At 35.9% G+C, this 117253-nt stretch overlaps 8 protein-coding genes across 9 annotated transcripts; 3 read left to right on the top strand and 5 right to left on the bottom strand.

Annotated features, from left to right (window-relative positions):
• Positions 1–3313: 3313 nt before the first annotated feature.
• On the bottom strand, positions 3314–12353 carry LOC144448847 (low-density lipoprotein receptor-related protein 11-like). The gene is made up of 5 exons (XM_078139160.1): positions 12331–12353; positions 11576–12239; positions 10357–10473; positions 8342–8581; positions 3314–6407 (listed from the first exon to the last, which is right to left on the bottom strand). The coding sequence occupies exons 2-5, from the start codon at positions 12210–12212 to the stop codon at positions 5998–6000; spliced, it is 1404 nt and encodes a 467-aa protein (XP_077995286.1). The 5' UTR covers positions 12213–12239; positions 12331–12353; the 3' UTR covers positions 3314–5997.
• A 512-nt stretch (positions 12354–12865) lies between these two features.
• On the top strand, positions 12866–25568 carry LOC144450105 (protein phosphatase 1 regulatory subunit 14C-like). The gene is made up of 3 exons (XM_078140676.1): positions 12866–13075; positions 19266–19379; positions 22048–25568. The coding sequence occupies exons 1-3, from the start codon at positions 12893–12895 to the stop codon at positions 22087–22089; spliced, it is 339 nt and encodes a 112-aa protein (XP_077996802.1). The 5' UTR covers positions 12866–12892; the 3' UTR covers positions 22090–25568.
• Positions 25569–34139: 8571 nt separating this feature from the next.
• LOC144453460 (iodotyrosine deiodinase-like) lies at positions 34140–39036 on the bottom strand. Its single transcript, XM_078144765.1, has 3 exons — positions 38619–39036; positions 35454–35770; positions 34140–34383 (listed from the first exon to the last, which is right to left on the bottom strand). The coding sequence occupies exons 1-3, from the start codon at positions 39034–39036 to the stop codon at positions 34201–34203; spliced, it is 918 nt and encodes a 305-aa protein (XP_078000891.1). The 3' UTR covers positions 34140–34200.
• A 2625-nt stretch (positions 39037–41661) lies between these two features.
• Positions 41662–55851, bottom strand: LOC144452928 (uncharacterized). 2 transcript variants are annotated; one of them, XM_078144144.1, is made up of 13 exons: positions 55684–55851; positions 54232–54469; positions 53730–53837; positions 52848–52946; positions 51817–52031; positions 50308–50437; positions 46997–47173; positions 46433–46629; positions 46123–46252; positions 45378–45656; positions 44356–44481; positions 43325–43482; positions 41662–42512 (listed from the first exon to the last, which is right to left on the bottom strand). In XM_078144144.1, the coding sequence occupies exons 1-13, from the start codon at positions 55746–55748 to the stop codon at positions 42374–42376; spliced, it is 2061 nt and encodes a 686-aa protein (XP_078000270.1). In that variant the 5' UTR covers positions 55749–55851; the 3' UTR covers positions 41662–42373. The 2 variants fall into 2 exon arrangements, with proteins under 2 accessions (XP_078000270.1, XP_078000278.1); XM_078144152.1 differs by lacking the exons at positions 53730–53837; positions 54232–54469; positions 55684–55851 and adding an exon at positions 53566–53588.
• Positions 55852–57691: 1840 nt separating this feature from the next.
• LOC144444956 (adenylate cyclase type 10-like) lies at positions 57692–82557 on the bottom strand. Its single transcript, XM_078134511.1, has 32 exons — positions 82527–82557; positions 82070–82261; positions 81062–81205; positions 80659–80805; positions 80013–80224; positions 78907–79039; positions 78105–78227; positions 77442–77524; positions 76521–76677; positions 75447–75597; positions 75027–75103; positions 74463–74646; positions 74038–74087; positions 73704–73869; positions 72785–72977; positions 72416–72502; positions 71585–71865; positions 70729–70975; positions 67182–67350; positions 65715–66392; positions 64147–64294; positions 63272–63485; positions 62675–62812; positions 61837–62012; positions 61330–61480; positions 60951–61042; positions 60420–60535; positions 59962–60058; positions 59585–59700; positions 59133–59250; positions 58590–58782; positions 57692–58036 (listed from the first exon to the last, which is right to left on the bottom strand). Exons 1-32 carry the CDS (start codon positions 82555–82557, stop codon positions 57692–57694), a joined length of 5409 nt encoding a protein of 1802 aa, XP_077990637.1.
• Positions 82558–84670: 2113 nt separating this feature from the next.
• LOC144444945 (uncharacterized) lies at positions 84671–93182 on the bottom strand. The gene is made up of 13 exons (XM_078134500.1): positions 93022–93182; positions 92543–92662; positions 91930–92053; positions 91205–91342; positions 90582–90794; positions 90042–90229; positions 89547–89643; positions 88778–88976; positions 87909–88131; positions 86504–87422; positions 85920–85974; positions 85309–85444; positions 84671–84773 (listed from the first exon to the last, which is right to left on the bottom strand). Exons 1-13 carry the CDS (start codon positions 93180–93182, stop codon positions 84671–84673), a joined length of 2676 nt encoding a protein of 891 aa, XP_077990626.1.
• Positions 93183–93886: 704 nt separating this feature from the next.
• LOC144451490 (protein YIPF4-like) lies at positions 93887–101389 on the top strand. The gene is made up of 6 exons (XM_078142357.1): positions 93887–94089; positions 96507–96696; positions 98020–98191; positions 98579–98656; positions 99384–99497; positions 101116–101389. Exons 1-6 carry the CDS (start codon positions 93903–93905, stop codon positions 101251–101253), a joined length of 879 nt encoding a protein of 292 aa, XP_077998483.1. The 5' UTR covers positions 93887–93902; the 3' UTR covers positions 101254–101389.
• Positions 101390–103866: 2477 nt separating this feature from the next.
• Positions 103867–115875, top strand: LOC144451738 (uncharacterized). The gene is made up of 12 exons (XM_078142645.1): positions 103867–103929; positions 104880–104973; positions 105557–105669; positions 106049–106088; positions 107288–107450; positions 107853–107980; positions 108958–109025; positions 109969–110130; positions 110668–110704; positions 111302–111383; positions 112279–112434; positions 113442–115875. Exons 1-12 carry the CDS (start codon positions 103867–103869, stop codon positions 113500–113502), a joined length of 1167 nt encoding a protein of 388 aa, XP_077998771.1. The 3' UTR covers positions 113503–115875.
• The last annotated feature ends 1378 nt before the right edge of the window (positions 115876–117253 follow it).

Here is a 117253-nt window from a genome sequence, read left to right as displayed (position 1 = left end):
ATTTTCCCGAAGTTTCGAAGTAAGCTTATAAGAAAAGAACTTTTAGCTATACACTTACTTAGACCTTGAGAACATTTTTTGCCTTTGATACTGATTACAATTTTTTAAATCATTAAAACGTAATATTGTTTCGTTAACAATTGCGTTATCGTTCAAATTCTTAGATGCATGATGTTCATACGATCACAGACATCGACAAGACTGTCTTGTCCGTTTACGACTTACTCTGGCTTTCGAGTACGCCCTCTACGGCAACGAAACAGCAATGGCACATGCAAAGGGAATCCAAAAAGGATGGAAAATAACAAAATGACTTAAGTGCATACTCTATTTCAAAGTTATTTTAATGGGCATTTCTCGATATTTTCTCAACAATAAGTGTGAACTTACTCATTGGAGTCCATTCCAAATTTTATTATCTATATAGTGTTTTACATGGCTTTTAGATCTGATGATGCATACAATTTAGTGGACTGAGAGACATTTACAGTAAGCTATTGTATATCCAACATGCACCAAGGGAATGAACAAACTTTACGACAAGGCATGGAGGGGGGGGGGGGGCTGAAAAGAAAACCAGTATAATGAAGTCAGTGAAAGGTGGTTGTTATACTTAATACAAGGATATTGGCATTATCTTGACGTTCCACTTGTGAGACATGACATTTCTTACACATTATCAGATAACTTCGGCTACAAAATAAACAATTAGAAAGGTGCTGGGATGTAAACACGGATAAGCAATCTTGTTAAATGTCAGTAGGAAAGTGTAAAATAATCAAGTCAGTGTGTAATCATTTCTGAAATAGCCTGTTCCTACTACAGTGTAAAAAACAAACAAATGCTTTAGTATTGCTTAGCAATGTGAATATGCAAAGGGTCCTGCCGCGCGCTCGTGTGTGTGTGTGTGTGTGTGTGTGGTGGGGGTCACTCTTATTGGTAGTCTGAAACAAGTATCTTCATGCAAAAAAACATCGTCCCACATGTAAAACACCAAAGTAATCCAGACTGCACTGTAATATATAGACTGTTGACAGTCGTTCGTGCCTTTTTGCTACGGTTTATCTAAAACTAAAGTTGTTGCCTCGCTCCGATCCGGAGCAATACTATAACCGTGTACCGATCAGTGAGTGCCGGAGGCAATCGCAGTTCCTATCAGTATGCATTAGTATTCAGTGCTATGGAGCGAGGCGACGACTTTGATTTAGACGAAATGTAGCAAAAAAGGCACGAACGACTGTCGACAGTCTATGTAATATATAGAGAGAGTGGACAAGTATTTTCACAATAACAATAGTTTATTTATACAAACATGGTTTTAATGGGTGTAAAATGTACATCTTATTCTGCTTCTAACACAGTGTCATCTTTTTTCTTCTTCAAAATATTCAATTGTAAAGAAAAGTTTCAAAACAAATATGGACAAAATATCCAATTCTATACAGTCTGTATCATCACACATCATTGTCTTTTAACAGTTACTATTCAGTCTGAAGACTACTAAGGATATTGGGAAGGAAACCAAAAAGAAGGTCAAGTTGAGGGCCTATATGAAATAGCTCACTTGTGTGAATTAGTTCTGGAGTTTGAAATGACTTTCAGTATATTTGTGCAGTTAGTATTTCTTACAGTTGCCTGGATCAGATTTCTGGAATTTGAATTGCACTGAGAGAGTTAGGGTCAAGTAGTAGTAGTCTACAGGCTATCTGTGACTTTGAATCTGAAGACTACAAAGATGTCGGTCTGGAGAAGGAGATCTTCAGATTCTTCTTCTTTTTCAGTATACTACTCAATGTTCCAGATAGGACTACTACGAGTAGGATTCCAAGCCACAGATAGGCAAAATAAAAAGGTACAATTTTGTTAAAAATGTTGGGGATATACCGGTATTTTCATTTTCCTGTTGGTGATCCCATAGCAATATGAAAATATATCCTTGGTAATCCCATTATGTTGTTGAGATGAAAATAAAAGAAAAAGAAACACCACAGCACTTTTATAGTACAAAGCTGTCTGGCCTTTACAAATGAGAAGCAAATGTAGGGTAATATGAATAACTGGGGGAAACTCTATCTGTTGGAATCTGTCTTTGACTGCAGAGTAACTGGAGTGAGTCTGAATCAACAAACAATCTTTACACTACACAACCTCTACACTTAATATATTTGCATAGAAATATTAAGTATCACTGGTCACATATAAACATGACTTGAACAGTACTACAGTAGAACAGTGGTACACATACAGAACTGATACTATTGTTGTGTAGTTTCTAATCTAACAAACAACTGAACTGGTGCTAGAAACTGTTGAGTTCCTACGACTCCATGTAATTCATAATCTAATGATGGTGGTGTCACTGGTGTGATAATTCATTAAACGTACATTTTCTGACTGTGTAGTATTTCAACTAAAATTCTGCGGTTCAAACTTATATATTAAACATTCATTTATCTACGTTCACACAGATAAACTTGGCACATGAACACTCACGACAACTTGAATATACCTGATGGAAAAATAGCAAAACTGACAAGTTTGCACCTCTCCTTCTAGTTTCTGTTATTACTATGGTTTTGACAGATTGCATCACTGTATTACATCTGAACTTTTCAACTTAGTAAAACAACAACAACAACAACAACACATACACACACAAGGTGTATTTTCTTGAATATCCTATCCACGCACACTTTCGTAAATATCTTAATTTTCACAGGACAATCAACGTGATAAGTACATATTACACGACGATACTTTTCATTGAGGATACTAGACCTCGTCCACGTCTGAAAACAGGTGGATAGGCGAGGTTGGCTAGCACAACGAACGAAATACAACATCAACCAATAGACACACATCATTGAAATGTACATAACCTAGACATCATTTGTGGGGAAAAGTGTTACTTTTCTTTTTCTATTGGTTCAAACAACTATACATGTACTCAATTGATACAGCACAATAGCACAATATATTTACACTAATGTATTTATGGAAATGTCCAACACTTTCCTGGTAAGGACTATTCTAAATATAAATGAACAAATTCTTTATTGAGTTTGTCATAGTATTACTATTCGCTATGGAATGTGCAAGGATTTTTTTTGCTAATTTATGCTAATATATGCTATGAATTTGACCTTTTGCTGAGCCTAAACAAATAATTTTTTTTTTATTTTAACATTTCATTGATATGTGATCAAAGCATCGTTGCAATTTAATTATAATTGTTTTTCATCACACAAATCACGCATAATTCTAGTACCTGATATATAAATAATATTTCAACATTTAGTAAACAGTGGTATAACATATCTATATCAGTAAAGTATGATATATCTACTGGTATTTAAAAAAAAAAAAAGAGAAAATGTTGATGTCTTTTTTCTGGCTAAAAAAATTCATTCAATGAAAATACAACTTTGATTACAGCAATCAGTCAACTGTTGTTTTAAAAAACAACAACATATCCCCTGAAAAAAAAAAGATTGCGTATTTTCTTTTCAACAGAAATAAAGACAAAATTAAAAAAACAAAAACATTTCCCCAGAAATATTTAACAATATTTTCCTGGCAAAAGAATCACCTTCTCTTTAGGTTCCAATAGCGATGAGGTTTTCAAATTTTATGAACTGGGATCTCCCCTGGCATTGCCAAATTTGTAATTTCAACCCTGTAATTCTAGAAATCATACTTTTCAAAGCAGCACTAACTGCAATGAAAATTTTTTTTTTTGAAACTGTGTTATTAATATTGTACACCCTGAACAGTATTGAATCACCTCTGGGCTAACATATTTGCGTATATGTACACATAATATGATACCAATTAAAATCCAGTCAAATTGATTTTGGGTCCGCACCCTAAAATCAGTGCTCTCAATGCTATCACGATTCCAACCTGTTGCTGTACTACTACTGGATAAAACTGACACCGAATTATTATCTACAATGTCAAATTATTGGTTTTAACAATTTCAGTTAATATACTGTTGGGTTGTCTGGTCAGGGAAAAAAATACTCTAGTTACAGCGAGTGGAGCTCGTATGGGGGAAAACAAAGTTTTGAAAAGGTAAAATAACAACACTATTTCATGACTGCTCATCTACAAATCTACTGATACAGTCATATCATTAGATTTACAAAATCACTTCTTTGAAACAAAAAAGAGACACAGGTCAGTGTTACATAACTGACACCCCTACAGTAAATTGAAAGATTCCACATGTAAACATAGGAACATAGTAAATAAACAGACAGTGCACATACTCAAAAAAACTTGAGTGATGTGATTCCATTTTGTTAAATATAACTGCATCAATAAATATCTGCATATTCCCTTTGAAATAGCAGTCAAAATTGCTAAGAGTCACAGATGTGCTTGTTTTTTTTCCTAGTTGGCCTTTGTTTGGCATCTAGAAATATGTAAACATCAGCAAACTGAAAACTGGTTCACTAGCCCAACAAACACAAGACATTTTAGGAGAACAAAACCCTGTTGTGCGCGTTTTAGCCAAATGCATCAAAGTTGAGCTTCCTGTATACGAACATTGGCAGTGCTTAAATATGACAGTAGTTTCACAGTATGTACAAATTACATCAATTTTTTTCATCTATTTCTGAGATATGTACAGCCATCATATTTGTATTTCATTCATATCAATTACTCTATGCCTTGACATCCTAGTATGGCACTGCTCTAATAAATCACGGACCAAAGGCCTGTGATAATGCTGATAAAATGCACATACCGACATAAAAGCATGAATTCTACACAAGGCTCATCCACACTAATCGTCTTTGCTATTTATACATCAAACACTGATTATAATAGTAATACTAATAGTTGAGAGTTCTTTCAAACTTGGTCACTGTTGGAGTACAAAATTGGAAAATTTCTAATATAAACAGCCTATGAACATACACTAATCACATGTAATCTTTGAATCGTCCAACTGATGTCAGCTTAAACTGTCCATTTCAATTAAGGCAGAGTGTGCCTTGGGACAAGTGTGCTTGAAAAACAGGAAAAATTCAAAACAGTACATTTCTGAGTCGCATTTTATGTTTACAAAAGTACTAATATAATGGTATTTCTGATTAGCCTGGAGTTACTATACACCCCATTTGTGTCTTTATACTATATTTGATTATTAAGTATGGCCATGACAAGAGAACAAGTAAGTGACTTAAAGTAAACCTGCATGCCATATTTACGACAGGGAAATTACTCAATTGGACAGACAGCAAAAGGAGCATCACAAGGAAATCATTCTGGCATCACTTCATTTTCTTTTTTGATGCATATATATCTATATAATATTATAATATTTATAGTTTTCTGTACAACATTTCATATCATCTACCTAATGCTAGGTATTGTGTATTGCAATTAAACTGTCAAATTTCATTAGTATATGACATAGAGACACTGATAAATTAGGCCACATTCCAGTTACTGAAGTTCTGGCCCTTTCACACAAAATGACTGCAAGAGGGCAAATTTGCCAAAGTGTAGGGGCTAAAATTTGGTCATAGCCACTGATTGTACAACAATGCATGAAGCCATGAACAAAACATGTTTAAAAGAAACCCCTGTGTATTCTTAAAAGAGCATTGCAGTAGCAGTTTGGCATGTTTCAATTAATGATAGTCACTAATAAAACCACAGAAAATGAGCGATAACTTCATGTCTGCTGTCTTTAGGCTACAATACTCAACTATTCAGGCCCTCAATTTTAGCTGAAAAAAAAGACTTACAAACAGCACTCCCAGTGGCCAAACCATGAAATTTTGTATCTCTCTGATTATCGGAAGATGGCATAATCTACAACACTGAAGAATTAAAGTCATGTACATGTAGATATTATCAATGTATCACATTCTCTACTTTTTGTATGACAGTGTTTTTTGGTAACCCTAAATGGAGCATACAGTCAGATTGAACAAAAAACAGAAAATTTACACATAAAGAAGTTGGGGGAACTAGACACAGCTACAGATACATGCCATTGATTAGATAGTCTGCTTCTTGTGAATTTGGCAAAGGACGCCCATACCGCAATTTCCTCTTCACCATTCGAAGTCTGCAAGCTACCATTACTAGTAATACCAAGGTGATTGCAAGGCCGATAGCAAGGGGCAGTATTGCGCTAGTCTCAGGAAGAGTTCTTCCTGACCCAGATTCCATGACTTCAACATCTACCTCTAACTCTACACCTGATGTCTTGTTTACTTGTACATCATTGCCTTCTTTGATATTTCCAGCAGCTGTAGTAGATTCTTCTCCGTTCAATTCATCTTCTGGCTCATGTTGTGTGGGTTGCTCACCTGATGCAGTGTGGATGACCTCAGCTGTCTTCACTGCTACACTTGGTGGTTGGTATGCTGTTGTTTTAGGCTCGTCTACAAAATAAAAATGACATTACAACAATCAGCATCTTCACTACTGACACTGGTTTGCCTCTTGCTGCTTCACATAACTAAACCTACAAATCTTACAATACAACTGTTTGCCCTAGGTGACAAACCATGCACTATGTATCAGCACCCATTCTGTCCCTTTAATTGAATACCTGCATGGAAATTCACTTCAAATGATCTAGTGCTAGCAGTCTGATTTTTTTATATTGGCATTAGCACACATTAGAAGACTCTCTTGCAGTTCTCACTGGCTTTATTAAATTGTCTGTTTTTACATCTACAGGGTACTCTGACCTGAGCAGCTAGTCCAATCCCCTTTGTACAGTACACCCTGATCAGTTACATAAAGGCTGAACATTCAATGCACCATACAAGGGAGATTGCATTACAGTATAGCTCCACCCTGCCTTAATATCAGAGAAAGTTAATTTAGCAAAGCTATTGAGGACTACGAATGAGTTTATCACATTAGGACCAGCATTTCATAGCATAAGCCCAATGTATATGCAGAACTAAATTCCATCAGTAAAACACTCAATAGAACAATAGTTGGTTGCATTTTGGATTTCATAATTCATATGATCATACCTGTATCTGTGCACACAAAATGTTTAAGAATAATTTGAGTAAAGTCATCATTTTTGTGGGTCTAAGATATTTCAAATGATACCTATGCTGCAATCCATACATATATTTACTAGTTTGTTTTAGCACCCAAACACTTATTGCAGAAAATCAAATGAAGAAATGTACTTTTCTATTCTGTTCTACTCATAGTGGACTACATGTACTGGTATACATGCAAGCTTATCAAAGCCTGGAAAGATTCTGCAACTTTTGCTAGAAATCACAGCAACTACTATAGTGGGTGGTTTCAAGTCTGGCACAAACTGACTTTTTGATAACTTTTTGGATGAAAATTTTGCATTTGCTCATATACTAGTAATACTAATATCAGGCATTTAGGTTACCTTTTTTTGTAATTTGTCAACTTTTGTCTCTCATATAGTATTAGCGACTGTAATCACATGATTAATATTTATATGCCAAATTATTGGGTAGATAATTATTTCATGTGTAAATACAGAAAGCAGAATTTCACAGGTGTTAGGAATTTTTAACATGTTGAGGTAACTTTAAACATACCAGTGATCAATTTACTACTCTGGCAATTGAGGTCTCTGTTTACTAAGATACACACAAACTAAAACTATTGCTGTTCAATGTGGTAGATTACACAAGTGGGCAATTTTGGTGCCTCTGTTGTGCGAATCTAGTCTCGGAAATACACACTATAGAACATGGAAGTTAAACCAACAGCCAATCAATAGCTTTATCAACAATGTCGTAACAATAGTTTTAGTTTGTGTCCATCTCTGTAAAACGAAACCTCAATTGTCAGGGTAGTAAATGATATTGAAATCTGATGAAAACAATACAGATAAACTTCCTAATGCTATCTGTATTGGGAGAGGAAATGTTTGCTTTATAAACCACAATACATGGTGATACAAGAAGAGTGAAGAGAGCAGGAAATGAATAAAATGTGAATGGTGAATGAGTAACACTTGTCAGGAAAGAATTTATCAGTTGCAAGTATCTTATGAAAATGGAGAAAGGTGTCTATTTAGTGAGACTTTGACAAAAAAAATATTTATCAAAGTTATGACAAATGTAGAAAAAATAAATACCAACATCAACAGAGAGATTATACTTTTGGAAACAGCAAAAAACCCAAACAATTCTGTTTTTTTTTTAAACATCTTCCTATCTCATCACATCTGCACACAATGGTAACAATTATCTGAACAGCTAAAAGTCACTTCTCAGAAAAAATTTATCTTCATGTATATATTTTTCACTAAAAATCCTTGCATGCCTCCATTGTTTCCTACTTCAAAAGGCCTATTGATTACCTTTGTCTTGAGGTAATACAGGTGACTTTGTCGTAACTAATAATCCCTCTTCAGAATTATCCTCACTATTTATCATGTCATCATTTTCATTTTCATCATCATCATTATCATCATCATCGTCATCTGTTTGCCCATCTTCAATGTTAGTAAGTACAGAATAGTCATAATCCTCGTCATATGTGTTTGGCTTATCGCCATTCACATTGCCCATGGTATAGTAAAACCAAGGATTGCTATAATCTAGCAGAAACAGAAACACAAGTCATGAGTTTAATGGAAAGAGAAAGATATGAATGCCAAAGATAAACAAATGGTTACTGCTACTAACAACATAGGATTAGTCATGAAGTCTGAGAAGAGAATGTGTGAAATGTATTACACATATGTTTTTATAGACACAAAGTAAACATCAAAGATTTCCATGCACTAAATTTTTAAAAATCTACATGTATTGTGAAAACAAAAAGGATGTCACATATTTTGTGGTCACACAACACTTTAAAACTAGGGTTAGATGTTATGTACACTTACGTATTAGTTACTATTACACCTGCCTACTCTTGCATTTTATTTTACACTCATTAAAAAGAAACGCCTTGAAATGTGATTTCTTTGCACTTTGGACAACGAACACCAACCTCCATGCAATATGAAGATACAGTATTACTGTACCAATAATGACATACAGTGAGCAGTAGATTGATGATGTATACTGATAGATACACTCACTGAGAGCTATGGTATATCACACAAATCAATGTTGGCACATGCAGTTCTGTGTGAAGGATGCTACAACTACACCATGCATGCAATGACTATTGTAGTCTCAATAATATATGCAAGGGGAGCACATTCTACAGCATGAGAAATGCTTGCACAGAGCAGAAGTCAACACTGCCACCACCACCACCACAGGCACACAGACACAGACAGAAAGAGAATAAGAGATGTTACCATTATCAACATCTTGCTCAGAGTCAGAGAGATAGTGGTAAGTTCGAGCATTAGGCAAAGGTGCAGGATATCTTGAAGTAACAACATGCTTGTTAGCAAGTGATGGTGCTGTGATAGATTCATAATAGTATTTGGCATCACCACCTTCATCATCTGTGTTTGCTGTTTTCTTACGACCACCATTTTTCTTCCACTGTGTATTAGGATACCCTTTGATATTATCATGAATGTAGTTTGGCTGGTCTGCCCCATCATCATCATCATCATCATGATTATTATTTTCGTTGCTATCATAGTTGGCTGAATGGTGCTCATTCATAGCATACCCATTATTGTGGTTATAATTATTGAAGTTTTGATGTGTTTTTGGTTTGCTATTTTGGTTATCATACGATCCACTATTATCAGCATCACCCTGTGCATGTCCTATGTGTTCATAACCCTGACTGTCAGGTTTATCGACGTTGCCATAATTTTGTTCATAGTATTTTCTAAGATCTTCGTAATCATTAGATTGTGCGGTGTCTTGGTTAGTAGCAGGTCTATGGTTAGAATTATGATTGTACTGGTAGAAGTCTTGAGCAGGAGGAAGATGAGCATCTTCTTGCTCGGGTGTAGCATAAACAATATCATCATGCTTCACTAGTGAGGAAAAGTCGACAGATAAAATACCAAATTAGTGAAAGAAAAAAGTGCCCAGATACCTTTAAGCCTGCCCACCAGTTTGAGAAGAACACTCAAAGAGTTGAGAAGAATTGTCTTTTTACACATGATATGAACAACATTTTGTATCACGTGGTATATTTCCTGTGCTCTAGAATACTTTTAAACTTCAAAGCTACATCCATTTCTTGAGCAATTCTTGAAAATAAATAAGCTGAAACAAAAATACTGTTCTAATAAATAAGGAAGAAAAGGAAAAGTGACATAAAAATCAACAGCAAAAGAAAAAACAGAAGGTGCAAGACAGAACAGTCACAAGGATAAATTATGTGGTAAATCACCAAAGTAGAGCCAGAAGTGAAGTTCAAGTGTGACACCAAACCACATGTATTCCTTACCATAGTCACAGTTTTCATCTGACTTATCCATGCAATGAGGGATACCATCACATGCATGATATATCCCAATACATTCCCCATTATCACATTGAAATTCAAAGCGTGCACAGGGAATTTCTAGCATGGAAAAAAAAAGAGGATATAAAATCAACAGAGCTCATAGAATGTAAAGGTATTTATAGAACTGGCTACATGTTTATGTATCCATTATAGCATTTGTCATTTTATACGTACATCATGATGTATGCTTTTTCAGTTATTCAATTCAAGTTTGATTCACACCACTCAAATTAAACAACCCGGATTACTTCTTTATATTATCATTATATTTTTCAGCAACTGCAGCTAAAAAAACAGATCTTTTGCGATAAAGTACCAACCATATTGATAACTGAAAACCGAGTTGGTGTTTTATGCTTTGTGTAATAGGGGAATTATTCATTATTTATATTATCCACTTATTTCTGTTTTGTCAAACAGGTAAATATCACAAAAGGAGTTGCCCGTTCTGTGTTTTATAAGAGGTATATTAACCAGTCTTTGAAATTTACATACAAAAATGGTTTTAAATGCTAACATTGACAGGGAACTAACTCTAACTTAATTGGGGTTATTTCTTCGTATGCATTGCAAGGACTAAGTTAATTAATAATAATACATTGATATACTCATGTGACATTATATGGTCTTGTAACAAAAATATCAACAATATATCTTTAACTATTTTATGTGACAAACATTTTTAATTGCTATATTGTTTGTGATCATTTTGACTATTGTGGTGAGGAGGCAATGAAGTTCTTGAATGCAGAACAGTGCAATGGACTGACTATATGTTTATTAAGGCTATACAGTTGGGGGTTAGCAATGGCTATAATAGTGTTACACATCAGACTACTCTGATTTGTATCTCCAGTAATGAGTAAAGACTGTTCTGCATATTTGTTCATGTGTTCTATATCATTTAGTACAAGGAGGTACCTGAGTGCAGAGTGGTATATTCAACTAATACCACGGCTTCTTTTGTGGTGATGATTTGATGATATTCATTATACAACTGCATCACTGTCTCTTATTTTCACCATGGAAGTATAATATACATATATACACTCGTATTCACACTCAAACCTGGTCACATTGATCAGTTGTCAGAGGCAACACGGTATTATGCAGGACTGGTTATTAAAATTATAAGGATAAGGCAATACAATAAACCTACTTGATTTCTCTGTTGTTGTAGTTATGGCAGTGGTTGCGACGGTTGTGGTAGTTCTTATGGTTGTTGTAGTCTGTAAGTTCTGATTCTCAGTGGAGTGTTCTTGTGGTTGTGGTAGTTCTTGTTCTGTTGCTGTTGCCTTGTCCTTTTTGAAGGTACTAGCATCCAGCAACATACTCATGTATCCGTCATGATGAGCAAACAGACATTTGTTTCTTCCATCAATTATGCAGTGGAATAAATAACAGTTCTTTTTCGAATCTTCAAAAACCACCATATCGCATCTCTCTTCGTCGTCTTCTTTTCCATCACATTGACAAGAATTCATACAGTCTTGCAAGCTGGTAACTCCTGTTGGGGCACTAAGAAATATTGCGCCTGCTTTCAAAGAATCTTTAGTACGGACAATAGAATCTGTATGTTCTTCAAAGTAGTCTTTACATGTTATCTCGTCTGCTGTCGGTTGCTTAGCGGATTCCTCTTCCCGTTCATCATACGACGCATAAGGCCAACCGTGATTATTTGTACCAGTTCGTGAATGTGGATACCCTCCCTTTTTGGGTACGCTACGTCCACTCAATGGCTCAACTCTCACTGTCGCATATGTTATCAATAAAACGAGCACTAAGTGACACTTCATGGTGTTTATCGGCGAATGATCCACCACCTGTAACAAAAACAGATACAACTGCATATGTTTTCCATGAAAATGAAATATATATACCAGCAACGAAATTATTTTTCACAAGTTGCCATACCTCAGTACCTGTGTTGATTTCAACAGCGATCCAAGATGGCGTACGGAAATGATAGACGCATGCGCACCATGAAACCACAAATTCACATTCAGTATATTCGTTTCTCTTACGACGACACCTCCAAGAATGATCGTCCAAAAAATTACCTTTAACTATTGGATAGGAAACATTCAATAAGACCTTCACATCACATAAGCGTTTAATAACACGATGACAATTTGATATGCATGCGCAAACCTAAATAGTTTTCAGTCGTGCATATACACAACAGTTCTACTCCACTGCAGCTGCGGAGGATTATCTGTAGGACTATATGTTTGTAAACAAGAAGTTCGTCACATTAAATGTCTCGATAATTTCACGTTTCGAACAAATTTACTATTTTGGAAATGTTCAGTAGAGATTAATGAAAAGTGCGGTGTCTTGATAAATCTGGAGCATTGGTCGAAGAACAAATGTGAACTTATTGTATTCTTTCACTGGCGGACTGATAGGTCACCATGGTTGTAAATCGGCAAGTTCAGTAGATTTGTTAGCGTATGACTGCCAAAACTGAACAGGCATGGCGATGCAGGTTGGCTTTAACGAACCAGTTCCAAATTCAGAAAATGATTCAACTTTGAAGGTGAAGTCAAACCGACAAAAGAATCATTTAACACAAAAATATGACCCTAAAAGTACACGGAGGCGGTTACAGGTAGAGGAGTGGATGGACGAGGAACTAAAAGAACTCTATGAGTGTGACGTGAGTATATTTTTTTGGAATACACACTGTCGCTGTGTAATGCAACACTAAACGATACAATTGTGGTTGCTGTTAACTTTACCACAACTTCTTCACCGTCTGTGTATCACTGTTAAATTTTATTCGTCCAGTACTATGTATGAATTATGGTTATGTGCTAGTCAACATGTTATTGGAGTGGTCTGGTGTCAAATATGCGTGTACGTGTAGTGGTCCCGTTCATTCACGAGCCTCTTTCCGCTTGCAACGCAGCACACAGAAAACATTTCAGTCGATGTCGCGAAAGATAAACGTTTACGGTGTATGCAACAGTTTCCCAAACCCATACTTTTCCTACATCACTGTATAATTAGTGGTTGTACTGCACATCGATCGAATATTACCCCCGTTATTACACTGCAAGGTGATGTGGGTTTTACTGTATTACAAACCGTCACACTATCCGCCGTGCTGAGGTATTTACACTATTAAAGTGTACGCGTGCCGTGTGTAATTTTAAACGTGGTTGCACTACCGACTACGCATACTACGAGACCAACTAGGGGATAGGGTTTTTCGCCTCAGGTGTAATGTGTATATTACAAGAAAATTATAACAATAGAACACTTCTGAAAAATTATCGACTTTGTCTAATTGATTCGCACACAGACATATCGTATCCAGAATTGACATTGTAATTGTAATTGTAAACTGAACTTCAGAGCTGTGTAATCGCACTTGTTGTATGGCTTCTGTTCTGGTTGATGGAGCATGTTTTATTTTTGTGACCCCTACAAACAAACTATTAAAAACAAACATTCAGTCAACACTAGTTTGTGCAAATTCTACTTTTGAGGATGCTGTGCTGTTGCCAAGACACAAATTATCTATGGTTATACAATTTAACATTGTATTGTACTCTTTTTGTTCACTGATTAGCCAGCCACATGAAACCTTGAAGTGCTTTCAAAAGGCTATTGTTACTTTATGAAACAAAACACATTAATGAATGGGTGTGGTATCACCTCTTTTTAACACTTTAAGACTTAGTTGTTACCAGTGTTAAAGAAATAACTTGTAAATCTATATGGTACTATGGAATCCTACCTTCATCAACATAATTGTTTTACTAATCAGTAACTTGCACCTTGAAAATTTTGCTTTATGCATCCAAGTTGTACTGTTTTCTGTAGTGTAGAGACTATCTGTTGGATTTGAATCTGAAGATCTCTTTACTCCAATTTTGAATTTACCCTAGTGTTTAAATTTCTTCAGAAATCCACATTTGACTAACAGGACCTGGGACCTCATATCTACCAATACAGGGAGCTACTAATAAGCTGATATATTCTAACGTATGTGTATCCTGTTGTTGTGCCTTGTTGAATCAATACTGTCCTGTTTCACCATCATGTGACTTCAGGAAGGATGGTTAGCATGGATTCCAGGCTACTATTTTTCTGGCCAGGTAGTTGTATCATGTAACTTCTACCAGAGACTCATCATGACAACAGAATTTATGCTACGAATCCCCATGTGACACTATTGTAATTGTAAACTAAAGGATGTTATTTTCAGACTGTTTCAAGCTGTAACTAATAGGACTAGTATTTCATGTGTTTTTCACGACAGATTGTGTTTTCCATAGATACTGTTACATCTACATTTGTAAGTTTGTGTTTTCCACAGCTATAGTGGTTTCACTTCATCATTCTCTCAAAATACACCTGTATTCTGCTTTCCTTTTTTGAAATGGTTGTGAAACCCAATATTCACATAAATATCAGGTTTTCCATGAAATGCCAGTTTTAATCTTTAGTTTTGTTAAATTATTTATTATTTGTGACAGTGAATAATTAAACCGAAGTAAAAGACAAACTATTAAGTCTGATAAAGTTGTTGCACATTATCATTAAATAATAGTCTATTCACCAGAATTGATGATCAAATTTGACATCACTTCGACCTTAACAACCATTGTACGTGCAGCATGCCATATACATCATGAACACCTAGTGTACATTAACAGGAAGGAGTTATGTTACCCATGTCAAACGGAATGTTCGATGTAAATCGCCAATTGCAGTTGACAAAAATACATTACGTATTATTATCTTTGTTGCCTTTGGCATGTATGTATTGGAGACATTGTACATATTACAGTAGAGTGGCGTCAGTGATGAATTAAAGTCCATCATAAAAGGGGTAGAAAAGAACAGCCAGTAGGTCTTTAATTACTTGTCTCATGCAGCGATGCTGTCATGTATCTTGTGAGCAGTGAGTATTGTAATATATATAGACGCTTCCGATTAATTTGATATTTAAAAGGACATTCAATTGAAGTAATTCTTTTCTCATAATTTCTCTTTCGATGTGGTATTGTGGCATAGAATTGAGTGGCATACCTCAGGTTGTCGCTTGTAGAATAATATAGTAACTGTTTTTGTGGAGAGTAGATACTGGTAAGAATGTGTTTTCTGTTTAAGCATTGAAAAGGTGTCATCAATTCTCATCACAGTAACTTTAACCTGAACAAAGTTCATACCAGTACATGAAGGAATTCAAAGTAAATACTTCAGCTGTTGTAATATTCAAAGAATTTGTGTATCCTCGTATAGTAATGTATAGCATTACTCATTGTCAGCACTTGAAGGCAAAGGGTCATATTGTGACTTCACACATTTCAAGTTGAGCATATTTCTTACCAGACTGTTACTAGACTGCTGAGTGACCATAGTAAGCTCTCAATGATTGGACCCCCCCCCCCCACACACACACACACACCACCACCACCACTCACAGCATGGTTTTAACAAACTTAAAACACCTTGTCCTAATCACCAGGTTACATTTGATTTGCAAATAAAAATGTCATCTTTCTTGAGTATGGTGTTTTGTGATTGATTAGAATTATGTTGTGGAGTGATGCCACTATAAATTAAAGTTAATTTATTGACGCTGCATTGATTAAATTTATGTTGTGGAGTGATGCTAAATTATAGTTATGTTATTGATACTGCATTGAATTATGTGGAGGGATGCTACTGTAAATTATAGTTGGGTTGTTGATACTGCATTCACTGGAATTATGTCGTGGAGTGATGCCACTATAAATTAAAGTTATGTTATTGATACTGTATTCACTAGAATTATGTCGTGGAGTGATGCCACTATAAATGATAGTTATGTTATTGATACTGCATTGATTAGAATTATGTTGTGGAGATATGCTTCTGTAAATTATAGTTGTGTTATTGATACCTCATTCACTAGAATTATGTTGTGGAGGGATACCACTGTAAATTATTGTTATGTTATTGATACTGCATTGATTAGAATTATGTTGTGGAGATATACTACTGTCAATTATAGTTATGTTATTGATATTGCATTCACTAGAATTATGTTGTGGAGGGATGTCACCGTAAATTATCGTTATGTTGATACTGCATTGATTAGAATTATGTTGTGGAGATATACTACTGTCGATTATAGTTATGTTATTGATACTGCATTTCTGTGATAGAAATACATGTATACTAGTATTGTTTTTGAGTTCATGTTACAGCATGCCTCGTTTTCTATAGTTCATGCATGGGATAATGTTATTTGTGGTCTTCGTTGCAGATGATGAATTCTCACATTACATGTAGTTCATGAGAATATTTACATATGACAAAAGTATTCATGTCCATACAATTTGCTGCATAACTCAAACTCTTTTGTACATGATGTACATGTTATAGAGACTCCATTCAAAAGCCTACCCCATATTACATTGTGTACAAGGACAGTACAAGCTTTCTCTTAAAAAGACTTGACCGTGACCTCGATTTTCTGGTCAAATATCTAAATGAAGCTGTTTCATGTATATTGCAGACACTTTAAGCTATCTGTGGTATTAACCATGGCCAATGTGTTTAATATTCTGTTTACAGGTAATATTTAAATACAGAATTGAAGGGAATAAACTCATGTATTACGTTTGATAATGATATGTTCATATCAGATTTTACTGAATTGTTGCTACTTATAATTTATGAAGGCTTGTCAATGATAAATGATTAATTTTCATACAACATTGTAGTATGTGCTTAGCTACTCTGCAATCAACTTGATTGTCATGTTCATGTGACTATTGAAGCATTTCAAGTTCTGCAAACTTCTATAGTGTATTGATGATGAATTTACATTTGTAAAGTAAATTGCTTTAAATGTGTACCAGAAAATCAAGCCTCCATTTTTAGAAAGTAATTTTCTTGCCATGTTGTAACCTTTTACCATTAGACACAATTGATTCATTATTTATCAGAGTTTGTTAGAAAAGGGTCAGAGGTGGGAACATCATTTCTGAACACATGGTTGAAGGTGTATCTGAAACATCATCTCAAATAGTTATCTTGCAAAGACAAACACATGGTTTCTGTCAACTTTAAATAACCTTTCATTTTACAACTATTTTGAATCCATCCAGCAGTGTCATGTTGATACAGGTACAAAATGTATATTACTAGATTTAAAAATGATTGTAAGGAAGTATTATGTCACTCTATGAATATAGATTTTAGAGTAAACAGACAATCAAACTGTGTATTTGTGATACTGAGCTCATAGTTAATAATTAGTCATTAGCGTGGCATGCAGCTTGTTAGGAAATTCATAGTTTCCCCTGAACAGTAAACACAATCCATAGACACAGTAAAGTAAGTTTGACCTTTCCTAACAAAGGTAATGGCATGTTGTTTACTATATAATTTGGATAATATTTTTAGTAAATTTTAGCTATTTAATGGTATTGAATTAAAGCTTGTATTTTGATTTCCATTATTTATCAATTCAGTCATTAAAAGGTTGTTTTGTCTTTATGAGATGAATTCATATATTACTTCCAAGTGAATGCCTACTTCAAAGGTAACAGGTGCTTTTCTTTATCTATCCCGCACAGTACTGTGGATGTAGTGTGTATTGTTCATGCAAACAATATGAAATGGAAAATGCAAATTGATAGCCCTAGATATGCAGACCACTATAATAACTCATGACAACTAGCATTGCCAACATGTGTTTTTTGTAAATTTGTTTCGTGTCAGTATTGTATGCAACTTGTTTGTAGGAGTACCCATGAAAATAATATATCATTTAAAGTATTGACCTGTTTTAACTTGTTGGGGAAATTGATAGTTTGATATACTATTCATCCTGTCACATTACAACTCATGGATATATTTGAAATAAATGTTTATTTATGACACAATTGTTGCGTCATGAATGGGGGTTGCTACGAAGTATTAACATAATGCCATGTTTTGCTTCAACTTGAATTTTTCAAGGAAAAGGGCCTGTATGCTGACCTGAGGTGTTCTTGAATAAATACATGTATATTCTCTGCAATTTACAAAAATCCAGTGAGAAAAAGAGCTGAGCTGGTTACATGTGTAATATGAATAGGATTTGATATACTAATAGTAGGACACAATATATGTGGCAAGACTTTGGCTGTCTCCATCGCAATCTGTGTTTTTGCTTTGCTTTGAATTTCTCACTGACCGCTTGTAATGTTATCAGCCTAACACCCCATTGATTAATTTAGCCAAACCGTACATGCGTGCCAAAGCTAGGGAACCAGGACTAGAACGAGGTGCTGGTTAGGGGTAGGAATAGGGTTAGACCACGTATATGTAGTATAAACCAAACTTGTACTGTTAGCAAGTACTGAGCAGTTCTACCCTTTTCTTACATTGTTTGTTATGTACCATCTATCATAACATCATCCTATGCAGCCACATTTAGATAGCTTTTTGAGTGCAATAAATAATGTGTGTATGTATGTATGTATGTATGTATGTATGTATGTATGTTTGTATGTATGTATGTATGTATGTATGTATGTATGTATGTATGTATGTATGTATGTATGTATGTATGTATGTATGTATGTATGTATGTATGTACATACGTACATACTTTGTGTGTGTGTGTGTGTGTGTGTGTGTGTGTGTGTGTGTGTGTGTGTGTGTGTGTGTGTGTGTGTGTGTGTGTGTGTGCAAGTTGATCATGTTTGACTTGTCTTTTCTAGTAAACTCTGGAATAATTCTGGTCACATTCATACTGCTATATGATGCACATTGAATAGACCAAACACGTCTTATAATGTTGACATGGTAATGACAACACTTTGTTTACAAATACTTTTTGTATATTTCTATTCTAGGAAGATGAAGACTATGATATTGAAATAGATATTGATGAACTTTTGTCAAAACCAGAGGCATCAAGATATACAGCTGTTCAAAATCTTTTGGAAGAAGCAAAAAAGCCTATCGATGTAAGTGTTAAATTATTTCATTATGTTTTGTGATGTTTATTGGTAAAACATACACTAATTAGTGTAACTTTGGTACTTTCCTTAGAGTATCACAGCAACACGTAGTGTCAGAGGTAAATGAGTACAAATGTGGTTTTAATCTTAAACTAGTTTAACACCTCAGCACGCTTTTTCAAGAAGTTAGTTTCAAATGTATGGATATCAACATAATCCTGTAACTATGACAACAATCCTGCTAGATAAAAAAACATAACCCAAACTTTAACTAAACATTAAGGGACAGAAACTGAGTTTTTACATTTTTGGGGTAAAAATTTGCAGCATATTCAAATTGTTGTTAGACAGATTTGAATGTCCTCTGTTGTTCAGTGTTCTCCCCAGGATAGATTTTACAAAGAGTGTGGCTAATTTAATAACATTTACATATTAATAACATGACAATTTGCATAATAATCAGCATGTAATAATATGGTCAAGTCTTTAACAGTGAAACATATATGATTATATTTAAGACATACACATCCGTTTCTCTCCATGTGAAAGTATCGTGATTATATTAATGCTATTCAAAGATTACTAAAGGTCAAGGATAGTAGAACACATGCATGGCAGAAACCTGCTAAGCATGGCAGCCTCAGTGGCAAGGACAGTGCTAACACCATGCTTACTCTACTGTGGGGAGAACACTGCTTGTTCAGCTACCCTACTTGAACCTTCTCCCGCAATAACATGTGGGATTGGAAAATATTTACTTGTGAAGTAAATATTCAGCTAGTGTTTGTACTATTCAGTTAGTTATACTATTCTTTTGTGATGTGTGTAGGTGTTTAGCCAACTTGTGCGATTTTATGTACCATGTTGATTTATGTAGTCAGTTTTCTTGAAACTAGCATCATGAAAACAAAAAAGCTAATAAATCATAAATCAATTAAAATAGATGAAAATATAATGCCCCACCTGTGCAGTAGTAAAAATTACCTTGTTATTGGCAGCTTATCAAAATATATTTATAAAGTTGTTTACATTGTGGCTGTCTAAAATACACTCATCCATTGAGTGGTGTGCTAGCATAGAAAAGATATCAATCGAAGCTTGTACATATCAGTGGCGACTGGTTCACATTATGAATGAATAACTTCACTGTCTGAAAACTACATGATTATGCTATCTGACTAAAGTATGGGTGTGCCTGTTGTAAAAAAAGTATAACCATGTGACAGGATGATTATATCGTGTACATTTGTATGTATGGTCTGCAGGGTTGTATTTATTCACATTTCCCCTATCCTAAAGGGCTATGTTTCAATCCTGGGTTTATCACATTAGTGTTATCTGAATACAGATATCAAGTACGTACTCGCAGTGTTTTGCAAAGGTTTGAGTACCTTGTTTTATAGAGGGGGTCGGGGTGGGGAATGGTGGTGGTGGTGGTATGTGGGGGTGGGGGGAAACTGGAAATTTGGTGGGAACATTCTTAGATGTGTATAAATTAAGATTTGTTCATGACATGATGATTCCCTTAGTAATATGCAAATTACGGCTAAAAATGTGTCTTTTTGGTCAAAAACCTATAGTCCCAAAACTACTCAGCAGATTGGGCTGTGTGTGTATAGATGAAGAAATAAAAGCATGTAATGATCTCATCAGTAATATGCAAATTAAGTGTACAAATGTGGATTTTGGTCAAAAACATATCTCAAAAAGTACTTGGTCAATGAGACTGAAACTTGTTGAGATGTTTCTAGAAGTGTTATTCTGCATATTTTCTTCAAAATATTTTGACACAATTGCCCCTAGCAACTGTGACCAGGCCCTTAGCAACACCCAAATGGCAGTATATTTTGGTCAAATAACATCTTGTAGGCAAGTAAGTAAACATTCAAAAAATGTATGCAAATATCCCTAGCAACCATGACCACGCCCATAGCAACAGCCAAATAGCCATGTATATTGATAAAGATAACAAGAATTGAAAGACAAATGAATAAACATTCAAAAAATGTATGCAAATGTGCCTAGCAACAAGACCACACCCATAGCAACAGCCAGATGATAACGTATATTGCAAAGATAGCAACATGGTTGGATAGGCAACTGGATAGGCAACTGGATAGTCACTCAGCAAATGAACACCTATTGTTAGCATGGACTAGCATATGGATAAACATTTTTAAAAACTGTACAGTTGTGCTACAACGCCATTGGCAGTATTTTTTTTATTAGGCCTTAGGGAACTAGTCAAGCTTGTTGCCCAAAGGAAGAACTCGCATGTGATATGCATTTTTTTGTATCAGACTGACAGACTGGATATTGATGAGTATTCATTGTCAGATCAGTAGCATAATGAATTAATTTAATGATAAAGTGAGATCTATGTCATAGGGTTGTGCATAAAACTGGCCACTGACAGCACTGCGACAAGTCTGTACATGTGTGCAATATTACACGGTAACCTAGGCTCAAAATGGAACATTTTACTTCATTGTACTTCCTTGGTGTACAATAGGATCATATGGCATGCATTCTAGTCTATGTTAGTTGTGTTGTTTCTCTGATTTGAATAAGATAAACTGAAGTGCCAAAGCTCAAACCTTGTTATGTGATATCAATTCCTGAAATCAATTTTGATTCAATTTTGATGTATATATTTTTTTTTTGTTTCTTTTAGGACTTTATCAAAGAATTGTTGGAAAAGATCAAGAAGCTGTAGTTCTTCTAACCAGTCTTATCATAAGATCTGTAAGGAATGGTGTTTGTGTGATTGGTAGAAACAACGTGCTTCTTCTCAGAGGTTGCTTCGTCTAATAGTACGCGTACATTATGATTATTTATTATCAATGTTTGTAGCTGACTAAACCGCTCTTTTTAATCGATGGGGAAACTGCTTTCTTGGTGAAAATCACAGGTTTGGATCTTGATGGTGTCTCTCTGATTCTTCTACCTTTGGGATATGCAATTCTAGTCTCTTTCCATAGCTTTTTAAAAAAAAGAAACAAATGAGAGAAAAACTTTCGAATTATGCAGAAATAGAGCTTCCTCTGTATATCCAATAATGATACAAATTAGTTAGAATGGTTGGACATTTGCAATAATTATCAAATTTTTTTTCTTCAAAAAACTAAAAATTGTTCAAAACACGAAGTGTTGTGTACATATATATGTATATACATTCCTTGAGTCTATCACTCATCTCCAAACTTGGTTATATTGCTAAAAGCACCGTTTAAAAACTACTTCTCTGGACTCTCACACCGAGCATGGTGTAGAGAAATTCAAAACATACGAAACACAGATATTGGCTATTAGAGTTAATTAAATAGTGTTTGTACTTACTGTATTTATATATAATACACAGAAACAGAATGATGTACATTTCTTGGCTTGGTGTTGACTACAACCAAGCTACTGCACAATCCTATCATTAAGTGGGATGTTTTATTGTGCACAGTATAACCAAGATTGGGATGTCAGCGTGTCCTAAGGTCAAAATTATTAATGAATTTCAGACATGTGAGTAAAGTACATGCTATACATGATCATGGCAAGGTATTGGGCATCTCCTTCAATTCCTTCAATACATGTAGAGACTTCTAGTGCTGCACTATATTTCCTTCAAAAGTTTTTTCCTCTTCTAAAGATCAACACACATTTGAGTATGAGGCAAATAAAAAGTATAGGTGTATTTGATATGTATTTTCAATAATAAATTTGTATTTTCTGAATCCAGTACTATTTGGAGCTGTACAATGGCCAGTGACTTGACCATTTGCAAGTATCAGCTATGTCTCGCTTCAACTTGCACACAGAATCCAGAAAATATTGTTCTGTGAGTACTACAAAATACAATCATGTCAAATATGCTGAAACGTTGGAAAATTTTAACCCACCTTACGTTAGGTGTAAAAACCTGAGATTTTATCAGAGAAATTTAGTTTCCAAGACTGTACTATTAGATTTTATAGAAATGTTAGGATGCTTATTGTAGGATGTCATATCTTTCTGCCACGGTTTAAAAGAAAATACCCTGCCATGAACTTGTGAGAAGTCGTGTCCGCATGTCTTATAGTAAAGAATAATGAATTTTTTTCTGTGGTTTCTTGTGTGATATGCATGTTAGAATTTCTGTAGTTGTGTAAAATGACCGTAAGGAACCAAAAAACAAAGAAAATGCAAAAAGGGGGAATGTTATTACCGAGGACATGGTTGTCACATCCTGTCAACGTGTGTGATGAGTTATTGCTGCTTTCTTATACATACGTACATTTGTAGATATAGCCTAACAAGTGAAATGTCATGACATGTGACAAAATCAATTTTATACCAGAGGTAGGAGCTTGACAAATGTTTTCCTTACTTCCAAAAACCATTAAAGGGGACACATCACTCCAGAAAATAAAGTTATTTTCATAAATTTGGGGTTGTGGAGTCATTTCATGATATATCACATTACATAAATTTCACCTGATTACCAAGAAGCACTAACTTGAATCTTGATTCACATTCACTGTTCTGTGACTGTCTTAGCAGTGATCCAATGTGGGTATTTATACCTTCAGTATATTGTCATGAATATTTATTGTTCATCTACTACATATGTATGGCTGCTAACTGCCATGAGGCCAGTGGACCAGTGTTTGGGCAATGAATGTGAAATAATATTTAATTTTTGGCGTTTCTTGGCAATTGCATGAAAGCTATGTGACATTACATCATGAAATGACTCCCCAAGTCCAAAACTTCTTGAAAATGTCTTTATTTCCTGGAAGTGCGTTCCCCATTAAGTATCTATGTGGTGCTGTGTCAACATTCAGTTTTGTAATGAAAAAATGTCCTCACATCTCAAATGTTGCTGACAGGACTCTCCTATATTACAGTGAGTGTATTTAAAGTGATAAGTGTAAAAAGGGCAAATGACATTGTCTCTTGTCAAGAGAATGACATTGTTGTCATTTTTACTTTAGCAAAAAGCACATGACGTGTTCTATTTAAGAGAATGATATTGTCATTTTAAATTAGTACACTTCTATTAGATCTGTCCATTTTCAAATTTGATCAATTTAATTAACACAAACACACATCATTAGTGAGAAGGCGTTGAATAAAAACTGCCAAGCTCACCGAGTTTTGTAATTTAATACACATCTCTGTTGAATTGAAAACCTGGATTAAAGCCTTTGTGTGTGTGTTGCAGTAGTCCTACATGAAATGACTGGTTATGTCATTGCCACCAATCAATCTATTTAGTGCCTTTTCGCTGGCATCATTACTGTTACAAATACCCTATCAATAGTGATAATGAAAAAATTGTCTAAATGTCAGTTGACAAGGTAAGCAATTGTTGTAATAACTCCCTCTGCTATTTATACCATGATAACTCTGTCAGAAGGCAGAGTCATACAAAACAAGTAATAATCACCCAAATCTTCCAGCTTACAGTACACAAATGTGTATAAAGAATAACCATTTTCTTTTTATTATTATTGTTATTCAGGGATCACTACATTCAATGTTTTCTCTGCATTCTTTGCATACATACTGTACTTGGAGTGAGCCAAAGTGGCATAGACTTGGAGAATATTAGCTTTATCGTTTCAGTTTTGTGATTGAGTTTTGACTACCAAGTGTACTAGGACAACATGGCTGCTGCAATCACAGTTAACATTTCAATACTGTGTAAGCTAAGGAGCTACAGCATATTTAAACTGTGTACCCTTTTACCAAAGGAATCTCTCGTTTGTTTTGTTTTATTTTGGGGTTTTGGGTACTCTTGTAGTAGCATATTTCATGCACAAATAGAGATGTCTTTTTTTTTAAAAAGGGTACAATTAAAATCTCTCTGCAGATATGGAAACCACGTTTTTGGTGTTTTCCACGTCAATCTTGTTTGATAGTAGTTTTGTTGCAAGATAATACAAAAATACACTAGTATGAAACTAAAAACCATTTGTCATGCCCTTGGACTTGTATGTTGTTTTTAAAAAATATGTAATTTTGAAGAATTTGCATGGCAAAGATATTAAGATAACCTTGATTTGTGTTTTTTTTTCTGAGATTTTTTTCAGACATAAAACTGAACAACTTGTAGTGCCTTTGATGTAAGATAATGTAGTATGTACCATTTTAAAACATTTAGTACACTAGAGCAGTTTTTTTTTCCCTTTTTTTTTTGAAGTTCAAAATTACCTCATATCCCTGTATGTATATATATATAACACAAAAGAAATTGTGTCAAATAAATTGAAAAAAAAATGTGAATATGTTGTGCGTTTGTTTGACATGATCTGTAAATAGTGACAGAGGAGTCATAGCATTGTATTGTATTTTATGTAGGCCATACTGGTTGCTGATGATTGGCTTTGACATGGTTCAACAATCCTTTGTTAAGAGCAGCCAAATATTTACTCAGAACTGTCTGGTACACATGGGCTATTGTTCCATCGCTGTATTACCAAGGTCCCTTGTTATTTAAAAGTCCTAGATATGTGTATCAATATGAAGAAGATTGCTGGTACATGACCAAGGAGTCCCATATGTTTGCCACAAACCATCCATGGATGAAGTTAGAGTTATATTGCTTACAGTTCACCGATGTGTAGCAAGATAGATTGATCTATTTTGGTGCTGAAATGAAGTGATGCATGGTGTCCAAAGAGTTCACAGTGTTACTGTGACAAACGGTTGCCATAACAAGACCGTCAAACAGTTAAACCATTTAGTAACAGTCACTTGATTTATAGCCTATCTACTGATATTTATAGATGGTGTCTCCCAAGGACTTGTGTGTTTTGAATGGAAAATGAAAGACAGTTGTGGTTTGTAACTGTCAAAGATTATAATACAAGATCATATATAAAGAGTAAATAGGTCAGAAAGAATGATATAACCTGCTTGTAAACAAAAGACAGGTGGTGAACAGGAGGTCATGTTTTATTTGTTGGTTTTCTCAAATTTTGAATTAAAGTATAGATATTTTTTTCAAGTTTTAGTCTAGCCATGGAGATTGGGATATCTGGTATAAAGACCAACAACTATATATTATTTAACTGTATGTCAGTTATCGCTTTGAGGTGATTTGATATTACGTCACACTTGTTATAGGGATGTGGTGCCCAATAAACTAGCCAGATGATGCAATGATGTGGTGGCCCAGATAATATGGTTGTGTGATGTACAACATCAAACATGTACAAAATATGCAAATCTGAATTGAACATAATTCAATGGAGTTAAAATTTGAGTTACACCCCCCCCCCCCCCCCCCCATTAATCTCACTCTATAGCTGTAGTATTTTGTATTTAAGTACACATATAGTAAAATAACTAATGTTCATTTGTTCTACTAGTATACACATCCGTTGTAACGTTCAAAGCACAATGACGAGGTTGGGTTGTATTTATTTTCAGGACTACTTGAAATAATTCTCAAAATAAATATATTTTGGAATTTTATTTCTTAAATTCGCTCTCCAAAACATACAAGCACACAAAAATCACGATGTCACTCAGTTTCCTAGTTTTAGCACAGTTTATACAGCATGTAACATAGGATTAGGTCCCCCATTTTAAGAAGGAACCGTTTCAATCATAATCAAGTCAGATGTGCAACTAAAGTAGATTTGTCACCTGACATGACTCCTTATCACTCAACCTGTCACACATTCCTATGTTGCCTACCATTCTAGAGTTGTATCACTGTTGTGCATGACATGATGTGTCACAACACACCACTTGATAAAAAGGTAATACTTACTAGAGGCATGAACTCTGACAACGTCATGACTGGAACTAACCAGTTTGACTGAAAATACACTTCAAGCCACTCTAGAATGTTCTGTAACAAATTGCATATAAAAAAAAAACTTTCATAGTTCGGCACTATTTCTTGTCAGTTTGATTGTATGTAAAGGTCATTAAGGTCTCTGCCTAGTGGGAGTAAATTTATACAAGTCGCATGAAGCAGGGATCCAAGGGAAAAAATACTAGACACATGAAATATGGTAAATGAAACAAGTAGAACCCTTTCTGAAGAAATATTTTTAATATAAAATCAGATTGACATACAGGCATGATAGCCTTGTCCCTATGTAGAAATTTTGAATTGGTTCGAAATCATACTTTGATGTCAGTTCATCCTGTCCTCGCATACACAAAGCTTGGAGTTGGAGTGGTTTTGAAACAATTCAAAATTGGATGAAAAAGCACAAGTGAATTGATTCAAATACAATTGTTGGGGACAGAAACCAATTTAAATGAATTGATGCAGTGTGAATTGGTTTTGAATAGATTCACTTGGGGATAGAGATTTTGACTTCTTATGAGACAATGATAATTAAAAAGAGACACAGTGTGACTTTCATAACATAAGCATACATTTATACTGGTTCTTTGAAAATCCAGCAATGGCCATTTAGAACATTTAACATATATATCATACAATAATAACATTTCAAGACATTTCACAAGTTTTTATGTTAATAAGGGAAGCATGTATTTTAGATTAAAGGTACTTCAAGCAATAATTTTGAGCAAATAAAATTAAACATCAAAATATAATTATATCTAAATGAATAACAGTAATTGAATTCTGCTGCATATACTTAGACATTTGTTGTCATGGCTACATGAAGTGGACAAATCTCCTAGCTACCATGATGTCTACTACAAATCATCACATACTAAATGTACACTACAGTGTATTTTTAATCTCTCTGGTGTTGATAAATTAACACCTTCTTTCTATGCCACTCCAGGCTTGCACTGATTCAAACGTTGGAATTTCAAATTTCAACTAATCATGTGTTATGTGTATCAATATCTACATTTCCTGTTTACTAAAAACAATGTCATAGTTATGACAGTTCTGAAGCAAAGATTACCATTTCAATCTTTTTTTTCTATGCACAGTTCAAATGATGTGGTTTTCTTGGACATGAAATGAACGCATCGTAAGCATGTGTTGTTTATTTATGCATCAACTTCTACAACAAAGAGAAGAAACTTAAGTTACATAATCATTCACTTCACATAATATGTAACTTTTGAGTGAAACTTTGGCTCAAAGTCAAACCTATACCTTACGTACAGCTAGAGATGGCCTCCTACACCGAAGATAGAGCACACCTTGGAACAGGTGTACTATAATGGTGAATCATTGTGTTGTTAGATTGCCCTAGCTAGCTGTACCCTCTAGCCTGTCCAAGTAGGTCTAAATACATGGGAATCTGTACAAAGAATCCTATTGCAAAGAGAAGATTATTGAAACAGATAGACAGACAGACAAACAAACACCATGACAACTTCTCCTTGAAATATTAACATTTGTCTATCGCCACTACATAGACCAAATTTACGCATTTATAATAGTTATAAATCATGTGATAAACATTCTTTTGGGGTACAATCATGTTATATAAATGGTATCACCACATCGGATTTAATTCATTTATTGATTAAGGCTTTTAATACTTGGAATAAAACATGTTTGTATGTCGGCAAATTGTCACATCCAACCTTGCACAATATGACTATTTGCTAGGAGATGGTGTTTTTATGTTGCCTGAGTATCAGTTTGTGGGGTTTACTATTGTATGGGGATATAACACAGGTATGATTTATGGAGAGATTATAGAAATTCAGGTCCACTTATGATACAATTTACAGGTTGGTGATAGCATGCATGGTTCTGTTGTTTTATGTTCTTCATAAAATTAAACCCTGATGTAACTGTTTGCCTTTCATATTCCATATAACTTACAGATTTTCAATAATTATAGAAATAAAAGAAAAAAGCAGAATGTTATATCAAATATGATGACTCATATTAAAAGAGAAATGATACTTTCACTCTTGATTTCACAGAATTCAACAAGCTGTGAATCTCCCCATCATGATTGATAACATATCTAGTATTGCAAACCCACATACGGGTGATGTGTATGCCAGCCAACAATGGCAGCTATAAACAGTCACTGGACATGTGCCATCCCCATATTTCATTTTATGACATATTGTATTTATAAACAGTCTACAACTATACTAGTAAATCAGTAAAAGCCATTTAAAAAACCTACTTGTTTCACAGATTTTTGAAATGGGAGTAAATCTGTGTTATATAATGACGTTGATTACCTACTTGGTATCATAGAATAGAATTCGTCTATTCTCATTTTATTATCGTGTTTATCAACCATCTTAATCCCTAGACAGCAATACTCTGTGCACAAAGTCGACGATTTGCCAGCGGTTTTTTTATTGTGTGGTCAGTGTATCCATTTAAATTACAGCAGACTGCACACATTGGGGACAGAGTTATGTGTCTGAATCGATGAATGCACAGACAAAAGGTGATTAGGATTTCTTTTGTCCGACCCTGGACAGATTTATTTCCTGTCATTTGTGTACTTCACTAGAGGCTTAATATCGTTGTTACTATGCTGTACATGTGATGGCGTGTGTATGAGGATCAAGATACTGTCCTTGTTGTAACAGTGCTGTACATGTGATGGCGTGTGTATGAGGATCAAGATACTGTCCTTGTTGTAACAGTGCTGTACATGTGATGGCGTGTGTATGGGAATCAAGATACTGTCCTTGTTGTAACAGTGCTGTACATGTGATGGGGTGTGTATGGGAATCAAGATACTGTCTTTGTTGTAAGATAAAGATAAAGTAATAGTGCTGTACATACGATGGATGTGTGTGTGGGAATCAAGATACTATCCTGTTGTCACAGTGCTGTACATATGATAGCGTGTGTGTGTATGGGGATCAAGATACTATCCTGTTGTCACAGTGCTGTACATATGATAGCGTGTGTGTGTATGGGGATCAAGATACTATCCTGTTGTCACAGTGCTGTACATGTGATAGCGTGTGTATGGGGATCAAGATACTGTCCTTGTTGTACATGTGATGGCGTGTGTATGGGGATCAAGATACTGTCCTTATCACAGTGCTGTACATGTGATGGTGTGTGTATGGGCCAACAAGTTACTGTCAGATATTCCCCAATATTTTTCTTCTTTTAACAAAGAAAAATACAACTGACTTAAGGAGCCTTGTCTCAATGAGTCTCTAGACTCGAGACAAACCCTTAGATTATGAGTATTTTTCAGCTGAATGTAGAAAAATATTGTGGAATAATATGCCTCCTCAAGCATAAATATGAAAAATAATGGTTCTTTAAATTTGACTCATAGTATTTTGAGTGTCATAGCCCCAGTTAAGTAGACACAGGTTGTTGTGGCATAGAACACCCAAGGTATATAATCCATACTATCTGTACAAAGATAATAACTTGGCTTGTGTGTGGTATAATCCTTGCCACTGTACTACCGGATGGCAGCAGATATGTGACAGTGTGTGTGGGGGGGTCAACAAGATAGTGATTCATCAAAATATTACAATTTTATAATTTGACTATTTTATGCTAAAATTGATTTAACATCAATCCCCGCTATCAGGTTATGTACTGCATATAAATTATATACTGTTTACATATGGTTTTCCATATTCTATTTCTGTAATAATTTTGTAAGTAGTCATAAATTATTTTTTTTTCTTTTGCCTTATGTTTTATGGTGCAGGAAACCTTGAAGAGTAACTCATTAAATTTGTTTAATAGTGACAGTAATGGAATGGAACAAATCTGGGTTGGGCTTATCTATGATCAAATATATTCCTTTTTGAAGTTTGTTAAAAAGAAATGACTGTAATTTGTCTATGTCTGCATGTTTTGCCATGTTTCCATGTTAGCAAGTTTGAACTGTTAGTATCGCATGAAAACTAAATAGAAGAGAAGTTAAGATAAGACAGGTAGCTAGTTGGGGGAGGATCAACTTTTACAAATAACATCCATGCTTAAATTAAGTACCCATCTTCCAATATAGCCTGCATGTGATATATTGTCAGTGGTCCAGCGGTTAACTTGTTTGCCTCTTTACCACTGCCATCTGGGTTTGAACCTACCCACAGTTGGCTGGGGTTTATTAAATATTTCTCTGGCCTGTATGTAAGAAGGGTGATGTTCAGTTTGACCCAACTGAACAATGCAGGTTTTCCCAGGGTAGGCTTCGGTTCCTCATGCTTAACTCTAGCGCTGCACAAGTTGCAACCATATTTGAATTTCTAGTGAATGCAGTATCAATAAAATAACTATAATTTACTGTGGCATCCCTCCACAATATCATTCTAGTGAATGCAATATCAATAACATAAGTATAATTTACAGTACATATTTATATTATAATTGTTAGGCGTTTCCTCTAAAATGTATAAAATACAACAAAAGCATGAAATAATAAAATGAACTTTTTAACTGCAATAATCAAACGTTAGCAGTGTACATGAATGATAAACAAATACACTTTTATTCTCTGATGCTTCTTTGAATGATTTTTAAAGTTTCTCATGTTAATAGTCCTCACATAAAAACTCCACATTAGTCTATCATTACTATTATCTTCCTGACATGGCTGTCTAATATCCAATTAATATTTTTTTCTAATAAAGTTCACAGTCATAATTTACACTCGTTCTTCTTCTCTAGTATTCATGTAGATGTATTGGATATTTTCTAGGTGCATACAATCAAGTAGTTACAACATTTTTATCCACAGAAAAAACAATTGGGGAGTAAATAACATACCAAGCCACCAAAACATGATAAACGTTTCTTGTCAAAAGTCAACCCATATAAAATGTCTGAAATGAATCACTGCATGTACCTGACTTGTCAATAATAACAGGTACATGAATGTGAATTTGGTGTGTGTTTTGGAAACAACCCCCCCCCCCCCCCCCCCATGACTCAATTGGTATGTATTTCAGTTGACCCTGTGACCTCTGCAGCATGTGCTTACACCATGTGTACCCAATAACAAATAAGATCTGAAATGGCTATAATACTGCCTGGTATGTTTTTAACTTGTGTTTATCTAATAATAAGGAATACTGTCACTTCAAGTAAGAAAAAAAACAGAGGCAACAGGGAAATAATTATCATTCTCTATAAAAAAAAATTGCAAACAACATGCAAATCTATATATATTACTGATGAAAATTCAATATCACTTATTAAAATATAAAAAAGTCCATATGAGTAACAGTCATGAACTATGTAAGTTTGATCAATGTATTAAAACACACCGATCATTTCATCTCAATTTCCATCTTCTCGACTTAAACAAACTCTCCAAACTGATACTATTAATTATGGAAAATGCTCCCCAAAAGCATGATGATACTAAAGTTACATAAAAATTGATGCATCATTTGTCAATATAAATCTTTCAAGAAAACATTCACTAAAATATGGAATATGGAAGTATACAGAAATCAATCTTCCTTGTACATTCTCCTTTTGGATCTGCATAGTTCTGTCACAGACAAGAATACATTCTTGTCTGTGGTTCTGTGTAGACTGCAAGATTCAGTAATTGGGTCATTTCAGAGATTTAGCCTGTCATCAGTCTTCACTTTACTGGCTGTTCTTACATTAGTGTTATCTTATCAGTGGAGCCATAAGGATTACATAGGATTATTCTTTTGTTCTGGGCCAAAGTTTTTCTATAGCTTTGTCAGACAACTGTTTTCACACCAAATGTTTAATCCTTTTTCAAAGTGGGCTTTTAGGAATGGAATATATATGTGATGTACTATCCAACACAACTGGGGAAATATTAATATATCAAAGCTTCACTAGCAGCAACTGAGACATTTTTTGAAACTCTCACACATATACTCATAATATGTACCCTGAACTGTAGTGAATCATCTGTGGGTAAACAATTTTGTGGAGCTCATAATACACATAACATTATCAATTAATCCAAGCAAATTGATTTTTTGGGTCTCCACCCAAAAATAAGCACTCCTGGACCAATGTGCTCACAATTTCAACCAGTTGCTGTACTACTTATTTATATATAATCCCATGAAATCAATGTTAGTTTTACGTCATAATGCTCCGAGTACGATTCCGCGAACTAATACAAAATTGATCCAGTAGGTGAGAATTTGTAGTCCGTGGAATAATACGAGGAGCATTATGACGTAAAACTAACATTGATTTCATGGGATTATATATTTATCACATAACTAAGTATTCCTCCATATTTTTCTAAAATTAATTTTAAATCAAATTTTACGAATACTGCATCGTTTCATTGTACTATGTTCTTCATCGCATATTAAAAATTGGTGCCCAGCAGCTATGCAAATCATGTAATCGTGTGACCTGTCGCAAGGTCAAGCTTACCTCCACGGTACCGGTCATACTGTGCTGTGGTTTCTGAACCAAAATTATCGGTTATAAACCTTTGCGATGGACATGTAATATTCTACGTATCAAACTCATGCCACCCAAGGATATATGTAACGTAATGTGTGCATTTACATTTTGAAAGCACATACTGTAATTATTACGATAACTTCATCGAAGCGTAGGATCGGCAGGAACACTCGAACAGTAGAGAGAAAAATACTTCGGTAGAACAGGGGTGATATGTGGGTTTCTGATCTGCCCTGTTTGACATCACACAGGTGAAGATTTGCATGTATTTATGTGATAAGCATACTAATCAACATGTATAGTGTCAAATAATTGGTATTTAACAATTTTCAGTGAATAAATTGTTGGTTGTCTGATCGGAAAAAAAGTTACAGTTAGTGAAGGTTAAAAGTGAATTAAGGCACACTTTAGTAGAATATAGACCCTCCACCAATGGAAGGTCTGTGAGTAGACCCAGATAAACCTTGGCATTGTTACAAATCAATACTGCTAAAATAAATCACTGATATCTCATCTCATCGCGTCTTTGTTTTACATCATTACCATGATGTCTTTGAGGGGTTTTCTGGTTAAATCTGGTACAGTAGCATCTTCTGTAGGATAGCCAACAGGCAGTAACAGTAGAAGCTTCTCATTCATTGGTCTTTGAAGGAGTTGACGAACGGTTGGTCCTGCATTCAGTGGGGTAGAAGTAACAGTACATAATCCTGCATTCTGAAATAGATGTAGACGAAGAAGAATATCAAGAGTAATAATGAATTCAGAAGGGGTTGACGATTGATGTATTCATGGTACACAATCCTGCTAATGGATCATCATCATGGATCACCTATTAGTTTGCATATCAAGGATCATCTGCTCGATGTAATTTGCATATCACAGATCACCTATTAGTTTGCATATCAAGGATCATCTGCTCGATGTAATTTGCATATCACAGATCACCTATTAGTTTGCATATCAAGGATCATCTGCTCGATGTAATTTGCATATCATGGATCACCTATTAGTTTGCATATCAAGGATCATCTGCTCGATGTAATTTGCATATCACGGATCACCTGTTAAATATAATTTGCATATCGAGGATCACCTGTTAAATACAATTTGCATATTATGGATCACCTGTTAAATACAATTTGCATATCATGGATCACCTGTTAAATATAATTTGCATTTCATGGATCACCTGTTAAATATAATTTGCATATCATGGATCACCTGGTAAATATAATTTGCATATCATGGATCACCTGTTAAATACAATTTGCATATCATGGATCACCTGCTAGATGTAATTTGTATATCATGGATCACCTGTTAAATACAATTTGCATATCATGGATCACCTGTTAAATACAATTTGCATATCATGGATCACCTGCTAGATGTAATTTGCATATCATGGATCACCTGCTTGATACAATTTGCATATCATGGATCACCTGCTAGATGAAATTTGCATATCGTGGATCACCTGTTAAATACAATTTGCATATCATGGATCACCTGCAACACTAGCATATTTTTAGAGCTTACTATTTCTTTGTTGTGATATAGCTACATGCATACACATAACAAGATGTTGGGCAGCCCTTCATAGAAGAGACTACTGTCATGTGTTTACACAGGGTAGTGAAATGATAGACTTCCTGGTTATTGTATAAACTAACTTTCACTTTGAATGAGACAATTGCTGAGACCTGGATAGCAGATGTGCATTATAGATGTGAGCTGATTATATAATAACAATTTGCAATGAAATGTGAACTAATATATCATACCTGTATTGCTGTCAACAGTATACCACATGCTATTGACGCACTGATACGACTGTAGTAGTGCACTTGTTTTCCACCATCTTTTGTGAAGCCATGAACTTGTTCAAATACAAGGATCAGATAAGGAGCTTTCTCAAGGTATTCCTTTTGCCAGTTGACTTTCAACGGTTTCAGATCATTTACCCATTTATCACCCATTCTCTGAAAGTAATTGATTTCCTCTTCAGCTTCTACAATCAATCTGATTTGAGACTTGATCTCCGGATCTTGAATTACAACAAAGGTCCATGGCTGCATGTGTGCTCCACTTGGTGAAGTACCTGAAATGAATAAACCAGGAGCTTGACTTTTTTTTCCAGTGTATTAAACTCTTAATGTTTATCACACATTTCAATCTAAAGCTGTTTGGTGATTTGCCAAGAGTAAAGTCACATGGACTAGATTAGAATAGAATAGAATAGAAATAACTTTATTGTCCACAGTGTATATATGGAAAATCGCTTTCAGTTACTCAGGTCAAAGATTGACATACAATAATCAATAATTAAATTGCAGTCCAAGCTGCTCAGTAATTTTGGAAATAAAGATTTGTGACCAAAAAGACACATTTCTAGCCTAATTTGCATGTTATTGATGGAATCATCATATCACGAACAAATATTAATCTATGCACCCCTCAGCACGTTCCCTCCAAATTTCAGACCATCTGCTCAGTAGTTTTTGAGTTTAAGTTTTTTGACTGACGATGACTTTATTTGACTTAAATCACATGCAATCATTTTGCTTTGAACGCTTTCTCTTCTCGACACCAAAAGTAATAAATGTCCCCACCAAACACCAAAGCAATCCATCTGGTGGTTTCTGAGTTTAAGTCGTACACACACACACACACACACACACACACACACACACACACACACACACACACACACACACACACACACACACACACACACACACTAAGGGACAGGTTCAGTTTCTTCAACCTGTGGGGGGGGGGATTTGTAGGGGGGGTCACCCTGTTTTTGTAATTGGCAGGAGGGGATCATGCTGTTTTGAAAATTGTGGAGGGGGGGGGGTCATTGTGTTTTGGATCATGTATATGTATATGTATAGTTATGTTTGAACTAAAGGACTCGTTAGTTTCTTTGGCCTGTGGGGGGGGGGGGGGGGGTATTTGGAGAGGGGGGGGGGGTCACCCTGTTTTTAAAATTGTGGTAGCTAGGTAATACATGTATATGTATATGTATAGTTATGTTTGAACTAATAAGTAATATTAAAGAATTCATGTAAGAAACAGGGACAAAAACAAATATTTACATGTACCACATTTCAGACAAGGCTATATGCCAAGTTGTAGAAAAGGATTTTTTTCTTCCATCACAATCCAAAACACAATAACCCCCCCCCCTCCACAATTTTCAAAACAGCATCCCCCCCCCATCTGCCAATTTCAAAAACGGGGTGACCCCATCCCCTACAAATCCCCCCCACAGGTTGAAGAAACTGAACCTGTCCCTTAGTTCAAACATAACTATACATATACATATGCATTCCATATATTACCTAGCTACCACACTAGTTACAGAACATGTCATGTGAATGATTGGCTGTTTCACAATCAATGCTTCACTTATATTGCACTTTGGGGCAAAAGTGAACTTGAAGGTTTTGTAATTGTAATCTTCATAGATAGTTTATAAAAGAAGTTAATCTAAATTGTTCTACTCGTCAGTATGAACTTGTCAGAAGGGATTAATTTAACGAAATATATGCACGAGCGATAGCGAGTGCATATATTGAGTTCACTGGTCAAAACCGAGTGGTATACCTTCCCCAGGGGGTGGTTTATCGCTATTATATTATACCAGTATATTGAAAATATCGGAAACAAGATAAGAACTAACGTTTTCTCGTTTCATATGCGCCTCTGTGTCTAATTTGCATAACAATAACGCTGCTTTTCAAGACAGCTGATCTTGGCCTCAATGTTAACGACAATAACGTCGTGCAGCGACTGGATTTATTTTATCTGCTCGTCGTTTCTAGGGATAATCTGTACATTGATCGGCTCATTAAAAGTGCACAGTGATGAATAAACAACCTGTTTGACTCAAGGTATAAACTTGAAGTGGTTTATTAAATACAGCGTGCTTCGATCGTTCCCGGCCGAATTCGCGACTCGGTGAAGTGAGACGATAGGCATGGCGGCAGGTTGATATTTACAATGTATTTATATTACTGGAAGTTACGTCAGTAGATTTTCGGGTTTGAGGATTTCCCTCTCGGATTGATGACTGATACTCTAGGACAGGATCCCATGTCCTGTCCTGTCATGGGAATATTATGGGGGGGGGGGGGAAGGGGGTGTCATCATGTTTTAGAATTAAGTGACAGGGGTTCAGCCTGTTTTTGTTTTTACCGTACAGGGGGGGGGGGTGTCAGTGACTTTTTGTCGGCCCGATTTAAGAATCCCCCCCCCCCCCGGCTGGAGAAACTGACCGGTCCCTAACCATAGACAGTGGAGCGCGGCTAGGGCCCCACTGTATATGATCACATGTAACCATTCACTCAGGGCTGCATTCACTCAAACAATTTTCAAACAAGACGACTCGACTTGCACCATGGATTTAGGGGAGATTCTATAAATACAGACATGGGTACGGGTGCACAGACAAATATTAATGGTACTGCACAGTGACCCTAAAAAGGAGGTCACACCCACAGGCATTTGTTTCCCGAGTTATGTCTCAGAATATTTCTATCAGAATACAACAAAATGTCAATAATATCGTTAATATTGACGTACATCACGTGTCTTAATCTTTCGCAGTGAGTACGAGTGAACCTGCGCGATCACAGAAACAAGTGTAATTTTACCCCTTTCGTATATAGTTGGTTATGTACGTCAATATTAACGATATTATTGACATTTTGTTGTATTCTGATAGAAATATTCTGAGACATAACTCGGGAAACAAATGCATCTGGATATCTGATTAAAATCCGATAGAGGAGGCGATCAAGATAAAAACGTAAACATATGTACCACGAAGGGCAAATTCAGGCAAAATAACGAAGGTAAAATAGCAATGAACGATTAGCCTACATCTGCACCGGATTTTAATCAGATTGGCGTACATGTAAAACATGCCAAATTTTACTGACCCGCAGTTCTGATGACGTGTTCAATTATTTCTGGATGTACATATTTGTCACTAATGTACCTCACGGTGCGCCGCTTGTTCATCCCTTCATAGAATTCTTTACTCCTTTGAATGGCTTCTTCCTGGCTGTATTTCGGTACTTGATAGGGTATGTGATTGAAATCGTCTTCATTCAGGATGTAGTCTGATGTATTCGAATCTAGGTTACTCTTTAGATCTGTTTCACTGATGCCCTCTTGCACAAGGCTTAGGTCGTTGCTGTCCAACTTTCCATTCCTGCTCAGGTGTCCACATTCCGCCTTTTGACCTCTATTCTGGAAGATATTCTTAAATACTTGGAAGAGTGCAAAACCGACAAAACCGGCTAAAATATGTGGCCAATATGAAATAAGGAACGGTAACTGCTTCGGTAGATCCATCGTCGTGATTCATTGATTGTACTGAGTGCAGTGTATACCGTAACGCACATGTGAGGCACTAGCTGGAATCAATCTGTATACATGTAGTAGAAGAGAAGGTGTGAAGATACGGCGAGCCGTATTCTCGATTTGAACTGCTAACCCCGATTACCCTTATTACTATACAGATTGATTCGAGTGCCTGTGGTGTGTAACGTATCGAGACATCACGTGTTCTCAACAGCCGACAACTTTGCTTGGGAAATATGCCCTCATATGCAGGTTGGGTCAACTGACTAAGGCGTGCAGTATTTCTTTGAGAGCCTTCAGTAACTACGGGGGGGGGGGGGGTATGTTTGAGCTGTAAAATGTGACCCTCCCCCACTGCTTTTTCTAAAATCTAACCCTACCCCCAATCCCAAATTCTAAAATCTGACAACACCCCCCCCCCCATCTCAAAATGACAAATTCACTGATAGATGGATGGAAATGATGTGGACAGATTAAAGGGACAGTAGCTGTAACTTTTGATGATTTTTTTCAGTATGTTTGTTCTGTGTATCAACTACAGTTTTTAGTTTCTCGTTCGACTCCATAACGCACACTGAAACACTCCAGGACCTGTATTTGGCAAACGCTTGTAAACACAGCCTGTAGATGTACAAACTGCATTGTTAATTTTTGACAAGTGAATTTTAGTCTGGACTAAAATTATCAACATTAACAGTGCACTTTACACATATACAGACTGTGTTGGCAAGCCAAATATAGGGTATTTCAACAAGTAGAACAAGAAACTGCACTTGACACACAGAACAAAAGTATTGAAAAAAGATCATCAAGTTACAGATACTGTCCCTTTAATTGTATTTGTCTTTTCTTGTCGGAATTGACTGTAGTGTAGAACATTTACATCAAATACTAGTATGCTATGATTGGAAAACACTATTTATCTGAAACTTTATTTCAAGTGAAAACTATTTTTTCCTCACTTTTCATGCAACTAAGTAAGACAGAGTACAACATAAATTACCTGTGAAATTCTAAAATATGTTTATTACCATTTGTTTTCAATGGTAATTCCAGTGAAAATAAAATATTCTACACTATTTTCTGCTCGATGGACATTCTCATGAGACAAAATATTGAAGCCAGAGACTGGTTTTCAGCATGTATGTAATACAGGTCAATCTTTGCATGGAAATCGCATATATGGCTGATATGCACATTTGCACTTGTATGGCAATGTAAATGCATTTTAAAACAATGAGCAATGTGCTGCTTGTCCTCTGTCACATGACATATTTCCAAACAGCCAAGCAACACAAGATGTCATTAGGACTTGTGGAAAACAGTAAATTGTAAATATACACACAGTTTAGCTAAATATGAGCCTTAGTTTGAAGGGATGTGTGTTGTTTATCACAGAATTGTAGACTTTGTTTGAAATAGTGCAGAGTGCATTTTAAAAGAATTTTATCTTCTCACTGTATGGTAACAAGTACAATCCAGGTAGGTCATAAAATGAGTCAACGTAAAATGTGACCCTCCCCCTGGATGGGTTTCTAAAATATGACCCTCCCGTTGGACAGGTTTCTAAAACATGACCCTTCCCCCCCCCCCTCATAGTTACTGAAGGCTCCTTTAGATTGTTGTTTTCCTTGTCTAGAGTCTAGATTTAACCAGAGGATATGACAACGTTTTGACTTGAATACATTTCCCCTACCTCAGAGCTCTACGGAAAAAAACACTTATTGAGCATAAATTGATACATTTGTAGTAGCATGATGCATGTGGTTTTCTTAGGAAAACTGCAATCTAAGCAATAATTGAATAATGCATGGCCCTTTCACTCAGTCCTGCTGAGGAGAAAATATTTTGGTCAAAAGTTTTTTCGCTGGGGGGGGGGGGGGGGGGGGCTGAGGAGAAAATGGGAGGCCGTGGAAAAAATTGAGGGTGCAAAGGAAGAGGGCCTTGAAAATTCTGATGGTCAGAATGGGTCACAAAATATATTTTGCTCATGATTTGTTTGAAGCTATCGTAATAACACATTGCTTCAAATTTCAAATAACTGGGTACATATATTGATGATAACAATACCGTAGGAAAAGACATTCAGTTTACATCTGGTAAGTCACAACACTCCCTGTATGGGTGTATTGCCAATACAAAGACATCCTTCCAAGTAGGTGGATTTTTTTTTATATTGTTGGTTGTCTGATTGAAAATATAATGCTCCAGTTACAGGTTGACAACATATGATACTGGAGTACCCATTAGTAGAACCAGTGTCGGGTTATAAGGTGATGACTTGAGTTGTATAACAGTCATGACTACTGACAAGACTCTATATAATAGTCATGACTACTAGTCTCATTATAACACAGACAGTTTTAACTACACATTTCTCTATATGTATATAGTATGATAAAGCCAATTTGTGAGACTCATTACAAAAAGATTGAGTTCTATTCCCTTCACTATCTTTCCCCTTTACACTATATACCAGTACTGCATCATAAAACTGCCGAGTGTGTTGTTTTGCATATGAGATGACTGAATGAGCTTGTCGTGAGAAGTGCAGTCATTCCAACTACAATAATGTTTGAGAAAGAGGTCCACAAGTCCTTCAGTTTACGTTTAAAACTTTATTTACCATCAAAACTTCAGAAACAGGTGATTTTTTTACTTGTTTCAAATTTATTAGAGGACTACATGCTTATATATTTGACAGTCAGGTGTACTAACAAATAAATATAAACCATGCAAGATGATGATGTCAGTGTGTCGTGCCACGCTACAAGCCGGATAAGGCTGAATGACAAGACATATCCTACACTCTAGATGATGTGTAGTTATGTCTTTAAAAATCAAAGTGCTTTCAAATTTGCAAAATCATAATTGTGAATAATGCATAGCTTTGCGTCATCTTTAGTGCATAGAATTTTCCATTTTGGTGACACTGCATTGCTTAACATGGAATATAACCCCAAGCTGGTTCTGAGAATAACATTTCACATAGTCTCGGTTACCCAGACTTTCACTGCTGGGGGCATTAATACGAGATCACCTAGACAAGAGTCTGGTGAAACCTACTCCAAAGTCGTCCGCACCAGACGTCATACAGTACATTTCTTCCAAGTCATGAAAAATGGGCTTACGAGACCTGTTTGTTGTAACTAAGATGTATCAGTCACTTGACACATGATAACCTGTTGTGAATTTAGGTACCTGGATGGTTCACCCTGCAATGTTGGACATGAAGTATTCACATACACAGTTTAGTTTGCAATAGTTTTCATTCATACAGTCCTGAAAAGTCATCAAGATGTACCAGATTCCAGCTATTAAGGCCTGGTTATTTTTGTTTTGATTGGTGTGTCGTCGGAAGGAGGTTGATGGATGGATATCCGTGTAGTAAGAGTAGGAGACACGTCATTGCCAAGAATGGAAACAGTAGTAGCCACTTCAGATCATGTTGTACACTCATATTGAAGCTGAAATTTCAAAGATAACACCAGTCATAAATATGTTTAATATTCCAAGACATAATTTTGATAATTTGCTGATATTTTATGAACATTAACAAACTTTAGTGCTGTGAATGACACAGTATGTCCCACACACAGAGTTTAGCTGCCGTGTGTCATGATTCATGATGTGTATTTATTATCGATCTCATTTTTTTCGATGACTGTCATTTGTAAGTTGTTGTATAGAAAGAAGCATGTGTATGTTAGTCTAATAAGTTCAACAATGGTTTCATATTATGTATTCTGACAAGTAATAGTATAAACCAGTTAGTAGGACTCTACAATTTATAAACCTGAGTAGCAGCTGGTAACACCTGAACCATATATACTGCATTTGAATGAACACTGCATAATTATCTACTTGCTTTGTGTATAGTTCTACCTCCTATACTCATACACATATCCAGTCTGGTGATATAAACTTTTTTTTTCCAACAGACTTGTCAGTCAAACTCTTGATGCTTGCGTTGTTATCTAATTGTACATATTTCAAAATAAACCCAGCATGTCTGTTTGGATAAAACTAGTCTGCAAGAGAATAGTTATTGGTCTTTGTAACTTTTGTTCATGTTGTATATGAACACATTTTTGGTCCATCATTGAAGTGTAATGAAATGACGACAATACTTTGTGAGTAATTGAAAACAACTATAAAGTTCACTTGCACTGTGAAACCAATGCCCTGGTCAAGCAGAATTAATCTAGAACATGTGATTTCTTGTTTCTCAAATCACATGATTTTTTTTTTACAAAAAAATTATATTAAAGCTAAGTACCTGATAGGAAAGAAGTCCAGAAAGACCTGTCCATGTTGATTGGTCATGTGAACCTGTACAACTGTTTTGATTGGTTGTTGGGGACATTGTATTGATTTTTGATAATGACCTGGAGATGTGAATGTCTCATTGTATAATAACACTGTACCAGTATACACCTAACAAAGGAAAACACAGTATCAAAATAAAAAATTTTGTCAGTACATTTAAGGCAGACAACAACATTTAGATTGATTAATGCACAGATGGTTAGAAGTGACACAACAGTTTTGACTGCAAATGCAGTGCATATCATATTTAGCCATTTTTAAAAAAAGCCAACATAGACATTTAAAACTTTTGAGACACTACTAACAATTGATATTTAGTGAAAGCTGAAAACTGAAACTTATATCCACTCCCGTGGACTTGTTCCCCATTCTTGTCACATGATTACAGTGATGAGTCCATGTGACCAACCCCAGAACATCAGACTAGTGAACAAGTCCACAGGTGTGGACGAGAGATTCAGATTTTGCTATCACTAAACATAAATTGTGTACAGTGTCTTGAAAGTTTCAATGTCTTTGTTGATGCAGTAACCTACACAGGTGAGCTTGAATCAATATGTCTATCTTTTTAATGAAAATAGTTGAAGCCCATAGTATTCGACTGAAGAGTCAGAGAGAATGATGGGATGTATGGTCAGTATCAAAATTGTGATAAGATTTATTGCGCATTGTTTGGTGTTATTGGTTTAATGGTCTTCATGTACATACTATAAACTAAGTATTTCATGCCGGCATATGTGCAAGAATACTGTTACTACCTTAAAAGTATTGATGTTGGGGAATATGACAGACAACTTGTTCACTGAATTTAAAGGAAACAATTGCTGGGTAATACTATTATTTACCATTTTAGAGGGGGGTTGGGTACTGTATGATAATAAAAAGACATGTCAACATCAGAGATTTTTGTTACCTGGTAAGCTATCACACAAAATGCATGGTAAAGGTATTAAATCTGTAAACTACTGAAGATAAAGTTACCTTGATATGATATTTGTTCCACACTTTTTTGGCTCTATGTTCATCCAAAATATCAAAGTCAATTGGAAATGATGTTCCTGTTACATGCTTAAGAGATTTTGTGTTTTCTGACACTTTTACACCAACCTGAAAAAGGACAGAATCATTAAAATAAATCAAGACATTTGACATTGTTGTTTGTAAAAAGCATCCTATAGTGCTTTCAACACTCTTCCAGCACACTGTGGCCACCATTACATGTAAAGTTTGATCAAGGCAACACAATAACGTATGTAGAATGTTACAGACAATTTCTAAGATTTTATAGCAGCTCATCCTCCAAATGGGAAGTCCTTCACACTGAAATTACAAACTTTTGTTTTCTTATATTAAAGTAAAATCATTGTGAGATATTGTGCCTGACTGACAGATATACATATGGACACTTTGGCATTCCTATAGCATCACTTATTTGTATACATATTAGTCAGTTACACTAACAAACTTGTGTCATTTCTGATAAACTTCCAATAGCTCTAATCAATAAATGTGAAAAACACTGCAGTTTGAAATTACAATTAAAATCATGAAAGCAGAAACAGAGGCTTGACAAAAATAGTAACACTGAGGTGTTACACATCAGCTGAGACTGGTTTTTTGCTGAGAAGTAGACTGACTTTTTTGTCATCTATGATGGAGTAGTCTTTGAAAACTCAAACTCAGACTGCTCTCAGATAGATGAATTTGTCATCTGAGACTAGTCTAAGCTAGATGCTTTTTCTGCCATCTGAGATTGGCAAACTGAGATTGGTCTCAGATAACTATTTGTGCAAACTGAGACTCTCAGTTCATGGTCTCAGTTTAATGTTTTAGGTACCCTTACATACCACTAACACTGCTATATTTCATCATCTGGCTCAACAAAAATCTTACCAACAGAGATATTTGTCTAGCAAGATGTTAAAATGTAGCAATGTTAGTGAGATTTTTGTCAAGCCAGATGACATTTTGTTTCAGGTTTCATGATTTTCATTTGTACAAACCTTTGATTCCCAGTAAGTAAACCCATTATGAGACCTAGTCTCCGCAGGCCATTCACCAACACTGGTGGTGGTTGAAGGAGGTACCAAGTTATCATTTGTTGTATGTAAACACATTAGTGTACCATCTGATGTTGATATTAGCAATTCTAGCCCTGGAGACTCGGCTACGAGATCAGCTGACAGGACTTGAACTAGCGTTTGCTCTCCAAGCTGAATCACATCTGAACATCTACCATCACCTGAGATGATGTGGAGGTTGCCATCATAAGATGGTATTACCTGTACAATAATCATACACATAACTATAATTAATGTATGTGTTATCAAATGGATGGGAATAAACAAAGTTAAAACTGCACTAGAGTATTTTTTTTTTTTCAATTAGATAGCCACCAATGTATTTACTGAAAAGTATTAAAATGACAAGTTATTGGAGGTGAATTTATCTATAAATAGTACAGTAACAGGTTGAAATCGTGATCACTTTGGGGCCACTGATTTCAGGGTGTGGACCAAAAATCAATGATTGGATGTCTTGTATAATAATATGTGTACAGCTTCACAACTATGTTTACCACAGGTGATTCAATACTGTTCACGGTGTACAATATTATGAGTAAGTCATTATAACTAACAAAACAGTTTCAAAAAATATTCCACTTGCAGCCAGTGCAACTTTAAAATCAATAACATCGTCTACTACCGTGGGGCTAGTAACTGCTTTACATAACCCATATATACTTACAATATCTAGAGAATCCTTATCATTTTTCAGTCTTGTTATCAAGACATTCTTTGGAAGTAACTTGGTGGGAAGTTTTTTGGGCCAACCAGTCAAAATATCACCATTGTCTCCATTCAAAGCCCACACATACCTAGCAGTGATTTGAGAAAACGAAATAATTTTCAAAAAAAGTGTTGGCAAAATTTTATAAATCAATCAAATTTGCACCATACATCACATTTTTTTGACAGTTTATATACATTTCATGAAATTTTTATCAGCAAAGTTTCAATTTCTGTAATGATTTCAAAGTCAAATGTACAGTACTTACCCATTGTTAGTTGCTATGACAACATCCAAGACACCATCAGAATTGATATCAGCAATTCTTGAGCCAGCTGATGATGAGCCAGATAAAGACCTATCCCATAATACTTTGCCATGACTACTGAGACATACAACATTGACGCCGGTGTCAGTGACAAGAATTTCTAGTCCATCATCTTTATCTATGTCTTCAACTGCTATCTGTCAAGAGAACAAACAAGGAAATATACTTTATCTGTCTTCTACTAACTCTATGGGAAAATAAAAGATTGTTGATTTCCTTGAAAACAAGACGATGAAACCCCAAAATTGCTTTCATTATTTCAAAAGGAGTAGGAACACGCTTCCATGGCAAAGTTTGGAGAGAATTTTAAGAACTATGAATTTCTGGGATATTGGTCTCTGAAACACATTTTACAATGTACCTTAAAGCCAGTTAGTACTGAATGACATTGATAGGTAAAAGAAATTTATACTTGATTTTGTAAACTTGACTGTGAAGGTTGTCAACATTTCAACATGTTTGAAATCACAATGATCACAGACAGAGTTAGTAGGTGAGATTTACCTGACCATGTATTGGTGCCAGTAGAACAGGAAACCCTGGTCTGATAGTGCCATCAGAGTTGAAGACGTAGAGATGACCAGATGATGTTCCAAGTAGAATCTCTAGCATACCACCAGTACTATCTAAGTCAACCACAGTAGGGCTGAATAATGCATAGGCTGGGAATTCGGAACTTGCCTTTATTTATTTATTTTTTTAGAAACATAAGATAAACAAGAAAATCACAAGTGTGAGCATATAATTATAAACATCAATTTTTGTCTTGCTTTTATAGAATGCATTTACAATGATTTGGAATATGTTGTTGAAGCTATTGAAGTACTTGTAAAGAAATACAATGATGGCATGTTAGTTCATTCATTCATTTAGACTAAATGTAGCAAGAAACTGTATTCATACAATCTTGCTATCTTAAAGTGTAGCATGTGCACTTTCTTATTGGTTTCTATGTGGTTGCATCAGAGTGGGTGAACAGTGACCTGTTATGTGCTGTATATACACCTCCTGTATATACATAATTTATGTAAATATTGTCAATGGGTATTTTACTTGAAATGTTTGTTTTTTAAAAGTATTCCTACTGCGACTATTGTAAGTGTGTAATATATTACCACTGCCAATATAATCCCTACATACTTCACATAATACCACTTTAATACAAAGAAAGCATTGTGCAAGAGACACTGCAACAAGTCTCACTTACTACAAAGTCATTAGATAAAGTATTGGCCATGGGTGCATGGTTAAAAGGTAAACTTAGAAGCAAACAACAGAGTGTGCATCAATCTAAAGAACTTGGTTCCTGATAGAAGGACTGCAGTGACAATGTGACAGTGAAAGCAGACTTACTGGAACCAAGTATGAGTACAACACTGGTTTGCAAATGAACAAATAAGATTCATACACAAGTTCTATTCTTCCACTTTAGGTCTAAAGAACTTGTGTATGAATCTTAGTGTTTCCATGATGAACATACAGAGTGTCAAAACAGACAAGGTGATTTCCTTTCTATACTGTAGTTACTGATTTGCTATTCTGGCTGTCACTGGTCAAGAACTGCTTCGAAAACAATTCTCCTCATAGCCCAACTACATAGTCTTTTATCTTTGTGTTCAATGGAATAAAGTGTATTACATTTGGTTTTGTGTAGTATGTGAAGATCTTTATACGCTGGTTAGACTGCATAGTATATGCAGTACATGTCATGGAATGCCTGATAACAAGTACTACTGATAAGCAATTCATTTTACTCTCAAACTGGAATTTGGTGTAAAACTTACAAGATATTATATATATGCATTTTCAATAAATTCTGATAAATACATTACCGATATAATGTTCCAATCACACACATTTACCATACTATGAATATGTAAAAGTGACAATGGATAATCTGGTTTTGATTATTTTACATCAGGTTGTACATATTGAGGTTTTGTGAACTTCTCGACAGAAGGCTTGTAAATAGTGAACCCCAGTTGTTATGTTGTTATGTTTATTTATTAAAGTGTCATGTGTGGACTTACCCATAGCCACACCCAGCCCCTAGGGCTTACAAGACACTAAGGTAATACAAATCTTTAACTTATGAATAAGTAAGCGTACATATTTAAACATTGTACATAAATTCCTTTCTCTTACAAAAAGCATCGCTAACAAAATTTGCTAGGTCAAATGGCATGTTTGTCATTAAAAATTCTAGGTTTTCGACAACGTCTCTTGTGTCAAAGTGAGGAGATATTTCCCTAGCTTTTGAAAACAGAAACTCTCGAAATTCATGATAAAGTCCACAGTGAAAAAGGAAATGTATCTCATCTTCAACTGCGTTTTTGCAGAAATCACAAAGTCTTTCCTCCCTGTCTAGATTAGAAAATCTACCAGTTTCAATTTTTAAAGGAAGAATACCTAGTCTGAGCTGAGCTCCAGTAATGGAGGAATCCATTGTACAGTTATTTTCAGAAAATGCGAACAATTTGCCCAGAGATATTTGTCGAGTTTTGTTAAGACAGGAACGGACTTGACTAGTTGCTAGACAACTGTTTTCCTCGTTTTCCCATCTTATTGTAATTGCTGACTTTTTTTTGTATTTGATTATTATGCCTTTCATTATTATTATTATAGGTGAATGCTAAATATCCATGGCACACGCCATCAACACATACATGTTATAGTAAATGCTAAATGTCCATGGCACACGCCATCAACACATACATGTTACAGTAAATGCATGCTGAAGGTCCATGGCACATTCCATCATGACTTATAAAACATAATAAATGGAACCTGCAGTACACTCAGTAACCTTTTTTTGAACTTTTGACCCACAATTTCTTATGTCTATGACATTACAGTGCCTCAGCACTCACTAGGGCAGGTTTCTATGCCTCTCAGCAAATAATATGTCAATGCTTGACGTCAGAGATCAGAGTTTAAACTACCATAAACTACCAGTAGCCACAATAACTTAGGACTAGTCACATTCCTTTGATGTCTGAAAGTTTGCTATGTCTTTATTTACACAATATATACCATTGTTTTCAATAGCATCCAACTATGACCCTATGAAATGTTTTATGTCTGGCTACAAGGTCATTTTTAGCCCACTACCCATTGTTCTAGGCAAATTTTATCTCGATCTTACATGATTAAGCTATTCTAAATTGACTTCATAATTATGACAACCTTTTAGCCCCCCCCCCCCCCCCCCCCAATCATCTATGCCAATTTTCACTATATTACATGGTTAGATTCAACAACTTATTTTCATATGACAACTACATCTTTAGCCCCCCCCCCCCCCCCACCAGTCTTCCAAATATGTCAGGTTTGTGAATATTTTTTATGTGACGTTCATTAATATTGAGAGATGGGGACAATACTTTCTACCTAAGATCTATGGGTGCATTCTCAGTAATCATGTCACTTTGTGACAAGATCATAATAAACAGCAGCATCTATCATAGAGTGAATAAAACTTGACAGTTTGTGGTTGAAAGCTCTCACCTTAATATCAAATTATGTTGAAGGTATTGCTTAAATTTCTAGTATTCATCAAAATTGGTTTTCATTTTACAACTACATCTTTAAACCCCCCCCCCCCCCCCACCTTTATGTTCATAAAAATGGACACAATGTCAAATATTTGTCAACCAGACATAGGAAGTCAAGTGACACATTACAGGTATTGTATGAATTTCATGGATGGCTCCTTACAAGACCCTAACCCTAACCCTAACCCTAATCCTACCCCTAACCCATATATGGGCCAACCCTAACACCATCCTGTAATGCATAACTTTTGGACTACTTACCTTTGATAAATCTAATGGAATTTGTCTCAATATGAGTTTAGAGGTCAAGTTGAAAATGACAAGTCCACTTGCAACATAATTGTCCAAGTCTTCCTGTGCTAAATTCAACTTCTGTAGATTTTCAGGTATGCTGTAATTAAGAAGGAGCGGAATATTTATACATATGTACATACATACGTACATACATACATACATACATACATACATACATACATACATACATACATACATACATACACACACACACACACACACACACACACACATTTATACATACAGACAGACTGACACAGACAGACAGACAGACAGACAGACAGACAGACAGACAGACAGACTGACAGACAATGCAATTACTATTTCAACAACTTAGTGGTATGTCTGCTAGGCAACATATATTAAAGGATTTCTCCCCCCAGATTTTCTCACAAAAGGGCTGAGAGCAGTTATATTTTCTGTAGTTGTTGGTTGGAGACCAGGGCCAGAGCATCTAGGTAACAAAGGGGGGTTAAAAAATGAATAGTTACGGGTCAAAGTGCAAGACCTAGCACTTTGCCAATACTTGATTTATACTTTGCCAAAAAAACAACAAAGTAGATGTTGTGTCTGGTGGTTTTATTGATATCATTTTGGCACATACTGAAGTGGTTTGGAGAACAACTAAAAACTCATTTTATCAAGAGGGTGTACAAAAATTAAAAAAGGGGTAATTTACACCCTTGGTTTTTTATTCAAGGAGAGCACTGCACCTGATTTGCATAATAAACTTACTCCAGGACACTGCAAAGAACACTGTGTATTTCCATAGATTGATGAAGTATCGTTTAAAGGGGAAAGCTATGCAGGAAATAAAGGCATTTTCATGAACTTAGGGTAGGGTTCTGGAGAGTCATTTTATGGTTGTCACATCGTCTACTTGAAGTTATACCTCATTTGGAGATCTTTGCTGTGGGCAACATTGCCTCATGGGAGTCAGTACAACTGTTTATGCAATGGTTGAACAATGAATATTCATGACATTTCACTGAAGGTAATAGTCACTTAGGAGTAACATCATGAAATGACTCCTGAAAAGAAAAGTTAATGAAAATGCGTGTGTCCTGGAATGCCATTCCCATTAAGGGCTAACAAGTCTTTATAGAACACACATCCCCTAAAACACTTTATTTCTGTTTGATCAGTGGATGAAATTGAAATTTAAAAAAAAAAGTTTTGACTCAAAAAGGTAAAGGTCAACGAAAATTGTTGTCTCTAGAGACATTATATTGAACCTCCAGTGATGCCCGCAAATACGAAATCCCCACAGCAGTTAGTCACAACACTGAAAAGTTGGTTGCATATGTAACCAACTTGGTTGCAGCCTTGAACCTTATTGATCTATGTCAAAGGTCAAAGTTATGAAGTCATGGATTAATTTTTTCACATCTAACTTCTAAGATACTGTGTTCAGACTCTCTTGACGCCCCCAGTTCAGTATAAATCCACATACTACAAAAACATTCTTATAAATACCTATAAAATTCTGTATCAAAGTAATAGCTGACAGCTACGACGAGTTCTTCTATCTTTCCATCATTATTGAGATCAGCAATAACAGGAGTGGATAGAATGTGAGAATCTACACTAACGTGTTGACCATTATTGATCAATCCAGCCTGACAGTCGCCATAGTAACGGGACCAGAGAGGATCTTCTTGTGGGTTAGTGAGAGAGTCTGCACATGGTTGCTGAAATCAAAGCAATGTAGTCTGAACTTTAGTGTTTGTATCACTTGGAAAGTATGAACATGGAGGGTAAGTAACAAAGGGAGAACATTATTATTTTTTTGTTCATTCATTTGTTTCAGTGTTTCTGTTATGGGAAATGGATACCTTGTGATTTTAATAAGAACTTGGATGGTAAATGAGATGAAATGTGTTGATTTCATTCATTTTCACTGGTCAGTATGAAATAGGCAGAAATGACATATGGTCCAAGCTAGGGAACTCTGTTAAACTGCAGACTAGGAAGAAATTTCTTCCTAGTCTGTGGTTAAACACATTGCCTACTGCTTGTATTATTAATATTATGAACAGTAGAAACAGTTGATAACACATTTAATGAAAGTTTCCAAGTAAGGCCTGCATGTCATTTCTGACTAAGTTCAGACTGATGCCAGTTCCATCCTAATATGGTATAATTATATGATATATATATATATATATATATATATATATATATTCACAAACTTTTAAAACTGAGTTTTATTTTTGTTTTCACATATATCATTTATCTCAATAACAATTTCAGGACCCACAAATTCAGTACCACATGCATCAAAAGACTGCATGCATACGTGCATGCATGCGTGCGTGCGTGTGTGCATGCGTACATGTGTGTGTGTGTGTGTGTGTGTGTGTGTGTGTGTGTGTGTGTGTGTGTGTGTGTGTGTGTGTGTGTGTGTGTGTGTGTGTGTGTGTGTGTGTGTGTGTGCACAAGTTACATGATTTTACAGCACCAACATTATCAACAAGTACAATCAGACTACGGAAACTACCACTTACATCTGGTATAAAGCTTTTCAATATAACATCTGGAATTTGATCGAAGTGGTACGAAGATTTTTTCTGATACCAGTGTCTGTCAACAGCCAGGTTTGGAATCTGAAAGTCAATACATCAAATCAACATCACTTTATCTATTGTACACGATAACATTCAATATAAATGCGGGCATTGTATAAAGAGGCTAATAAAGGCAAAAACAATTTATAATACTTTCAGAGTTTACATACTGAAACATCCTTCATCATTCAATTTCTATTCCCTAAAATAATGGCATACGTGAGAACACTTACTTTTAGAGTGTTGCCATACATGAGAACACCTACTTTTAGAGTGTTGCCATACATGAGAACACTCACTTTTAGCGTTGCCATACATGAGAACATTTACTTTTAGAGTCTCCCCGTATATGAGAACACTTACTTTTAGAGTGTTGCCATACATGAGAACACTTACTTTTAGAGTGTTGACATACATGAGAACACTTACTTTTAGCGTTGCCATACATGAGAACACTTACTTTTAGAGTCTCCCCGTATATGAGAACGCTTACTTTTAGAGTGTTGCCATACATGAGAACACTTACTTTTAGAGTGTTGCCATACATGAGAACGCTTACTTTTAGAGTGTTGACATACATGAGAACACTTAATTTTAGAGTGTTGCCATACATGAGAACACTTACTTTTAGAGTGTTGCCATACATAAGAACACTTACCTTTAGAGTCTCACCATACATGAGAACACTTACTTTTAGAGTGTTGCCATACATGAGAACACTTACTTTAGAGTGTTGCCATACATGAGAATACTTACTTTTAGAGTGAGGTCATACATGAGAACACTTACTTTTAGAGCGTTGCCATACATAAGAACACTTACCTTTAGAGTCTCACCATACATGAGAACACCATTATTATCAAAGAATACGATCTCTGCATTGGATGTAGACAGACAGATATCTAGTACGCCATCTCTGTTGTAGTCATACTGTTCAAATAAAGACAACATAACAAGTCACCGTCATCCTGATGGGGTTTGTTGATGAGGACAGATCACAAGCTGACATGCTAGTTGGCTAAGTAGATCTATTTGTGCATTGATTATAACCCATCTTTGTAATCCACTTAATCACCAATAAGACTTGGGTTACTATCAATATTAATGTACAGTATGCACCTGGATATAAACTTTTACATCTAAAGAAACTTTCTGTTACTTTGTTCAAGAAAACTCAATTCCATTCTCAGTTCAAATCAAGGAAAAAATTGAAGGATCACAATGCAAATTGTTTTAAAATAGAGGTCAAAGTGATATTAAAATTAAGTCATTTTAGAATCCAATATGGTTGTACTATTCATTCATAGGGAGATCACTGACATACCTGTAAGGGACTTGCATGGAAAGAGCTGTCCTGAATACTAAATGGCCAATTGCTGCCACTGATGGGCTGTCCTGTGTTCCCTTCCACAACAGTTATGTCTTCGGTAAAAATGGCTGCTACGATATCTTGCCAGCCATCACCATTGATGTCGGCTATGAGAGGGGTAGTGGCAAATGCACTTGTACCGACCTCCTTAGTCCATATGGTATCAATATCATAATGACATTCTAAGTTTTGCCTACAACAAATAAGATCACAAAACTCTGTTAGCATCAAAATTTGGTTGATCTTGTAGTGTTTTGTTAAAGGGCAGTAAGTAAGTATAAAAACCAACCAGTAAGTTCCCTAGTCATTTTATCCTTAATACATTCATCAAGTTTTTATAGCAATAATTAGTTCTTGTTACATGACCCAAGGTTCCAATTACTTACAAGTAACATTTCACCTCTTCAACCTGGCCTTGTCCAAGTCTCCGTTTGCTGGCTTTACCATTGAGTGGTGGAGTTGCCACTACACCGCCTTGCAGGAAAGCCAGCAAACAGACAATTTGACAATTCCTTTCAGCCTGAAGAGGCGAAATGTCACTCAATATAACTGGAATTATTTTACATACCCTGTTAGTGTTACAGGGTCTGCATAGGACCTACCTGTTACAGGCATGTCCTGTAATCTGCGTGTGTATTTCTAGCTGTGTATATCATACTATCCCCTGCTTCTATGTATTTATTTACCACTGACATGACTAGGTATCCATTAACTATATCTCCACATACCAATGTCACACTGGTTATCATTCTGAACACAAGTTAATGTGCAAAAAATGAAAAAATTCAATACTGCAACTGAATCCACATTCAGGTCCCTTGCATTTTTTTCAAAAAGTTTGTTAGAAATCCAAAACACAACATAGTTTATTTAAGTTTTAGTTTTTGTGTTGTTGTTGTTGTTGTTGTTGTTGTTTCTGAACAATACAGTGATAAAAATGTTGTGTTTTGTTTTTCATAACAACTTGACAACAACCTACCCTAGTCCTGCTTGCAGACGGAGTACGGGACTCGATTGTGACAATGTTCATAACCATAACAGAGATAGGAGAGAGACATTATCAGAATGTTCAATCAAGTCCTGGCTTATTCTGACTGTAAGAAGGACTAACCCTACCCCCATCCCCACCCCACCCCTAGCTATCATAACCAGAAGCTATTAAAAAATAGATTAAAATTAATTAATGCATCTTATTCATTATAAAACAGAGAAAGAATGTTTTACAAGCTATTTACAAATTTACAATATCATATATGACTATGGGATATAAATTAAGATTGGTTGGTAAAGTTGGTAAATAAATTGCTAATTACGTAATAGGTCCAGGACCACCTGGCAATATATTGAAAATAACCAATCATTATTTACAGTGTTCTTCTGTTACATTGTAAATAAAGGCGACCTTACCTTTCTGGCTTCTGATATGAAGGCGAAATGAATAGTATGGTGACTACATACAATATACGTGACATCGGCACCTCATATAAGTAAATACATAACACTATATATGTCAACAAACACAAACAACGGAATACGTCATTCACGTGTGTTCAGAAATACCAGCTGTACCAGTGACCTCCGGCCTCCTATTTGAGATAGTCAGCTGTTGCATTGCCTCTTTCTGGAAATCGAAAGTATAAGAACTATTAAACGTAGAGGGCGCTATACGATTTGCAGCATCAACTCACGACACTCGCACCCGATGATAAAATCGTCGTCGTAAAGCACAGCCTCTTTTACGACACCCTCAAAGACGCACCGTCGTGGCCAAGAGGTAGAAATAACAGTTCTGGTTTGCGAGAATGTGATAAAATAGGCTTGAGGCTGAGTTTAGGCCATGCTAATTATTTACTTCGTTTGACGTCAAGTCGGGGGTGTTTTACAAAACTAATTATATATTCCAAGATATGCAAAATAAGTGTAAATTGTAATATATTACTCGTGTTCCTTCTATGTTCATGTTTAACAAAATTTGACATATAAAAAAACAACAATTCTATGACTAGATCCACTTGACTCATTTCACAATCATGTAGTCAAGGAATCAATCATTGCAAACTTTAGTGCTCATTCGTTTACACTCAACTGCTACAGTGATGAATGAGTGTTGTCACACTTGGGAGAATGAAGATTCCCCTATAATCATAGTTTTTTGTTCCTTTCAAAAAGTATGAGTTTGAGTTTCAGTGTTAAATTTCAAAAATTGATCTACAGGCACACACAAGCGCGCGCGGACGTACGCACGCACGTACACACACACACACACACACACACACACACGTGCGTGCGTGCATGCATGTATGCATACATATATACATACATACATACATACATGTATACATACATACATACATACATACATACATACATACATACATACATACATACATACATACATACATACACACACACACATACATACATACATACATACATACATACATACATACATACATACATACATACATACATAAATACACACACACATACATACATACATACATACATACATACATACATACATACATAAATACACACACACATACATACATACATACATACACACACATACATACATACATACATACATACATACATACATACACACATACATACATACATACATACATACACACACATACATACATACATACATACACACACACATACATACATACATACATACATACATACACACACATACATACATACATACATACATACACACACATACATACATACATACATACATACACACATACATACATACATACATACATACATACACACACATACATACATACATACATACATACATACATACACACACATACATACATACACACATACATACATACACACATACATACATACATACATACATACATACATACATACACACATACATACATACATACATACACACATACATACATACATACATACATACACACATACATACATACACACATACATACATACATACATACATACATACACACATACATACATACATACATACATACATACACACACATACATACATACATACATACACACATACATACATACATACATACACACACATACATACATACACACATACATACATACATACATACATACATACACACACACATACATACACACACATACATACATACACACATACATACATACATACATACATACATACATACATACATACATACACACACACACACACATACATACATACATACATACATACATACATACATACATACATACATACATACATACATACATACATACATACATACATACATACATACATTCATACATACATTTATCAAGTATACACATGTTTACGGTATGATGTCTTGCTTTTTATTAATGAATTGATTGTGTAAAAAAAAAGTCATAATAAAATGTTCTATATAATTCGTGGACGGTTGCGCGGTATAGGAAGGGAATATTTGTTAATTTCTCCATCAATGGCTGTAGCAATATGCCAATCTAAGTCGTCTTCGGTAGACAATTGCCACAATTCATCTTGTATAACCGAGTGGTTAGGATCAAACCATACAATCTGACTGTGATCTGCCCACTGATGCTCCAATACATTGTCCATCTCCTCACTGCAACCTATACTCTTTGTCAATGATTTACGACACGACTTCAAATCTTCTGACAGGATATAGAAGTAAGCGTGCATGTGATGATAGCGGGGTTTCAGTGATGGGAATTTCTTACATAGAAATTGAAGGTAACGCAATGCCTGTGGAAGAAGCAAAATAGAGACTAACGTATAAGGATTGTTCGTTGGCACATAAACATTTTACAAAGAAGCGCTTTCGCTAGGACAAAATATTAATATTAATTTCGAAGAATATACGTCCACAGTTTGTCCCATTGCGAATGGAAGAAGCATTTTTTCTTAAATCTAACAGATATAAAGTGATTGAACCAATATTGCATATTTATATTCTTTTAGACTTTATCTACGACTGTTTCTCAGTGCGATTGTTTACATTCATTCATGTGAAAATGCTGTTGAGATTTCATGCAAGGAAACTTTTGATCAATGATATAGTGGACAGCTCACAAGAACTAAATAAATGACATTTAATACAAATTTGCAAAGTACCATCACTTGTACATCTGAGATGTTCTTTATAAATTATATATTTTGATTTCAATTTACGTTCTGCTGTGATGGGTTGAGCGATGTTCACAAAATCACAAATTTTTCAAAGCCCGACAAATCATTTTCAAAGTGTATGTCTTTATTATTCCGTGCCACGTTGGTTGGCCTAATTTACGTATCTCACCTGTGATGCCTGGCTCTTCATTTTACGTACATCTACGCCAACGTTGATAGCATGACAAAGGGCCAATAGCTGAGCCTGTACTATCTTTGTGTACGCATTTGCGGCCATATAAGTTTCAAACGTATCGGGAGTAATGTCTTTCGCTGATATGAACCACTTTTCAGCTTCGTCCCAGTGGTTTTTACGAGAATGCCTTCCAGAACAAAAAGGAAAAGAAATATTCTGGGTTGTTCTGGTTCGTTGAAATTGTTTTACATGTAATTTGATTAACAAAAACAAAAACAAAAAACAAAAACAAAAACAAAAACAACGACGACGACGACATATCTAACGAATATAAACCACACACATACACACACACACACACACACACACACACACACACACACACATGTATATAAAAATGGTTTAGTAGAATGAGTGGAATATATGATAATTTTCGTCCGTTTTTGTATTTTACATTCAGTGAAATGATGTTTTATATGCCTACATTGTAATAAAGCTTGCCAATAAACCTGGGAGAAAAAAAGGAGCATAACTTACCAGAGAGCTAACGATCCATTCATGTAGTATCTAGGTATAGGATTCAAAATATGACATGGATCGACGGCGGCTTTGGTTACAAACTCTACACATTTATCGTGTGTTTCCAACGCAAATCCTGCAATCGAATACAAATACGACAGACATCGAGGTCAGGGGGTTGACCGGTAAAAGTGATTTATTGAAAACAAGTACTAAAATTATACAGCAAACTCACTTTTTGCTGTATGTATCGAAACGAATTCACAAACATCTATGTAGGCTAAACTACAATGTACTAAAGCCAGTACTATAAACCCGTCTAAATCCGTCAACGTGGACGGCGCGGCTGGTTGTCTCCGGATAAACTCACTGGTGACATGATTCCCCCATGTTGTACTTTATATATCATTAATTTGTTAACTCTTCAATAGGAAGGAAGGAAAAGGGGAAGAAGAATAAATGAAAAAGACCTAGTTCCAATAGAAGATCCAGACAACAACAGAAGTACCAGCCTCTACCCTCCGGCTCTTCTTCTTCCTCGCTGATGTAGCCCAGCAATTCAAGTACTTCTACTACAGGAACGGACCTTCAACAAGAGAAAAGATTTTTTCATTTTGATTTTATTTTTTTAATCTCGTTCTGTCTACCAGTATAATTTTATGAACAATCATGCAGCATTACCCATTTTACAGACTACGTAGCCGTCTACAGAGAGAAACTGCAACTGTACGTTTACCCTGATATACATTATGAATCTCGGTGATCAACGCAGCGGAGTTACAGATTCAGCAAGTAGACAGGAGATGATTTGGGACAACACAGAGACACGACTTTCAACTGGACTTACCTGTTACCCATTATCAATGCTTGAGCTAACGGTGGAAGAATGTGTAGTTTCAAGTTGTTATCGTGAAGTTTTTCCGAAACTTTCAATCCTTGAAAACCTACAAAAAATAAGTAGAGTGCGTTAAAATATTGGTTGTCTACCAGCAATCAGCAGAAAGTTACTAAATAGACAGGTACAGACACTTGGTGATCCAACATCGACCGGTGTGGAACTGGCTACTCCTTCTTTCTATCCCTCCCCTCCCTCCCACTCTCTCTCTCTGTTCTGTCTGTCTGTCTGTCTGTCTGTCTGTATGTCTGTCTGTCTGTCTGCCTGCCTGTCTGTCTGTCTGTCTGTCTGTCTGTCTCCCTCCCTCCCCCCTCTCTCTCTCTCTCTCTCTCTCTCTCTCTCTCTCTCTCTCTCTCTCTCTCTCTCTCTCTCTCTCTCTCTCTCTCTCTCTCTCCCCCCCCACAGCTTACCAGAATCTATTGCTTTCTGTATGCGACCATCAGCAAGTCGAACTGCCATGGCAACACAGTGTAGTTGACCCACAGTGATGAGGTCATCGGCGTTAAAACCTGATGCATCCAAACATCTACCAATTAAGAATTGAAAATTACAAGTTTTGACATTTAACGACACCACGAAATATTGAATTTTAGATGGCTACCAGCACATAAATAAGCATGTAGGATAAACATCTAGCAATTGATGGAATTCACAGTCAACGTAAAAAAAACATATCACCAAGAACCACCTTCAATTGAAAATGTTATCTTGACAGACACCAGTTTGCCAATATACCGCAACTATCCGACTGTCAATACGAATTATATTATTAATTATTCTATCGAATCTGGTAAAGTTTATTAACTTGTTTATAACAGTACGGTGGGATGGGGAGTCTTGGTGTCAAATAATAGAACTACGGTAAAATTAATAAATCTCGTAATTTTGGTAGATTTGAAACTATGTTTTTCATATTCAGCTGAGAGCTGGATTCTACCTACCTGGATAAAGCCATTTCTTCATAAAGCTCAACTTTGCCATGCCAAGAGTGGGTTTGACAGGACTCGATCATCGTCATGTATGCTAGCATGAGCTGGAAAAGGGAAGACGTAGAAACTCTGATAAGGGACTGGACAGAAATTATACAGGGGGGCACTATTTTTTATGCAAGTGTTATGGGGGTCGCTATTTTTGTGCAATGATATTTTTGATATCAGATATTCCTTTGTGCAAGCTTTTGATATGTTTCAGGCAGCGGACTTCTGAAAAACACAGCCCCCCCCCTCCCCCATTTAGTAATTCATGTCCAGTCCTTACAATCGACGGAGACATGTCCCTCTACGTTAGGTTAGGGTGGAGTGTACAGAAGCGTTTACTTACGTCACGAAAATCATCGTCAGCTTTCTCGGCTCTATTTACTTGCTGTAGAGCGGCCAGTAAAGCCTTGAAATCTTCATGCTTTTCATGATAGGCATGCCAGACGTGGCACAAACATCGAGTTTGCTCAACGAAGAGATTACATTTCAAACTCCTGTATGCAAAAAAAATAAAATAAAATACAAAATACAAAACTTTAAATGTATTTAGTTTGTGTCGAGATGAGACTTTAACTCTATTTACAATATTTACTTATAAGAGCGTTGTGTACGGCCATGTTGCTGTAATGAAACGATATAAAAAGTCAAAGACTCTTCGCGACAACCGATAAATAAGAGCGGTAGTATATCAATTTGGTTTGCGAGAATTAATAAAAATAGGTTAATTGATAAAAATAAAGTTTATCAATGTGCTATTTAGTAAATTTTAAACGAGAAAATGGGGAAGGGTTTCAATTTATGAATCCATGTTGAAGTATCCAAAAAATATATATATCAACAATATACTCACGACGCGTGTCCTACATATTTATGGGGATATTTGAGATGTAGATACTGTGTAAAGTTTTCTGTCATATAGCGGTAATAGGAACCAATTTTTGTTGATGGTTGTTTGTCGCCTAGACATTTAAGTGCATCATACAGGTGAGGCAGGGCTTCTTCTGAACGTCCCATGTGAAGTAATGCCTGGAATTAAAGAAATGGATAGTGAGAGAGACAGTGAGAGAGTGAGTGAGTGAGTGAGTGAGTGAGTGAGTGAGTGAGTGAGTGAGTGAGTGAGTGAGTGAGTGAGTGAGTGAGTGAGTGAGTGAGTGAGTGAGTGAGTGAGTGAGAGAGACAAATGGCAAGAGACATGACATTTTAACTCTGCCAAGAAAACTAGATTGGAATATCCAGTTTATGCAAAAAAAATCCCCGTTGTCACTCTCTCGCAAGCCAGAGTACACATTTCTGCTGAAGCAACGAAGTACCTCTTGTGGGTACGATTTGGACGGTGCCGTAAAGAGGCTTGGTGTTTACGACGTTGCGTTGTCGCAAAGTCAAATTATGTAGTAAACGTCCTGCAGGTGGATATTCTTTAGGGATCTTTAGGTACGATCACAGAACAAGTATTAAGAGTTATACAGAACTGTAAAAATATTCAAACTTTTCTTGTGCAGCGCCTCTTAAGGTAGCCCCGAACAGCTTTTGTCATTTTACAATAGTTTTTTATTTGAATAATTGATTAGTTGATTGATTGATTGATTGATTGATTGATTGATTGATTGATTGATTGATTGATTGATTGATTGATTGATTGATTGATTGATTGATCGATTGATTGATCGATCGATCGATCGATCGATTACCTGGCCGATAAGACTTTCCACCCTGGCCCTATCTTCATCTTCGATGTCTATGTGATCACACGGGTCTTCGAGAAGGGGTTTCCTTCCACTGTCTAAGTCCTTTAACATTGTGTGTGCTTCTAGTAAGTAAGATAGCCCCTACACGTGAGAAATATAAATGAAACATGAGCCTATTACTAGTTGACAAAAACGATAAAGAATACATATAAGACGGCCTTTCCGTTTTATATATAACTGAGGAGAGGCCTCAAACACGTGTAATAGAAAGAAATGACACGGTGGGTAGCAGATAGTCGAGCCGTTATCCAATGCTACACTGGCTGCAACTGGAACGTATTGAATCAGCCATGAGTAAACGTATGTCTGTAGCTGTACCATGATGGTACAATATATCCAACAAATTGATTTTTGGGTCCGCACCCTAAATCACGATTTCAACCTGTTACTGTACTACTTCTGAATAAAGTTGACCTCTAATGAACATGTACAGTCATTGTGTTCGAAAAAAAACCTTAATACTTTAGTTACAGTTAGAGCAGTTTCAAAACAAAAGGTTTTGCGCATATTTCCTGACGAATTTACGTGGAGAGAACTTACCGCCATAGTATTATGAGTTGCAACCGCTGCTCCACCAGCTTCCGTCAGAAAATGAACAGTTCGGTCTGTATTATTTGCAGCCCTCCAGTGTCTTACTAACTGTGGATAGACTGAAGCTAATACTTGTGGACATTCACAGTCCCGTAAATCGATGTCAAAATAGGTGATCTCTTCATCCAATACATCAGCATTCACTTCTTCTCTCAGCTTTCCACTGTTCAAATATTAAAACGTTATATTTGGCATAAAAGATATTCACAGGACTTTGCATGAACAACAGCACTTCAACCACGTAAGAAGGATAATTCATAGTTTAGAACATTTGAGCTTTCAATCTGTCATAGTTGATAATGATCAGTTGAAAAGGATAGTACAATGTCATGTATAATCATTTTGAATAGTGTAAGAGTCGACTGTGATAGATAAAAAAATCATCAATGTTACCTTTATCAAGTTTTCCTTGTTTTTGAGGATAATATTATATTTATTTTAGTTCATTTTATTTGACCTTGTTTAACAAGGGTAGCCTGGTAAACTCTTAAAGGAGTTTATCTCCCCCAGGGCCCTCAAAATTTGATAACACCGTAATAAGATCTGAGAACACCGTAACTCAATATCAGGTAATTCATAGACAATGAAGTTTCTGTGGGTAATAACGTGCTGTCATTCGGGATTCATTTTTCATCCTCTGCCACGACACCGTCCAAGTCAACCGACGCGACGCAACAGGACATACATATGGACCATGGATGGTATTATTTACTACTCACTATGCAATTAATGAATCTGATCGCGGCGATCACCCAGAACAAAACGAACGACACAAAGCGATTGAAATAGATTTTAATAATCAGATTGGCAAGCACTGTACTCACCTCATATTACTCATAAGCGAGTCACGTCTTCGTCTCTGTGTCTTTGCTTGTAATGCAGCCAATTCTTCGTCTTCCACTTGGCTTGTTCGCTTTGAAAATAACCCTTTCACACCCTCAATAAAAGTACTGCGCCGCCTTGGTTCCTCTGCTAAAATACAATAAAAGAGTACATTTTACAAACCTGTTCTTGGGGGAGGGTCATAGTTTGCATTACAAAGTTTGGGGGAGGGTCACATTTTACAATCCGCAATTTTGTGACGAACTTGAAGATTCAATTATTGTCAATTTGTTTTGTGTGTTTTGAGATGAAAAAGTGAGATGAGCACTCAACATTTATTTTTTGAAAATACAAATATAAAACTACTTATATTGTAAGAAAATTGTTTAAGAAAACGATGCACTTTGTTGAGTGTACCATCTCACCTTATCATTCACACTGTCCGTGAATGTTGTTATTACAATGTACAATATGATGGTGGTGGTAGCAGTGATGATGATGATGATGATGATGATGATGATGATGATGATGATGATGATGATGATGATGATTTAGTTTTGAATGTCATAGAGAACACTGACAGTGATACATGTACTGACTCAAGTAGTAACAGTGAGTCAGATTAAAGTGACACTGATAATGGCAATACTGAAGGTGAAGGTGATGATGATGACAATGATATCAGGGAACTTTTACAAGTGACCAGATCAGACAGAGTATGCACAACATGGAAAGCACGTTTTAGATACTAACTAGATTGTGTATGATTATAAGAGAAAGGTAACTAGCCAGTCTTTTACTGTTTGTCACTTTATATGTACAAATATTGCTTTCTAATATAGAGTCAAAATCATTTAATTTGTATGTATACATAACAATGGGAATATTGATTACCTTTCAGTATATGCAATTGTCATGGGGAGGGTCATGTTTTAGAAAATGGGACAAAGGGGAGGGTCACTTTTTACAAATGGAGAATGGGGGAGGGTCATGTTTTACTTAACAGACCATGTGTAATTTCTTCTGCCCCCCCCACCGTACATACTGAAGGCTCCCTTATTTTAATACAATGGTGGTCTCCATCCACAATTTGTTCCTGTTACTTAAGAAGTGTCGATTTAATCAAAAGTACGCTTTAATTAACTACCGCGTGTCCCATTCAAAATTAGACCCAAGTTTCATTCACATCCTTCAATGGTTTGATTTAGATATCTTGGACAGAAACGAACAAACAAGTATATACACACGCGCGCACACACATGCGCGCACACACACACACACACACACACACACAGGAGGGAAAAATAACAAGGCTCCCATCCAACTCCCGTTGACAAAGGTCATTATTCGTAGGGGTATTCTTGACTCATATATCTGTCTTGTTATGGATTTATATATATATATATATATATATATATATATATATATATATATATATATATATATATATATATATATATATATATATATATATATATATGAGAGAGTGGGAAAATCTTATATATTTGAAATAGTAAAGTTTATGCTGTATCTCACAACAATAGCTAAGCCGCTAAACCAAATATCTTACCAACTTCTCCTATATCGGAAATAGTCGACGATCTTCGTTCTTTACGAAACGAACGATCCGCTTTCCGTCCCCCCATTGCTGTAGATCTTCGCATGCCACGGCTTGGACCACCAGCTCCCGCATCAGCACTACCCTTTCCATGTTCTTGACCAGTAGGCAATGTGTGTGAAACGGACTGATAATGTGGCACAAACTCTCCCCCACCACAATGTTTACACTTGTGAGCTTGAGATTCAAGAAACAAAGCAGCCTGTTCGTGTAATTTCCGTCTCTGGTCACTTAAAAACAAAGTGTATGCCACCTCTTGCATCATGGAAGTCTTAAATCGTAAGAGTTTGCAGTTGGATATATTGGTACGCGCTTCCAGAGAGGTATCTGTCGTACGTGGACAGTGGCATTCGACACGTGTGGATAGTCTTTGATGTCCATGGTGACTAACACTGCCGTGGTGTAATCCAGACCCCATATTTATGCTGTGTGGGTCTGTTGGTTTGGCTGCACATTCAAATATTCGGGAATTCATTAAGGAATGCACGCTCAGTCGTATCTTCCTGCTACTGGCATTCGGTACTATTGCTTCAAGGAGAGAACGGGTACAGGTCAAACCAAGTACGGCTGCACATTTCACTACCATTTGGTCACCAGCCTTCATTCGGTCGATCTTTGCCAACAACATACCTGAAATTAAGACAAGGAAAGAAAGAAAGAAATACACGTGAAACACTAATGTGCTACAATCTTAGCTTTGTATCTCGAGCTCCTGACCTTACTCCATCTTTATTTTGTAGTTCAATAGAGTTATATTTCCCCACTGACTATCAAATGGAATTGTCTAATTCCCATAAACGCAGGCCTAGGCCCACTATCAAATGGGATTGTCTAATTCCCATAAACGCAGGCCTAGGCCCACTATCAAATGGGATTGTCTAATTCCCATAAACGCAGGCCTAGGCCCACAAACAGATTGCTCTTGTATGTACATGGTGTTTTTTTGTCATATATTTGACAACGATCGGGGGGGGGGGGGGGTACTCCCATCGGGACGTAAACGGGGATGTGCCTCTAATCACTTTTTCATGAAAAATCTCTAATTTTTACATGGGGCCTCATTTCCGTTTAAAATATCCCTAAACATGGGGATCGATAAATAGGTGTACTTTTCCATGCTTGAAACCGTTTTCAATTTCTTGAGTAAAAGTAACGATAAAATCAACATCAAAAAGTCAAAGAAATCGTTTCCGCTGAGCGACTAGATCCCAGTACTCAACAACCCCTACACAGGAATACAATACCCTCACCCTCACCCTCCCTCCCCCCCCCCCTCTCTCTCTCTCTCTCTCTCTCTCTCTCTCTCTCTCTCTCTCTCTCTCTCTCTCTCTCTCTCTCTCTCTCTCTCTCTCTCTCTCTCTCTCTCTCTCTCTCTCTCTCTCCAAAGAGACTAAAGAACCATGGACATACAAAATGTACCTTTCATGGAGTCTGGCACGGGTATGTCTTGCAATCTAACTCCAGGAGCAACGATACAAACATTGTTGTCAGACATTTCACCATCTGGAGACCCGCCTTCTTCTTCTATCACACTACTTGTCTCTACCGTTTCAAGTATATCTCTACTAGCCACCGATACAGGGGGCATCTGCAGACAAATACAATAAAAACTGAATAACACTCGGTATACATTTAGTAACAGTGCTATCTTACAATGTATACGGAAGCGTATTAGTGCCAAGTTGTAAGGAAAAAAATAAAATTTAAAATCTCGTAATTACGAGATTTCAATTCTCGTAATTACGACTTTTTTCTCGTAATTACGACTTTTTTCTCGTAATTACGAGTTTTCAATTCTCGTAATTACAACTTTTCGATTCTCGTAATTACGACTTTTTTCTCGTAATTACGACTTTTTTCTCGTAATTACGAGTTTTATTATGTTTGTTTCTTGAGAAATACACTTCCTGTTTCACGTGCACGTGTAGCCTGCCTGCTAGATCTGCGATAATGGTGAATCGAACTGAACTTATTTCATTTTACTTTCATCTCGGACTAAGTTACAACGAGATTTTTGAAGGAAAATAAAGAAATCTTCGTCAACTTCTTCTGCCATGACTGATCACTGGTATGATACATGTGGTAAGCCAACAGCAGTTAGTAGCAAGTCAGTTATCACTCTGAGCGCGGGATTTAGGAGTGAACCATTTGACTTTTGGGATTCCCAAGGTCCATATTTAGAAGGAGGCACATCACCCTCTCATTATCAAATATGTAGTATTGTTTTGTTTTTGGTTTGCTGCGGAGGAATGGAGTTAGAGGTAACATGGAAAATATAAGCAATCACATCAAAATAGTCACAGCCTTAAAATTCGGAAAGTACCTTGTTTTTATGCCATTTTCTTCGCCCCCTCCATCAAGTAACTTTACCCTTAAATAGTACTACATTCTAAGCGCTTTCAACGAAGTGCATAAAATGTATTTGGAGCTTGCGCCTTGCTGATCAAAAATAGGTCACATGCTGCCATGCATGGTGATAAAAACATCGTAAGACGCCACATGTTTTATACGAACATGAACTTTACTAATATATACATGTTTTAGATTTTCATAATAATCACAGGTTTAATTTAAATCGTTCTAAAAGATTCTCGTAATTACGACTTTTTGATTCTCGTAATTACGACTTTTCGATTCTCGTAATTACGACTTTTCGATTCTCGTAATTACGACTTTTCGATTCTCGTAATTACGACTTTTTGATTCTCGTAATTACGACTTTTTGATTGCCGTAATTATGACTTTTCGATTCTCGTAATTACGACTTTTCGATTCTCGTAATTACGACTTTTTGATTCTCGTAATTACGACTTTTCTATTCTCGTATTTACGACTTTTCGATTCTCGTAATTACGACTTTTTGATTCTCGTAATTACGACTTTTTGATTGCCGTAATTATGAAATTATGATTTTTTATTGTTTGTTATTTTTCAATTTTTGAATTGTTCAGACACGAATCTTATGATTTTGATGTACTAAGCAGATGTACTATAGAGTGTTTGACACGGTAACCGGTTTGTATGATTTGATTGCGTTTTTCGTTTCTTTAAAAAAAACTCGAGTGCATTAAAACAGCGAAGAATATTCTTTCATTACATGTCGGCAAAATGAATCAATAATGGATTTGAAATTGAAGAAAATAGTATTTACCATCTGATATTTGGTAAAATTCACAACTTTAGTTTAGAATTTTCTTCATTAAGGTAAATCAGATTTATACGGTTTTGAAATTTAAAATTCAATAACGTGGCACCGTAGGTCGTTCGATCAAGTTTGAAAATGTGTGGAGACCTTTTCCACGGTTGATAAATACTTGAATATATGTATTTGGTATGGTATAATAATATTGGTTTGAGGGTCAGTTAGCCAAGTGACCGGTTTGTCGAGGTTATTGACCCTGGTATATCAGGGTGTTAGTAGGAAGGCATTGGCGAGACGTCCCCAGATAGAAACTTTATTGATCCTTCTTTTAAGACGTTTCGGACCGGCCGTTAGGTCCTTCATCAGTCGTAATCCTGTCTTGTATTGGACAGTTTCCCTACATCTTCATCATTGGATATAAGTTGGAGTTGTGTCCGAATTTCAGAAGAATATCTATATGTTTAATATTGGACTCCATTATTTGAACAAATTCTTTGCTCATGATGAAGAATTCTTGTTGTTCTGGAATTCTTGTTTTGTGTTTATTATTTGGCTAAGTTCATTGACAGATTGCCTGTTTAAACATTGCAGTGTACCTACTAACTTCTTGTTGCATCCAGTATATGGTGTTGTTGAGAACTCAGCTGTTGCTTAGAACATGAACTTAAAATGGCAGTGTGATTTTTCCAGTTAGATATCAACTTACCGGAGAATTGTGACGTAATTACGAGAATAGAAATGTCTTTACGATTCTCGTAATTACGAGATTCAAAAAGTCGTAATTACGAGAATCGAAAAGTCGTAATTACGAGAATTGAAAAGTCGTAATTACGAGAAAAAAGTCGTAATTACGAGAATCGAAAAGTCGTAATTACGAGAATTGAAAACTCGTAATTACGAGAAAAAAGTCGTAATTACGAGAATCGAAAAGTCGTAATTACGAGAATTGAAAAGTCGTAATTACGAGAAAAAAGTCGTAATTACGAGAATCGAAAAGTCGTAATTACGAGAAAAAAGTCGTAATTACGAGAATCGAAAAGTCGTAATTACGAGAATTGAAAACTCGTAATTACGAGAAAAAAGTCGTAATTACGAGAAAAAAGTCGTAATTACGAGAATTGAAATCTCGTAATTACGAGATTTTAAATTTTATTTTTTTCCTTACAACTTGGCACTAATACGCTTCCGTAAATGTAAACCCTTATCATAAAACCTAAAGTTTTTGTTGAATTGAAATTCACACCAAATAGGAAAGAAAAAACGTGTTGACCAGAACTATGTAAATATTCCATTCATGCTGAGCTACAGCCCATTCCATGTTACTGTTCACTGACTATGTTTGATACAACCATACAGAAACCAATGAGAAATTTACACGGCACATTCTACACTTTCAGATAACAAAATTGTTACATTTTGTCTGAATGAAATAAACCAGATAAACGTACTGGCGCTGCATCTAAACGCTGAAACGTTGGCACCAACGTTTAGGTGACTGTATTTGATGTCTGCATGGTGCCACGTTAGTTCATTTCATTTAGACAAAATGTAGCAAGAAACTATATTCATTCAATCTTGCTGTCTTAAAGTGTAGCATGTGCAGCGCGGTTACGTTGTATCAGAGCCAGTGAACACTTAATATGAAATGGGCTGTAGCAGACCCTATAACTCCCGGTTATATTTAATACGAGTAAGCTGTATAACAGCCGAAACACCAGAACGATCGTCTCTAAATCATTCATAGCCCATGTAAAACAAATACAATCGAATTATCAAATTAGTAATACCACCATGGTATGTCATTAGTATAGTTATCATGGTTACCTGTTCATCGATATTGGCACTCCCTTTTCTACTGTGTGTTACCGATGAACCCCTGCTACTGACACTGGATCGACGGGACGTTCTCTGTAAAGCTCCACTGTCAGCGGTAACACTGACATCGTTGCCTTCGTCTTTTCTTTTCCCTGCCTCTTCCTCAGATACCACCTGGATCTTATTGGCGTAGTACATGTCTCGTATAAGCTGTTCACACCACGATGCAACGCCATGACTCCGCTCTTTCAAGATTCTAATTAAATTTTAGATTTAAAACATCGAGACTTAGAAAAATGATGATGAAGATTGAAAATATTTTATTTTATGAAATTTCGTTCATTTATTTAACGGATTGATGGGAAGTCTGACTCACTGCGTGTTAAACTTATCATAAAGTATATCTTAGAACCACAAACTCAACTAGTTTGATAGCAATTTTTCTGTTTTTTATTTATTAAACTTTGACAACAGCCAAAAAGACCATACATATTAATAACAGTTATAAACGTGGATCACTATGGATTCAGAGCACGAGGAAACCAGAGTGCCCAGGAAAACCTGCATTGTTTAGTAGGGTCACACTGAAAGACACTTCTTATTTACAGCACTATAATTGATGGTATATTTTGTGTGTGACCCTTTCTAGTTGATTTTGGTGAAGTCAAATAAGTGAATAAATGAATAAACAAACAAACAAACAAACAAACAAACAAACAAACAAACAAACAAACAAATAAATAAAGCAACAAATGAATAAATAAATAATAATTATAAAGAAATAAAGAAATAAAAGTAGCAATAAGGCTAATCCCACTCCTCTCACCCCTGAGCTGGATGGGGTACTATGTTTGTAATTACTTACTTTAGAAGTTCACCAGGGATACTTATAACGTCCAACATCTGACAAGCCAATGAGGCAAGAACGTCTGGATTGAGACCTTCAAGTTTTATGTGTAATGTGTTGGGACAAAACAGTACCCTGGCTGCAGCAGGACACGATGTCCGATTTGGTGGAAATGGTCGCATAGAAAGCAAACACACTGCAGAGGAATCCTTTGAAAGATCCGTGATAAACTCCCAAGACTCACGATCTATGAAATGAGCGTCATCCACAGTGAAGATAACACATTTATCTAGAGTAAACTTTGAATACAAAATAGATTATAAGGTATATTGTTATATGTGTTTGTCTGTGGCTGATGATAAGACATTGAAAGTTAAGCGTAGTATACCACCCTGTGACAAATATTTAGGCACTAGAAATAATTGTATAACCTCTACAACGTATCTATCAAACATCGATAACTCGACACAAACACCATGGCCGTCATTGACATTCTCGCAAGCTAGCTGTACTGAGTAACAAAAAATAACGATTAATTAATTATACAATAAGGAATGTGAGTAACTGCTGCCGTAAAAAGGACAGTGGTTTACGAGGAGGAGTCACGGGTTGGTAAGGATGACTACTAAAGTTCAAGTGTGCGTCTGTCACCAAAGTCAACTCGACGCAAAGCTGAACTCCACGTACGTACATCGATTAGGGTAATATTTCATATGGATTTTCCTTTCGCTCGTTTATCTTTACCCCCGAAACGGTGATACGTATGGGAGATTTTGATGCTACCCTGATAATATTTCTTTGTAATTGGTCACACTTTTATTACCATACATTAGAATGGTTTAATCTCACCTGGTGTACAATTGCTACTAAGAGCCTGTGTAACGCTTCACTACGATCTGCACACGACATCTGAGATACTTTACCACTGGTCGGAAACTAACAGGAAAGGGAGACAATTATTGATACCTTTGAAAAATGTATACTATGTTGGTTATGATAAATAAAAAGGCAATGCACTGTACGATGCCCCTAGTTTATAAAATATTTTATAAAATATAGACACCAAAATTATCAAATACAAACCATGTAACCTCAAACGAAGTCCTTCGTAATATTTAACATAGACCGTAAGACGCTTCCTTACATCAATTGTTAAATTATACAGATAAATACGAAAGGAAAGACATATTTTTGTTGACTATAAAACCGTCAGCCTACCTTGACATTTAGGAGATCGTTCAAAATGCAGAGGTCCTCATGGAGTCCTTCTTCTTTTATGTGATCCAGTACGGCGTGTTCTCGTTCTACGTGGTTGGCACAGTTCTCCATTTCTAGTAGTAGTTCCAGCAACGTAATAACGGTGTGATACGGTGCACCAGAATCATTGAGAGTTAAACTACATGAAACCACCCTGTTACAGAAATGACCAATAATACAATAAGACAAAAGAAATCATCACACGATTACACGTTATCTTACTGCAACAATATTGCGGTGTTACGAGAGGCGTTCGTCTTCAGAACAGTTTGTCAAACACAGTTTGAAATTACCTCTGTAGCAGAGTATTATAGCTAACGCGTAGATCGATATAAAAAGACTACTTTTTAGACCCTTACAATGTAACATTACATTTACAAAGATTACTATTTAAGGTAAACATGACTTATTATCACATTAAACCTCCCCATTCTCCAAATACAATGTACTGTTCACGCACGGTGCGCGATAACTTCTATTCATTGAAAATATTAGTTACACCATATAACCTACACGAAAGTATGGTCTATATGATTACACACAAGTTTCAATATGGTTATGTCATACAACTCACCTATCTCTACGTCATACAACACACCCATCTCTACGTCATACAACTCACTTTATTCCCCCCCCCCTCTCTCTCTCTCTCTCTCTCTCTCTCTCTCTCTCTCTCTCTCTCTCTCTCTCTCTGTCAGACAACTCACCTTATTCCCTCTCTCTACGTCATACAACTCACCTTATTCCCTCCCTCTACGTCATACAACTCATCCTATTCCCTATCTCTATCATGTACGTCATACAACTCGCCTTACTCTCTCTCTCTCTCTCCACGTCATACAACTCACCTTATTCCCTCTCTCTACGTCATACAACTCACCTGATTCCCTCTCTCAATGCTTCAGCTATACATGCTTCCAACATCCTGCTTTTACCAATGCCAGGGTCACCTTCATACACAATTACACGTCTATGTTCACCCTTCTCCATGTGCTCGACGATTAAATGAAGCTCGTCCATATACTTCTTCAGTTCCTTGTCTCTACCTGAAAAGTATCAATCAATCAATAAGTTCGGTTCAATGTCAACTCCATACTGATAAGTTAAAGTGAATGAATCGAAACCAACATATTTTATCTTGTTTGACATGAAAGTTTTTATTAAACATAGTGGAAGTATCCTTCGCCTTTAACTTTAGGGATGTGGTAACCTACCTAATAATGGATATTCACTCTCAGAAACCGTTAAATCTGGCATAGATTTCCTGAAAGAATAAGTAATGTATGTTTAGAAAAAACCTTGTAACTTAGAATACTAAAGTCATACTTTTTTCAAAGTCGTCCTAATTCAAAAATCAGATAAGTTGTCGAAACACTCAAACAAAAATCACGATCACAGTCTAAGTGTCAAGAACAAAATAAGCTTGTGCCTGACTTCTCTGTTGGGTATTTTCGGACGAAGAATGATAGAGGTCAATATTTGAGTAAATCGGTTTATAGAATGCGAAAATGGAAACAGAAGAGTAGAGTGACTGTACCTTCACTCGTATTGGTCAAATTTGACAAGAAGTGTGACCATCGTCCAATAAGCTTACGTTTCTCTCTTATACTCACCATGTAAAGAAAGTAAAGTCACTTACTTGGAAATTTCGACATACTCGTGTATGACCCCCGGGTTCTTTACTCCCTTCATCTCACGATGGGGAAGTTCAAGAAACAAATATCTTGGTAATTTAGAGTGGTGGTATGTCTCTGGATCACACGACAGTCTCCCTGGATAGTGCATCATCAGTCGAGCTGCCATGTTCACTTTACTACCAATTACTAAAATGGAATCAATACAAACACCGTACTGAACCACGTCATCGCCCTAAGCCCTTTCATTGTAATCCTTTTTCCTCAAACGGGGCGCATGCAACGTTCAAAACGGTGTGTGTGTATATATGCGTATGTGTGTCTGGTGGTGGTGGGGAGTATGAAGTGCTCCTAACTTGTTAATTAAGCAAATAAGAAATGATGTCAAAAGGAAAGTTAATTTCGCTTTAACACTACAAATTGTAATGTGGTTGGAGGCTCATTTCGTTCATCATTGCGGACTGGTAAGGTGGACAGTTTCTTTTGTTTACCTCTGCAAAATAGAAAAATTGACATTTTTTCCGTTTATCACCACAAATATATAGTAACGTAGGACGCCTGTCACTTACCAGTATATTCATGTCGGTACTTATGACCAACCACACCACAGAATGTCTTCCCTGTTGTCACCCCAATGGACACCTGTCTATGAATTGAAACATACTGACAATAACTATACTGACAAACTATAGTCAGTTGTCAGTTACTGTTGATTCGAACTTAGGCGGAAGTGACGTATGAGACTTGCTCAGCAACTTCCGTTAAACGCATTGCAATTACAATAACAATAGAACCAATCAATAACTTTGAATATCAACCCCAGCGTCAGATGATCCATACAAATCTTTCGGAATTTCTGAAATTAAAAAATAGATGGTTGGCCCAGTTTTGAAGTTTACAACGATTATTAAAGTACAGTGGTTGAACTGGAAGAATGGTGGGATCATTGCATAAAGCAAGATGTAGCAAGGCAACTGATAGCAACTTACAATATACTTTGTGTAGACTTCAACTTATCGAACAGTTTGTACGAACACTGCAATGCATGTAAACAGTCATCTTCATGCTTGTCACCGGGTAATCCAAAGATAGCCAGGAAAGTACAACCTTTATCGAACATAAATATTTTGTTCAGATTTCCTGTTAAAGGGATAAGGTAGTATGGTTACAAACACAACTAGAGAGAACTCCACATAAAACGCACACCCCCATCGCATGGAACCAACGCTAAGCAGTTTCTTTGGTAAAGCAGTTACACTAAAACAAAGAAGGGCCATGTAATGATCACACGTCCAAAGATAATTAGTTTTGGCTATTTTAATGTCTCTACCCACAATTTAAAAGTGTTGATTATATTAAAATGTATTTTAATTAACTACTGGCGTGCCATCCATATTTTGTTCTCAAGAATCTTTCCATAAGCTGTTCAGATATCTTGGTAACAAACAAGATTGTAAACATAACATCCAAGTCTGTCCAACCCTCGTATTGGCGAAGGTAATTATTGACATAATGAAATGCTCATCGAAAATAACCTGTTTGCTTTTGCTGTTACTTTGAAAATTCCAACCTATTCTCAGTTGAAATCAACAACAAAATGTGGGGCACCATAATTAGAATGTTGTCAAAATTTAGTCATTCTTGCATCCAATATGGCCGCCGAATATTGAGTTAACTCTATAGGAAGATACAAGATTTCTTTGAAAACAGTCCAGTGATCCCCCCCCCCCCCAACAATTTTTTTTATCTTTTAAAAAGGACCAAGAACAAGCTTGAACATGGCAAAGTTTGGAGAGAATTGAAGAACTTTGATTTCCATGGAAAATTCCACTTGTTATATAGTGAGTTACTCGCCGATTAACTAGCCAACCGAGGACAACACAGTTGCCCTATCTTTGAAGAAAATAGAAAACAATGATTGCAGACGGGAAAAATAAACTTATATTTTCTATCATTGCTGACCAAGATTCCTATAGGCTGATGAAGATGCGTCTTTATTCCCCGTCTATATGATTTCTTGTACAAATAACTATCACTTTATACCTTAAGTAACCAATTCTTACCATGGAACCTTTTTACCCCGTTGTGTATGATACCAAATGATGCCTGAAGAACATCAGCTTCCTCTCGTTTCGACACTTCAGCTAATGTCATATTAATGAAGATTATGGTGACTTGTCTCATTTCTGATAAATATTCTAACGGCAGGTCGTCATCGATCTATGGGAGGTGGGTGGGAGATATAATACACCGTTAGAGCTCGAGTGTGCCTTGTTGTACAAACGCACATGTAAAGGCAGTATACATCTTTGAAACATTGAGAAAGAGTACAATTTTACTCGAAACGTCTGTCTGTCTGACTGACTGACTGTCTGTCTGTCTGTCTGTCTGTCTGTCTGTCTGTCTGTCTGTCTGTCTGTCTGTCTAACTGACTGGTGCTGTCATCTGGCGTCTGTCTCTCCGTCTCCCCTCTCTGTCTGTCTCTGTTCTCTCTCTACCTCCCTCCCTCCCTCCCTCCCTCCCTTTCTGTATGTCTGTCTGTCTGTCTGTCTGTCTGTCTGTCTGTCTGTCTGTCTGTCTAACTGACTGGTGCTGTCATCTGGCGTCTGTCTCTCCGTCTCCCCTCTCTGTCTGTCTCTGTTCTCTCTCTACCTCCCTCCCTCCCTCCCTCCCTCCCTTTCTGTATGTCTGTCTGTCTGTCTGTCTGTCTGTCTTTCTGTCTGTCTGTCTGTCTGTCTGTCTGTCTGTCTGTCTAACTGACTGGTGCTGTCATCTGTCACTGTCTGTCTCTCTCTGTCTCTGTCTCCCCTCTGTCTGTCTCTGTTTTCTCTCTATCTCCCTCCCTCCATCCCTCCCTCCCTTTCTCTGTCTGTCTGTCTGTCTGTCTGTCTGTCTGTCTGTCTGTCTGTCTGTCTGTCTGTCTGTCTGTCTGTCTGTCTGTCTCTCAATATTATATTTACTGGTACTTTCTATACAAATCATACCTTCTGTAAAACTGTTTTCATGACGTATAAACGAAGTCTCTTTTCTTCATCACTTGTCGGCGTTGTAAACACTTCAACACGCTCTATAAAAGATATCATGATTACATTTCATTATCGGTGGTAAAAATACTCATATGTCGAAATTAAATGTTGATGAATTGAAGTACTCGTGTTGTATATATTGACTTGTTAAATGATTGCCGAATTATCGTATAAACGCATAGCATAGTGAAAAGTAGCTATGCATACATGGTGAACGTCGTGATATGATATAACTAACGTAGAATGCACCTCATAAATAAATAGTGTAAACTCTTGATGTTACGTACTTTGAAAATACAAACCTATTTTCAGCTAAAATCAATAAACAAATCTGAGGTCACTGTACATTTAAAAAAAAAATAGAGGTCAAAATGCCATCATCCATTACGACCTCCGAATGTTAACTCTATGGGAAATAAGAAAGTGACATTTCCTTGAAAGCAAGACGGTGACCCCCCCCCCCCCGTTTAATTTATTTCAAAAGGAACAGGAACAAACTTTCATGAAGTTCAGAGAAGATTGAAGAACTTATATTTCCAGGAAAAGTTGTCCCTGAGACACACTCTACACTTATTAATACTTGCTACTACTACTAATCAATCATATGGCTGTGCAACTTACTAGTCAACATTTCCTCGTTACCGCTGCCATTATCTTCAGACTCTTCTGCGATTGGACTTTGGGTGGAGACAAGGGCACCGATGTCTACCTGCTGTCCCGGCACCGCAGTGGATAGTTTTCGGACTGTACAAGATGATCGAACATTCCAAACAAAAACAAAAGTATTTAAAATGATGACAATTTTGTTATGATATACTAGTACCGTTGGGAAACTCGAGTTCACCACTATGCATGCTAGCCAACACAATTAATTGAAATGTACAGTGTATTTGTCTGAATGAACGTATTACGATATGAGCCGTAAAGGGATTACCAATCTAGGAACAGAAGGCAATTTCAAAAACGTTTCGTTTTCGATAACCACTTCTTGATTTAACAACACATGAATTTCACGCACTTGTTAAGAAACATCATTGACACATAAAGATAAACTTGCTTCACATTCTTTGTCTTAGTAGTGGTCCAGCGTTGCCTTATGGGAGTTGGAAGACATGCATATGTATTAGATGAACAGTAAATATTCACTACTATTCATTAGACGGTAATAAGCACTTAGGAGTTATGAACAATTTTTGGACCACAGTCTGCTAAGACAATCACAGAATAATGGATGTGAAAGAAGTTTCAATTTAGCGTTTCTTGGCACTTGCGCAAATATTTATGTGATGGAAGATTATGAAATGGCTCTTCAAACCCAAAGTTTATTAAAATACAGTTATTTTTTCTGGGGAGCTACTCCCCTTTAATATTTACCAAAACAACGTTTAGATATAAAATTAACCAGAATTCTACATTCACATACCGAATGACTGTAGTCCTAACTTGTTGACCTTCGATAAACTTGGCGATTTATCTAGTTTAGAATCAACGACATTTCGTCGTAGGTCACCTCGCTTTCCATTTGGCGTCTCTGGTCGACTACTTGTAGCCCATATCTAATAGCCAAGAAATGACGTCATTGTTTAAGCAATACAGCCTTACTATATAAATGGGGCTAAGGTTGCCTATGATAAATTCAGAACTAGTAGGTAAAACAAAAGGTAGACAATAAAGAAAAGTGAGGGCGTCATATATACCGCGGCTACGACATATATTTGGTGTACAAAGTTTCGACAAAGAGGACATGATAGTATTCATTGTTTAAAATACTTTATAATGTATTAGAGTTAATAAAAAAATCAACACAAATTAATGTTATACTGCTATACTGTGGTAATAACGATATTAGAGGAGAAACACCACAGGAATATGCTTTTAGAAAACGAACTGAATTTATTGCCGGGGGCCGGGAGGAAGGGAGCTGAGGCTGAGAAGAAAATTTTGGTCACAAATTTACTTACAGCCCCCCCCCCCCCCCGGAATCAACCAAGGAAGGTTTCGACATAGCCGCCAATCCCACCGAACGCTAGTACAAAGAGATATCCCTGCATACAATTGTACACTACCCCCCCCCACACACACACATACACATACACATACACATACACATACACATACACACTGTAGATGTAGAATTGTACCGTGACGATATACCTAAACACTACATTAACGTAAGATATTTTGGAAACTTGGGCCTACAACTTGGTAAATAACTGCGCCTGAGAATTAATTTAGTTCAGAGAGCCTCAAATCAAGATCGAAATATATCAAGCAAAATATTTCAGATCCTCAGGATTTTCAACATCCCCTCCCCACCTTCGCATCCCTATTTTTTCCCTAGGTCCCCCCCCCCTCGTTCCCTAAGTACACGATGGATGATTAGGCTTATATCTACGTGTGAAAAAAATGTCCATCATATACGCATGTTTCGTCAGCTTAGTTGTTGCCGTCTTTTATAATATTAATCAACTGAAAAAACAATAAGTAGTTATATCACCAAGTAAAGACATAAAAACGAAAAAGCATTACCCTGACGTGTTTTCCATCGGATAGATACTCGTATGTAAATTCTTCCTGTTCAACTATATGACCCCAAGCTGTGGGTGATAAGGTCACTGATCCCGATATGGCGAACCCCTCGGCTTTGTTGACCTCGTCCACTGCCTGACCAGTCGCCACGAACAGACGTGAATCTTCGTGGTTACCGAAATACGTGACGTGAAGGGGACCGTCGGCAAGACCTAAACAAAACGTACACATATCGAGCTGTTTAGTCGTAGAATATTTTCTGCAATGATATGTTTCAATCAAACGAAGTCACGAGTATTTTCTAGCTGAATGAAGAAAAATATTGGCGGGTGAATAATATAATTATACCTGCTGAGTAAGCAATATTTATGAAAAACCAGGAATAATTTTGACACATATTTAGAGAATGAGAGAGACCTTCGTGACGTAAAACGACCAGGGTATAAATTTCAATTTTTTTTTCAATATGAAATCGGTCTGGAAACTTGATTGGGTTTGGTTGAAAAGAAGCTAAACAAAAATAAGGGTAAGTGTTTGAAGTTTTGACAAAGACAATAAACTTAATGATCAGTACTATTTACTGTGTTGTTTGAGCAATGTATCGTAGTTGGCTATTTCTAAAGTACGAACTCATCGTCCAACTTACCTATCTTGACACGGAGCTTGACTCCTACATCGGTATCCCAGTTATCGCATTTCTTTTGAATGTTCAAACCACATTCTACCGCCCTCAAGACGGTATCTTCGAAGAAATCAGAGTTGTCTACTTCCCACAGCGCGAGCAGTGCATCACCTTCGGTAAAGCAATGAAAAGTATTTTAAAAAATCAGCGGTACACGAATGGACAATCTATATGAAAAAAAGCGTTGAAGTGACAGTGTTAATCAATCAATCAATCAATCAATCAATCAATCAATCAATCAATCAATCAATCAATCAATCAATCAATCAATCAATCAATCAATCAATCAATCAATTAATCAGTCATTGATCTATTGATCATGACAATATATTTTGTTTAATGTCCATCCTTTCTTTGTGAAACTTACCTGCAAAATTAAGGACGTCACCACCGCTACTAAGAATATTTTCAACGATTGCTCCCAGGTAATCATTGAGTGCCTTACTCAGTCTGTCTGTACCACAACCACCCTTTGTACTCATAGCAAACTTCTCACATAGTGCGGTGAATCCTGTAAAATGAGAATGATACAAGGGCACATGGCCAACAAACGTACAAATCTAATACTTGGAGTCATTCCTCTTATTCTGTCCAGTTGTGGATCCGCTACACCGTTCACTATCAAATAGTGAACAAGCAAGTGGTCATGTATCATTAATTGACACTGCACTATTAACAGTAACTGGAGTATCTGAAGATCAGACAACCCAATAAAATATTCATTAAAATAGTTAAAACACCAAGAATTATACATTGTACATTAGAGGCAGACTATATCTCTAATTACAATATACAGGTGGAAATCGTGATCGCGTTGGAAGCGCTGATTTTAGGGTGCGAACCCCAAAATCACTTTGATTGGATTGATAGTACACCCTTATGTGTACTTGTGATACACATACAGGTTTACTCACGGACGATTCAATATACTGTTCAGGGTGTACGAACAAAACAGTTTCAGAAAACGTACCGTCCAGATGCATGAACGATTCTTTGTACATGTAACATGAACATACATGAAGTTTATTATATACTCTATGTTTAAACTCAATCTACTAAGTTTTTTCCGAAAGAGAATAGGTGATCTATAATGAGATATTGTCATAAGATTGGATTATCCATAATAATTGTATTTAAAACAGCAGGCCTTTTAAATTTCGCGGCAAGGATACAATAATGCGCCGCGTGACTTCTTATCCTAGCTGTAAAATAAATGCCCTCACTAGGGCCTTGCGAGCATGTGTCGGATATCGATGGAAAGGATATCGATGGAACACGTTAATTCTTGACCAATATGGCAGAGGATATTTAATGCAAATTGTGAAAAACTGAATACCCTCTCCTTGTGCTAAACACAAGACAATGTCATACATACCTGAGATATCTGCAAACATAAGAACACTGTCTAGATTCTTTACACTTGGTAGTTCTTTATCTAGATTACACCTGACGACTATGTCAGGAACGTGCGTCGCCAACTGGTTGGGAATTTCTCCCGTCTTATGAACGATAGAAAAATGACTGCCTTCTCTGTGTATGGATGATACTTTTAGAGTTGCTCCACTATCTGTGTAGTAATGTTGAATAGTTTGTTTTAGGGGCCTGTTAAATCATTTCGGAAATGGGGAAACGGTAAAGAGCTTGTCAAATATGACCATTTCATTCTGCAGTGCCCAGATGGTGAGCGATTCGTATGACCCTAACGGATATTTTTTGATACAATCCTGCGACTGTTGTTGACCTTTTCTCTCAAAGTTTGTATTTTAGTTTCACAAGTTTGAAATGGTGAATCTGTCGAGCAATTTGGTGAAAGAATTGTAAACAATACCCACCTGTTGTGATTGTAAACTGCGGGGTTGACATTTTTAACCAATGAAAGTCGTAAACTTGTCTTCAAATGAATTCCTTACATTTTAGTAGATTTTGGAGTCCGAAGTTAAATTCGAACGCTTTGCAAATTACCAAGTCGAACTTTTTCAGTATTGTTGAGCGCCCTCTGGCGTTAGTTCGCTGTTCGAAACGCGCACCTCGATGATTCCCTTGTTCAACGCAGAAAAAAAAGACAAGGGCAAACCTCGACACGACGTATAAAGAGAAACGGGCAAGCGAAACAGTATTCGAACATAAACTATGTACTCGAACATTAAAAACAGGAACGTCTTGCATTAATTATCAAATCTGAACGAACTTAGGCCTAAACGTATATTTCTGCTGTTACAAAATGATGGCAACTAAAATGGAATATTAATATACTGTACTTAGCTCGGATATGGATAACGTCCACCCGTAAATTTTTTGGTACTGCCTGAATTTAGCAAATTAATTGTTCCAGTGAAAATGAGAAACGCAATCGCTTTGACAGCAACGTGGAATAAATAATATGTTCATAAAAATTGAACATGTTGACATACATCTCATTTTGAAAGGTTATCAAGTTAACTACAGTACTTCGAAACCTGCAAAACGACGGAGGTTCAAGTCCACAGTTTGAACGGAGGTTGTTTCATCCCGGTTTGTCTGCAGTATAACTACAAATATTTTTTTTAAAAAACGATGCACATGTAAAGGAAACTTCTTGAAAAGAGTGCTTATATGGTATGCTCCCCGGGACTTGAGGAAGGGTAAAGGACCATTGTGTGGTTACACAATATAGGTCAATGCGAGCTAGGGGTATTAATTGTAAAGTGCTTTGAGCAGTGTGGAAAAGCCTACATATCAACTGTCGTTATTGCCAATATTATTACATTACTTTACCAACACTACAAAACTCTCCAATCTCGGTTTATCATACAATTGGACAGGTATAAAATATACATCTTAACCATTATAATTTATATTAGTTTTATTTCAATAAATTTCTATAATTTGTAAAGACAGAAAAACATGATTTTGTTCATATCTAAAACAATAACAAATATATCTGAATACACAGATTTGAAATAAATTTTATAAAAAATTAAAACAAAATTCCTTGACTGGCATGGCAGTCTAATGTAGCAAGACAAGTTAAACTGTACATAAGGTACTACAGAAATGAGGTGAGTTTATCAATTAGGCAGCATGATGTTTGTTATGTCTCAAAACAGTGGTTTATGTTATGGCCTCCATACAAAATACAGACACTGATAGTACACACACACACACACAATGATACATTTACCAGACATTGCTCCCAAATATTTTTCTTCACTCAACCAAGGTAAATACTGGCAATTTAAGGAGTGCTGTCACAAGTCGCTACATGTGTAGTGCCAAACTCTGATGTCACTTGTATTTTTCAGCTGACTGAACACAAATAATAGGAAATAGTATGTCTATATCTCCTCAAGCATAATTTATGAAAATTAGGGGGGGGGGGGGATTTGAAAGGCTTTGACTCATATTTCGAGCACAGCAGAATCAATGATGTGGACAAGAGTTGCTGTGACACAGAATGACCAGGTCATAAAGCCCATATTTTTGTTCAGACCTGTTCAACCTGGCTTGGGTGTGGTATAATTTGTCTTATTTAGCCTGATTACGGATGAGATCAAACATATCATTCTACTGTGTGTTTATGTGTGTGTGTGTGTGTGCTATTAGTGTCTATTTTGTTTATGTAAATCATAGCAATAATTGTTGTCAGAGGCATCATAAACAGTGTGCTGTGTAAAAGAATCTCCATCCTGTAGTAAAATAAATTGAAAGTTTACAAATAAGAAATGCATTCTCTTCTTGGTCTGACAGTAGCAGTCATTAAAATGGAGTTGTTACAAAATGTAGTCAGTATTTTCAATTCACCATACAGTTTCTATCTGGTAATAGAACTGAAAGTTATGGGGTTGACCAATATATTTTTAAGTACATATATGTTATTTGGTAAACTGTTGATAAGATTTCACTAGTTTTTACAAATCTAGATCATAGATGTCTGAAATGTACACTATTTGGTATACTGTTGATAACATTTCACTAGTTGTTCTCTTTTCTTTACTTTTTACAAATCTAGATGTCTGACTTGTCTTCTTTCATTTGGTATATTACTCTTGTTATCCTTAATAGGTGACATTGGGATTCCTGTCGACTTGCTTTTCTGAAACCTGCAAAGAACAAAAAAAAATGTCAGAGTGTAGAAAATCGCAGAATAGATAAGATTGGTGGTTCTTATAATGCTTCTCCCTAGTTAAGCTGCTAGATTCTTGGGCAATAATGTTAATGTGAAAAGCAGCCCCAGGTTGCAAAAAGTCACATGATGCCTGAGAATGGGCACTAGAGGTCCTGTCATACTCATTTTTTGTTTGGCGACCTTTCAAGTACAGATGTACAGTGCTTGGTTTCCGGTAGTATTTTTATGTGTTTACCATCATGTTTTTACATTGTATCAATTGTAGTGGTGTGACTGCTACAATTTTCATCATTACGTCATATATAAACGTGTCGATGTCGCATTTGTGAATGTTCGTTTAGGGGAGGGTTTTTTGTCATAAACGAACGAAGTTCACTTATTGAGCTTATGCAACATCGTGCAATCGTCCCTTAGGGTTATCAAATAATAGTAAATGTATACAACATGTCGATTTCTCTGCATGTGATAGTCTCAATTACTAACTACAATATACATATCTATTTACTTACATTGACTTTGGGGTAAACATATCGGTCAGTTTTCGTTGTTTTGATTGTAGCTGGTTTTCATCCATAGATTTCCTCTTTCTTGCCATGGTCTTTGAGAGACCAGACACTTTACAGGGCTGAAGCAGTTTCTTGAAATCTGCAAAAACATAAATATGTCAAACAATGATAGATAAAAGATAACAAATATATGTATAAAACAATTTACATAATCTATTCTCACATCAGCATAATCTAACCATCTCAAAACATGCAATTTTCATAAAATGTTGTCATTGTGCACATACATTTGAGTGGATATACATGTAAGTTACAACCTTTCAATATATATATGGGATTGAGGTAAGTGCTTTGGCTATGTTACTACAGATATGATAAATCAAACAGCCATACAACCTGTGATGCATGCAGGGAAATGGGATGTTATGAAATTTGGGAGCCCTGGTGCTGTGCATGAAAGAACGAAACAAATTTAATGTAAATCAACTCGACTGATCACAAAACCTCACAAGCTGTTTTATTTTGTCCATAGCCTTGAAGCATTGACAGTCTTTTGAGAAAAAGTTAAGTAAAGGAACTCAAGTGTTCAGAATTAAGATAGGAAAGTGCCTTACCAGATGTTGCTTTGAGAGTAGATGGTTGGGAACTGGACATACCAGGACATCTTGTCTGTCATATCAATTAAATAGAATTGCATTAGTAATGTACTCTTGAGTTTAGTAATGAAGTATCATCTAACACTTAGATTCAGACAGGAGTATTTGCACCCACATTGAAAACGTTCATTGTCGTTAAAACTAATTTAACATTAATCATTGATTCATTGATCACAAATTCATGAAATGTGACAAAATTTCAATGTATGTCGATCCTTCTGTAGAGTTGTATATGTTGACCCCTTTCTAATGTATGTATAATACAAAATCATTCTGTTAACATACATGTAATACCGTATACTGTGTGGCAGTGATTATCCGTGTGCGGTGAATCTTTTCCAGTTTTTCATACATTGTCTCAATGTGACCCCTGTGTCTATAAACTGTGGATTGTAAGTAAAATGTCAACATATGGACACAAACAAAACATCAGGGTAACTTCTGTGAAAATGAAATTTTGGGCTGAATCAAACTCTTAACAGTCTTTCTAATAAAAACTGACAAGTATAGCATGACAATTTGTTACAGTCAACATAACTTACCTGTTTGAGATTCCTCTGAGATGAGTTGATGCTACTTAGACTCCTGGGTAATTGCTCATCATCTGAGTCAGATGTACCTTGACTAGTTTTGTCATCTGTTTCCTGAGACTGACTGGATGTCCAACTACTCTGTCCACTCGGTGATGAGATACTAGACATACAATTATTCACTCCACTAAGTGATGAAACATTAGCCAAGCTATCTTGAGAATAATCAGTACACAGAGAATTACTGCTTTCATTCCCACCATCAGTACAGTCAATGGTGGTATCGTCCAAGATCTGTACATCGGTGTCCCTGGCAGTGTTGTTGTCTGACCTTGCGACATGCTTGAATTGGCCATTGATATCTCCTGAGTTTATCAATGTCGGTTTATGTGTATTCACCAGTGACTCTAAGTAGGCAGTCGCTGTAGTTTTCTGAATTGACTTAACTCCTTTACGATTCCACCTAAAATGGTTCAAATTTTGAAAGTAATTACTCTTTACTGAAGAGACACTCTCTCTGTCTTCACAAGAACTTCTAACATCAGTGCATTTGGTGGGCTTGTCTTTAATTTGTGATGTGCGATTATCTCTCACTAGTTTTTCACAAATCACTTCTACTTCTTCAGGATCAGCTATTTCTTTCTTCTTCACTTGAGTGTTTTGATTTCCATCCATAGAATCTTTCACACTAGATTCCTTTGAATATTTAAACTTATTCCGCAGGGTTTCAGTACACTTTGTTTCTGGGATGTCTTTGTTTTCTATGCTGTCATTTTCTGCGTTGTCTATGTCATTTTCCTCTTCTGCCATAGTTTTACTGGACTTGTACTCCTCTTCAACAGCTCCCATGGCTTGATATAACCCGTCCTCTTGTAGAGACTTTGTAGGTGTTTCACTATCATCATGCTCCTTTGTCCCACTGGCAAAGAATCTGGATAACAATTAAATAACAGGAATGAGTGCTAATCTTAAATTACAAACTGGACATGTGTTCTGCGGACTGAGGTTGTATGGCGTTAGGGCCAAAGCTTGGGAAGGCCCATAAGCTGTACAACTTAGACCCTATATCTGGTTCGTAAAGGTATTATCATACACCCTATGGAGCATTAGAATACATCAGAACTGACCTTATTTGGACTTGGTATGATATGGCTAATTATTGCATGAATGTGAGGGCGCTGTTGCCCATTGAATAACAATGAATACAATATGGATGTATATATATCAGGTATAGAACAATTTGAAGTATACTGACGGATATATATTTTTAACAGCATGAAATGTTGTTTGTGTGAGTTGTCAGGAACTGTTTGTTAGCAATTTGAGATATTTGACTTGAAAACGTAACCGACAATGCAGTAGTAACACTAACAGATTATCAAAGTAACACTTTAAAATGGAAATAAATCTACAATACCTGCTTGTTTCTGTACTATTCTGTGTCAACAATGCTTCTCTTCTCTCAGATGACATCCGTTTCAACGCAAACTTGTTGAGTCTTTTCCTGTGTGGATTTGGGTCTGTTTTCTTCTCTGGCGTTGATGTCTTTGTTGGGGTTTTCTTTTTCACCTTTAGAATTGTGGAATACTGACTCTGTAGTTCTTTTTCATTGACCTCGCTGTCTTCCTTGTAACTTTCATCTGTTGAGTTACACAACACATTCATAACATTCAATGTATTTGCAAGTAGTATAAATTTTGTGATAAATTGCAGAAGTACAGTATAGTGTATACATTGACATTTTTTCTTAGTTACTAAGAGATTCTGCACATTTTTTGGTTTGCAATGGGTTCCTGGAGATTACATTTTGCACACCGAGTGTCCAAGTCCACGTTACATGTAAAGGTTAACGTACAACTTTTGCACTCTGGGACAAATTTCCCCTGAAAATCAAATTTCTTCAATTTTCTCCAAAACTTTGCCAAACAAATATTTATTCCTGGTCTCTAAAAAATAATCGAGAAACTTTGAGTACACCATCTTGTTTTCAAGGAAATCCTGAATCTTTTATTTTCCCATGCAGTTAACCACAGTATTCGGTGGCCATATTGGATTCTAAAATAACTGATGATATTGTGACCTCTATTTCAAAAGTTTGTATGGAAACCCCAGATTTTTTTATTATTGATTTTAAGAGAGATGTGGTTGGAATTTTCTTGAAAAAAGTAAAAGCAAAACTTTGACGAATCTATTTCTAATTAAGTCATCATGTTAATAGGTACACATTCTCATATTTTTCTTTCCTCCACGAGACAAAACAAAAAAGTTCAGGTTCTTATTGATTACCTTTAGGGACAGTCCTAACTTTTTTGACAGGTTCCTTTGTTGACTTCCAGGGAGTTGTCTTGACTGCTACCTGTACTTCTTTTCCTGTAGTAGACTGTCTTTCTTCCTGGTTTACAACTGAGGCGGGTTGTTTTCCTAAAGTTCTGTAATCGTCATGCCATATGCTAATTGGTTGGTTTGAAGTCTTCTTGTGTCCTTGCTGGGTAATGAAATGCAAAGACAACTCATCACACAAGCCGAGTTACAAACATTTTACTTGTTATTTTTTTTAAAACAGTTACATAAAACCTTAATTACACTTTTCTAGTATAATACTAATTTTGGTGCATGTCATTGATGACACTGAAAATGGTTCTAGCCCAAATGTCTGGGGGGGGGGGGGGATTGTCCTGATACCATTGAGTATAGTCATCTGGTGTTGTTAACAGAATTTATGGTGTAATAGAGGTTTCCTTCACATTTTAGTATATGTATATTAAATTATGTTACCACATTATTGATATACTATGCCAGGACATCAGGTGTGTATATGAAGTCATAGTTAATTATGCTGCTGTAAGCAGAATGTAGAAACACCTGTATATTTAATAGCAAAAATGACACCCCTTCCACAACATATTATATTGGCTTATGTTCCAATTAGTTTTATTTTTTTGCAATGTCAATGTAAATAGAACTATACAGAAGTAGTGTCTGGTATTTGTCTCACCTGACTGAATAAATATCTCTGTCAGATGTGAGGGTAGTCTACAAAACACAAATGTCTTACCTTTCTAAAGTTTGGTTTGAAATCATTCATGACTGTCATACTTTGTACATCAATATTACCAAGTGCAAGTTGTAAGGCTAGCGTATCACTTAGATATCTAGATTTACTATGTTAGGGAAACCAACAACAATGCAATAATATTAGAAGTTGGGTCTGCAGATGGCAGCCCCACATGCAAAAAGATGGGCAGTGTGCCTACTAAAAACCCTCAGTGAGAACACTGATATCCATACTAACAATTCCTTAGGCTGGTTAGCTTAAAAGCTTGGTGTACAATAATGAAACCTGTCATGACATTGGAAGATAAGATTACTTTCTGTGGGTCAGGCCAAGGTATTGGTCAGCTCCTAGCCAGGAATAAGTTCCAATCGATATGTGAACAACAGAATACTGGTGTATTTAAATATCACAACTGTACTGATTAGTTGGTTGACTTCACCACTGTACCAGCCAATGAATGGATACACGTACACACATTAATCAAATAAAGGATACTTTCCAGCGTATTGTAATTCATTAGGCTCAACTTCAGCTGGATATGGATTCAGTGGAACTAATTTCTTTTGGAGTGGATCAAAAGTTAACTGGTAGAGAAATGTGTTGTTGGCTTGAATGAAACCTTCAATGTATTCCTGTGGTACAACTAAATTTGTCTTCAGATATTGACCCATTCTTTTCAACACCTGTAAATAAAAGTTATGTCATGATACATTAACTACCATTGCAAAGCATTTGTTGTTTCAATACTTCAAGAATATAAGTTTATAATCTGATGTAACAAAAGGTTTTTAAATGATTCAGCTATCTTGGTGATCATTTACAAGTATGATAGGAACAAATAATATTGATAACATCAAAAAAAACATCACATAACTGTGATGAACTAAAATTGGGAGCTTTCACTAACTTGTGAAAGCCCATGGGTTGTGCATGGCACATGTGTTTTGAGGTGTTTACAAACAAGAGTTTGATACTAAAATTCAAAATTTTTCGTAAGAATGAACCTCAGACCATCTGAGAATGAACTGAACTGACCTGAGTGACATCTGGATGTGTTGCTAATTTGAATACTTTACAGGCTCTCTTTAGTCCTATGTTTGGTAAAGAGGGTAAATAATCACACCCAGCAGCAATACACATATATCGAAACTTTTCAAAACTATAACGACTACCCATGTTCATTATCTTGTTGAGTTTGGAGTTATCTACCTCTAAGCCATTACCATTCAAGTCCATCTTGACGACAATCTGAGTTAGAAAAAACAAGTTGACATGCCTGCTTGAATTATCACTTTCCCAATTCTACAGTTTACAAGGATATACGTGACTTTTGATCATGTTAGCAGCTCGATTGACTTTGTTCATGTTGAAAATGATCTACATGTTACTCTAAGCATTGCATTTACATCTAACAGAGATGAATGTTTAGCAATTTCATGTGAGGAATACATTATTCCTGGTCCATTTACAAATAAGATTAGAAAGTTGAAGTATATACATCAATTAGAAAAACACACGACGAGACAAATTCAAGCTAGGAAAGCACATGCATACACACACAAATTCAGTAACTGGCAATCATAGACTGAGCACAGCTAAAGCAATTCAAATAATTAAGTTAGCTTGAGTTCATTCAAATACAGTGCGGCTTGCATTACCTTGCTACAACCAAAGGCTACCAGATCAGAATCTTCTGTGATAACACATTGAGCGATACCAATTTTATTCAGATATGCTAGTTGTGCGTCTGCTTCATACGGTGCAACTATACAATCAACTCCTAGACTCCTAGCAGCCTGGCAAGAGAACACAGTAATGGTTGTTAATGTAAGTGTGTGTGTGTGTGTGTGTCAGTAGGTAGGTAGGTCAAATGAAAGAACACAGAGGTTATGGCACTGCAACACTGACAGACAAGAATATACACAAGGCAATGGAAATTGATAAAAAGTGAAAACTTGTAAAGAAATCTGACAAAAAAGGTTTTGAAAGTTATTATATAATAGGAAAATGCACTCTCTATAAGCAAAGAGAGCTGATGTATATTTAAGTTGATTTGCCTTGCCAGTTTATACTTGTAATTTTTCATTTGTTTGTGTTTTTTTTGTATGTCCCTTGTAATTCAAATTTAATGGTGACTGCTTCCGTTGGGCTGGGAAATTCTTAGAGTTGTATGTCACTCTAAAAAAGAAACTGCTTCCCTTAGTGAGAACCACGTATTTTACTTGCATTCTTTAGACTTTTCTTGTGTTGGTACTTATCTAGTTGAAAATAGAAGTAACCAGCTTGACAGTACAGGTAATTTTGAAAGAAACATGAGAACGCCCTCTCCCCCCTCCCGATCCCACACACTTGTACATAAATCAAACCTGCTACATGTACATACCTTCATAACATCTAATGCCATCTTTGATGTTACATTGATACATTTAGTAAAGCAGTCCCTTGCTTCACTTACTTTCCCTTCTCTTAGAAACTGTTTGCCTTTTACAAGATAGGTTTCCCGCCGTCTGAAATTATAAGTTTTCAGTCAGCCAAAACAGTCATTCAAAACAAGATTTCTTGTTATGGTAGAATGGAGTGCACAATGGGGCAAAATTTCCCTGAAAATCAAACTTCTTCAATTCTCTCCAAAACTTTGTCATATGAAAATTTGTTTCTCGTTCTTTGGAAATAATAACAGAAATTTAGGGGTTCACTGTTTTCAAGGAAATTGTCAATCTTTTATTTTCCCCATAGATTTGACACAGTATTCAGTGGCCATATTAGATTTTAAAATGGCTAAACTTGGATATCATTTTGACTTCTACTTAAAAATTTGTGTGGTGACCCCCATTTTTGTTGTTTTTGATTTTAACTGAAAAAGAGGTTTCTTGAACAAAGTGAGAGCAACAATGTAAAGAGTTTGGCATCCAAGATGCATTCTACTTCAAGTTCAATTCTTACTGTATGGCAAGCCACTACCAATGACTTATACATGTAACACTTGTTGGACTTACTCTCTTCTAGTTTTTTCTACAACTTTCTTGGATGGCAGATTACATCCATCAAACACCAGAATTGGTTTGATTTTCATAGATAACAGCATGTTGACATACTTCAACACATATCGTACATACCTGAAAGACAAAATCAATCAAAAGGTGATATTCCATTTAGAAAGCAACCACACATTACAACAGAGGTCAACTTAAAATGTTTTGTATATCAGTGAAAACCCACCCATTCACTAAATAGTCTGCAATGGATGTAATTTGGGTTTGGCTACAATTAACAAAAAATCTGGTACTGTATACATGTCATTCTGCTGTGCTTGATTGGGTATTTAGTTTTGATTTTTAATTTTTAATAAAATAAAAACCCAATCCTCATCCATATGGCCACTTTAATTACATTGTAATGAACCATTCTTGGGTATATTAAAACCATGCGAAATTCTTACTGGTAAATACGTTGACACCTTCAAATTCAAACTTACTGATCTGTGGGTTCTCCCTTAGCTAACTGCATTGCACAGGCAAATGCACCTTTATGAAGCCAGCAGTATGTATCCACTGCCACTGTGTAGCCAGCATACTTTTTAATATTGCATGGTTCAGTAGCATCTTTGACGAGTGGGAGTAGGCCTTGTATGCCCATATTGTTGGCATAACGTGGTTCTGTTTAGTAGAAAGGGAAAAGTTATGAGAAACGTTGTCAATCATGTGATGTGTAGAGTCTATCATGGTGCAACCATGGAAGGGGTTCTACTTCCATGGTGCAACAAACATTCAGTGATTAAATTTAGTCCTGCTCATAATATATGTATTTGTAGACGGAGTAAGTCGCTAGTGACTCGATTCTGATATTGACATATTGCTTCTTTTACGAAGGTGTAAATGGACCATGGAAGTATATGGGTGGTACTTCCATTGCTCGGACAAATTCATAATCGAGTTCCGACTTATTCCGTCGGCAAGAAGGCGAATGAAATCCGTCTGCGAGAAAGAAATGAAATCCCCATGGTTGAACTTGAAGTTGAGAAATGCGCGTGTTTTGTAAGTTGTACTATTTTTGTGTTGTGTAGATTTGTAGTGCAGGACTTGGACGTTACATGCGAGAAAATCAGGCATAAATCTCCTTGTACAATGAACAAGCTAGTGTGGTAGGGAGATTGAAGAATCATAAAATGTTGACAATAATACAGTCAAATGGTAAACACTCACCAGTTCAGTTTTTGTTGTATGAATGATCGACCAACTCTTTCCAAATTTCCCGGGATATATGATCACGTCTCGTCTTGGACGAGAAAGATGAAGTAGATGCGCGAACAAGATTATACGTCGCTGATGGCGCCATAGCAAGTCCACGAATGCAGAAATGGCGAATTCAAATGAATTTCCACAAGTTCAAATACCTGTGTCTAACACGCCACAACATGCCGATGTACCGTACGGACAGTATTATACAGAAAGTCAGTATGCGCCAGGTTTGGGCGGTGACGCTATGGGGCAGCCGCAGAGAGCAGATAAAGATTTTACATTCGTCTCCCCAACTAGCGAAACTGGTGAGTTCTGAAGTATGCACCTTGTCCCTGTGTAAATCATAATTATGACACTTCTCAATCATACTGTATCTTAAATGTGTGTCTACAAAAATGTACGTCTCGTGATCTCATGTACACGTTGTGTATATATACCAGTAATTTGACATCAGAGATATGACGTGACACACACGGTCTAAGACATGATAAACAGTGGTGCCATAATAGCACAAACTTTTACTTCCAAAATACTGAATGAAGTTGATGGTACAAACTGTCTGGCTTGCTATCAAGAATACTAACCAGTAACCCAATAAGTTTAGGCGTACGTGGAAAGACTTTCTAATGTAATGCTTGTTTTGAAGGACCCCTCCCCCGATTTTACTTTATAGAAATAAAATAAAGCATTGATCAGCATTCAAAGATTAATACTGAACGAAAAAAATTGAAAATTATTCTGTGTATTAAAGAATTGAAGAAGGGCAGGGGAAACGATTTGATGTAGACTCTAAGATACATCGCTGTGTTCAACCCTATCAGGCTCCTAAAAATGTTACAGTATGTGGCACGAATGTCATAGGTTACTCATTAGATTTTATATTGATCTTATCTGGACATTGTTGGAAGATCTATGATCTGGAGAAGTGTAACTGTTGGGAAGAGCAGTCTCATCTCCACCTAGAAATGTTTGCTTGAAATTATTTGATAATTGCATTGATAAGTTTAAAGTTCCACTAGCTGCAACCACAATGGTTTTAAAAAAAGAAACTTTTGTTAGGTACATTAACTTTAACTTGTAAAATATCATATACCCTGAAGAGTAAATGTTGCATCATCTGTGGGTAAACATATTTTTGTAGCTTTATACACGGTAAATCAAATCAAATTGATCTTTGAAAGTTTGAGTCCCACCCAAAAAACGGCGCCTGTTTCTGTACTACTTATGGATAATATCGACCACTGATTAACATATGCAATGTCTAATTATGGTATTTTATTGATTTTCAGTGAATATACATGGTTGTCTCATCGGAAATTGATACTTCAGTTCAGTGTGCCCTTTAAGCCAATATGACGCACCACTGACGTACACAATTTCTTGTGACGCACTAAAAATTTGGTGTTCCCCTATCTCTTTCTATGTGGTGACTCACAAGAAATGTCAGTTTTTCTCGTTTTGACTCACAACAACAAAATTTGGCTATCATTAGACGGCACACTGCTTCAGTTACAACTAGTAATTTCTAACATGGTGACAGATTCAAAACAAATCTTTCGTTATCTGCACTACCTACAGATAATATTGACCACTAATTAACAGATCTATACAATGTCTATGAGTAACTGACCAATCTTTAGTAAAATTAGTGAATATATTTTTGGTTATGTGATGAAAAACAATGTCCCAGTTGCAGCTAGTGCAGGTTTAACAAGTTGAAATATTGTCTTTTAAACTTGATTTTTGGTTTAGTGTAAACTTACTCAGATTCCTTACAGAAATGTCAAAATCAGGATGGTGATTTGATGTAATAGTTCCAGAAATGTAGAAAAGGAGAAATTGCTGCAAAGTCAAATTAACAACAATAATGTCTTGAAAATGAAAATACCTACATTTGTACCATACTAAAATTTCATTTGCTGGCTGAAACTCTAAGAGATATTTGATCTCTACTATGAGTCTGACATGTGTTGTTGTGAGAGGGATGTTCATTTGTGTGTTTTCCAATCTTTGTCATATTGAAAGGTGACTTCACAGCTGTGAACGATAACCCGGACACTGACAGTTTGGTATCACTCAATATGGCTCACATACGCTATCTACAGAATATGTATATGTGTTTGTTTGTGTGTGTTGTAAATACTTCAGTCACGTTCAGAATAATTTTGATGTATGTTGGTGCTTTTGAATAACTTCAATAAGGTTAGGGGAATTCATGTAGGAAAAGGGAAAATCTGGCAAAACTTGCATGGATTTCCCTATCTCATACCATAATTAGTGTTGGGAAACCTGGTAAATACCTTGCAAAGTCAGGTAGATTTTTCCTACTTTACTATCCTCAACAAAAATACTGGTGATTACTTTTTTTCCCTTTTGTAACTGTTATGGGGGTGGATGGGGTGTACCTGCCCTTTACATCCCCCAAAAAATGTAGACTGTGAGTCAGAATAAAAATATAACCATGTTTGCAGCTGTTGCCAGATTTGCATAATCCCTGTGATGAATGTTGATATTTTATTTCTAATATTAAATCAGTACAGTATGAGAAGACTGCATATTATACAGACATCACTACCACAGTATTTGAGTTGAGTTCAAACATTACCTCTACCAGTATTGTATGTAGATTTTACTAAAACATTTGTTGAAAGTCTTATTTTTGTAGTATTTTAGGTTTATCGCGTTGTTTGAAATTATTACGTTTCTCTCTATCATGCACCAGCTCCATCTGACGTGAGTGGTTCATTAGATGTACCACAGGAAGCACGGCTCGACTTTGGACAGAGTTACTCAAAACAGTCAGGGGTTTCATCTGTGGATGGAGGCATGACTTCACAGTTCTTGAATCGAAAAGGGTTCGGATGGCTGATGGAAGTAGAAGATGAAGATTTGGATGATGAAAGACCATTACTGTGAGTGACATCATTTATTATGATAAGTGTATCTCTATTGTGTGTGTGTTGTCACCAAGGACTGATATATAATGTGAGGGCAGCCATTTTTATTGTGATGTGTCACATAGTAACACCTTAAACTTTGAACCAATTCAGCAATGAACGATAATTTTCACCCAGATACACATTTGTGGAGTTGCCATCATACAGTCAATGACGTTGTAAATTTTTTCAAATCCTGCTGTAGAGGTGTCAATTTTTATAAACTAATTTCACTGGGATTAAAGAAATATTGGTTCAGTTGGGTCATGAGAAATATAACAATAGAAGGTGGGAAGCATACAAGAAAATGTTTGTTTGAAATTTGTTCAGCGTATGCTTTATTCGTGTCAAAATTTGCCTCTGTACAGAAAACATCATTTACTTTATAAATAGTGAGTAAAATTGTCTGCTGTGATATAGTAGTAACATCTGTTTATTATTGTATTGATCTAGGATTAACAACCACCGGTAATAATAACAATGACAAATATGTGATTTACTATGTTTAGTGAACATTACCGGTACACCTTTTGTCATATGACCTTTAAAGTAAATTCAATAAAATGATTCAGTCTTAGAATTTGTTGATCAATCAGAATTTCTCACATAACAATGATTTATTATTGGAAATAAGATTTGAAATTTATTCAATATCAAAATTTTTTGTAACAAGTGCTATAGATTTCAAGTTTGGCTAACAATTTGACTCCTGATTTGTCATGGTGAAATTATCCATCAGTTGTAAAGGTTATGTGCTGAGGTTGAATGCAGTTTGGGGACAAATTTAACTGAAACTGAAAGTCCTTAAAATCATTCCAACTTTGCCGTATGGAAGCTTGCCTCTGGTTCTTTTGAAATTAAATAATAAAAGAAATTTTTGAGTCCACTGCATTGTTTTCAAGGCAATGGACAATCTCTTATTTTCCCCATAGAGTTTATACAGTATTTTGGTGGCCATATTGGATTCAGTATTTGGCAGCCATATTGGATACAGTATTTGGTGGCCATATTGGATTCAAAGATGGCTTAAATTCTGATATCATTTTGACCTCTATTTCAAAAACTTGTACGAAGTCACCTTATTTTTTTTCTTGATTTTAACTGAGAATGGGTTTGAAGTTTTCTTGAACAAAATAGCAGCAAAACTTTAAATATTTTTTTCCGAAATGTATTTGGTGTAAATCTGATTTAGAATTACTCTGTTGATGGGGAACATTGCACAGATACTCTAGGCTAGCTGAAACTGTGGAGTTTTGTCATTATATTCAGTTCTCACACACTTGTCTCTTTATCTTTCAGAGAGGAGTTGGATATCAACTGTCATGACATTTACTACAAACTACGATGTGTGTTATTTCCATGTCCACAACTTGGGTATCAACATAAATTAGTCAGAGAAAACCCGGATTTCTGGGGACCTCTTCTTGTGGTCATTCTGTTTTCTCTAGTTTCTGTGTATGGACAGTTCAGGGTAGGTAGTTGTAGATGAAAATTTCAGATCTAAAGTGTCCGTAAAGTGAAGAATTTCAAACATACCCTGTAGTGTGTGTTGTATTGTATTTCATTTTATCTACAAAAGTTATTTTGTACATTAGGCATTTGTCCAGCCATTTTGCCCCAAAAGTATCTTAAGTTTAAATTATTTTATTGCACAAGGTGCTAGGATAAATGTGACTCAATAATAAATTATGTGAAATAAATACAAACAGAAAATAAAGACACCCATTTCTGGGGTGGGCGTGGTGGTTAATGTTGATGCGGCCATGCATGGCAAAATTTGATAACAGCATGTTGTTCACTGAGCATGGTTTGGTTGTTCCTGTATATTCAACATATTTTCATTTGTTCCAATCCATAGGTTGTGTCGTGGATTATTACAATATGGATACTTGGATCCCTTGTTATATTCATTCTAGCTAGAGTACTTGGAGGAGAGGTAAGGTTATATTCATTCTAGCTAGAGTACTTGGAGGAGAGGTAAGGTTATATTCATTCTAGCTAGAGTACTTGGAGGAGAGGTAAGGTTATATTCATTCTAGCTAGAGTACTTGGAGGAGAGGTAAGGTTATATTCATTCTAGCTAGAGTACTTGGAGGAGAGGTCAGGTTATATTCATTCTAGCTAGAGTACTTGGAGGAGAGGTAAGGTTATATTCATTCTAGCTAGAGTACTTGGAGGAGAGGTCAGGTTATATTCATTCTAGCTAGAGTACTTGGAGGAGAGGTAAGGTTATATTCATTCTAGCTAGAGTACTTGGAGGAGAGGTCAGGTTATATTCATTCTAGCTAGAGTACTTGGAGGAGAGGTAAGGTTATATTCATTCTAGCTAGAGTACTTGGAGGAGAGGCAAGGTGATATTCATTCTAGCTAGAGTACTTGGAGGAGAGGTAAGGTTATATTCATTCTAGCTAGAGTACTTGGAGGACAGAGGTCGATTATTTCATTCATGTTTCATATAGCAATAGTTTATATAATTGATCAGATGTTTTCGCTGCACTCATGAAAGTATGACTGCAGATAACACTGCAAGCACTCATTTAAATCCCCCAAGGTTGCCACACTTGCTCTCATGTGTTGTGGGATTCTATCATAGTATCTTTTATCTACAAGATCTGAGTACAAACTGACAGATGTTAATAACTGTTTATTTGTTTATCCATTAGGTGTCATACTCACAGTGTTTGGGAGTTATTGGTTACTCCTTACTTCCACTCATAGTGACAGCAACAGTGATGCCATTGGTGTATGCATTTCATTACCTTTGTCTCGTTGTCCAGGCAAGTCGCTACAATTATTATGAAGCAAGTTTCAATTTAACGTTTCTTGGCAATCATGCAAAATTTATTTAATGTTCAATCATGAAATGACTCTTCAGAACCCAGAGTTTACGAAAATGCCTTTATTTCGTGGAGTGGCATGCCCCATTAAGCTCATAACTGAGGAAAGACCAGTAGAAAGGCTGGGAATGTGAGTTGATTTTTAGCACAACTGAACTTGTTCAGTAGTGCTATAGGGATCGCCCGGCGTCTGTCTGTCTGTGTGTGTGTGTGTGTGTGTGGATGTGTGTGTGTGTGTAAACAACTTAAAGTCAAAAACCGCTGAACCGATTGCCACGATATTTGGTGGGTCCATTACTTTGGGTGTCTAGTTGGGAAATTGTTCAAATCAAAATGATCGCATCACAGGTGTGTGATTTGGGTCAAAAAATGTGATTTTTGGTCAAAAAACTTAAACTCAGAAACTACTGGGCAGATTGGTGCGAAATTTGGTGGGAACATTCTTAAGGGGGTGTAAAGTAAGATTTGTTCATGACGGGATGATTCCATCAGTGATATGCAAATTAGGGCTAAAAATGTGTCTTTTTGGTTAAAAATCTATAATTCTAAAACTACTGAGCAGATTGGGCTGAAATTTAATGGGAATGTATCTAGGGATGTATGGACGAGGAAATATTAAGCATACCATGATTCCATGAGTGATATGCAAATTAGGTGTAAAAATGTTCATTTTTGGTCAAAAACTTATATCTCAAAAAGTACTTGGTCAATTAGTCTGAAACTTGGCGAGATGTTTCTGAAACTGTTATTCTGCAGATTTTCTTAAAAACATTTTGACAAAATTGGCCCTAGCGACCATGACCACGCCCTTTAGCAACAACCAAATGGCAGTATATTTTGGTCAAATAACAACATCATCTGGTAAGCAAGTGAGTAAACATTCAAAAAATGTATGAAAATACCCTAGCAACCATGACCACGCCCATAGCAACAGCCAAACGGTGGTGTATTTCACAAAGGTAACAACAGGGTTTAATAGATAATTGAATAAACATCCAAAAAATGTATGTAAATGTGCATAGCAACAAGACCACGCCCATAACAACAGCCAAATAATCACATATATTGCAAAGATAACAACAGGAATAGAAAGACAGATGAATAAACATTCAAAAAATGTATGTAAATTTTCCTAGCAACAAGACCACGCCCATAGCAACAGCCAAATGATCACGTATATTGCAAAGACAATATCAGGAATTCATATACAAGTGAACAAAAACATACACAAATGTATGCAAATATATCTAACAACATGACCACGCCCATAGCAACAGCCAAATGATAGCATTTATCGTAAAGATAGCAACATGGTTGGATAGGCAACTGGATAGTTATTCAGCAAATAAACACCTATTGTTAGCATAGACTAGCATATGGATAAACATTTTTAAAAACTACAGTTGTGCTACAACGCCATTGGCGGTATTTTTTTCATAAAGGCAATTAACAAAAAACACTTTATACATGTAGTTGCAACGTGAATACACCAGGCCCTACTTTTGATTGAAACCGTGAGATGTCTAACAATTCATGATGTTGCTTTCTTACATTACAGTGTCTGGGTATCTTCTGGGCGGCTTACAGTGCAAGTTCGTTATTAATAAGTGAAGAACTTCAGAGTAAAAAACCACTTCTTATTTATCCAGTATTTCTTCTGTATGTCTATTTCTTTTCATTATACACAGGTGCATAATAGAGTTGTGGTTTTTTTTGTATATATTTTGTCAATTTGTAAAATCCATTTCATTTAGTTTTATTTGTTGCAAACGTACGTACAGTTAAGTTATAAAACAGAATATAGATTTTTGACTTTTTTTTGCTGAAAAGTTGAAAACTTCACTCACTTCTGTATTTTATTTTATCATAGAGAATTATTTGCCACTGTTATTGGGAAATAAATTTCAGCTGACTGTTGTATTCAGCAATATGCTATTTTTATGGTTGCACATACACAGTTTTATTGCCAATAAATCAAGCGCGAAACACTGCTATTCACTTGTCAGCAGTGAAACCATCAAGGCCACAAAGGGCAAAGGTTGATATAAAAAGGTCAAAGGTCAAGTTTATGCATTCTCATATCATTCCTCAGTTTTGGGTAGATTTTAACTTTGTAGCCCTAGTCATGGCTTTCAGTATATATGAGAGTGTTTACGATAACATCAGAGCTTTAGCAAAGATAGACACAAACTAAAACTATTGTTGTGACATGTTGATAGAAGCTATTGAATAGACATTGGTCTAATTATACTCACAGTAGGGTGGCGTTTCTGATGACTTCCATGATCTTGCAGTGTACTTCTTGGGAACCTTGTAGTGTTCCCACTATCTTGCTTACAGGATGATTATACCTGCACTGTAACAAAGGCACCGATATCACCCACTTGTGTTTTAAATCTACCACATTGAACAACAGTAGTTTGAGTTTGTGTCTATCTCATAAAACTGAAAGTTTGGGTTCCATAATAGTAAGTGCTTCAAAAGGAAAGGAGAAAGCATAGAGCCTGGGGTCCAGGCAAAAAAGTTACTAGTAATATAAACAAACACTCTGACATGACTGTAAATGATGACCTTACTATTCTTGATGTCAAATTTCTACAGCTGCTGGATGGTTGAATTGATAAGATCTGAAACTGTTGTTATCTTGTAGACCTACTGTATCATAGACCTTCAAACGATATCACAGTGTTCAATATAGTAAAATTTAAATAAACATAATCACATACTTTACAGACTGGAATAAGTTTATTTTTGTTCTGTGTGATTGTGCCCAGTGTTTTTGATTGGTAGATTCAGGGCCAACTGTTAACTTGCCATCCCAATGTCCAGTGTGTTGAATTGATTCATTTAAGACCAACTGTTTACTTGCCATCCCAATGTCCAGTGTGTTGAATTGATTCATTTAAGGCCAACTGTTAACTTGCCATCCCAATGTCCAGTGTGTTGAATTGATTCATTTAAGGCCAACTGTTAACTTGCCATCCCAATGTCCAGTGTGTTGAATTGATTCATTTAAGGCCAACTGTTTACTTGCCATCCCAATGTCCAGTGTGTTGAATTGATTCATTTAAGGCCAACTGTTTACTTGCCATCCCAATGTCCAGTGTGTTGAATTGATTCATTTAAGGCCAACTGTTTACTTGCCATCCCAATGTCCAGTGTGTTGAATTGATTCATTTAAGGCCAACTGTTTACTTGCCATCCCAATGTCCAGTGTGTTGAATTGATTCATTTAAGGCCAACTGTTTACTTGCCATCCCAATGTCCAGTGTGTTGAATTGATTCATTTAAGGCCAACTGTTTACTTGCCATCCCAATGTCCAGTGTGTTGAATTGATTCATTTAAGGCCAACTGTTTACTTGCCATCCCAATGTCCAGTGTGTTGAATTGATTCATTTAAGGCCAACTGTTTACTTGCCATCCCAATGTCCAGTGTGTTGAATTGATTCATTTAAGGCCAACTGTTTACTTGCCATCCCAATGTCCAGTGTGTTGAATTGATTCATTTAAGGCCAACTGTTTACTTGCCATCCCAATGTCCAGTGTGTTGAATTGATTCATTTAAGGCCAACTGTTTACTTGCCATCCCAATGTCCAGTGTGTTGAATTGATTCATTTAAGGCCAACTGTTAACTTGCCATCCCAATGTCCAGTGTGTTGAATTGATTCATTTAAGGCCAACTGTTAACTTGCCATCCCAATGTCCAGTGTGTTATAGATCACCTGTTTTCTTACCATCCCAATGTCCAGTGCTTTGAATTGATAGATTTAAGGCCAACTTTTTACTTGCCATCTCAATGTTCAGTGCTTTGAATTGATAGATTTGAGGCCAACTGTTTACTTACCATCCCAATGTCCAGTGCGTTGAATTGATAGATCAACTGTTTACTTACCGTCCCAGTGTCCAGTGCTTTGGATTGATAGATTTAAGGCCAACTTTTTACTTACCATCCCAATGTCCAGTGCTTTGGATTGATAGATTTAAAGCCAACTTTTTACTTACCATCCCAATGTCCAGTGCGTTGAATTGGTAGATTTAGGAAGAAGACAGGTGGTATTATGGGGTTATATCAGGAAACCTCATATCCCAGAGACTTGGCTATTTGACACAGCACACTGCTTTTTGTTCTTTTGAATGACAGAGACTGTGTCTTCGTCTGTCAATCTCAAGAAGATCATTTTCAGTGACAAAACTAGTAATTTACGCATGAATATCCGACATGGTGTTTTGCGCCCTCTAGTGCTACACAGAAATGATTCTTTTGTTTTTATGAGGGCGCACTACATTTCACTTATGAGCTGATGAAGATGGCGGAGTCGTTTGTCACCGGAAATGAGTTGTTCGTTGATGAGAAGTACGAAGAGGCTTTGGTACGATATTCAAATATTTGTAGATGTAAGATCCTACTCAAGGCATCTGTCTCGCTACTCAATATCGTAATTTTAACGTGTGTGTTCGTGGAAGGGGCCAGGGGTGTGGGATGAGGGTGGGTTATGGGCTCGTTAAAAATGTACATGTACTTGTTTCCGCAATTCCGTGAAATGATATCCGCTGTCATTGTCAAACTTAGTGTTTTCGTGGGTTTTTTTGGATGCACACATCTTTCCTCAGTTAGTTTAACAAATTATTTTAATACACCTGTACCCTTGCCCGAGGTTTGATTGTTTGTATGACTTGTTTAATTGAAAACGAGAGTTGTTTGTTTTGACGATCAGACTGATGCCGATGCGGTGATGGAAACGTCTATTTGTTTATATATTAATAGATCATTGTACAGCTACATGTAGTAAGCAACATCATTCAATATAATTTCATTGTTTAATACAAGAATTCCTTGTAGGACCATACATTCCTATCGTTCATAGGAGAATGGATTATTGTGGATTTTTTTATAACCAGCATATGCAAACTGTATTCAGTTCCTCTGCATGTAGTTGTCATGAAAACACACTAATCATACTAATTCTAACTCCCTAGTTTTGCTGGATGGGACTCAATTCTGACAAATGAGAGGGGCATTGTCAGAATCGGGCACCGACTTACCCTGTCTGCAAGCAGGACTAACAAATGCATAGTACATTTATTCTACCCAATAACAGTATTATACCCACTCTTTATGATGGCATATAGGCCTATCTTTTATTTACTCAGGCACAACCCCTCTATCACCCCATGATAGAGGGACTGTCACTCAGGCTACGTATACTGTTTGGCAGAAACTGCAGCAAGATAATGAATGCCAAGTCACTGGGTTATATCTGTATATATATTTTGACATGAAATGTCATTACTTACATGTATTGTTTCCATCTCTCTACAGGATGCCTTTACCAAAGCCATTGAAACAGACTGTAAGAATATCAAATATTATTTACAGAGATCAGCAACATTCCATGCACTCAAAAAATACCAAGGTATGTCTTCTAACCATGTCATGGTCATTGCTATGTACAGTATACATAGTGACATAGCTGGTAGTATCCTGTAAGTAGATGTAGGGTTTATCACAAAGAAAAAAAAATGTGATGCCTTTAGCTTACTAGCTAGGATAACAAATTATAGGATATTGATCTTCCCATCAACCAAGGCAAGTCCTAAAGTGACCCACGAGTGTTTTGTTCAGATTTTGGAACCTAAGTAACAGAGGATGGAACTATTAAAATTTGCATGGATTTCTATACACTTGATATATGCCCTGTATCTACCAAGGGAAGATTCTACCAACATACCAGCCCCAACAAAATCTTTTTACCACAGTCCCTCTATCATAAAGGGAATGTGTTATCACAAAATTATAAAATGGGGTAGTGTCATGTGTGTCTATGTCACAAGCACTTTTAATTTGACTGTAGAAAAATATTTGGGACATTTCTATACCGGTCAACACATTGAAATCAAAAGACAAATTTCAGATGTTATAAATGTCTGAATTAGTATTTGGCATGTTATATCTAAGTAGTATCTGATGTGTATTCATTGTATCTTAATGTGTATTAGATGCCTTAAATGATGCAGAGACAGCTCTTCAACTAGACACAACCAACTCAATGGCATACTTCCGTAAAGGTATAGCATTATTTGATAAGAAGGAAACAGAGAATGCACTAAAGGTAATGATACATTTTGTTGTCCATTTGTGAATGATAGAATGAAATTTCTTCATTTAGTCAACTAATAGTGTATAGTATTGGATCACATATCAAGTAGAAATACATGCAATTGAGATTACAGTGAAGGCTTTGGTTGTCATTGATAGCAGTAGTTGAACATAATGATGTCACAGCTTTTGTTTACATACACTACATTTTGTAAGTCATGTATAATGTATGCGATATGAACACAATTATTTACATATACTAAGTCATGTATAATGTATGCGATATGAACACAATTATTTACATATACTAAGTCATGTATAATGTATGTGATATGAACACAATTATTTACATATACTAAGTCATGTATAATGTGTGTGATTTCTTGAAACAGGTTTTACAACAAGGAAGAAAACTGGAGGCTGACTCTCAAGGTACCACCATGAACTGTTTTAGCGAAACAATTGAACAAGTGACATACATAAACTGACATAAATATGTACCAATTAGTAGCACACAGTATATACTAGTATATGTGTGTTTGTTTCTATTTTGTAATTGCCAGAGAATTTCTGGGGGGGGGGGGGGGGGGGGGGCACAAGAGGTGTATTTCCACACAGTCAGTCAATCAATTTTAGAACAGTAAGGCCATGGGCCAGAAGAGCAAATATTACAAGTACTTCAGTTCATAGAGGAGATTCCATTCTAGATCGGTTTCTCATTGCAAAATAATTAAATGAAGATAAAGTATTTAAATATATTATAGTATCGGAATTAAAAGGTGAAGTGAAGTTGTCTTCCGAAAGGTTTAAACAAAACCAACATAGCAGCAATTCAATTCCTAGGTTCTTATACATTATTGCTAAAAATAAAGTCATTTTTACAAAATTTACAAAATCTTTGGTCCATAGGAATGTTTCCATGTGACCGTGTCTCAATTTGCTAGGTTTGTGAACAGCAACAGTATCTTGACAGTGCTGTTATAAATTTAAAAATCTGATCACAACTTAAATATTTGTAGTGATTAGGAAGTCATTTTTGTGATTGACTGCAACCACTGAGTGACAACACAGGAAGCCATTAGATAACAAAAAGCATGTCACCATTTTGTATAATATACAAGGAAATTGAAGTTAGCGTGACATTTCACTTATGAAACATGACATTTCTTATACATAATCAGACAACTTCAGCTACAAAATAAACAATTAGAAAGGTGGTGTATAAACTCTCTATTGTCTATATATAAACACAGGTAGTAATCTTGTTGCTTGTCAGTAGGAAAGTAAACAGTTGAAGCCATTGTATGCAAATCATCAATTCATGTCAATGTGTAATCGTTTCTGCTACAGCCTGTTTCTACTACATGTACACTGTAAACTTCTCTATAGTTGTCTGAACTGTAACAGAATAGCAATACTTATTGTTTTATTTTTCAATGTCATTATGCAAAGTGTCCTGCTGTGTATGTGGTGTCTTTGAAATGACTCTTTGTTATTGTTATTCTGGAGTTGACATGTGTCTGTCTTCATGCAACAAACATTGCATCCCGGGAGTGAAACACTAAGGTAACCCAGCTTGCACTGTACATTTTAAAAGTGTTGAAAGTTACAGTTTTTCTATTCCTTTGCAGCAAAGTTTGACAAGTGGATAAAGAAATGTGAAGACAAGATAACCGATGATAAAAAAAAGACTGACGAGGAAGCCAAAAAGTTAAAAACACAGGGCAACGAACATTTTAAACGGAGAGAGTATCAAAAAGCAGTAGATGCATATGACAAAGCTGTTCTTTTAAAGTAAGTGACATCTTTGATAGCAAATCATTTATCATATCATAACTAGGCAAAGTCCATAAGATTGCACAGGGTATTCTCACTTGTGACTGGCTGCCTGGTCTGCCTCACGTTGATATTGTAGATAGCGCCCTCCATGTGGAGAATGTGCATAACATAGAACGTGCATGCGTAGTCATTGCGCCGCCTGCATCCTTGGGTAAAACCACCAAAAAAAAGTCGCATAGTATATAGGACGCACATGCGTACTAGTCATTGAGCCGCTACGCGTGAGCTAATAATAAGTTCTTGAAAACAGTGTCCAAGTTATCCTTGACAGACTCAGTGTTTTGTACAGTAATATCTTTTTCACAGAGTAAATGTTCCATATGCTAATCTATGTAAATGAATGTCTTCTTTTGCTAGTATTGAAGGTGAATCTAAAGCTGTTATATATGGCAATATGGCCAATGCTCTTAGCAAACTCAAACATCACAGCCAATGTTTAGAAGCAGCAAAAATGGCAACACAACTAAATCCAACATGGAAAAAAGGTGAGTTTATCATAACATAAACAAGAAATTAGCTTTTTTGAAAACTAACAGTGGTTAAATTTGCTCAGCAGAGGTTGTGTATTATCAAAATAGAAACTCAGACTCATGTCTCTTCTCATTCGACCGCTAACAGCAAAAACACTCTTCTTTGATGACATCACACTGTTGTGAAATCTTAAACCCTACCCTTGTGTAGGGTCTATGTTGAAACACTGGGAGATATATCATTTTCCTATTGTCACAAACATGTTTGACCAGCCCATTTGCTCTATATACTAACAGCTAGTCAGACCTCAAAATGACCCTGTCAGACTCGCTGCTTTTAATGTAGTTTGTGCCTCGAAAATGAACTCTTTGAATTTTTACTGTTACTTTGCTTAAGAATACTCCAACCAATTGTCAGTTAAAATCAATAAAAAAATCTGGAGTGCCCATTCAAATGTTTGAAATAGAGGTGAAAATGATATCAAAATTTACTCATTTTAGAATCCAATATGGCCACCAAATCCAATATGGCCACCAAATACTGTGTTAACACAATGGGAAAATAAAAGATTATGATTTCCTTGAAACCAAGATAATTAACTCCCAAATTTCTTTCATTAATTCAAAAGACCCAGTTTGTAGAGAATTGAAGTACTATTATTTTCAGGGAAAATTGTCCCTTAGGCATATTTTGACTTCTAAGTACATGTAACATGTTTGTAATCTGATCAGAAAATCCTGATGCTTCTTAAGAACATAGAATTAAAAATAACAGTTAATGATATAATTCTAATAATGATATTTGTACAGAACATTAAATATATTTAATTGTCAAACACTCTATTGATATAAATGGTTTTGAGACAGAAATATGGATTTTTTAATAAGCATGCAATTATTTCATTCTTATGGTAATGATAATTTTGATTTGATAAATGTGTAAAGCTGTTATTTTTTGAGAATTCATTGAAATATATTTGTTTTCTATTTAGGACATTACTGGAAAGGAATGGCGTACTTCCATTTGAAAGATATAAATGGTGCTCTGAAAGCATTTGAGGTAATTTATTCATATAACCAGGCACGGGGGTGGGGTGGTGGGTCACACTGGACAAGTTATTCTGACTCGGGTGACTGTAATCTTTAATCTGACTTAAAATGGTCATATGGATGAGGATTGGATATTTATTTTATAAATTTTAATTTATGAAACAATTTTATCATGGCTTCCTACTTGAAAAATCAATGTGAAACAACATAGACCAAGTCTATGTTTGTTACTCAATACATTACAAAAAGCTAAAAAAAAATGTGTAAAAAGTTTGTTGTTGTACATACAACAAACATTGTACATATTTATATTGGATATTTTGGTATGTGATTTATGTTGAGTTGACACGTAGTCATGTACAAAATACAACATTAATGACACCCAAAATTCAATTTATCAGTTTAGGACTTATACATTGCCTTAGAGTTGAAACTCACATTGTAGTTTGAACATAGAGTGACTGTTGATTTCTTTATCAAACATAAAGCAATACCTTTTGGCTTCTTACCTTCAAATCATAAGACAAACATTGTTCTGTCGTAGAGTAAATGAAACACACACATTTTTCCAGTTGTAGAAATAGTTAGGTTGTATATATACATTTGTAGTTTCATAAAATGAAGGTTATAAATTGTCATGATCAGTGATATATATTATATATATTTATTTATTTATTTTATTTATTTATTTATTTATTCATTCATTCATTCATTCATTCATTCATTCATTCATTCATTCATTCATTCATTCATTCATTCATTCATTCATTCATTTATTTATTTATTTATTTATTTATTTATTTACATGTTTTCTGTCCTGATATTAAGATGTCATGTGAAATACTTAAACCTATCTTTCATGTCCAAATGGAGTCAAACTTGTAAACATTTGTGGTTTTTGTATCCTATTTACTATGAACTGTTTGTAAAAATATCCAAACTTTCCTTGACAGGCTGGCCTCCATATGGATCCAAGTGATGATGATTTAGAAATGAGAATAACAGCTTTACGATTCTGTCAAGATAATTTTACAGAAATCCAATCAATACCACATGAAGATTGGTTTGAGATGTATCAGTCTGTGTCCAAAAATATGAAATTTATTTCAACTGAAGTAAGTAAGAATGGAATATATTTAGATATTAATCCCCATGTTTTTTTCTTTCTGCCAGGGAAAATACAAGTGACCTAAGGGGCCCTTGTCACTACGAGGCTAGACTCGTAGTGACAACCCTTAGGTCTTGAGTATTTTCCGGCTGAATGAAGAAAAATATTGGGGCATAATATCGCCATCACCCATCGCCCAGTAATATTTATTTTTTTCAAATAGGGGAAAGTAATGACAGTTTTGAGCGTTTTGACTCATATTTCAAACACAGTAGAGCCAATGATGTAGACATGTGTTGTCGTAACATAGATGCACATTGTTAAGACGTAGAATGACCAGAGTATTTCATATTTTTTGTTGAACCTGGCTTGTGCATGGTATAAATATATTTAAACGGAGATTGTTAAGTGACTGTCCATTACTTTGCCCTTATCCTAAGTTATTTTATATCAATTATTATGGTAATATATGTCTCATATTTTAAACATTTGATTTAAAAATAAATGATTTAAAAATATATTTTGTACTAATTTTTTATCGTAGACTTTTGCTAAAGACATCATGAGACTCACAAGAAAGGGTAAGATTTTATGTATTTTAATATCCACTCATAGAAAATAGCAATATACTGTAGACTTTGTTGACTATGACATTTTCTACAAGATGCACTTTACGTTGCTCCTTACCTTGGCATTACTATGTATTCTGTATTACTAAATTAATTACCTAGCAGCCATGGTGTCACCATGGCAGCAGCATGACGGATTGGGCTACATGAAAATAAGTGTAGGGTGTTCTCAAAGATAAACATTCCTCAATGATAACCTAGCAACCATGACAGTGACCATGGCAACTGCACATGGAACAATTGCCTCTCTTATAATAATGGACTCCAATAGGAAAGTGAATGGAGATATGGAGATATGCAAATAGGTGTTAACTTTTTTATGAATTACACAAAATATAAATATTGGGTTAGATAAAGATGGATACTCATTTCATGCTCTTTAAAAATCCCCCCAAAAAATCTTGGCCTTCTAAAATCCCACACCGTCATCTGAATTGCATTTACTGAGCCTCATGTAGGACATTTGTGAAGGTTTACTGACACAAGAACACCGAGTTGCACCTTAATTCAGTGGCTGAAAAATCCCTAATCATGTGACTATACTTTCAGTATCAACTGCTATCAGAGGTATACAACCAACAGTACTGGACAGCAATGGTGTCATCTGTCTAACAGAAGTGCCAACAAATGCGTAAGTTCACTAGTCATATTTTATTTACATATTAGCAATCCTGAAAAAATTGGGAGGGTTTAATTAGATGGTGTGTGTGTGTGTGTGTGTGTGTGTGTGTGTGTGTGTGTGTGTGTGTGTGTGTGTGTGTGTGTGTGTGTGTGTGTGTGTGTATGTGTGTCTGTGTGTGTGTGTGTCTGTGTGTGTGTCTGTGTGTGTGTCTGTGTGTGTGTGTGTGTCTGTCTGTCTATGTCTGTGTCTGTCTGTCTCTGTGTGTCTGCATTGAATATGTATCATGGGCATGTAATGAATAGTGTTATATATCAAATAGTTGATAGTCTTAGTGTCCATGTCAACAATGATGAGACTGAGGCCATCCTAGCTGCTTTAGTTGATTTCCAGTAAGACATGAAAAGTCACTTTCACCACCTCTGTATCGTACAACTTCTTTACAAACAAGGGAAATAAGATAACATTAAAACCACAAATCAGTGTCTTTATTGATAATATACTGTCTTTATTGAACATGTATCTTGAACATCTGTATGTATGTGGCATGACAAGTATAATACTCACCAAGTGTAGTTTATGAATTCAGTTAGGGTATATTCAAGCTGAAGTTAGTCTGTAAGGTATGCTGTGATGGGGCGCCCTCACACATCAGTCAACAGGAGGCCAGTGAGAGTGGAACATTACGACATATCTTACAGTCTAAACTGAAGTTAGATTATCTAGAACACAAATGGTCAGCATGAACAACCATGGTGCAAGATGATGATAATGTTTTATTAACAGTACGTATCGTGGCTGATAATTTAAAACAGATGTAACATAAAAATCGTTAAGAATACACAGGAGTGTTTTCATAGCATAGCCTTTATATATCAGAGATATTCCTTTGTGTCTTCTAACTTAGATTAACAGAGAAAGATGTGTTAATGCAGAGAAGATTGAAATCTGGGGATTATCAGAAAGTGTTCATGTCTGTCAGCATAGACACAAAAACAGGAAAGCAGTGTGTAGATGTTCAAGATACAACCAAACTCAGTACTTTACAGGAACTTGTACTGAGGTAAGTTTTACTACTCTTTAGGGAGGGCGCTATCACAGTATTGTTCACCATGTCTCATTTATGTCTGAAAATTGCTAGCAATTCCTTCAGTAATATATGAAAAAAATCCAGGCTTTACAATTTCTAGTCATTCTCACAGTATCACAATCTGATATGTTAGGATATGGGATAGCGAGGATATATTGTGTCCATCACTACCCCTCATTACATACTACTATTTAGATATCTGTGATCATTGAAATGGAGTAATTATCATGTAAATATATGTAAATTATGTAAATTTGTCACTTGTATGTGTAATTGATCATGAACAACACATTTTTACATTTGTTTGTTGCTTTGATTATTTACTTATTATAATTATTGTGATTTTCATAGATTTTCATTATTTGACATTGATTTTGAAATTCCTAGTTAATGACATTTCCAACCTCATCACTTGTTTCCACTTGGGTAAATTTGTATGTATGTTTGTATTGATTAATTGATTGATTGATTGATTGATTGATTGATTGATTGATTGATTGATTGATTGATTGATTGATTGATTGATTTAACCAAGGAGGTCAACATGTATACACCCAAATACTGTCATACAACATTCACTATATACATATGATAGAGACACAAACATAATAAACACAAGACTAATATAAAATACATATCTGGGAAAAATAAGTAATTGTATATTTTGTTCATTATTTTGTTGTAAGCAAGTAATAGTTGCCACAAGTTTGATAAACAGCCAATTTCTCTTTATATGCAAAAAATTGGTGAACTACACAAGCAGGATAAAAGTCACTCTGTAAGGTATGCTGTGGTAGGGTGTCCTCATACATCGGCCAACCCCCCTTTCACAGTAGGCCAGTGAGCAGTGAGGGCTGAATGAATGTAACTTATAGTCTTTTACATTGTGGGTGGCAACCTTTCTTACATTTATTGTGAAAGAGTACAAATCATCTGTGATCAAGTAAATAAAGGTTTTGTTTGGTTTTCTTGTCTTTCAGGTTTACGACAGTACAGGCAAACAAGACTCCTTTCAACGAATTTCTTAACAGTTATACATGATTGATATGTTCATAACTATACTCAGAAATAATATACAAGCGTTCTCACATTAATGAAAAGTACACACACAGAACTAAGTGATCAAGTATCATGAAATCTCATATTTCCCTTAACAATCCCCCCCCCCCCCATAGCTATTGACCCTTCACTTGAACTTTTTCAGCTAAGTTTGTACATTGTATTTACCATCAAACAACTCTGTTACCATCACCTTGTACAGAATGTAAGGCAAACTTATTATATTATGAAATTTGTAGCAAAAATTTTGCTTAAAATTCACAACTTAGCAAAAGTAGAATTAGATAATAGAAGTAACAGGGAAGAAATCTTATACAAGAAAAGACAAGAAGTTTTACTAATATTATAGTATGTATATATTTCACAAAAGTGACTTTACATGTTATAAGATTTCAAACTTAGACACTAGTACAAAATAATGAATGGTATTTATTCACAATTAAACTCAATGATTTAGCATGTAATGCACTAATATACTGACTAAATCTATTTCATATTTACCATCATATTTTACCCCCTTTCTTATCTTGTCTCATTTGTCATGGTACAACTTTATGATTCTTGATCATTGAAAAATTGCATGCCTTTATATTCATCACAATTTTCCAATAATGACACTTTGAATCAACAATGAGTCCTATGCTGACTATCAGTACCACATTGTTTGTCATTTTCGATGGAGAGATACATCTGTACTAATTTGAAAGAATTACCAACAAATTAGCTTGTATATTTACTTTGAAGTTACCTGTACGGTAACATCTATAAAAAATATCACCATATTTGTCCTACTCCCCATGCAAAGTTTTGTTTTGTATTGAAAAATTATTACGCACTTGTTTCAGTATTTCCCTGTCAAAACTCACTATTTGGGGGGGGGGGGGATCCATTGTTAGTTGAGTCTGATCACTGACAGGTTATGGAATCTTATTACTCAAGTCATTGAGCCTTCGGTTTTCTAAGATAGATACAAACTAAAACTATTGTCGCAACACATTGATACAACAGTGATAAGCTATTGAATGGACGTTGGTTTAATTATAGTCTCTTAAAACTAGTTTATTTAGAGTTCCATGAACTTGCAGTGCTGTTTTGTGACTTCCAATGTTTAAACTAGGTTGCTCACAGGGTGATTAGAATTACACAACAGAGGAACCGGCTATCACCCACTTGTGTAATCTATCACATTGAAGAACAATAGATTTAGTTTGTGTCTATCTTAGTAAACCACAGGCTGGATTACCAGTGTCGTATCACACTTGACAATGAAAGATATGAAGAGAATACATTACAAACTATGTATGTCACTATTTGTTTTTAGGCAGTTTTTGCTCGTTTCAGTATGTTCTTCATTTATTGCTGTCAGTGAACAAATTCGAGAACACTTTGAGAAAAGTAATCCTCATTATTTCCAGCAATAAAATGTTCATGAAAAATTTCTGCATGACTTTGACGATGTTGATAAATTATGGCAAATTACCTAATTACCTAAATGAGCAGCAACACCTTAACTAGATGAGATAGGTCTTCTTATTCAAAGTAAATAATTGCTATGGAATGAGCCACTCTGTTTCCCTCATCAGTATCAAAATAAACAAGTCTTCTTCTAAGACATAGCTCCCCCAACCATAGTTCTTGAGAAAAATATGGTCGTCCTCCAGTCAGATATTGTATGAGCTTCAAGATTATTCATGCATCCAATGATATGTATGTATATGATTTTCATGAAATCAGCCATATTCAAATTACTACAATGCATGTAATACACCAGAAAGGGATTGACCACAACAAAGGTCAGATTTAATAATAGTACCAGAAAACTATATGATATTATGGGGGTAGACACCTGAATGATGTCTCCATGTATTATATATCATGAGATATATTGCAGATAGTTGATTTTAACAATAAATATGGTCACCATTTTGTTAAACGTTATATCATCACTAAAATTATTTATATGGAAGTATGTCCTATATTCTGTTACTTTTTCCACAATACTTTAAGCAAATTGGCCATTCTTTAATATTGTTGTATGCAAAAAATAGCTCGATTTTGGTATTTGACCTTGAAATTGATGGTGAAGTTCAAAATTGATGGTATGGGGGGGGGGGGTAGTAGACACGAGCTATATCTCTATGTATCCTAGTCCCGTAGCTCTTTGCAAGAAGTTATTTCCTATGACAAACATGGCCACTATTCGTTCAAAATTTAGAAATTAGTGAAACTAAAGAATGTACATATGCCCAGTATGATATGTGACCTTTGTACCAAGTTTGAATGAATTTGGCCCATGCATGTTAGAGATACGGATGGAAACGGACGGACGGACGCATTCACACACACACACACACACACACACACACACACACACACACACAGATAGATGGACGGACAGAACCCGATGTAATATCCCCCCTCTCCTTCGGGCGTCCTCCGTTTGGGATAGTATGGTGAAGCATGCACACATCAAAGTACAAAGCCATGTTGTTTTCAAGTATTCTATATCACTTTATGTCACACAAAAAGGCGTTTTAAAAAATTCAGAAATGGATGAATAGATAGATTCTTATATTTTTTGGTGGTCACTGTAAATTTCTTTTGAAGGAATTATTAATAAAAATGAGAGAAAAAGTACGAGTGTCTTCGCGATCGATTTTATGAACGATTAGAATGCACGTGACTAGATTGTAAGATGGCTTTCGACTCCACAGCTTATAAGTTTATAGCCGTGATATGAAAAAGGCTGCTAAAATAATCGACAGGTAATTTTGAGAGCTGAGGTAAAAACACATAACAAATCACCTGTCACAGCATATGAAGCCAGTACATGTAAATCGGTAGACATTTATTCGGACAAGATATTTTGGTCATTTTGATACGCTCGAAATCTTGGAATAACAAGTACAACTACAACCACACTAGTCTTATAAAATAACAGTATCATTGAAAATCGCGGGACTTGTCCCGATATGACAAATTCTTCATTTATATTCCACAGGGGACAGCAAGCATGTAATTGATCAATCGTTTTATTAATTAATTGATTGATTGATTATTTGAATGATTGGTTGATTGAATAATTAATGTTTGTGTTAAAATAAAAATTATTTTTGGTGTGATATAAAACATTTTTCCTTCTTTCCCTGGCTATTTTCTCTCTTTCAGCTGTATATAATTCACTCTTTATTGACTTAAAGACATTCTTCTCCTCTTATCTAAATTAAAACACTCATAATTTTTTTAAACTTTTCATAATTACTATTGGGAACGGGTTACAGCACAATTTGCTTTATCACTAATCTTCTGGGAGATTATCACACCAAACCACAGACCGTGTGCAAAGTAGCATAAAAGATTAGGTACTTCCCTTCGTAAGAGAGTAGGCAAGTGTCTTGATAAAAACTAAATTTATAAGCGTTACAAAATAATGAATTGAAAAGGAAAAAGTAAAAGTAGTGACTGACATGGGTGTGACTCATGTGTACTTGATCTAAGGATCTCTAAAACATGGTTTCTTTGCCAACAGTTTGTGAACAACTCGTCTAGTCTCAATCTATAATTCCACATAACATTGTATTGCTTTAATGTAAGATATGACTTCTTTTCATGTTGGCGCTCAGAGATATATGGCGGTGAAGGGAGGGGATCGAGGGCAGAGCTACATTTTGTATATTTATTTACATCCTAAACTTGTACCATTATTTACTGTTTCCAGGGGTCAGACACGATT

This window comes from Glandiceps talaboti, chromosome 2 (assembly GCF_964340395.1).
Source record: "Glandiceps talaboti chromosome 2, keGlaTala1.1, whole genome shotgun sequence".
In the NCBI taxonomy this organism is placed as follows: Eukaryota; Metazoa; Hemichordata; class Enteropneusta; family Spengelidae; genus Glandiceps; species Glandiceps talaboti.
The sequence above is the reverse complement of the archived record's forward strand: the minus strand, read 5'-3'. Positions and strand labels throughout refer to the sequence as shown.

What these genes read in the sequence shown, in the direction of transcription:
- LOC144444945 (XM_078134500.1), bottom strand. Translation starts at nt 93,182, where the DNA reads ATGGGCATACAAGGCCTACTCCCACTCGTCAAAGATGCTACTGAACCA. An exon ending in CTCAGAGGAATCTCAAACAG is followed by an intron (nt 85,975 to 86,503) that starts GTAAGTTATGTT and finishes TTGATATGACAG; the next exon opens with ACAAGATGTCCTGGTATGTC. An exon ending in TACTCTCAAAGCAACATCTG is followed by an intron (nt 85,445 to 85,919) that starts GTAAGGCACTTT and finishes ATGTTTTTGCAG; the next exon opens with ATTTCAAGAAACTGCTTCAG.
- LOC144448847 (XM_078139160.1), bottom strand. Translation starts at nt 12,212, where the DNA reads ATGAAGTGTCACTTAGTGCTCGTTTTATTGATAACATATGCGACAGTG. An exon ending in AGATGAAAACTGTGACTATG is followed by an intron (nt 8,582 to 10,356) that starts GTAAGGAATACA and finishes TGTTTCTGCTAG; the next exon opens with ATTATAGCAATCCTTGGTTT. An exon ending in TGTATTACCTCAAGACAAAG is followed by an intron (nt 6,408 to 8,341) that starts GTAATCAATAGG and finishes TTTATTTTGTAG; the next exon opens with ACGAGCCTAAAACAACAGCA.
- LOC144451490 (XM_078142357.1), top strand. Translation starts at nt 93,903, where the DNA reads ATGGCGAATTCAAATGAATTTCCACAAGTTCAAATACCTGTGTCTAAC. An exon ending in CTCCCCAACTAGCGAAACTG is followed by an intron (nt 94,090 to 96,506) that starts GTGAGTTCTGAA and finishes ATCATGCACCAG; the next exon opens with CTCCATCTGACGTGAGTGGT. An exon ending in CTGTGTATGGACAGTTCAGG is followed by an intron (nt 98,192 to 98,578) that starts GTAGGTAGTTGT and finishes TCCAATCCATAG; the next exon opens with GTTGTGTCGTGGATTATTAC.
- LOC144452928 (XM_078144144.1), bottom strand. Translation starts at nt 55,748, where the DNA reads ATGTCACGTATATTGTATGTAGTCACCATACTATTCATTTCGCCTTCA. An exon ending in TGAAAAGCTTTATACCAGAT is followed by an intron (nt 52,032 to 52,847) that starts GTAAGTGGTAGT and finishes CTTTGATTTCAG; the next exon opens with CAACCATGTGCAGACTCTCT. An exon ending in GGAACAAATATCATATCAAG is followed by an intron (nt 43,483 to 44,355) that starts GTAACTTTATCT and finishes TTCCTTTGTTAG; the next exon opens with GTGTATACTGGTACAGTGTT.
- LOC144444956 (XM_078134511.1), bottom strand. Translation starts at nt 82,557, where the DNA reads ATGTCAACCCCGCAGTTTACAATCACAACAG. An exon ending in GAGTGAATATCCATTATTAG is followed by an intron (nt 73,870 to 74,037) that starts GTAGGTTACCAC and finishes GATACTTTTCAG; the next exon opens with GTAGAGACAAGGAACTGAAG. An exon ending in TGGAAAGTCTTATCGGCCAG is followed by an intron (nt 62,013 to 62,674) that starts GTAATCGATCGA and finishes CTTTAATTCCAG; the next exon opens with GCATTACTTCACATGGGACG.
- LOC144451738 (XM_078142645.1), top strand. Translation starts at nt 103,867, where the DNA reads ATGGCGGAGTCGTTTGTCACCGGAAATGAGTTGTTCGTTGATGAGAAG. An exon ending in TGCACTCAAAAAATACCAAG is followed by an intron (nt 104,974 to 105,556) that starts GTATGTCTTCTA and finishes AATGTGTATTAG; the next exon opens with ATGCCTTAAATGATGCAGAG. An exon ending in GACAAAGCTGTTCTTTTAAA is followed by an intron (nt 107,451 to 107,852) that starts GTAAGTGACATC and finishes TTCTTTTGCTAG; the next exon opens with TATTGAAGGTGAATCTAAAG.
- LOC144450105 (XM_078140676.1), top strand. Translation starts at nt 12,893, where the DNA reads ATGGCGATGCAGGTTGGCTTTAACGAACCAGTTCCAAATTCAGAAAAT. An exon ending in AAGAACTCTATGAGTGTGAC is followed by an intron (nt 13,076 to 19,265) that starts GTGAGTATATTT and finishes TTTCTATTCTAG; the next exon opens with GAAGATGAAGACTATGATAT. An exon ending in AAGCAAAAAAGCCTATCGAT is followed by an intron (nt 19,380 to 22,047) that starts GTAAGTGTTAAA and finishes TGTTTCTTTTAG; the next exon opens with GACTTTATCAAAGAATTGTT.
- LOC144453460 (XM_078144765.1), bottom strand. Translation starts at nt 39,036, where the DNA reads ATGGATCTACCGAAGCAGTTACCGTTCCTTATTTCATATTGGCCACAT. An exon ending in ACACGTCATCAGAACTGCGG is followed by an intron (nt 35,771 to 38,618) that starts GTCAGTAAAATT and finishes TATTCATTTCAG; the next exon opens with GTACTTCACCAAGTGGAGCA. An exon ending in TACTGTTGACAGCAATACAG is followed by an intron (nt 34,384 to 35,453) that starts GTATGATATATT and finishes CATCTATTTCAG; the next exon opens with AATGCAGGATTATGTACTGT.